Consider the following 110,649-nt stretch of genomic DNA (forward strand, 5'->3'; position numbering starts at 1 on the left):
TATTACGTTAGACGGTTTAATCGTAAATGAGACGCGTTTTGTACCACATAACGTAAGACGGAGTACCGTGTGACGAGGTAAAGTAAGATGATAAAACGCAAAGTGAAGCAACGTAAAACAGATCAGTATTGTATCGGTATTTTCCCCCGATAAGTTGCTCCAATGTAAGACTGCATTACCGTAATACTGTAGGTGTTCTGATGCTAGACGGGGGGTCGCTGGACGGGGACTCTCCCAACAAGAGGCCACGCACCACCATCACAGCCAAGCAGCTGGAGACCCTGAAGAGCGCGTACAACAACAGCCCCAAGCCGGCACGCCACGTGCGCGAGCAGCTTTCCCAGGACACGGGGCTGGACATGCGGGTCGTGCAAGTTTGGTTCCAAAACAGGTAAGGATCGATGAAATATTAACCTTATGTGCATTTTTATCAACTAAACTCGATAATATTGTGAACAATCTCTTTCCATGTTTCCACTGTGAAAACATAAAAAGATATTTATACAATTTGGTCAAATTATATACCTAAGAGGAAACGTGGTCTGACATTTCTTCATACAAACGTATTCCCGTGTTTTTTCCCTGGATTATAGCACTAGAGTAATGTTTTTTTAAACATGATATAGACATTTACCATTAGCGTGTTTCTATCGTTTTGCTTTTTTGGTTAATTGTTTTTTATGGGAGATCGGACCATCCAAAAACCCAAAAAGCGCTTTGTTTTATCTGCCGTCTTTGGACGTACGTTATACAGAAACGATAAACAATTCTGAAAAACAGAGAAGGTCCCGATACAGAAAATTTCATTTTGATAATATTACTCTCTTTTTCAAAAAACAAAATCGGTTCCGTTTTGGGGTGCGAGAAACGGGACCACGAAACTTCAATTTTATTCATTTTAGTCAGGCATAATCTATCCTACGTGCAGTTGTCTTTTTCGCACAATATCGGGGAGGCATCTATAAAGGCGAAAAGAGAGAAAAAATGTTTTTTAAAACCAATTCAACAAATTTCTTTGACCCGCATATCCTCTTACTAACAAAAAAAAAAGACTTGTAAATTCTTCGCACGGTAGAGAATTTTTAGTTGTTATATCTAGAAAATATGACATGGCCGTGCTCGATATCTTGTGAAAAATATCTTATGCATTTACGAGTTTAATATATTGAACATATTTTTTCATACACACCTACCACATTTACTATTGTAATTAGCCTAGACTGTGAAAATATGAATGAATAAATAGTACTTAGATAGATGCACGTTACAAACACTAAAATAATTTAGAGACCGCGCTTTTTATGTACCTTTTAACGCAATTTGTTATAATTATTAATTAATCAAAAGATCTGTTGGCTGTGCGATCGAATTTAAGAACTGCACTCGGAAAAACGTATTATTGATCGAGATTTAAAAGCCTGTTATTAAATAATATTTATGTAATAGTATTGGCAACGTATCCTATAGAATACATATGATCTTATTTTTTACCATGAACTAAAACATGAGTAAAACCGCTTTACCATATTTTTCATTCTTCATTTCATTATTATAATTCATAATAAACTGTGATTAAAGCCAAAAATACATTATTGTTTCAGATTCTGAACCATTCTTTTTAACCATCAAATGTGTAAAAACAATATTTTTTTAGTTAAGTTAATCGCTATTTTTTGGGTTAAAATTGTTTTTATATTTGATATTATTTTGTTTTAATGAATATAGTGACATTCATAACAAAGTGAACTAAATAAAATGTATGAAAAAAAATGTAAAATAAAAAATATGTATATATATATATATATACCTACTTTCTAGAACAAGTACTTTAACTATCATTATTAAGAGATTATGGTCTAAACGGATTGTTATTATTAAGAGATTATTTTATTTTATTTTTGCACCGCAACAGGCCAGGAGGCCCAATTACAGTGGTGAATTACATCACAGAACACCAGGCTTGAGAAAATTTTTACATTAATTTTGTGTTCTCACCGGGAATCGAAAACGGAACCTTCCGTGCGTGAGTCAAGCGTCTTGACCACTACACCACGGAGGCCGCCTTGACTATTGCCTTTTAATTATTATTAAAATATTATTGTCTATTAGCGGCCTCCGTGGTGTAGTGGTCAAGACGCATGACTCACAAACGGAAGCTTCCGGGTTCGATTCCCGATGAGAACACAAAAATTTAATGTGATTTTTCTCAAGCCTGTATGTTCTGTGACGTAATTCACCACTGTAATTGGGCATCCTGGCCTGATGCAAAAATAAATAAAAAAACTGAAATTACTGATGTAAAAAAAAAGCAAATATTATTCACCTGTTAGTGCGCATTCAAAGTGCTCAGTTCCTTAAATTATATATCTATGTACTATGTACATAAATATCCTATTTGTAGTCAACAAGACAATAAAGAGAATCTCCTTATTCGTTTTACTTTAACTTGTTGGGATAAAACGTACGATCTTATTCTTTGTGTTCGAGAACAAAGATTTTCCATAAACATTTCATTGTACGAGGCGTATTCGGCGTCCCGACGCCCTTACAACCGTCCCACCATCCCATCCCTTCCCTACTCCTCTTCACCCCTCTCCCAGACACAGGCAACGCAATAAAAGCAGACGGAAGAAATGAAATGGGTGGGTTTATCGGGTACACTACACGGGTACCTAACCTAACCGAAATGACAAAATGGCGGAGAATATTGATTTTCCTACGTGGAAACGTGTAGGATTACGGTTTCACGTACTGGGATTATTGTTGAAAGCCTCGGCGTAAAGGGAATTAAATGGCTTAAAGGTGTATTGAGCTCTGAAGTTACGGAATACTTGCGAACTTTCTACAAATCCGGAATGATAAATTCAATTTTTCGGATAATCATGGAAGTCCGACATTTGAATAAAGTAGGTGCTCGTAAATTCTGACCAAAAGAAGTTCTTTTAATAAAAGCGATTAGTTTTTAACGCAATACATAAGTGTAAAAAAAATTACTATTTCAAACAATCTGAAAACCAAAATACGATCATACTGTTGCTTTAACTACTGTAATTGTTTAATTATCTGAAAAACACAATCTTATATTATTTATTGTTTCAGCATTTACTGTGTGGAAAAACGTATTGAATATTTATAATTTTTATATTTAAACCTGATGATAGGTAATTCAAAATACCTTAAACTAGTTGTGTTATAATATATTAAACTCTAATGTGGTAAAATTTACAAAGTGTTGCATTTGAAATAAATACATAACATTAAATTTATTTTTTTACAAATCATTACATTTATTTTTTTTAACGAAATAGTGGAAGGGACAAAAACAGTGACAAATTGATCAATGATTGAGCGTTTTCGACTCGGTAATTACTCTCGGGTGAAAATTCTGAAAAAGAAAAATAGGCGGAAATCCGTCCGCCTCGTAGTTAGCGCGTTTGCCATGACCGAGTTTCCGGGTTTAATTCCCGGCAAAGTTGTTACGAAATAATCACTAAAAAGGTGGTTCACTTAAACTTTTCTTAGTCCCTGGAATAACGCCTGCCGTGTAAGACTATTTATCTTACATCAATGTATATTTCAAATTATCGCTAATGCATTTGAACCGGGTTGAGGTCCGGTGGTTAGAACCCAGCTGTACCAAAACTCGATTCTTATTTTTTAGTATTGAGTCATTTAAATTTCGTTAGAAATGCCCCTTAAAAAATTCAGGCAATTCGAAAGAACGATAATACTTTATTTTAAAGGAGTACAAATGTAGTGCCCTATACACCGTTAGGTATGGATGAGAGAATGATAAAATGTATTCTAATGTCTTGTAACGAAAAAAAAAAAAACTCACGCATTTATTGTCACAAGCAGTAAATAGAAAATGGAAACAAACATATTACAACAAAGAACATTTTAGAGAAGTCTAGGCATTTACAGGAAATGCCTAGAGTTCAGTATCTTCTTCTCTAAAATGTTTTCCATCTCTGTTGTAATATTTTAATCTTAATAACTCCCCATGAGTTGAAACACAGTCTTTTTCTACGAACAATTTGACAAACTTGAAATATTGTTAAATGTTGAACATCATTTTTATTGCTAATAAATGTTTTTTTTATATTACAGAAGAGCGAAAGAAAAAAGATTGAAAAAAGATGCGGGGAGAACAAGATGGAGTCAGTACTTTAGATCTATGAAGGGAGGATCATCACCAAGACACGATAAACTACTCGATAAGGATGAACTTAAAGTCGACCTAGATAGTTATAGTCATCACGGTAAGATTTTCCAAAAATTATAGAACCTTCCTTTAAATTTTTCTGTAAATTCTATGCAAAGAATTATTCGGGAACTAGCTGACGAAAACAAAAAACATTTAATAATATTATTTTGTTCATCCTCATTATACTCGTATACGATAATGCAACAGCCAGTGTAAAACTTGAGAAGACAATAGAAAATGGTGTAAGGCAAGGAGATACAATATCCCCAAAACGGTTATTTGCTGTTTTGGAAAATGCCTTTAAAAAACTGAACTAGGAAGAGAAAGATATTATGATTGACAGTATTAATTTAACAAACTTATGATTCGCTGACGACATCGTAAAGATATCAGAAAATCTGGAAGACACGCACATGCTAAAAGAGTTTACAGAAAAGACAAAAAAGCGAGACTCCTTATTAACACAAGTAATAGCAAATTAATGACGAATCTGTTCCTCGGTGGTGCTGTAAATATTGACAACCAAATAGAAGTCAATAAATATAAGTAACCTGGCCAAAAAATTTTACTCTCCAGAGATAACCAGCCTGCTGAGCTTCAGAGAAGAATGGTCTTAGCCCACCTAGGATGCTCCCCACAGCATATGGCTATTTGAAGATCTTTGACAGCAACATCTCCCTAAGTCTCAGACGCAAAATGTAAAATCAATGGGTTCTTCCAGTATTGACATAAATTGACCATAAAAAGGTCCTTGTAGCACATAGAAAACTTGAAAGAGCCATGCTACGTATAAAACTCTCAGGCAGGATAAGAAACACTAAGATGCGTAGAAGGTTGGGACGTAATGGACGACGTTGAAAGGGTGGCTAAGCTAAAATGATCATTTACGGGACATGTTGCCAGACTAAAAATTCATAGATGGATTAAAATGGCAGTCGAGTAAAGACCTCACGAAGACAAAAGAAGTATAGGGAGACCTCCCATACGATGGTCAGATGATATTAAGAGAACTGCCGGTGACTGGGTGCAGGAAGCACAAGACAGGAATATGAGGGAGACTAATGTCCAGTGGTAGACAGAAATTACTGTATGAAGATGATAATGACATTCTTATTAGTACGAATTTGGTATGTTTTTGTCGTAAAGCTTTATATTAAAAAAAAAAAAAATATTAACCAATTAGTTTAGGCAAAAACGCCGTGACTTCTTAAGGAATAATTACAAATTTCAATTTCATCAAATTTACACGGTGAGGGTAGAGGGTAAGTTATTAAATTTAAAAAAAAAGTAATTAATATCAATGTTCCACAAAGTTAGTGCTCCAAACATTAAAAATAATAAATATAAATAAAAAATAATATACTTTTATTATTTTTGTCTTGATGGGTTGATCGATTCAAAACCGCTGTTTGAAAATACATAATTTAGTGCCATAAGCAAAATAAATCTATTGTTAAAATAAAAGACTAATAATTAGTACAAATAAGCCGTTTTCTTATTGTAAAAGAAAATGTAGTTGTACCAAGAAACATCCGCAGAGAAACTCAATCTATTGAAATAAATAAAAAATATGCAATATTTTTTGATTTTTAGAAAATATTTTTATCAGCGTATCTTTTTTAGCTATTTTTGATAGTTTCTAAGCGTCAGTTGCGCCAAAAAAAGTTTACAGTCAAATAATTGGTGAATTTTCGTCAAAGTGAACCTATTCTGACAAAAACGAAACAATGGATATTTATAGATAAAGCTCCTAAGTTACGAATTTTTTTTAAATACCAATAAAATTATTTAATTAACTTTTAATATATTCTAATCAAACCTGAAGATGCCTTTTGAGGCAAAAGCGTTCGTGAGTTTTGACAAATAAAACCAAATTTCGGCCCTTTTAACTAAACGAAAAGTCGAATGGTAAATCTAAAAGTGTAGCAATAAAAATTAAATATAACTGAAATATTTTTGACAGTGATTATTAATATAATTTCTATTGAAAGTGTATAATACTGTGTCTTATGTTTCTTATATTATGTTCTCATACTATTCTGGATTGTATTAACTGATATTATGTATTGTCACAAAAATGTTTTCTTTTTAGGCACCGTCCCAAATGATTTTTTTTATGACTTTTTTTAGTATTATATCTTGTTCATGTATTACATGTTATATTAATAATGATAAAAATAGAATTCAAAACTTAATCAAAGAATCTTATTTATATTTTTATCAAAGTCATTGACTTATAAACTATTTCTGTATTTTGTGGTGCGAGTGACCGGCCCTAAATTGTCTTAATCATATTTCTAATCTTGGTTTAAATCATCGTTTACAGAATTTTTATTTTGTTAATTAAAAATGACTTATCTACATGAAAACACCATCATTGCACATTATAATATACAGCATTTATAATGAAAAATCACGAATTTGCTAATGTTTTTATTACAACATAAAAAAATAATGCGGTATATTTTTCATTTCTTTCAGATCTCAGTAACGATAGTTACAGCACAGTCCACATGGGTTTGGACGAAGGGACTTCGCCCCATACCCGGTACCTGCCCGGGGGAGCGCACTCCCCGCCCTATCCCATGGGCGGGCCTCATTCACCGCCCTTGCCCCTCGGCGCTCACCCTTACGCCTATAGCGACCAGATAGTCTACACGTCCATAGGTAAATACAATCAATCCGATAAGAGAAAGGAAAAAAAAACATTTTTACCTACGCTCCGCATTGGTGTACCAATGACAACGTATCTAAATAAAAAAAACTTGTCCGAAAACCCTTACGTTAATAATAATAAAAAAACCGTTTACGTTGAATTTGAGAGGGGTTTAAACTTTAAAACTCGGTTCTTGGATATTATTTGTTTTTTTTTAATCTCACCCAATATAGAGGGGGGTGGGGTGATTTGGATGGTTTCGTCATGTAGGACGAATGGATGGCGAAAGAATGGTAAAACCGATATGTATGGTGGGAATGAAGGGCAAAGTAGGACGAAGACGACCAAGGAAGACGTAGCTTGATAAGATATACCAAAATCTTTAGTCTGGTCGTGTAAAAAGCAGACAAAACTCAAGGGCATGAATGCACGTGAAAGAAGCTAGGAATGTTTGTCAGGAGTGAGATTCTGATCGCTCTCGCGGCCGTAGAAAAAGCTTTTATCTCGCGTATTTACATATAAAATCCAGGTTAGGTTCATTGGTTCAAAATTGCACCTCAGGATAAATGTGGCGGCCCATTCTCTCTGCCTACCCCGTGATGGTGTTAGCAGTAGTTATTTATTTAAAAGTGTTTCGTGATGTTGTGTGTAGTACTGTAGTGCGTTACGGTACGTTGAATGAGGTACCTTTACATGTTTAAATAGAACTAAACACTTAAATTATTGTTGTATATGAATATTGCCTCATTCTCTTAAGGGTGTCGATAAAAATAACACCAGTAGCTCAATCACAAAAAAAACTATAGACGTGTTCAAAAACATGCTAAGCATTTGAGTGATCACAATGAACAATAATGAACATGCTTAAGTTATCGCAGTCATAACTCAACGCTTGTGTAATCTCTAAGTCAACGCTCATGTCGGTTTTTTTTGTTTTCCTCGTAAATAAATACAGTTCACTGGCGAAAAATCAGCGTTTACTATAAAAAATAATACAATATATTGCATTTGTAAAAAAGTAAGGAGTATCTAATACAAAAAAGTTAAAATTAAATTACAATTACTATGGCGACTGCTTTTCTTGACTTTTGGCTTGCCAACCGCCAGCTCAATGCAATAAATAGCACGATAAATAATAAATAAAAAAAGCAGTTTTAGAATATTTTCCATATTTACACCGGTGAAATTCAAATATGTGATTGCGCAGCAGGATTACACGTCGCAAAACGTAAATATTTTGGCATTTAATATTAGGTGTTCATGGATGTTCCATCGTGATCGCGAATACGATAAACAACCACTGTGAGAAAATATGATCACGTCGCTTATTAGCACGTCGATAGTTATTTGTGATTGAGCTACAGATATTGAAGATAATGTTTATTAGGTAACACTTTATTAGGCAAAGATCAGAACATTTTGTATTTCACATGTTTTCAAAACAGCTCAATCGATTTTATCGTTGCTTTTTCATTTTACGTCATAGTAAATTTTATCTGAGGGAATTTCCAAAACTTTTTATACGAATTATCTACAATTTTCATTCATAATTCTGATAACATTTCAATTCATTTTAAACTATTATACAATAATTTTATCTAAATAAATATAAATAAATTTTATGCAAATTATACATCATTATGTATATTTATATATCACTCGATCACTATCTCATACTAAAATCTTGTATTATACCCGCATGCATTTTTATAAAATTTATCATTCATATCATTTTCGTCTGAAAAGTGGATTTTATTATTTCATTATTTCATTATTCACATATTATTGTTTTTTTTTATTCGAAATGAAAAAAGATTTTCGTGTATTTATCAATCATCTGCGCTGTTTTTGCAATCACAGATTGATTTTTTTTTTTTTTTTTAGCCGATATCTGACTTTAGAAAATGATCTCAAATTTTCGAGATAAATATTTCGAAATACCTTTATTTCTCATCTGAGATGAAAAACGATATTATAAACAAAAACATTAGCTATTTTTTGCAAAATGATTATCAATATCGTAAAAGCATATACCGTCCATAAACAACCTACAGGCAGCTGTCGGTTGTTTTTAGAGAACTCAGTTCTGACTAACTGCAGACTATGTGCCTTGTTGATATTTTAAAATTGATCATCATCATTAAACCCTAATCCGCATCTAATCGTGCATAGGGCACTGAATCGGTAAAGAACATGCGATATTACTCGATCATGTGTTACAGGAAGGTAAGGAGATCAGTCTTACGCTTCGGTAACCAAACCAGACACTGTAGAATGTTTGTAGTATAAAACTACTTTAAAAACAAATATTTCAGGTCGATCCTGCCAGGAATCGATTCCAGGACCTCAAGCGTGGTAGGCGAGAGCACCAACCGCTACACTTTGAGGCGGACTTTTTTCCACTCGATTTCCTTTTTCAGGATTTTTACCTTAGAGTAGCGATCGAGTCAAAAACACTCCTCACTCAGAACTGTATTCTGCGTTCGCCTGGACACATACAAGATAGATGATAAAAATTTTCTGTTTGATTTTTAGGACATTCGGCCGCCGGAGTTCACGGTATGGGGGGAGGATCAGACCTCAGCAGCGGGTCCAGCCCCCCGCACTACCCGGACTTCCCCCCCTCCCCGGACTCGTGGCTGGGGGAGGCCCCCGCCCCCCGCTACTGACCCCGCCCCGGCCCGACCGGGCCACCCAACTTCTATAGATAGTGCGCCACACTGACTTGAACCAAAGACAACTAATCAGTGAAAATAAATAAAAAAAGTCAAATAAATATATCACGTGATGTACCTAAATAATAACTTTAGTTATTGATAATTTGGGTGAAGAAAAACTATGCCTTTTTTGTAAATACCTTATCTCAATAACTTCATTGTAATATATATTTAATTGTTATTTAACACTTCCACAAGAAAGCAGTTGTGTTCCAAAACTAGTCGGTATTATTATAATACAGTGATTGCTAGCGAAGTAACATGTCGTCGCCTTTTAAATAACTAAAAAAAATATTAATTAAGTATTTTTTTTATTCAACATATTATTTTATAATTTGAATTTGCCTTATTAATGAATAATTAAATAAATAAAGGGATTATTTTCGAAATAAAAAAACTGCACGCCTCTATTTTATAAATTGAGCTTTCGTTTAGAGATTTTTTAAAAGCGACGATATAATACAAATTGTAAAATATTTTAATGAAAAATATATTTTATTGTTTTATTCGTTCATTGTTTTTGTTATGTATATGTTTGAACACAATCTGTCTGATGACGTAACGGAAGTGATAATAAATGTCTACTTTATTGTATGTAGAGAATGCCTGATTATAGGAATGTTTATTCAATTTATATCGTTTATTTAGATTATCGGTGAAATAATATCCGATCACGATAAAAATGACTAATCGGAAAATCGATTTTATTAATCTCTATTGTTACTACTCATTCTAACTGTTATATTTGTGTATTTGAACTGGGATATAAAAAAATAGATAGTGCAATCAGCAAAACATCTCAAATTGATGATTATTGTTGTTTAGCAAAATATTATAAAGGATACTTAATTTGATATAAACATCTAACGTGTAAATATTTACCAATTTTTGTATTTTAAAATGAAATTTATTCAATGTCATCTTATCTATATTTTTAATACTGCAGTGCCTCCGAAATGTCGATGGCTGGACCGGTAAACTCCTTCGCTACCCTACGCCAAAGAACCTGGAGCCTATGGCAACGCTCCAACAATTATATTCTCTAAGCCACTGCTGGGTGAATGCGCTCACCCCTGTTTAAAGCAGTGCAGTGGCTACAAATCGTCGCTTTATTTTGTTTTTGTCCGACCATTTTCAACGAAACTGAGTTAAGTGTTTAGGAGTTCTGAGAAAGCCTTTATTTATATATTTAAAATAATTCAAATATATATATATTTTTAATTGTTTAAGGGGTTTTTAACGAATTTTGTCGTAGGTTCTGGTCAATATTTTTTAAATATTTTTATTTATTTACAATTTTAAAAAACCCGTTATGGTTACATTAGAAATTTTATATTGTCTAGTCAAAAATTATATGCCTACTTCGTAAAAAAACTTTAAAGCTCTATTTCTGCAGATTTTTGTTTTGGTCTTTTGAACAAAAACAGCGACAAAGTGCTGAAACCGTCATTAGCACATACAATATTTTATTTTATTTATTTCTTGTAAAAAATACCATTTGTTTATTTTTACTAATTTTAACAAAATAAAACTCTTGTTTCATTTCATTTAAATATACGAGTAATAACATGTTGGTTACATAATTGTTTGTTTTTTGTGATACATGGTTAAATTGTTTCTGCACTATTAGCCTTTATACTGGATTAAGAACTATTTATCATTATGATTATTATTATTATCTCTCAGATCACAGTAGATAAATTCAGCAATTGTATGAATTTGCAGAAGTTTGGTTAGGATGAGTAGTATAATATACAGGATATAAACAAAATATGTACGAATGATCAGAATTATTTGATTGACTTAAATAAAATGTTCTACAGATTTTCGACAGTACAAAAATATAAAACCACACAACCTGTTTCACATTTCATATTATACATGTAAATTTAGGTATAAGTCATATTTCCGTCTTGATTAATCTGTAAAATAGAATTAATATTATAGTTTATTGTATATCACTACTAGTCTAAGACGTGATAAATATAGGTTTATATGAATAAATTCATTTGTCGTCAGAGTGCTCGTCATAACATTATTTGATGTTCGTAATTGAAATAATATTTGACCACGCTATCATTAAGCCTTATTAAATGAATTCTTTAAACAGATCCAATCAACATTATGTAACTAAAACAGTGAATTAATGTGCGTTCCCTGAAAACACATAATTTTATTATTTTAAAAAAACGCAACAGATTCTCAGATATTGTATATACCCACCCACTTTCTCATAATGATTAAACAATAATTTTGAGTGTGTTTTAATAAAGTCCAAAGTTTATGAAAATCACACCACGCACACTGTTGCATAAAATGTTTTCACTTTTATTGTGTTTTACGTAGAAAGCATGTCTAAGTAATGTTCACAGCATAAATTTATACCAATTTGATTTGGAGTAATCTAGTCGTCTATAATAAAGAAGATTTCAACAATTTTCACAATCTTTTATTTACAAATGTATATGCATGCTGTTATTGTTATACTAATCTATTTAGCACTATTTATTAAAAACTGACTCAGATTTCTATAACTCTGTTGTGGCTACTCCCCAGTATTGTTGCATTCTTCCATCTTGGTCTAGCGAGTCTTGAGTTCCACGTTCTTGTATAACTGCGAAGTCGTACTCTAAATTATAGGGCATTAATCGTTGCAGAGACCCAAAGTAAGCTGCGTGTGGTCCTCCGTTCAACTGAGACCTTCCTGATCCAAAGCGCATTTCCGGTTTGAAAGCCATAGGATTATAAGATCTCGCACTTCCGAAGTGTCTGGCTAGTAGAGGAGGTTGCGATGGAGGTGGAACAGTTAACTGGGGACTACTAGAAGATAGGTTTCGCAAGTTTCGTAAATTCGCGTTCGGATTTCGAGTAAAACCTTTCGACAGGGTATTTAATTCTTTATCAAATAAAAGCTGGGTATTTTGCTCGAGCATGTATTCCCAGCATTTAAATTGTTCCTCAGAGACTGCTGAATCCGTGTCGTCCCTTTCACTTTCTCTCTGCTCTTCTATACGCGCCCTTATAGCCCTAGCCACCCCTCTGTAGCTTCGTCGTTCACTTGCTATTTTACGCATGCCATTGTCTTGAATAAATAATGGAGGTGGAGGCGCTTTCGGGATTCCGAGTTTGGCAGTACTTAAATAGTGATTCAGATTTTTTGAATTATCGCTGATTTGTTTTTCGGCGTTGATTTGAATAGTTTTTAAAAGTGCTTCGGTCGTTTGGTCGCTTTGGCCACTGGGTGATGATCTATCACTTCCGTGAGGTTTGGACGGTGTTTGGTTGACACTATGACAACAATTGTTTTGATATTCGCAACAACACCCGTTCTGACAGATTGTTGGTGTTACGTTATTGGCAAGAGATTTGCTTTTCTTAATAGTGTGTCTCAATTCCTTCATTAACTGATCAACGTCAGAGCCTGGTCCGTTGAATTTCAAAACCATAATTGATAAGTTATCCTCCATTCCGTAACTTTGAGCTAAATCTTGAAGCCTTTTGGCGGCTAAAATAACATTTTCTTCAGATCGCACTTCTTCAATTGCTGATTCTATATCTATTACATCCCACAATTTTTTATTAGCAACGATAAGAAATTCATCCGATTCTTGTAAAACGACCTGAATTATTTCAGGATTTGGAACGACATTAGGATATTTCTCAGCAAATCCGACTCGTTGAAATGTATGTTGAGGAGTAAGTTTGATTGACCCCGAAGGCCTTGATAATACTGCGGTCGCTTCGCCTACACTAGCCACTCTTAAGACATATCGTCTAGGAGTTGGGGCGAATCCCAGTTCTTGTTGAGGTTTAACTCTCGATATGTGACACAGAGTAACACAGGCTCCATTCCTTTGTCCTTTTTCTTTCAACTCTCTGTGCGCGGATAAAATAGAATACTTCATATATTCATTAGCGGTTTCTTTAACTGCTCTTTCTTCTAATATGATTCTAGGTATTGATTTAGCGACAATGTTTGGGACCTCAACATCCTCACCACCGTCAAACATTCCGAAAAGACCTTCAGTATTACAGAATGCGGGAAGCCGTAATTGAGCAACGCATAGTTGTGATTTATTTCCGGAAGTTTCTGAAAAACCAACTTTCCACGGAGGTTCTAGACTCCCCTCACTACCTTCGTAGTTTGGCCAGGGTTGTGTGGGGAGAGAAGGTCTATTTTGACCGGATACATCGACTAAGCTCATAGGTCTTTGTGATCGGTACATGTGAAATTGTTTTGGGTCAACTCTTAATTTTACATTACACGATAAATCTAAAAATTTAAGTTGTTTTGGTACTAAAGATACCAAGTTTATAACATCCAATTCATTGTGCGCTAAATCTAAAACTTTCAAGGAAGAACTATACGCAAAAGTCGGCGTGCTTTGTAATCTATTTGAATGGATTCTCAAAACCCTTAAATGATGTAGTCCCGCCAAATTATTAGGTAGATGCTTTATGTTGTTTCCAGACAGAACTAATTCTTCCATTTCAGACCATGACGCTATACAATGTTCAGGAAGAACTGTGAGACAATTATACGCAATATGAAGTACTCGTAAGCAGTGAAAACTGCGCAACGTTTCCATCACACTGTCGTTAAGGCAGTTGGCTGTTAAATACAGCTTTTCGATTTCTAGTGGCTCAAATATTCCTGGTAACTGAGATAAGCGATTATTTGAAAGGTTTAGAGATTTAAGTTGATCGCATGAGGCGAAAAAGTTCGCCGGTAATGTCTTTAGGCAATTACTCTGTAAAAATAATTCTTGTAGCGGTATTCGTAATCTGGGTACAGATGGTAATGTGTGAAGCTTGTTGTATCCGAGCCGAAGCGTGTGAAGGGAACTGAGTTCGCTACAAAATAAATGTTCAGGTAAGCTCGTGAGCTTATTGTGATTGGCAAACAGAATTCTTAATTCGTGGCAGCTTCCGAGCCAATCAGGGAGTGCTGTGAATTCATTATGAGATAAATCCATATGCTGCAATCGCGATGGAGCAGGTTTAACGTGAAGTCTTTCGATTCCTGAAAAACAAGCGAACTATTATACAAACAAAAAATCAACGTTGTTCGTACCTTATACATATCATCGTCATCAACGGTGCATATCCAGCGTATTTTGATTATCTGGTTTAGGAAAATAATGTAATCTGTTTTACGCTAAAGGTGCCGCCAGAACTAGGAAAATGATATACTTAATTGTAAAACTAATTTAAAAAACAATTATTCCGAGGCAATCTTCCCAGTAATCAAACCTGGGACATTCAGGAAGAGCTGCCTTCACGTTGAAAACACTCATCCAGGATACTGGTTCTATTTCCATCCATTTCTATATTTTATGTAATAAAAGTAAAAAAATTTATATAATAATATGTAGAACCTTTTCCCTTCGTTCAAAATGAACGTATTTTATTTATTAATTTAAGCATCTATTTTACATATTTTATTTATTAGTTTAAACACTTTTTTGGTAGTTACCATAAATTTATTACCATTATACTTGAATACTTAAGAATACTTGGGCTACAAACATTTTTGATAATAAATTACTCACATATTCCGTAAGCACCGCTTAATAGTGCTCACAGGCTCTCACATAACAATAAAGTCATATAAATATTATATATTTGGATAAAATATCTGATTATTTTAGATATTTTTTTTATTATTTCTCATTATCAGTTTTCGAATTATATTTCATTGTTTCGTTTAGATTTTATCATATTTTTATTACAATAATAAAATTGTCTTAAATTATTGTGTTGGATAAATCAATAGGTAAGTAATATTAATATCTTACTGTTGTAATCAGCCACCAGCGAAACCAAGCACCGCCCATTTAAGAATATTTCTTGCAGTTGATTTTTTGTACATTGAACCACTTCTAAATTTCCCAAGGCACTAAGGTCAAGCTTTTCAATGCAGTTTTCACTGACATCCAGCTGGGTCAGGTTCTAAAATGACACATTAAAAATAACTAAGCATTAAACATACAACAACTTCACTACAATAAATTAATTCAGAAATTGATCTTCAAAGAATGGGGAAATATCACATCCTACGAATACCGATAAAAATATATGAAATGGATTTAGAATAATTGATTGTATTTTTAAAATCAATATGGATATTGTGGAGAAATATTTTTATACATAAATGTAAAAATTGTTTTAAATAAAAATACGTTGCTAGGAAAACGCGACGTATTTGGCCTTGGTTGTTGTGACGTCAAGATTAGTGATAATGTTCTAAACAAACTTCAATGACCATGAACAAATAAACATAAATCGTGACGTATTTAGGGGCGTGGCCAATAAAATGAACGTTTTTGCGGGAATTCAAAATTACAAATTTAAACATATTTTTTTTAGTACTAATAATTAGCAAAAAATTAAAAAGTTAAACAAAAAAATCGTGATATTTCCCTATTCAGAGTACTTAATATTATTCAACAGTACATATTGAGAATGGCAGTGGTTACACACTAAAAATACCCAACAGTCAACCACAGCAATAACACAAGATACTCCAATAGGGATCAGATAGCAAGAGAAAGGGTCAACACTGTTCTGGCATCGAGGCAATACTATTACGTTGGCAAAAATATTTTCAATTTTTTGACGGAATCATGGAAAAGCGGGAGTGTTGTCAAGTCAAAGAAAATGTTGGATTTGAGATTCTAATTAGATGAAAAATAAATTATAAAAACAACAAAACTCATGCGTTTTCTTACTTAGGCCAGCTTTCCGTCAAACGACTCTTGTATATGTTAATGTAAATGTGTACAGTAGTAAGATTTTCACTATTTTATTTTTATTTTATTTATTTATACAAAGATACATATTACAAAAAAAACATATCCCATACTTTATGTACTTAATTTGTAAGTATATACTTTATTACTTTAAGTATATACTTTATTATTACTTTATATTGCTTTAAGTGTGTACTTTATTTATTAAGTTTTTTTAAATTATTATTTTTTAAATTATACAAAGTTACTTATTATAAAAAAAAATAAAAAAACATATCCCTAACCTTTCCCCGACTTTATGAGGCCTAGAGCCTGGTGTAAATTTTTTATTTAATTAAGGTGTTTTTTCTTTAAAATAAATTAATTTTAAAATGATTATTAATATATATTAAAATGTGATTGCCTAGCTTAGAACGGGGTTTGTACCCTTGTAAGCAGAGTAAAGTTTTTGACAAAAAATGTTAATATGATAAAATGTACAAATAAATAAATAAAAAAATTAAACCAAAATTGCAGAATATTTAACGAAATTACAATAACTGGATTGAGGCGTTTAGAGCCATAACAGCTTATGTGACATTTGACATTAACTTAATCCGAATATACAGTTAGATGAAAAAAAAATCCTCAGTTCTAAACCATATAGACTCAATCAATGTAAGATTTATTACATATAATATTTTAAAGCAAGAAACTTTGTAAACAAAAAAATCCGTATGACCAAAAATAGTTTTACAAAAGAATTATCTCAGATAAATATAGCCGCCAAATTTGTATGAACTGTCAGTTTACATAATTTATTTCCTTTTCATTTATGTAAAGCGATATTGTATCACTAACCTTAGTTTAAGTAATTTCATTTTTTTTTTAAAGCAAGTCTTACATATTTGAAAGCCATTATGCGAAAAACCGAATGTCGCTTAAGTTTATCTGGCTCTCAGTGACTCAATTTATTGTTAGATTGTTTTAAAACCAAAAAAAATTACGTTAATCCAAATATTTCAATTTCGATGACCATTTTTAACGACCTGTTAATAACTAACTATTAGAAAATGGGAAACAGTGTGGTAGATTGGAGTGCGAGCCTCAGACTTTTAATTCGCGAGTCCGCGACACTAGCCACGAGACCACAACCGGACCAAGATGATGTTCTTTAAACTATGATTAAAAAGCTTAATCATGTTAAAATTCCCATTTTTTTCCAGATCTTATGCTACATTTTTAAACAAACTAAAACATCTTAAGTATCAAAGTAGATGATAATTGTAAAAATACGCACTCTCCTTAAACTTTTGACCCGAGTTCTCTTTTCATTTGTTTTTTGCCTAAATACGTTATCGCATTGTTAGGAGGAGACGGTATATTTTTTCCTTGTCTGGGGGGATGAAAAAATACTGTTCTGTGTGTAAAATACAACCAGTACCCTTGACGAGCGTTTTCGATCCGATAGCTACTCTAAGGTAAAAATCCTGAATAAGAAAAATGAGAAAATGCTACGCCGCATTTGGTTTACTAATACAGTGCCTTATGAACCACTAGGTAAGGAAAGGGAAATGATGACTATTTTAGGAGATGGCGGTAAGTAATATGCATGATCTCAGTGTCAATGAAACCTACGTAGATCTATTTTTTTTTCAATATGTAAATAAAGGACTAAACACAGACGTATTACTTACCCCATAGTTTCCCAAGATAATGCTTCCCTTGAGCTGGTTGTCCCGAAGGTTAATCCTACTGAGAGGACGAGACTCTTCACTGCTCAGGTTATTTCCAGAGGTGATACCATTTTGGCAGAAATTGTTCTTCATACTGTCTACCCTGGCATTATGGATATCCTTAAAATACAAAAAAGCTGATAACATAACATTCCACATGGTAAGAATTAATATGTCCAAGTGAGAATTATATTAAGTTCGAAGCATACATACAATCTATCTTTTTTTTTGAGAAGTACCTACAAATTATTTTTGTTTTGCTATTGATACTCATAAGTTTCGACGATTTACCACACACCAATAAACGCTACGCAACGGCAAAATGACGAATACGTTTATTCTGTATTGATTTAGAAATAGCTTTTTTTCTGAAATGGACCATTTTCATGGTAATGATTGACGTTCAATCTACTACCTAACAACTTGAAATCAGTTTTTTTGAAAGGTTGCAAAAATTTATGTTGGAAGCTATTAGGATTTTTCAATTGTTTCCTTAACATCAAACAAAGGTTGGCTGATTTCAATGAAAGATAGTTTGGAAATTTCTCTTGCATAGATTTGTGAAAAAAATCTTGTATTAAGTTGATGATGTTTCTAGGGAGAAATTTCATGATTTATACGAGTATAAAGGTATTTTTACAGTTCCTCTAAAAGAAATATAACATTAATTAGAACTCGGTAAGTAGTTGAAATTATGCTATTACCGATAGATTTATGAATCACTGATCACGAGAAATGTAAAATGGTTTATACACACCAATAGGCCTAAAGTCCTCATGTCTGCCTTTAGGTAAAGTGGAAGAGCCTGAAGACGATTGTGAGAGAGGTCAAGGGATCTGAGGAAGCCGAGCTGCTGCAGCTGTTCAGGGAGTCGGCATATTTCATTTCCTGACAGGATCAGCTCTTCTAAACTGCAACCAAACAACAAAAATACAGTTTATCAAAATACATAATGGAAAAGATTTTCTAATTAATTTTTTTTGCATCAAAACGAGCCGGAAGCCTAATAATTACCCTGAAACCTCAATATTTTATAATTATTCCCTTTCAGCACCTTATGGCGCATAGGGCAGTGGATTAATACACCAATCGCAGCGTATCTTGATCATTTTTGTTACATGAAGGTAAGATGATCAGTGGGAAGTGTATTTTCTGCCTTTTATCCATTCTTATTTTTGTAATAAGGACAGTACCAAACAGGCTCCTGACGTCACTGCGAGCTGTGTAGATCTGTTGTGACGGGTCACCATACATAAATTCTCACCCTCCAAGCTCAAGTCGGGCTAGAATGGAGAACGGGTGCTCTCGTATCTATTGCTAAATCTTCTCCAAACCCCAGTTTCTCGAGTAACGGGCTATTAGGTGGCGAATGTTTTCACACCCTCAGAGTTAACCAATGGTCCACCGAGGAAGCGGCTTCTTTTACAATATACATCATCACATTCACATAACACGTGTGAACCTACATTTATAAGTTTGATTACTATCAATACCTTATAACCTTATAGTATGCAGCGTACGGTATTACTGTATTGCAACATAAACACCATTTAACGTAACTTATTGAATATTTATTTAAGTAATTAGTATTATGGTTTAGTAACCAATAAAAAGAAATCTGATAAAGGATAGAAACACTTAAAGCAATGAATTTATGGCTATATAAAATTCGGTTATCATATTTTTATAACGAGGCAGACTAAATATAATTATCTGGCATAGAAAAATACGTCACATGTTTGAATATATAACTCACTTTTGGTTATACTGATCTGCTGATTTTTATTTTAAAGAAACATTTTATCATGATAAATCATAAAACTATTTACAAGATTTTAATCGTTTATTTTTTATTATTTTGCTATGACTAACACATCCACTACGGATGCTGACATCCTCCATACTAATGTATTTGCTAATTTTATTACAAATGCGATAGTAATTAGTAATTTACCGATCTTATCAAAATCACGGATAAAGGTTTTCGTTCATAAACCGGATTTTATTTAGCAAATTGCTAATATGCTCAAATTCATTTAAAAAATCGTAAGATATGAAATAAAAGGATATACATTAATAAAATATTAAAAGATAGCATCAAAAATGCATCGACGCACTGCAATGATATAAGTTTTGTAGCACTGGTATATTTTATTTTATTATTATTATTTATTTTATTTTGAATTTTGAAATAGGGCACACATAAACATATTCTTATGTGTGCTCTAATAATAACAATGAACATACATTTCGTTAATAAGTTGTTAACATTCATTTATGTACTCATATTTAAATATGAACTTTCGGATTCTAATCCGATTGATAGGAATGAAGACTGTTTTAAAAATTACACCTCATATAATTTCCAAGAGTCCAAGTGAGTGAAGAATACAGTTATGTATGCAAAAAAAATAGAATCCTGGATGGATATGAATAATGGAAAAGGCGGTTTTTTACTAAAATATTTTATAGTCCGTGGAATGTGTAAGACTATTCATTTTGCATTCATGTATATTACGAATGGTCTTTGGTATGCTAACGATTGGAGTTTAATTGCTGTACTATTTGCGCCATTGAAACAACGATTGTAAGTTGTTATTTTGTTTTCGATTTTATTTTTTTTTCTTGTTTTATTAAAAAATTCGTAAATTATTAAATAAATGAAATTGCTAAAATGAAAGCGTTTGTTTTTTCAAAAAAAAAAACAATTAATCAAAAAAAATTTTAGAAATTACTTCATTTTCGCAGATTGGTGTAATAAAATATTGATCGGAAAAGACGTTGACAATTAAACTAAAACAATTTATCATGTCGCTTTTGACCCTGTTTGTAAAATCGATTTGCGTAACAACGCAGTCTTTGCTGTAGAAAATTCCACAACGAACATTCGCTTCTAATGATCTGTGCACAGAATGCTTAGATTTTATAGGAAATTTCTCCCTTACCACTGTACTAGGAGAAGCTAGTACCTAATAGTTTTAGATAACAATCAGTGTAAATTTTATATATATTAGGGGTTTGAACTGTCAGTAGAGTCGCAGTACCCAACGCAACGCAACGCCCAGTTGCACTCCACCGGAAATCTACTGACTAGTCACACTCATAACGGCGTTATCACAGCAAATAACAAGAGGATGATATAAGAGTTTCTGGCGCCTCAAAATCAAAACCAACCAGCTAAGGGAAGGTAACCCTGACAGAAAAATCCACTAGAGAAGGCAACGGGAAACCACACTCTGGTCATCTTTCCAGGAATCACTATGGCGAGTACATCCAATAAACAGTTGTCCTGGCTGCGGAATATAAGAGTAGCGCAGGACCAAAATGCTTTCGCTGTAGTGATCGCCAACGTCGGGGAGACCTGACGAGGCACCGCAAGAAGAAGATATATAATTACCTAAGTAGTATTTTCAAATAATAATACTTATAATTGTTTTTTATCGTTTAGTGTTATTTAAAATTGTTTTAATTTATTTGTGAATTTGTATTTGTTTCTTAGTTTTTTTTACAGGTTCAAAATATTTCTATTACCAAATTTTTCTTTTATCAATATTTTTATAACGGTTTACACAATTTTTACAATGTTTATCTTTTCAGACTTCCTAATTTGTAAATAACTGTTTAGTATTAATTCGTTTTAAACGCTATCTTTTACCTATAATTCTACTCGTTTTTACACGAATGACTAGTATGTACATAAGGAACCATTCTTTCATAATTTGCACAATGATAATTACTATCAATTCCATGTCGTATTGGAATTGTTTTTTATGTTTAGTTTTTAGGTGAGATTAAGTTTAACATTCAGATGCCTAATTAAAAAAAACGCCGAAGTCAATTTTATCAGTTTTGAGGAGAATGTTGCGTATTTTTTTATGTTACTGCATATCAAGTTTATTACTACCATAAACTCGTACAGTACTACTACTATTTAGTTAACTGTCGAGATTGAATTTTTTTACTGCACGCCGAATTCAGTAATAGAATTTTTAACATTATCTTTAATATCAATTCGTTAGTGATTTCAAAACCTCTTACTTCGCAAGTGGAAACAGTTACAATAAAATAAAAAATACTCACGACTTTGAAAAATATTTTAATATAAAAATATATTAAAGCAATTACGGTGTATTCGAATATAAACTTTGCTTATATGTGCGTGGCAGAACCTTCTAAAATAAAATATTATAGTGTGCCTACTAACTCAAATAAAATGTGTATGTTTACTTAGTTCACCGACAGGCACTAATATATTAACAAAGGGGGGTGAAATCCAGTCTTTTGTCTAAAAGCATTTGGACAAACTCAAATATTGTAATAAAACCAACTGTTTCAAGAAGAAGTTTAAAAATTGGAAAATTGTTTTCAGGCGATGCCTTGTATGGGAAATAATTCAGTCAGATGAATCTCTTCGCAACAATAAAGGTTTCAGCTCTTTAACTTCGCTAAAATCAACAAATGGAAGAGTTTAAGAAAAATGGATGTTCAAACATGGGCAAAATGGTGAATGTTACACAGTGTGTTAAGTGGCCACTTAAACCAGCCTAGACTTCCATATTCCCTTCTTTAAGGTATTCTCCATCCCTGTTGTAATTTGTTGATTTTAACAAATGTTTATTAAACATTCGAACGCACTGTACATAATGTTGATAAACAAAAAGTTAATATTAGCGTTTATTGAATGATTTTTACTATTAAATTTCTAGAATATATAAATCGTGTTGTGATAGAGCATTAATTTGTAAAAATGCTAATATACAATAGCATCAAAATTATCATTTACAGAAACAAAACACTGTGTAATAACTCAAATTGGTTGATGCCAGTGTTGTAGGTAGTGAGGGAGTATAATGAACAATAAATAGCCGTTAATTAGTAGGCTGTAATTTACACGAATGCCACAATGAAATTGCCTTTTACGTAATGTGACGGAATCTACCTTGTAAATGAAAGTGGAAGTAAGTGGAAGAAGTGCAAGAATGAGCAAATGAGGAATGATACGAGCAGAAAACAATGGAAGTTAATAAGTAAGTTTGTTGAGAGATGGAACTGGTGTTGTAAGAGTGGCTGCAACGGTCAGTGCGCATGCGGGCCGTACTTGGCCAATCCTACTACTGATAAACATCGAGCATCGACCATACAACGTGAACCGTACTGCTCTGTGACTAAACCTTTATGTTTTCCCTTTTCAAAGATATTGGAAATAAAAGCAGGCTCTCCATCTTTACATTTGAAGGAGGGTAGGGTGACCATTACGATGAAATATCGAATAATGGACTATATTGGAAAGTTACTTGATTATTAATTAATGGGACATTATTTTTCAAAGTCCCTCCCTCTCCCTTTTCCCTCCTTTTCCGATTGTTAATCCTTTTGAAATATTAGCTTCATAAGTCATTAACCCTCGGTGGTGAAGCATGTGTCTAACCTGCATGTCGATTTTATATTTTTGCAAATCTACTATGGTGAAGGTGTGTAGTGATATTTGCATGTTGGTGTAGTGTTGTTGTCCTGACGAAGAGACGGGTTACGTCTCGAAACCGGTAGACAGATAAGTCGGTGAGTGGTTTTATACAAATTTTATTAGCATAATATTGATAGATATAAGTTGCGATCGGTGTACCAATCTAGTGCCCTATGCACTATTAGCTGCGGAAAGGGAATGATGATTATGATGATGTGTTACATTATCAAAGGTCAAACCCTTAAGCATGTCGTACTTTCATTTCGTTAATTCGTTCGTATCTAATACAACTAGATATCTCACACTAATGCTATGAAAATTGTATTTCGCTCTTGTTAAGGCTACATACAAACGAATCCTACGCAGCTCTCTATGCTAACCACTCTGACGCCTTGTATTATAAAAAATAGGCAAGCGCAGGTATTATTATTTTATTTTAAAACACAAGTAGATAGAATTCCACATAAACAAGAATAAAAATGTACATGATTATAAAAATCTATTTTGATGACGTTAGTTATTTTTTCTTATTATGGTGCCACTTTCTAGAAGGTGGGCTAAAATCTCGATTCTTACTTTGTCTGCAGTCGCTAAAAATAATGAATACCATCATCAACAAATCCTTATTCGCACTTGATGGTACCTAGGGCACCGCACTGTTAAGCATCTATTACAGAAAGGTTCTATTCAGTGTAGTTAGACTCAAGTTAGTTCAAGACTCACTGTATGAAGGGTAATTACATGGTATACTTTTTTATAATTCACGTTACATTTTACTCCAAAACTGAGTCATTTTCAATGTGTTTTATCTATTTAATGTAAAACGTATTTATTATATATATCACTGTACATTAAACAACAATTAAGGAAATGTTTTCAGCAAAACAACAACTTAATTAAGGTGAAAAATATTTATTTTGCCTTGGTAATGCACGTTACATAATACTAAAATTCTCTTCTAATTAAACATGTGAAAAAAAAAAATTGCTGAATCTTCAAGGGATTTTTGTTTTTTTCAATAACTGTCAACAAATTTTGCAATCGATACAGAAAATTAATGAAAAAAAAAACTCACTTTACATAGTTGTGGTAACTCAAGTAACATTGTTTAACATTACAAACAAGTCATATTTTTCAACAAAATGCATAAGGATGCTACGGAATAGTAGCATAACTAACTTTATAGCCATTTTGCACTAATATTTACGGCAAAGATTCACTCATCTGAACGTTAACTCAATAATGGAATATCATCTTAGGAATCTTCAGATGAGAAACTATTAATAAAATAGTATAATTATTTTTTCTGTTCCTGATTATTATTTTGCACCACAACAGGCCAGGAGGCCCAATTACAGTAGGGAATCATAGCACAGAACACCCAGGCTTGAGAAAAATCACATTGTAAGTTTTGTATTCTCACCGGCAATCGAACCCGGAAACTTTCGTGCGTGATTCAAGCGTCTTAACCACAAACCACAAAGGCAGTTGACGTGCTGGCAGAAATGTAATGTTTGGCGATGTTTTAATGAAAAAAGTTTTTTTTTCTAATTCATGTTCCACTTTCATGGAAATAGCCTGTAGCGAGAACAAGAGCGAAATACGATTTTGATTGCGTTAGAGTGAAATGGATATTACGAAATACGAACGAACCTACGAAACAAAGTAGTAACATGATAAGGGGTTGGTATACACTAGTGGCATTAATTGTGGAAACTTTCAGTAGAATTGGAATTCATCGGGCATCTTAGTAAAAAATTGCTGTTCTCTTATGCTTGGTCAATAGTTTAATGTTATACTTTAAATATATTATTTTTTCTACTCGATATTTAGCAAAAAAATATTATTAAAGACATTAACGCTATCTTGAAAATGATGATGAAATATTGTGAATATGGTTTGCTTGCGAGAATTCCCTGAAATAAGCCATATTTGAATCAAAATCATGTGGACGGGGCTTTTAGAATCTGCATCTTTAGAAGTAATAGCATCTGTATTGTTCGTCATCGACCGGGGGAAGTGTTGTTGCCTGAGTTCACTATGGCAGCCATAAAACACCCCGTGAGAGTCATATTCTGGGTCCAGTATGACAAGGCATAGAGTTGAATGCCTGACACTCATTGAGGTGTAATATCAACGCCAAAAATATTAAAATGTGGTCTTGAAGCCAAAACTGCTGCTAACTATCGTTGATTTGTTCGGAGGGGATTCTGAGCAGTGCATCTTTCAGCAAGATAAAGCTCAACCGCGCTATAAATACGTTAATAATATCAGCCTTGATGTCTCGTAGGAATCCAAGCAATAAAAGAGAGTTGATCAAAGCTATTATTCACTCGTGGTTCAGGGTTATTAAATTCGAAGATCTCCGGTGTTTGATAAACACAATGCCTCAATAATTAAATCTAAGAGATACCCGACAACATTTTAGAAATTAACAGTTTTACCAAAAGTCAAACATTGTACCAAAAAACTTTAAAAAACTATTCTGACAACATGTTTTTTTTACCGATTCATTCTGCTTTAAATAAATTTTGATGTTGCATATAATCATAAGCATACTTATATGTCATAGAATAATTAAGAATCGCGAATGTATGAATTTACCATACCAGAACACACATTTTCGACTATGATAACGATTAAATCGCAATTTGACGAAAAACTTTTACAATTAATGCCACTAGGTACTAGTTGTATTTGTTGATTTCTCCGTAACTTGAGTGAAATCTTGAAGGCAAGTTGATCAATGTTACGGTTCATGCACTAGTTGCAGTGGTCGGAAAATTTATTTGTCAAAAGAACCAAAGATTAGCAGTACAACAATTAAAATTTATTTTAAGAGCCAAATTTATTTTCTTCATATTTAAAGCATTAACTTTGTAGTCAAACATTTTACTAAATGTTATTAAATATTTGTAAATAACCACTTACCAAGTTTTCTATGTCTACCGGTTTCGAGACGTACCCATCTCTTTGTCATGACACCAATTAAACTAACATGCAAAACCCACTATACACCTTCAGTCCTGATAAAGAGACGGGTACGCGTCGAAACCGGTAGACATAGAAAAGTCGGTAAGTGGTTATATTCTTCTACACGTGTCATGTCGGGTCCCCCCGACGTTGACGATCACTTGGGAAAAGGCTTCCCTATCCTGAGCAGTACGAAACAGCTCCTCCACAGTTCTTATCCTGGTCCATGCTCGGATGTTTCGAAGCCAGGAAAGCTGTTTTCTTCCGACCTCTCTACGTCCCTCAATCTTCTCCTTCATAACGAACAAATATTAAATAACATTTAGTAAATGTTGTAAACATTTAGTAAATTGGAAATGAATATTCATAAAACAAAGATTATCTGAACAACAGGACGAGACATTTTCATTAACGACAATAAAATCGAAGTGGTTGATGAATACATATATCTAGGACACAAAGTCAAATTTGGTAAAGGTAACTAGATAGCGGAGTTACCAAGAAGAAAAAGGCTAAGTTGGGCAGTTACTTTCGGCAATTTTAAATATGTTTTTGAAAATAAAAAAGTCCCTATATGCTTGAAAAGACAAGTATATGAATCGTGCATATTGCCAGTGACAACATATGGACTAGAAACCATGTCTATAACACAAAAAAGTAGCGAGAAATTAAAAAACACGCAACGATCCATGGAAAGACAGATGCTCGGTGTATGTTTAAGAGACAGATTAAGAAATGAAGAAACAAGGCGCCAAACCGGAATCGTAGATATCATGGATCGTGCAGCGAAATTGAAATGGCAGTGGGCAGGACACTTGGTGAGACAAAATGATGGCAGGCAAAACACCCAGAATAATAAAGTGGAGACCATGGGCAAACAAACATAAGAAGGCTACAGAAAAGATGGGTCGACGACATTGGCTCTATTACCGGTAAAACGTGAATGATAAAAGCGGGTGATATAAAGGAATGGAGACGTTTGGAAGACGCCTTTATCCAGCAGTGCGGAGAATAAGGCTGAAGAAGAAGAAGAAGAAAGAAATTTATTTCATTTTAAGTTATTTTCTCTTGAAAGCCAACGAACCTTATTATCGAGCGAAGGTCTCCGTATTTACTATTTTCAAGTAAAAAGTCTTTGAATTGGCAATGAAAAAGAGTTTTAACGACAATTGCGTTGACAATCTTAATCCCTAAATCCATAACATTGAAAATTTATTCGCTCAAAGCGCTTTCTGATGAATAATACAATGTTAAATAAGTATCTGTAGATTTATTTTTGCCTTGAAAATAGAAACAAAACCTTCTCACTTCAGTTATACTTTTAGCCCCATATGTTGAAATTGAAACAATTTTATCGAGTTTCATATTGTGTTTCTTCATGCATTTAATGAAAGCATTTGCAATACCCAATAGGCGATAGTCCTAGAAGTTCTTCTTTAGGACCCGTAGACAAAATTAATAAAACCAAAAGCGAAACTTGCTCTGAGTAAGCCGGACGAGCTGTGGTTTGCCGACCACTACACTAGCATACCAAATAGAATACCAAATAAAATATAAATGTACGCCGGAACCACTTTTTTCACGGAGAATACGTTCCACACAGTAGTCTAAAAAAATTAAAGTAAAAAAATAACAATGGTGATTAGGTTTCCTTTTTGAAAAACATTTCAGGATCTTAAAAAAATAATTGTTTACTATTTCTTGTACCTTAATTTCATAAAAAAATATAACACGACAGCAAAATACATAAAATAAAAATCGTAACAAATATTGTTCACTATCACTATAATATTATATTATTTGGTCTAGTAAGTAAAATAGCGATATATACGAGTACATATCGCCACCAAATAGCTAAATCAGCCACGCATTGAGCGGCTAGGCTTTTTAATAAATGCCGGCATTCAATTGAATGGATAGGCCATTCGTTGAATGTATTAAAAACCTACGTTTTGGCTGGTTGAAAGCTAATGGAAACGGCTGAACCAAAAGCCGCAGGGTTACGTTAAGATAATGTACGTAATAAATAAAGTTTTTCATTATTATTAAACTAAACCCAACCTATCCTAACCTCACGTAAGTTAACGAAACTAAATAAATTAAAAAATAAAACAATTATTATTGTTTTATTAAAATTCTTTAAGTTAAACGTTGCTCTCAATATTTTGGCTAAGCGTTTCAATGAGGAAGTTCAGTGGTTTTTATTTATTTTTTTATTTGTAAATAGACTATTAAACTAAGCCAAATTTATTTTTTTCATTTTTTATGTATCGTATTATCAGCGTTATGATTTTTTAAAGTTTTGTAATTCTGAAATAACTCCGCGTGTGACGTCAGAGATTCTCATCCGCTTATTCTCGATCAGTTCTGCCCATTGGTCCATTTCACGGCAAGCAAACCGGAAATTTTCCATAACTCTCTTATCATTGGTTGATTTATATAAACCAGTTACGTCGTTAAAAGTAGTTCGTTTTTATTATATTATTTTCGTACGTTTTCAGGAAAATTTGCCGTACAATTTAATGCTCCAATTTTTACCGCGCGCAAGAAAACATTTATACTATCCGATTTCCCGTAGGGATGAAGTTCCTCATTGGAAACCGGAAAAATCCTTAAATGTATTAAATAATGAACAGCCTTACTACACAATTGAGTGGCTGATTTAACTGTTTGGCGGCGATATAAATATTATGTAACTATACAACGCATTGTCAAATAAATTATTAATGTTAAATGATTTTTTTTTTCATTTTTGCACTGTGTAATTTCGAATCTGTGTAAAAAGAAGATCCAGTGAGTCGAATTCTAAAGTCTGAGCATTTGCCATATTATGTATTTTATCCTTTATACATTTATGAGAAAAACAATAGACTAACATGCGATAATTCATGAGCATGTTTAGGCAAATCAAAGGTAAAAACACAGAAAATTGTAATAAAGCATATCAAATGTGACCCAATAATTATATTGAGTATTTGAAGTGTGTTCAAATCCTTTTTATTGTTTACCAGTTTTGAGACAAAGCCGTATCTTCGTCCAAACATTCTATATATGTCAACATCATAAGCTAACTTAACCTAACCGAGATGGAGGATATTTAAAAAAGGAATTCGCAAGTCTAAGCATTCACCGGTCATTTAACCAAATGTTTGCGGGTTTGAGTAATTTTACTTCACGTGTCATATTTCGATAAATATACCCAAAAAACGTCCTCAATCTCGGTTGAAATAATATTTCAGTACTCTATAACGTGTACATTATTTTCATTTCATGAGAATTTTCTATTTTTAGATAACATTAATATTTGTACTATGTTTGTATAATTAAACTCAAATGATTTGACTATCACATTACAACAGAGATGGAGAACATTTTAGTGAGGTTATATGGAAGTCAAGGGATTTAAAAGGCTTTTAACCTGTGTAAATGCCTAGATTTTCATATTCCCTTCTCTCTGTTGTTTATTTATAGAAACATAAATACAGCCAACAATAAAAAAAAACATAATAAAGATAAGGTTGAATGTCAGATCAGTGAAGTTTCTAATGTATGAGTTGTAATATGTTAATCTTAATAATTCTCTTAGGGGTGAAATTCGACTACCAACATTTGGACAAACTCAACATTTTGTTGAAATAATTTGGTTTAAATAAAATACTAATTAAGAAATAAAACAGAAAAACAAAAAAGTTCTTAATTTCATGCAGTACAGCTCCATTGTTGTGAATTATAAATTGAAATAAAAATGATTTGTATAATTACCTAATAAAAAATATCCAAAGCGAGGTAACTGTGTAGTAATTAACTGTTATAATTTCACAAAGCGTCACACATAGAGCATTGTACTAAGAACATACGTCACACATACATATGTAGTTATTATTTATAATATTAATTAATGTTCACGATTCACGATAGTTGTTATTTAAAAATTAGGAATCAACCCGTTCAAGTTCTTGTAAAGTTTCAACTCTCGGAAAATGCAGGAAAGTTTAGGGAGTATTGTATGCAATATACCCAAATCATGGTGTCCAGTTTGGAAGTAATGGCGGAACTGCTATGGCAATAGCCACGGCGTCTCCAGCTAGCCATTCTCCGCCCTACCATTTTATTTCAGTATCTGACAAAAGTTATTTGCAAATTACCGGAGCCCGACGTAAAAAGATCTTACAGGCGGCTGTAAGAAAATACTAGCTGGAAAAGATAGTACGTATCTAGTAATGAGGTGACCGTGTTTTGATTGATGATGACCGTTCCACCTTATGCTTTCTGATTTTCCACCGGACGCAGCCGTTATCCGTTTGCTATAGGATAATTTCAAAGACCAGATGCTTATGTTATATATGTATAACGAAGAGTACATCTAAGCATTTTCATATACAAATATGAAAATCAAGTGTAATCTCCATAGTTTTATATTTAATGTTGCATCTAAGCATCAGACATTTTGTTATGAAAATTACAACTAAGCTTCTTATTATTGCTAAGAATATTTTATCTAAGCTTCACAGTTTTGTAAAGAATGTTACATACATATAAGCTTTATAATTTTGTTATGAAAATTACATCTAAGCTTCACAGTTCTGTCAGGAATATTACATCTAAGCTTCATAGTTTTGTTATTAAAATAACACAAAAGCTTCATTTTTTTGTTAAGAAAATTACATCTGTTTCTTCTTAATTTTGCTGTTAAATTACATTTGAGTCACGTTATTAAGAGAACAATATTTTTTTTTATTTTGTTTTTGTTTTGCAGTATTTAAGATTTTTTGCTGGTATGTAATATCTCTTTGTACATTTATAAATTACCTTATGATTTTATAGATCAAATAATTTTTAAGATATTGCTTTGTCAGTAGAATAAGAACCACTAAATATATTTAAAAAATAAGTATTAAGTATTATAATACTGGCCAAATTTTAATTTATTTAGTAAAAAATAATGGAATCGAAAACATAGTTTTTTTGTGACTATAATAATTTTAAGATTCATTAAAAAATCCATTTATTTATATTTGTATAAATATATCTGAAAAAAAAATATTGATTGATAGCTATTTCAGAATCGATTAAAAAACTTTTTAATAAAAATGTGTATATCTTAATCTAATACTATAAAATATTGTTAAATGATTATATTTCACATAACTTGGTTTTATATTTATTTCATTTGCTAATATTGACGCATTAAAAAGTTTTGATTCGTGTTCGTTTGTTTTTCTCTGGTTATAGTAAAATACAGTCTTAAACTTATTGAAATTATGCTAAAATACAAAGACTAAAATTAATCAAGCAAAATTGATGTAATAAAAACGATTGACTTTAATTAACGGGTAATGGAAAACCACATCGAAATATTTACTACTTTAATATTTATGACGATATATATATCCAAAAAAATATAATGTAAAAAACGCATCTAAAGTAGGACATATAAATTATTATATTAAACACAATAATTTATTTACCATTTAAATAATTATTATTCACCTTTTTTAAAAATATTTTAGATTACTAATTTAGAAATCCGCAACATCATGCCAGAATTCAGGATTTATTTTGTAAAAAACTTTTTTCGATTCTGAAAACACAAAAGTGGGCTTAGTTTTTAAAAACGAAAATACTAATTAATTTTCATTATGATATTTTACTTGAGTTTTTCCATTGAAACAAATATTAATTAATATGAACGTCTTTGGCCTTAGTTCATATAAGTAAATAGATCGTAATCAGCACAGTGGAAATAATTTGCCAGAATTTTAAGATCGTTAAAGTCTTTTGAAAACATTTACTTACGAGTATGCAGGATATTTGGCAAGTTACTGAATGATTTCATTTTTCGTTGCTCACAGTTTCCGGTTGTAAAAAGGCTATATAATTATTTGTTCTTACGAAAAACACTTCAATTCTTGACATCACTACGATGGTATCTTTTCCGATACATGAACATGAAAAAAATAGCGTGTGGGGAATATGGTTGTAGAATTAAATATTTTTTATCAAATGGAAACCCGTAGTGTTACGGCTAATGCGCTCGCATCGTGCACGGGAGCTCCGGGCACCGGGAATCGGTAAGATCACAGTAGTTGAAATATTTTAAGCCTAGTTGTTCTATATTGTAATTCACTAATGTAATCAGGCCTGAAACGAGAACTAAAATCTGAAGCGTATGATACATCACCTCTCTTTTCATGTTACTAAAACGATTCCGCTGCAATTCAAGCACAAATGCAGTGATCTATTCACCACTGGCTGGAGACAGAGAAAACAAGGGCAGGCTTAATATTATTTAAACAATCCTAAATATAGAAAAAAACTATTTTGAAGTAGAAGGCAGGGGCGAGCCGTGTATAAAAGCGATTATGGGCAGCTTACCATAATATTTGACTAACTATAATAACGTTTTACTGTAACTTTATTTACAGATAAACAAATAAAATAATTAATATTTATTTTAAATCATTTCCACCGTTTGTATTTTTATCCTAATACAAATAAAGCGCGCCCAGCGTCTGCGGTGAGCCAAGAAACTAGCCGATTATTGCAGCTTATTTTTTCATACGAATAAGTATATTACACTTTGAATGTCTTAACCCCAGTGCGGGTTTTTACTCTTAGATTAAACTTGCAGATTACACAAATTATTTAAAGATTCTTGATTTGGAAAACAGTATTTCCAACGTTTTTTCTTAAGGGCTATTTTTCTTTGAGATGGTACTTTTGACCTAAGACCATAATTTCTTTCGTGCGTCATATTGCAAGACATATGGCGCTCGACGCGGCCGTTTTTAGCACTGTTAATTTATAGAACAATTCGGCCAGATGACTTTTCAATTGAATACCTAATATAAACTGAATGCATAGTGATATTTTTTATTTATTTAATAATGAGTTATGAATTAAAGTAATGGATAATATATCATAATATAATATATCACGAAGTTACGTCGTTTGAGTTGATTTCACAGATAAGAGTTGTTGTATCACACAGAACCACAGAAAAATATCAATTTATAGTATTTATTACTTACATTATATTATGTACCTTCTATGTAGGCACAAATAAAAGATGTTTTTTTATAGCTTACCCGTAAATAAAATCACCACTGTAGAAGGCGCACTGGTAGAAGGTCATAATGGCAATTGTGCCTCTTATTAGCTATTGAAAAAACCTTGGTCAGTTTTAAAAAATACACAAATTGACTTGGACTATGTCATTATGGAATGGACGAACCATAAAAATAGTTAATAGTTATCTAGGACATGAAAAAAAATCCGAGATAGATAATCAAGAGGTGAAAATAGAAATAATGCGAGATCTATCCTGGGCTGCTTTTGTTAAGTTCTCATAATTCCTCTCATAGTTCTCATAATTCCTAAAGTCTCAGAAGTACTCACTTCAAAACTTTTCTTTTTCACAAAAAAAATGCGCAAATTATCAGTGATACAAAGTTCTATAGAAAGAAGAATGCTGGGTATATCATTAAGAGAAACAAGAACCAACCCGTGGATAAGATCAAAGCGAGATCAAAGGTGTGGTCCACGGGGTTGCTAAACAGAAACTGAGCTGAGGTGGTCATATAGCCAGAACCACAAACTCTACATAAACTCAAAAAGTCCTGGAATGGCGACCCAGAACAGGCAGAAGAAGTATCGGCAGGCTTCAGACAAGGTGGTCTGATGACGTAAAACGGGTTGCGGATAATCGTTGGATGCGGTTGGCTCAGGATAGGGAGGTGTGGAAATTTATAGAGGTTCACCATTGGGCGAGAAAGGGCTGATGATAATGTCATTATTACGGTCAAAAACCGAGTTGATTTATAAATTATCGTTTACTTAGGTGTAACAAACGTATTTATATGTATATAATACAGGCGTGTCATGATATCTGCCAATAAGCTGCAACTTGTTCATGCTGAAAACAAGCATACGTGCATTAATCGGAAAACCATAATAATTTTCCTTTAAGTGTCTGTAATTACAAATTGCGGATATTCAGTACGCGTTTAGATTGAATTGTTTTTAAGTAAATATTATGTGTTATGTCTTTCCTCGTCATACGTTCGTGTGGATTGGATACTAATGTCTGACGATACGTTGCCGGGAGTGGGCAATTTTAGAAGAACCCGAGTGCAAAGTCTCTCACTAAAGTGGACAATATGAATCAGATAGATTAGACGAAACACCTTTTTTGCACCGGTTCTCGCAAGATGGCTGATTATCGGAATTTATTAGTAAAACTTAATGATGTTTTCCATTCATACGTCGTCTCATCAACTCACACCGCCACCGTCTCGCAAGGGCAGTAGACCAATAATTCCGAGGAAATAGGAGGCACGAGCTCTTGAAAATGTTTTTTTTTGTGATGAGTAGTAAATCTGTCAGAAAACTATTTTAAACAAATATTTTGTTTTTTATTATATTTTGTACCTTTTACATTTTTTTATATAACTTTTATATAACTTTTTCTTTTCTTATTCTTTATATTTAAATTTATCCAATTTATATTTACTTTATTTTTATTACTGTATATAAATATATTTGTTTTTATTTTATTTGCAATTATTTAGTGATTAACATTTCTTAATTGTTAAATGCTTTTATTTTGATACCGATAATGTACTTAATCAATACCTTACACCACTATGGAAAATTTATATTGACTGTTTTCACAATTTTCATTGATATATATATATTCTTATTTTCTGTATACAATATATGTAAAAACAGTTGTTTTTTTTTTAAAGTTCATACTTGAAAAAACCTTAACCTATTACTGCTAAATAAGAGAAGAAAAATACCATAGTTAAAGTCAATAATAGATAATAGAATTAGAAAATACGAGCTGAATTTTTTTATTGTTAAATTGATTTAAATGTATTTCAGCATTTTTATTTAAACACATAATTAAACCCTCTCATATATAAATCGATTTATCTACAACCCTTTTCTTCGCGTTTTTTCACACTCCTCTTCTCTATTAAAAAAATGTATTTATTTATAATGTTCAAAACCCGAAAGAGTTATATAAATATACTACAAAGTCATGTCATGTTGTGTCTTGTCTGGTTAGTACTGTCATCATGTTGCACATCCAATAAAATAGAGGGATTACTAGAAAAACTTAGATTTTTCTGGCCATAATTATAGCTTTCCAATGTACCCGCATGATGGTTGTATAATTATTTTTGTAAACAAAAACTGGACAAAACCCCCTTGGGAGTTATTAAAATATTACAACAGAGACGTAGAACATTTTGGAAGACATTTAACATTGGAAGAATTGAAGGGATAAATGTGTGCTTACATGGGCAGAATGGTGAATGATACTATGTGTAAAGGCCACTTAAACCAGCCAATGATTATTCATAAGCCCTGTAAATGACTAGAATTCCATATTCCCTATCATAAATCTCTGTAGATTACTTTATACTTGGTTGCGCATATATGACGTAGGTATCCAGTGTCGATTATTGACACAATTTCAGTTTCAATCTGCCTTCAACCTTGTTAACCCTACCTCAGTATTCCTTCATAACCCGCTACAATTAGACCTAGTGTCCATCCGCGTGATTGTATTGCTAATCGCCGCGCCGCTTTTATATACTCGTATTTATTCCTTATCCAATCGCGCCAGTGCAGTGTGGTGCAGTGTGGTGCCAGTAGCTCGCTGCGGAAGGCCTTCCCGTTACGCATATTTGGTGCCGCATTTTTAGTGTCAAATGTCTGGATCCAGCCGAGTGCTGCAAGAACGAGAAAGACTGGATGAGGTTAGTTGTTTCCCTTCCTAGTCCATATTCGTTAGAGGTTGGATTGACTATTGACACCGCATACCGCATCGCTACGAGTAAACTCACTTATTTTCATTAAATTTAATCACCGTTCACTCCATTTAATAATAACCCTCACTATTTTGCGCCCCGCATCCGGGATATTATTTATTCCCCACCAATTATAAATATAATATTAATATAGAAGAAATAATTGTGGTAAAGCTAATCTAATGAGGAACTTCAGTCCTATGGGATATTGAATACAATAAATGTTTTCTTATACGCGGTAAAAATTGGAGCATTAAATTGTACGGCAAAGTTTCCTGAAATTGTACGAAAAAATAATAAAAAATATTTTTACTAAAACAGACTACTTTGAATGACGTCACTGGTTCATATTAATCAACCTATGATACGAGTATGAGAGCTATGGAAGATTTTCTGTTTGTTTTCCATGGATGGACCAATTGGAAGAACTGAATGGGACTAAGCGGAAAAGAACTTCTGACGTCACACGCGGATTTATTTAGTAAAAAATCGTAGCGCTGGTAATACGATAAAAACATTTTTTTTTTTAATTTTGGCTAAGTTTAATAGTCGATTAACAAAAAAAACCACTGAACTTCCTCATTGTCATTCAAACTGATCGTTAATAAATGCTTCAAATCATTCAATTATGCAATGCATTCTACACTTTGGAAAACACGGGAAAATGATTAAAGTTAATTGGTAAAATGTAACTACTTACTTTTTCAGCAGTCCGATTCCATCTGGAATTTTTCTTATATGATTGTTGGCCAGATTTAATATCTTTATGCACGTCATGGTCAGCAAAACTTCGGGGAATGTATTGAAACTGTTCGAGTTTAGTTCCACGAGTCTTAAGTTTCTAAGGTTTCTGAGGAATTCCAAGGAATCACTTCGTAATGCGTTATGTCCAGCTATAAGTTCTTCAAGTCCTCGGTGCAGTAAAGACTCATCAGGTAATTCCTCCAAGCCTGCTTTGGTGATGTCTAGTTTGTTGGCACACAATTGTTTTTGAGTTGCCTGTGAAAATAAAAAAGAGGTCAATACGTGCAAAACATTTAACATGCAAGCTGATTATTCCCTATTTTATCAAATTACAGGTATTCTGATAATTTAATCAGTCTAACAATGACATAAATTCCAAAACTTGTATTCTAATGAACCAAAAATAAAAGTATTGAATAATACCACAGATATATTTTATTCGGTGGATAATACAAAATAATTCCGTCTTGTACAAACATCAATACTAATTGAGTAGGTACATATTACAATGCTTAAATTTGTTGCAGCAGAGAGGGAAAACATTTTTGGGAAGGTAATATGGAAGTCTAGGCATTTACAGAGCTTATGACCTGTTATTGGTTGGTTTTAATGGCCACTTTAAACACAGTAACATTCATTTTGTTACACAATGTTAACAATAATCTTTTAAATTAAAGAAACATCACCGATGATTATTAATTGACTAATATTTTGATTCCGCTTTTTGATTTAGTAGTAAGAGACCATGCAAGAGATATCGGGTTCCATTCCCGATATGGTTGACATGAAATATGTATAAAAACAGTTGGTCTCTGGTCTTGCCTCCTGAAGCGTAAGATCATCTTACATTTATGTAAAAAAAAATCAACAACAAGAAGTTCCCTATACAGGAAATGATAATGATAATTTTACTAAGAAATTTCGGCTTTTTAGCTGTGTAAATTGAAATATGTTTTTTTCCCTTAAATACGTACATCGACTTAATTCTGTATGTATACAACATTTGTCTATTGTTGTGAACTCATGGATTTAATCAATATTAATATACCAATACGTAGAACTAGACAAAATAGTCTATATTATTGTCACCCTTCTCAAACTAACTATCTTTGTCACTCACCGCGTTACCAGACTAGGAAACGAATGTACCTCTCATATCGACATTTTTAACTCGAGTCTCTGTGAATTCAAATCATCTGTTCACAAATATTTTATGATGTTCTGTAGTAACGATTAACGAATTTTGCAAAAATTTGCAATAGATACTTATGGTAATGATCTGGTGTTTATTCATTTTATATTTGTTATATCTTTTGTATGCTGACATACATATACATACAAGTATAAATATATTTATTGTTATTTTTATTTTTATACCCATGTTTTTATATTGTTTTTTTATTTTTTATTTTTTGTAAATCTAACTAACTTATTATTTTGTTTTATTTTATATTGTAAAAGGCACTTGTGCCGTATAATAAATAAATTTGTCAAATACCTAGCGTTGAACATACTTATGTTTTCCGTACGAAGTTCAAAGAAGCGTGTTTAATTACAATACAATTTTATCTGTTTTATTTACTTGGTTTGGAAAACATACAGTTATTCGTATTTCAAAATTTAAATACATATAAAATAAAAACTCATCAAGTTTGCATTAATCAAAAGTGACAATTTATTAATTTGAACCGAACATTATAATACAATAAAAGTACATAAAATACTCGTAAGATTCACCAAGGCCATGTACATGGCTTGTCTTTGGAGATATTTTTTTTTAATATCTGATTACAATACTTATCTAATACTAAACGGTGCTAGTGAAATTGAGTTTTTTTTTTAAAAAACACGTGCACTTTCAATAATTAGATAAATAAAATAGAAACATTAAAATTGTAAACATTAGGCAAAAATTGATTTCATTCTTATAGACCCCTGATCAAATAGCCCCCCAACTCTTAATTTGCACTTATCTATCATGTTAACCCTAATTTTGCGAGTCGCGTTTTATAACAATTTTTTAGGAAGTTTTTAAATTCGTTGTTTTTTCTTTGATACAGAATGATAATTCGTCAATGATTCTTATGGAGGTAATTATTAAGAATAAATAAATAAATAATACCGGATACACACGTTATGCTTTCCACATACATGCATGTAGAATAATGTACGTACACGCGGACAAATAAATTGAAATTAAAAAGAAAAAGAAAATCTAACAAATATTTCAATCATAATTCAAAGCAATAAATAAATGATAACCAAAGCTAGTACTGGTCACTTTTTGTCGTGATACCTCATATTTGAATATGGTATATCCGCTTGTATTTTTTTAGGGAAATAAATATTTAACTAGGGTTTTAAAATATTTTATGCCAATACTAGTACCTATGTAAGACCTACGCGTAATATTCATATTATTTCGAATAACGAACCTGTTTTTTCGTGATTTCGATGGGTTCCAAGGAATCTTGTTCTATCCCCGAGATGATGCTGAGGTCATCACACTCCAAGAACGTCACACGCGACTTCATATTTACTCTTTACTCACTCGACATGCACCGCGCAAACAGATAATAGCATACTCACTACTCACATATCTCTGCTTATCCGAACTTTTTTTGTGAAAATTCTTCAGTACCTCCATTTAATTCCCCCATTGCAATAACTGTAGCATTTACACTTAAAAAACCGTTAATTTTCTAGAACAATAAAACAAACAAACCTTAACGTTGAGATTTAAAGTTTAAAACTGGTGTTATAAAAATATGTTTCCGCCTTGTGGTATTGCTGTTCGTACACATAGTGTCCTATGCTATGCTTCAACAGATGTGGTTAAGACGACGATGAACATATTATTAATTCACATAATAGTATAATTTTAATATCATACTATATTTTTTAGCTGATTTAGTAGGCATTTATTAATAAAAAAAAACAAAAATTAAAACTCTCCTAAATTGTTTGTGACTATGGCGTTGGTAGGTACTAGTTGCGAGTACGCAGATAACCTATCTTTGTATTAAAAAACTTTTATTTAGTTAGAAATAATCATGAAATTTCATGAATAATTTTATTTGCACGATTTTCATCTAAACATATACTACAATTCTGAAGTCAGCGCTACTAACAGTTACATCAAATAAATATATATCTTTGGTGCATCTTTCTTTACGACGATAAAAGTAAAATTACCATACAATGACCAAAACAGACAATACACATTTTCAATCTAATTTGAATAAGATTTGGGTAACAGTCAATTTCACACTTCAGGAAACTTTGAAAATATTTTCTTAAATTTTCATCACATTAACTTTCTAATCAGTTCGCCAAGAATTCACAACTAAAAATTTAACAGTTGAATACATCAAATTAATTATAATATTTGTATATTGCTAGACAGTTCCCGTGGTGCAATGGCTAAGTCAATTGCCTCACACACGGGGTTGCGGGTTAATTTCCGAGTGAGATCACGATCAGCCGTGATTTTTCTCAAGCCTGGATGTCGAGTATTGCAAAAACTTTTATTGTTCAATTTTTTTTTTTAAATCGTACTCTGTTTACACCTTTTCATTTTTTTAATCTTATTATCAATTTACTTTCACCAAAGTTATCTTTGACTTCGCCAGCAGTTTTAAACACACAATGTTTTAAGCTATTAAACGGACGACATTAAATTATTTAATCAAGCATTGAGTTATGACATAAAAAAGTAATGTGTCCAGTCTAACGAGGAATCACGTGTCACGACAAAAAAAATATGTTACGTATAAAATCACAAAAAAAGGCGTTTGCAAATAAAACACCTTATGGCAGGATCTTAAAACCTAAAGAGTTATTTTTTACACGATTTACAGGTTATATCGAGAGAGGGATTGGCTTCTTCACTACTGTTATTATTAACTGAATCAACTCTCACGAAGGTGAATGTCACAGTGACGTATGACAACTCTTAACATCATATTATATGTTCACATATCTTGAGCATAATAGTACCCAGAGTAAGTACTCCGCCATTGTTGTGTCTACTAGTATACGGGTGTAGTCTGGATGTCTTACACGTTAGATAAGCGGTTAGTTATATTGTTATTTATTTATTCATAAACACAACACCGTTCACAAAAAAAACAGATAACCATACGTTTCAGCTCTTTAACTTCACAAACATCAACAGATGACAGAATTGAAAGAATATAGATGTTCAAATATGAGCAGAATGGGGAATAACATTCCAATAACATTTGCGTAACACACAGTGTGTTAAGTGGCCCTTAAACCAGCCAATGACAGGTCATAAGCCCTGTAGATGCCTAGACTTCTATATAACCTTCTCTAAAATGTTGTTCATCTCTGTTGTAATATATTAAGATAATCATACATAAATACAGAAAAGATTACATACATACCTCGGATGCACATTTCATTTTCATTTTTAGTGATTGTGCGACATGCACTATGTTTATTGTGTATTGCACCCTAGTGAAAATGTTGTAAATATCCTACTGTGGGTACAATATATTTCTCTCCAGCTCAATAACAACTTAACTCTCCCCGAATGTACATGTGGTTTTGATATTCTCTGCGCGATCGGTAACAAGTTTTTTTTAGTTATTAATAAGTCATTCCAATCCACTGTGTCTTATTATCGTACGAATCAATAATCAAGAACCGACAAGTGTCGATCTGACCACAGTTTCTGATAGAGCTACTATTGGGGTACGGTGGAAAAGTAACTAAAGATAACGTAATAGCAACGCCAAATTCCGCGAACCAGCAAAACACGCAAAATTCGAGCGTCCCTCTGCTGTCTGGCAAGTGACGCGATCATCCAGTCTAACTAGAAACACTTAATGTTAACACGTTAATATTACTTGTAAAGTTCTATTGTGGTCATCATCAACTGACTTTATCAATAATCGATATATCGGCGGCCTCCGTGGTGTAGTGGTCAAGACGCTTGACTCACGCACGGAAGGTTCCGGGTTTGATTCCCGGTGAGAACACAAAAAAATAAATTAGATTTTTCTCACGCCTGGGTGTTCTGTGATGTAATTCACCACTGTAATTCGGCCTCCTGGCCTGTTGTGGTGCAAAAATAAATAAATAAATAACGGAAAAAATATTTTTCTTCGGTAAACAGACTTGTGGCCTTTATTTTAAGTTCACAAACTAGAGAAAAAACATTCTTATAAACATTAAAGATTGGTTGATTTTTATATATCAAATTATTTAGAATATATTTTTACGTCGGTAATGCATCTTAAACCAAAACGTCATAATAAAGGTATGTTATTTTAGTGCGTAGATATGTGTACCGTGGCATACGTGTCCTCTTGGTACATATAGATGTATCTACCCAAAACTTGAAGGTAGGGGGTTAGTAGTTATCTTTGTAATCATACGGGAAAATATATCTTCAACTATGACGTCATGGTGAAGGTATGATGTCATTAACTTCCGATTGTAATCACGGCTCTGATGCGAGTTACCGATCAACTTATCGACTATGTAACATAAATGATCCAGATACGCTGCAATCGGGATTATAAGTCAGAGAACTGATTAATTGATTATTTACTAATTGCTAATAAAAATATGTCAATCGAAGCTGAACTGGGAGTGGACAACGGAGTTTTAGTCCCAACATCTATGTATGGAAGTGTAACATAAAACTGGCAGAGGAAGGATGAAAGCCGAGTGAATGCGGTCTTAGACGAATGTGTGGGAAATCAATGTATGACAGGGTTACGAATGAAATTATGAAATCCGGCGAGTGTAAAACTGGGTCGGGCATAATTGATAAGATTAAGAAAGGGTCTCTGAGATGGTTAGGTCATGTAGAACGAATGGATGACGAAAGAATGGTAAATTAAGTATAAATGGCAAAAATGAACGGTACTGTGAGACGAGGACGACCAAGGAAGACGTGGCATAATAAGATAAACCAAAATCTTATGTCTGGTCATGTCAAAAGCAGGCATAACCGAAGCTAGAAATGTATGCCAGGACAGACCTGTGAGGCGGTCCATTCTCTCTGCCTACCCCTACGGGGAAATGGCGTGATGGTAGTGTAGTATACATTTTCTCGATTTTTTTAATTCAGAGAAATAATGTACTGCAACACTGAAACGAAAACCAGTCATAAATAAGTAACATTTTATATTTTGTAGCTATTTGAAATAATGGCATGGAAGTATGTCAAAACTCTTTGAATCGATTATTTCAGATTAGATTTACGGAATAGGCTATTTGTGTTGTCAACCGATCGGAACAACATAAGATCGCTGCTAGTTAAATCATTTTACCGCTGTCACGTGCCATAAAATAGTTTAAAGACATTGGGCCTTACTCGTGAACTTGGTATAAAGTTATACGGATGGAAATATCATCCTTATTATAGTAATAGAATAAGGATGGTATTCCCATACTCATTCTACAACTATGCCTAAGCGTAACTTTATACCAGGTTTATAAGTAAGGCCCATTAAAGACAAATAATAAAATAAGAAATTGTAACGAGCAATCCGTTTTACTTACTTAACTGTAGAAATGATTTATATAGAGCGAAGCCATGTTTTATAACACAAGAGTAACCTAACTTTTACATTTTAATATTTTTAAATATTTTCATTTATTTATTTATTTACACCTTTTATCAAAATACAATTTAACGTTCACTTTGCCCAGCTAACAAAGGTACATACCCCGTTCCAAGCTAGGCAATTACATTCTAATATATGAAAATAGTAAAAAAAATAATAGAGAGCACCAACAAATAAAATATAAACTTATTCGTATATACATATACATACACACATATACATATATTCACACACATATATATATACACCCACATACACACACACATACATACACCCATGGGCATATACATACATACATTCATAAAAACATAGACAATTTATTTATGCGAAACTTCATGGATGCCATATATAAATATATTTTTTTTAATTATTCCTTACTTTTATATTTTATTTTCGACATACAGTAAGATCTAAAGGAAAATATTTTTAATTATTGGTCAATTATATTTTTTAAATCCGTCTCCCTCTTGAATGGTATTTTATATTTTCTTATTATTGAATAACAGGTTCTACTATCTACCCATCCATCCGTACTAATATTATAAATGCGAAAGTTTTGTTCGTTTATGTGTGTTTCCTTCACGTCTCAACGTAGTGACCGATTGACATGTATTTTTGAATAGGGATAGGCGAAGAGGTGAGAAGTAAAATAGGTTACTTATTTTTTATCCCGAATCAAAAAAAGTACCCCAAAAAAATGTAATATGTCAACAATGAGGAACACTAAATGCAAATGAGTAGGCGGTAAGGTGGTATGTCAAAAATAATTCATTTGACATTAACTGTATAAATTTCTATCTTGACTCGCTTTATCTATGTTTAGTTTGGTTTGCTTTTTGTTTAGTTTTGTAGTAGGATTTTGGATTCCAGAACAGAATAACGATGCGACGTCGCCATAGACTAGCGGGTCGTTTTTTTTTTTTCATACCGATGGTTGGGAGGACCGGCAATCGATAGGTACAAGCTATTTTCTGTCCCGAAAAATATATCATTCCATCGGGAAAATTCTTATTGCTAAACGACAAAAATAATTCATTACCCAATTAATTTCTCCCAAATGCTAAAAGCTAATTATATTTATAATAATTGGGAAAAACTTTATCTGGATGTAGATATATTTTTTATACTTATTTATCGTATTTTTGTTGTTTTCCTAATAAAAACAAAATAAAATAATGTTTAAAAGTATAAGCATTAATTACAAATAATTGATTAATAAACAAGTGCACTATTTTACCCTCTCCTTAAAATTCTAAAGTTTGTTCAATTTCAACAGAGATGGAGCACCTTTTTGAAGAGGGATTATAAACGTATTTACAAGGCTCCTGACAAGAAATAGGCTGATTTGAGTAATCACAGCATCCTATGTATGGGGAAGGTGGGGCGTGTTGTGACAACGCATTTAAAATTCGCGTTAATTGACCTAGCGCCAACCGCATGGCTTCATTTCGTGTAAAATACGTTCCGCCAGTTGCTGTCAAAATCGTACGGTTGATTTTAAAAAGTTTGACGATAAAGTATGGTTTAAAGGTGTTTAACTATCTTTTCCTGCAAATTTTCTAAGTCTTTTCCTGTCCTGTTAGACCAAGATGAGATATTTTATATTACCAAAACGTTATATAATTTGTGTGTATTATTAGAATAAATAAAGTACTTCCTTCAGACAAATTCACTTTCATGGCCATTTTAATGGAAAATAGTTAGTTGTGACAGTGACATTCCAATTATCTTCATGGTAAAAGGTGGATGAAGTGCAAAAATTCCATAGAAGTGTCACGAGCTATGTTCTGGAGTGTATGAATACATTTCAGATTTATTTGTGACTTTTGTTTGACTGGTGCAGAATGATTTCAATTAGAAACTAGAATTGTTTTCATCAAAGAGAACACGTTTTCAATTTACAATATTTAATGATCGAGAAGCATATTTTACATTTGAATATGAATATTTTAAATATTTTTTTCTTATTTTGACTAATTTATTTCTTAAATACTTAATTATTTTATTCGTCACAACTTGCCCCACCCTTGACACAACTAACTTCACGGGTGGGGCAGGTTGTGAAAGCTTCCATATTTTGTAAAACTGCATTTATTCACTTTGTCCATTTGTTTTCTTATTAAAATTATAACTTTAGTTTTATTAAAGGATTTCCTACAATAACCTTTTTTGTGACTTAGTCACAATACGCCCCATTCCTTTCCCCCCTAACATTCATATTCTGCCATACACCAAAAAGGTTTTTGGCTCTTCTGCTTCTCAAAAATTATCAGACGGAACGATAATTATGAATCAAAGTGTTTTTAAGCATAGGCACAGTGTTCACTAGCCTAGATTTTATGTTTTTTTCTCTATCTCGTTTGATACATCGGTCAATTTTATTATTTTGTATATTTGCCGAGATGCCGAGTGATAAAAAGAAAGATTATTTTACGATAGTATTGATAAATTTACTTATTTTATTTTACCAAGCCTAAAAATCGTATTATTCTTATTATTTAAGGTACTTGTTTATAAATATGTAAAATATAAAACCCGACTTTTGATTGTCGTTTTACTCTTTCTAACAACTTAACACGTGTTAGCAAAGAGCTATTGTGCAAAACCGGTTCTTTAACTAGGTAGGTAGGTAGGTAGGTTATATAATTCGTGATTGTTGTTATAATGATTTTTTTTTTTTAATCATTAAACTGAACATTATTAATTAGGAAGTATTTAAATCAATAATTCGGCCAACGGGAAAAAAGAAAAAACAATTTATTAATCAGAAACGAAACCACATTTTAAACCAATTTATTAATGCAGAGACAAGTTGAGACATCTATGAACGTTTTGTTAAAGCTAAAAGTACAATAACTGACCTTATTAGCGACATCTAGTGGCAAATTCCTAATGCAGAATGGAAATTGGAAAAGTTAGTAGACAAAAACTTTAGTTGCTTTTTTTTTCTTTATCTCTTACCTAAATTAGAATGCGCCAATATTAGCATTTTAATTTAACTCTTTATAGCAATTTAAATTATACCGTAAAAGGCTTAAAGGTTTAAAGACAGCAAAACCTACATATGTATTAATTATAAATTATAAACACTAAAAAATATTTTTTCCTCTATTTCAATGCTAAAAAACGGTGACAATTTTATTCAATAATTTTTTTTTATTATTATTCTAAAGCTGTCATTATGAATACACTAGTGAGGGATGTGCTTTCTATTGTGTATATATAGGTAGGGAGTTTTTTTAGATTTTTTATATTACCCACGTATTGTCTCATATATATATATATATATATATATATAACTGCAGTTAAAATATATACTCCAGTAGCTACATTTAAAAATGTTGGATTTGAGCGTATAATTTTGTTGTTTATTTATTTTGAAGACAAAAAACATATTTTAACAGTTAACAATTCATAAATTTCATAAACGCTTGTTTTGAGTGTTTAATTTTGTGCAATGTATGTACATTTTACTATCTACACTAATACATAATATGTATTATACATCTATACATGTATTGTTTAATATCGCTGTTAAATTTTTTGACTTTAAAATATAAATAAATATGAAGAGAAATGAATAAAATGTATTAATTTGACCTTTTTACAGGAATGGGTCGCATTAAGAAAATGCACGATCTTTTAAACTAGTTTGAGAAAGGATTAAAGTGAAAACATGTACAGGACGTACCTACCTATGATATGACATTGCATTTTTCCACTTTACATGGTGTGGAACATCCACTATTCTGCCTCTGCCTATATTTGAACATCAATTTTCGCTAAAATCTTTATAATGTTGGTAAGATTCATACAAATTCTACTTAACATGTTCTAATAATACTTTTTTAAAATTTATGTATATTTTTTTAAAAACCCTTTATGGTTATAAATATAAGAAAAATATAACAATTTACTCATTTTACGTCTCATCTGGTTAGTGTACCTAGTCATCGTACGCTTTTTTAAGGTTGATTTTTAATTTGTCTCCAATATAGTTTTTTCAAGTCTTGTAGTGTTCAAGTCCATTGAGTCGTATTTTTGACGATTCTAAATTTGTCTTTGCTTTCTTAATATGGTAATGTTGTTGTTGAACTGACTCTTCGGGTAGCCATCTTATCTAATTTATGATAAATTTGTGATATTTACTTCTTTTATCCACGAGAACCACAAGTTCCTTTCCCAGTAGTGGTCGAACCCCAGGAACACGTGTCTGTCCTTGGGCGGGGGGTTGGGGGGCCCGGCCGGGGGCGGCGTGAGGCGGAGCACCAGGCGGGCGGAGCGCGGCCCTCGGAGCTCCACCTCACCGCCCCCCAGTTCCACCAGTTCGGGCAGGCCGTCCAAGCTGCCTGGAAATTTTTAAAATTCATCATAACTTTTAAATCGCAGTGAAAGGAGAAAATGAAATCAGTAAATATAAATAGTAAAATTCCGGTTCATTTATTTTATTATTCGGTTCGTTTTTTTTAAAGGGGTACCGAGAGCACAATTTAAAAAAATATATTAAACAGTGTTTTATTTCAATTTCAAAAACCACACTTTCTACGCGCCACCCCGTACTTAGGGGAGAGCGTTAATGAAACGGACGTTCCATGAAACGGACATTATATTATTCTACGAGTAGTAACTCAATTACTGTTTGAGTTTAAATATTTTTATTGCTTGCCGTACTTAGTATCATATCACACTACGTACGTTACTCTTGTGCCTGCCATTGTGTAGTGAAGACGTTTGTGATTTTTTTTGTCTTCTTAGTAGTTTTTTGTTGCTGTTTTACAACAAACTCAAAAGGTAAGCGTTAGTGCATTTTTTTTTATTTCGAGATATCAATTGCTGGTAATATAAGGTACATCAAATAATAAATGTGTTTTATTTTTTATTTACATAATATTTCGGAGAGTTCAATGAAACGGATGTCTAGTTCACGGTATTTTTTTTGTCCGTTTCGTGAAAAAAAATTATACAAAACATACTATATTTTTATTACAGATCATGAATTCTGGAAATAAATGAGAAGACCGATGAACACAGTTAGAGAGCGGTGAGAGAAGTGCTTAAAAAAAGCGTCAACCAAAGCTAATGAAAAGGTTCTAAGATATCGGAAACATATTGTTGTTTGCACCACAATATGCCAGGAGATCCAATTACAATAGTGAATTACAGCATAGGACACCCAGGCTTATTCTTGTTTATTTTTCTAAATAAGATTTAATTTTTGCGTTCTTATCAGGAATCAAACCCCGAACCGTGTTTGATTTAAGCGTCTTAACCACCACGCCACGAGATATTTGACGGATATGATAAAAAAAAAACAAAATAACACGGCGAAAATTGTGAACACATGCATAATGTTCGGAATAGAAAAGATTTTAGCGAATTGTTTTAAACTTAAAAAAACAGCTGATCTGGAATTTAAACGAGACTAGTTCTATAATAGAAATCCAACAACAATTGTTGCAGTCCATGGATTGAATAAAGTTGGCCAAAACACATCAGCTAAAATAAAGAAATTTTATTACCACGGTCGGGTTCGTAAAAAATGCTTCAGGCAGCATCTTTCCACCTGCTTTTGTTTTCCTTGAGATTAATGATTGGGATAATTAATGATAAATGAACTTCAGGATTGTAATGATCTCAAAAGAACGTAAAGGATCTCTTAGTTTCACCAATCCTAATTGTTGGATTATGGTAGAATTAATTCGTCAAGCCTACAGCAGAATCTTAACGTATATTTTTTATGGAAAGTCATTCTTCATCAATGTTTTGTACGTCATTAGTTTCTAAAATATGTTTATAACTTTATAAATTCCGTTCGCGCTTTGTTTGTTAATAATAACCTTATGGTACCCTGTGTCCGTATCATGAGACCGTGTTCACGGAACAGACAATTTCCATATTTTTTTTTGTTTTAACTAAACCTAAAACTACTTTTTTCTTTATTTCTTCAATCTGCATTTATATATTATAGAGTAAAGATTAATAATTTGCATGTTTTTTAGTAATTGTAAAAATAAATCAATTATTGTATGTTTTTCAAAAACGTTCGTTTTATTAACACTCTCCACTCTCCCTGTATCTATGATGTCACAGAAGTCTAGATGTAATCTTATATTATTGTAATATATACAAGACTTAATATATATCTCTTATTTTTTAATAATTAAGTAGTATTGCTACAATAGGCCTAAATTGTAATATATTATAATAAAATACATGAATATTGGGACAAAAAATATACCCCAGGGATACAATATTAATATTGATAATTCAAATATAAATTTTGTGAAAACTTATAATTAGAAATCAAACACTGATTTGAGTCTACTGAACACTTTATTTTATTTTAAAGCTTCATTAATTATCTCACAATACAAACTCTTATGTCAATAAATACTTACTTTGTTATATTTTTCCCGAAATTCAAATATAAATACCTAAATTCCCCATTACCTATTAAACACTTAGCCTCACCCTTAACCATTGGTTTTTCCCTCAATTACGATTAATGTACATGCTATAGTTCATAAGATTATTTTTATTTTCTACTAAAGTACCTTGAATTATATAACTATATAAGGACATTCAATCCAAATAATCTTCACATTCGTTTAAAAATGCCCCAATAAGGCGAAACAATCGTCAGAAAGTTTTTATTTTTATATGTTTATATTTGTAAAAATAAAATAAAGTGTTCAGTAGACTCAAATCAGTGTTTGATTTCTAATTATAAGTTTAAATATGGAGTTCTACAAAATAAACACCAAATCAATCAATAAATTTTGTGGATAAAATAAAGTATCTCGGATTTTACTTAGATAGATATTTAAATTTCAAAGCACATTCTCAATATGTTACAAAGAAAAAATATAAAAAATCTTTTATGGGAAGATTACGAAATGTATTGGGTATAAAGAGTAGTGTTCTTATCTATAAAACAATCAAATGTCCACATATAAATTATTGTTCTTCCATTCCTTTTTTATGTAATAAAGGGGAAATTAAAAATATACAAATTCTTGAGGATTATAAAAAAAATATGTTTTATAATGTAGAAAGAATGCACAAAGAAATTGGCTTACTCACAGTAAAGCTGCAAATAAAATATAAAAGCAATTTTTGTACATAATTTAACCAACAGTGTCATACATATAAAACCAGAGATAAAAAAAGATAAGATTACCAATGATGAGAAAAACAGAATCTCAAAACTCAATGTACAAGAGATTGAAGCTGTACAATGAGTTACCTGAAGAGATAAAAGAAAAATAATGAATTGAATGATTTAAAATTAATTTTAAAAAAACATGTTCTTGAGAAATTTTGAAAAAAATGTAATGTTTATAAAAGTTTATATTAGTTCTAAAGATTTTATGGTCTTACTTAATAAAGCATAAATAAACAAATTTTTATGAATTATGGAAAATAGATTATTTAACGGTATTTTTATATAACGCATATTATTTTTTTGTTTTTATATACCTGTATTTCTAAGTATCTCGTATTTTGCTTAACGTAGCACGACGTTACACCACTGTTCGTAAAGGATTTTTTTAGCACAGTCATTTAAGAGTTTTTAAAAATTACGAATTGTAGAGTCTGTAGTGTCTGCCTCAAAAGACTGAGGCAGAATATACCATTCCACGTACATATTATATCTTTAAAAAAAAAATTGTTAAATTAGTGTCCTTGGCTCGAACAACCCCAGCAATAATTAAAAAAAAAAAATAAGTAAATAAATTATAGCATTACGCAAAAATGAAAATAAAATTTGAAAAATTTGTGCAAAAAACTATTTATGATCAAAACCGATGGGAAGACCTTTGAAATTTAAAACGGTTTTGGTGTATAGAGTGAGTACTTTCAGTGTCTAAATAATATTATATTTAATGTTTTGTTTTGAAGAGTTTTTTGGATGGCTTTTAACAATAAAATTACGCAATAATCGGTAAAGGTTTACGAATAAATATTGTTTGAAATTTCAAACAAAAAATAAATGAAAAAGCCCAGCATAGAAAAAATAATAAAACTCCAAACTATAACAGTTTTCGTAAAAAGCTTGAGTATTAAACTGAATTTTTGTAAACAGGGTGTTCTTTAAACCCTGGCCCATCCGAAACCACGATGATCAGTATGAGCAAGAAGACATATTGGCCCATTAAAATAAATTTTTAGAACAAATAAAATTTACAAAAATAAAATATTACAAAAAACAAATGGTTTCTTACTTCTGCAGGGGAGAAACGAGGTTGGGGGAGGGGGGAGTCTGATATACCATCAACCCCGCGGCGGCGACTCCCTCGCTTCTCCACTGCAGAAGTACGCAACCATTTGTTTTTTTAAATATTAAAAAAAAAAAATTGTTCATTCTAAATATTTATATTAATATGCTAATAGGTCTTCTTGCCCATACTGATCATCGTGGTTTCGGATGTGACAGGGTTTAAAGAACACCCTGTAAATGAACCATTGCTTCCCCTAAATTTAGCCAAGTAATGTTTATAAAATATCATGTTTAATTAATCAATTATCAGTCATATTATACAAAGCATTTAGATTACTGTAAACAAATAATGTACTAATAATTTTATTTATAATCACGATAAATTGCGAAGGAGTATTACTATCAATCGCCTTATTAAAAAATGATAAAAAGCCAGTTCCTTTTCCCCTTTTTTTCCATCCTATCACCTCTCTTCTCCTCTCTTCATATTTTACTGTATTTTTTGTTTTAAATTGTCGTATAAAGTTATAAGATTCTGTTAAAATATGTCTATGTAGTTGTAATTTTCTCGAACAGAATGGTTTGGGTAGGTAGGAAGAAATTGCCTTAAGGCAATATGCCCGCCCTTATATGTATATAAGTTGTATATGTAAATAAAGTTTAAAATAAATAAACATACTAACATAATTATTTTGTGATGGAGTAGGAATACAATAAAGACATGTAAAATTATTGTTATTATTTCTGATCGAATGTATATATTATTTAGTTTGTCTATAATTTCTTGAGGGCAGTTTATATATACATGTATACATATACAGGGTGTTCTTTAAACCCTGTCACATTCGAAACTACGGTGATCAGTATGAGCAAGAAGACATATTGGCACATTAAAATAAATTTTTAGATCGATTTTTTTTTTAATATACATAAAAAGAACAAATGGTTGCTTACTTTTGCAAGGGAGATGCAAGGGGGCGCGGATGCGCGGTCGCGCTGTTGGCGGTGTATCAGACTCCCCCCTCCTCGTTTTATCCCTGCAGAAGTAAGCACCCATTTTTTTATTTTATACCTATTTTTTTATAATTTTATTCGTTCTGAAAACTTATTATAATGTGCCAAAATGTCTTCTTGCTCATAATGATCATCGTGGTTTCGGGTGTGACAGGGTTTATAGAACACTGTGTATAATATTGTTATTACCCATGCCTTAATTGCTTCCATTATCAAAATCCCCACGCACGCCCCTGGAATAAACATAATACATATTAACAGTCTTGGGGTCATCATTTCTCTATCTGCACCCAGTGGTATATAGGGCACTGCATTGGTACACCAAATGCAGCGTATCTCGATCTTTTCTTCCCTGGATCCTATTTCTGTCTCCTTCCAAACTCATTACCTGATCCCACATTCCTCATCATAATACATAATATGAATCGGGTTGTGGTCCCGTGGCTAGTGTTGCGGACTCACGGGCCAGAGCTCCGAGGTTCAAACCCCACTCTACACCAATTTGATTTCCATTTTCTAATAGTGAGTTATTTACAACTAGTTAGAAATGGAAATTGAAATATTTGGGTAAAATATAAGAACGCTAATATTTTTTTTAAATACATTAATATATATATTGTGCATAGCAAAAGTAGGACATTGATACAAATCTGTACACAAAAAACAGCTGTTATTCGAAGAAAAAAAAAGTATTTTTCTGAACATTTGATGAATATTTGTCGTACACCGGTTTCCCACACATTCATTTAAGAGAAAAAGAGGATTTTTTCTAATAACTCGTAACTGTATTATCAAAATGATTAGTATTTACCATTGACATCTACCCAACTACCTCACAATCTTATAGAAAATGTGTCGATGTACATCGCAAAATAGAAAAAACGAGAAAATTGTAAATAATTTATTGATGCTATAGATTTGTCAGATAAGTCTCAAGAAAGCAACAAAAATGATTGAGATTAGACCTTTTCTACAGAAAATATTTTGTAGGAAAGCGTTTCTCTATAGTTTCTCTCATCGCCAGCTGAACGATGATGTATTATGGAAATAAGTCTGACCTAATGGTATACGGTACCTACATACACATAAACTTATTGTTCTGCACACATAAAGCAAGCAAAATAAAAGATTTGAATTAACTGTAAGACTTTTCGTACAAATCATTCTACCTAGTATGCCTACTGACACCAACGAAATTTGTATGTTTAAACAATGTTTTGAGTATGTCCAAATGTTTACAGACATGCTGGATTTCCTCTCTAGTGAATTATTTAGATCTAAATTTGTTGGTACAAAGAGGGTGAACATTTTTGGAAAGGGAGTATGGAAGTCTAGGCATTTACAAAGACCACATGGACAGAATGGTCAATGTTACACAGTGAGTAAAGTGGCCACTTAACCTAGCCAAATACAGATCATAAGTCCTGTAAATGCATAGACTTCTATATTCAGGTCTCAAAAATGTTTTCCCTCTCTGCTGCAACTAATTTTAATTCATTTGTTAAAAACTGCATTAAATTTTAATTAATATGAATGTAATATTATTTTACGTTTTTTTCTTTATATATTCTATGTTTTTTTTCCTCTTAAACTCGTATATTCAAAATTATATAAACTCTTATGAATAAACAACTACAACAGTGTAAGTCACTCTCCAAGCACAAGAGTTAGTCTCTTTTTTTGGAGAGTTACAGTGATAACATTTACCAGATGTATAAAAGTAGATCTGTATAGAATTTTTTTAAAACATGTACCGTTTATGAAATTTATTAATATATATTTTTTTTTAATGTTTACTTGGTTCGCCGACAGGCACTAACACATTCACAAAGGGATATTGAACATTCGAACGCACTGGACATTTATGTATGTACATAGATACCATTGCATTTTAACAAACTACGAGTATCATCTACTACAGATTGAAAGAGAGTTAAATTGAACAGACTAATTATAAAGCTACATAATTCGATTGAATGTTATTCTATAAAAAAGAATGATTTTATTTTTGGAACAGACAATCGTTTTCGTACGCGCATTAAATAAAAATGTATGTGTAACTTACAATAAAAAAAAATAAAAAAACTGTGAATTTAATTAGTCATAATTATTTCGAAAAAGAAACTTAAGATTTTATAAAATGCAAAGCCCAGGCAATTGCACAATAATGATAATTTGATAATAATTATGCGATAATGATGATTGTATGCAGTAAAATACGCTCTTAATTCTACTCTAATTGGATATTTGTTATGTAAAACAAACATTTAAATAAACAAATCACTTTTACCTGGGTATAAAAGTAGTTTAGATCCAACAAGAGCAACAGGTCGACGCTTCCAGTTAGGAAATACTAGTCCCTTGAGGACTTGAAGAGGTGCAGCTCGAGTGGCGAAGGGGAGCCCTGCAGGGGGTGCGGCAGGTCCTCCGTGGATCCTCACCAGGAATCGGAGCTCTGGGTCGATCCCCATTCTAGACCTTCGAGAAACGTCGTGAAATCCTAACTTAATCAAGAACTCGTCTTGCAATTGTAGTGGACACTCTTTATCTGAAAGTCTTTTGGACTCTCCACTCCCGTATTGTATCCAAATGGTCAAGCTTGGAGGGAGAGCCAAACTTTTTGCTACAGATTTGATATTCATATCCCGATTAAGGAAAAGAAGTTGACTCTTCATGTCAGCGAATGGATCCGGTCCAGCGTATATCCTAACCCAACCAGACTGCTGGGGCTCCGGTTCCATATTTTTTTCAGTGATTTCATCGTCGGTAGAAATTGACTTCAGACCTCTCGTGGAAGCCAGTCTTCTGAAAGATTTCTTTCTCACAGGTGAATCCTGGTTCCTCTCTACCACCCCGTCACCTTTCCCTAAAATGTTGCCTACAGTGGCTATTGTATTGCACACCATTTTGCTAGTTGGTTTTCTCCGAGAAACTCGTAAGATTCCAATTTCACTTTTCTCCGGCTTAACGCATGTACATCTCGTACATATTTTCCACGCTGTAGTAAACAACAAACCGTAATCTTGTACACATGTTTACGCTTCACTCGCGTATTTATAATATTCAAGTAATTACACTGTTAAATATTTTATTAATTTTAATAATTCAAAATCAACTGTAGTTGTTTATATTTTCACCGCATTCACTATCACGCAACCGGCAAAACGTTCGACTGACGTAAGAGAAACAATAGAACAATGTGAGAACTTGATCCGAAATTCCCATGCATTGAAGCAGAAGAGCAGTCCGGTTCGGCCGCGTCAGGCACGATATAAACAAAGCCATTCACTATTCACAGTGACCCTCTCCTCCGTATGTCCAGTGCATACTGCCGCATGCCGTGCCGTCTGGTGTTGGGCGAACACTCGAAGCTGGAGGGCTGCAGCTCTGCGGGGCTCGAGGGGGGCGAGTGGCTAGTGGCAGGTGCCCCCGGTACTTAGCACCGGATGCGGAGGAAGGTGCGCTGACTCAGGTTAAACCCTTCTCTCTCCCTTCTTCCGGTGGTCTATGACAAGCGTTTAATCAATTTGTTGATGTAAGGCAGGATACCATTTTTCCCACGACCCACGATGGCAGCAAATCACACATTATAGGCATTCAAATGGTCGACCATACAATAAACTTGATTTGGGTGCTAAATACGATTCGGGTGTTTTTAAATTACATTATATGCGTAAACATAATTACATTTTTAATTCACGCAAACCAAAGAACGTGCTATAAGTGGATTTGGTAACATTTTACGGGGATAGAGAACATTTTAGAGAATGGAATATAGAAATCTAGGCATTTACAGGGCTTAGATTTATATATTCCATTCTTTTAAATTACAACAGGGATGGAGAATACCTTAAAGAAGGGAATATGGAAGTCTAGGCATTTACAGGACTTATGATTGGCTGGTTTAAGTGGCCATTTTACACACTAGTTAACCTTCACCATTTTGCCTATGTTTGAACATGCGTATTTCTTCAACTTTCCATCTGTTGATTTTAGTGAAGTTAAAGATATGAAACCTTTATTGTTGCGAAGAGATTAATTTAATCGAATTATTTCCCATACTAGGCAAAGCCTGAAAACAATTTTCCAATTTTCCAATTTTTAAACTTCTTAGACCAGTTACAATATTTTGAGTTTGTCCAAATGTCTTTTGTTTACTAACATTTGAACAAACTTAAAATATTTATTTTAAAGTATTTCAATAAATAAAATATATACTATTTACATATTTTTAAAATATACATTATTACCTAGCAAACGTTACAAGAAAAAATGGTTCAAGCATATACAATATAAATATGGTGCATTTTATGAACCAACGAAAAAATTCATTAACTTTGTAGTTTTTTAAAAAAAATCGAATAATTGTTATTATTTCTTAAGTCTTAGACGTGTAAGACTTAGAAGTGTATGTAGATAAATGTAATGGAAAAAACCTGTTTTAAAATTGAATGTACGATATCTTTGATGGTCCTTCGATCCTAATTAAATCATGTAAGTATAACTTACTGATCAAGTGAATGATTTAATTAAATGAAATGAACGAAAGATTTAGTAAAACAACTTTGTTATTATTTTACCACTTATATTTAAAAAAAATATTTCCGACCGGTTTCAAAACTACACAAGCTTCTTTATCGAGGTATAATTTAGTAAAAAGTTTTAGTCTTACAATAAACAATACTACAATAATATAACATTTCCGATCGTGCTTTTGTGTTCGGGTGAGTCCCGAGTCCTAAAGGGCGAGAAACCGAGCGGAACCCGTTGCGGCTCCCCGATCACACCGACATTGGGTACTTTCACGGCCATTATAAAATATACAAAGGGCTCCGTAGTCTCAATACTAAAATTGACTTAAAATGCACTTTATATGAATCTTCAATCATTATCACTGCTATTAAATTGTCTTCATAATTAAAACCATATTTCACATTAATTTTCCCCCATGTTTTTGGTCTGATGAGTTTTACCTGTCTGCTTTCATTTTATCCATAAAAGTACTAGTAATTAACAGGTGAAGAGTTTTGAAAAACATATTCGTAGCCAAATAATATTAAAACCATTTGTAAATAAATAAATTTTACATGTATCCGGGCGAATTAATAATTTATTTAATAATACAGCTGTTCTGTATTAATAAAACCACAACCCGAGAAGAGTGTTTTAGACACATTTCTTGGTAAAATCCTGCAATATAAAATCGAGAGGAGATAAGTCCGCTCATTCTCCCTTCCCCCCCCCCCACGCTGTTCTAAAATTTTATTTAGAATCAGTTTCACAAAACAGTTTAATATGTGAAACATTAACTGTTACTGCTAATAACCGCATCTCTAGTACACCCCGAGTTGGCCAGTTGAGCTCTTCGTAATATTTCACACTTAATTTACGTGTAATAGTCAAACCTTTGTTTTGAAATTCTAATTAAGGTTGTATACATTATCTTCCTTTGTTAATACTACTTTTTTGTAGATAAAAGTTAGTCAAAAAGCATTGTTTTTAAAAATAGTTGTAAACATATTTCTTTCGCCAGTACAATTTTCTTAGTTTACTATACACATTTTTTTAGCAATACAAACGCAGGAGAATATTCCAGACAGTAAGAAAGATGCGGTTTTACATTTGGCCTTTGAGGATGTTTTCTTTAGATTATTGAAGAAACTGCAATTAAGAGGAAACGCGGTCTGACTTTTCTTCATACATATTATTAAATGATATTATATATTTTCTCCCTGGATTACGTATTACATAAGGTACATTATTATGGATACCTGGATAATGCATAAGAGCAGTGATTTGTGTACACACTAGATATTTACTATTGACGAGTCTCTATCGTTTTGGTTTTTTAATAAACAGTTTCTTATGGGAGCAAAGACCATCCAAAAACCAAAAAAAGTTTTTTTCCGTCGAGTTTTATCTGCATTCAAATATGATGAATAATTTAAAAAAACGGTAAAGGTATAAAGTAACACAGAAAATTTCATTCTGATATTCCTAAAAAAACAAAATCGGTTCGGTTCTGTTTTTGTGCGGAAAACAGAACAACGAAACCTCGATTTAAGTAAGGCGTAATCAGTCCGACGTGCAGTTTTGCACAGTATAGATGGCGTCTGCGAGAGAGTGACAGAAAAACCATGTTCATTAAATTTCTATGTCCTCGTTTATCCTCTTAATGAGCTCTTTGTTTTTTTTAATACATACCACTGCCCAAAAATCACTAATAAAGACGTGATGTCAACTGAAGTTAAATGTACGTGAACCCATACATACTTATTTTTTTGTGTAAAAAAACGATAACCACGCAAAAACGGAGATGTTTAATTAGATGAACATCTCGTAATGAATAATGAGCTTGACCTCGTGCTCTTTACACAAAATTACAAATAATTACGTGCATCTAAATTTTGACAAAATACTTTGTCCTTAGTTAAGAATTTAAGTGTCCATTGTAAACAAAGGATGTTGGATAAGATCGCTATTTGCTAATAATGGACACAAAAATATTTTTAATTTGTCCAAATTTTTGTATTAACCCCATGCTTCCAGGCAATCTGGGAATTACGATTGAAAAACCTGTAACACATAATACAAATAAATGTTCAAAAATAAGTTTTATTGTGTTATATGATAAAATTGGTTCTGTTTTTATTTGATTAAAAGTTATTATTATTAATATTATAATACTTATATGTACTACCGTTCTAAGCCAGAAAGCAGTAGTAGCAAACATTTTTAAAGTTTTGAGGAAATTGATGTTTTACGTATTTAGTATTTTTTTACCGTACATCAAAGCAGATTTTTTGTGTTTTAAAATAAAGTAAGTTGTTTAAAGATATTATAATTATTTATCAGATGGCATTAAAAACACGAAGTGTTTGATGAGGAAGTTCAGTGGTTTCAAAAATTAAAAAAAACATATTTGTTAATAGACTCGACTATAAAACCAAGCGAAAAACTATTTTTTTTTTGTATAATATTATCATCGCTACTATGTTTTCAAGTTTTGCCATTTTTTAAATTACTCCACGCATGACCTCACTGGTTCTCTTCAGTGAATTGTCCTGATTGGTGGGTTGGCTTCCTGGAAATCGAAAATCTATCACAACTCTATCATTGGTTGTATTATTTTGGTGGTGTAATTTTAATAATTTATATTGTTAATTTTATTTAAATATGTATTTTATTAATGTTAGCAAGTGTATGTATGATGTATTTTATATTAATGATTTTTTTTTTAATAACTTGAATTATAAATTTTATTTGAATATGTATTTTATTAGTGTTTACATGTAATTTATGAAAAAGAAGTAGAGTCTTTTTTTAATTGGAATATTTCTGTATATTATATACCTACTATTTTTCATTGTATGTAAACCAAATGAATAAATTGGTGGATTTATGATAAATTGTGATGTTATTTAAAGTAGTTCATTTTTCTTATCTTTTTTACACAATTTTAAGAAACTTACAATTAAATGCCCTAACTTTTATCGCGTGTAAGAAAACATTTTTTAAACCCAATTTCTCGTAGCACTGAACTTCATAATTTAATACATTTATTCATGTTATTTCACAAAATCTAAGTCTAGTGATTTTATTTAACAACAACAACATTATTAATCTATCAATGTAAATATTAACTCACATTGTTTATAGCTCAGAGTAATTGCGCCAAGTGGCGAGGTTAATAGACTCATTATTAGATTCAAACCTATTTCGTAGAAACCTTCATGCTCTCTCAATAATCTGAAAATACAAAAAAACACTGCATAAGAACACCGATGAAGGGATGAGGGTATTATTATTATTAATATTATTATGGATAATTTAAATAGCGCCATTTTCGTAATATCAAGGGCGCTTTACAAAGTGATTCTATTGACATATACATTTAATCGAAGCTTTTAAATTTGTTATTTTATTAAAACAATGTATTTTGTTATCACATGCTACTGATTTATTCAAATGATTCAGAGAACAAGTGGGTTTTAAGTTTTTTCCGAAACATCACTTCACTCTCACAGACTCGCACCTCTGCTGGGAGAGCATTCTATAGCTTAGGGCCTGCGACCGCAAATACGCTTTCCCAGAATTGCAGCTGATCAGTCGTCAAGTAAAGTGAGACTTTTACCTTTCCATCTAAATTATTTGCTTTTTTATCTTAAAATTATTATATGAATTATAAATTCGACGTCACTTGTTCATATGAATCAACCAATAATAAAAGAGTTGTTCTAGATATCCGGTTTAACTACCGTTAACGAACCAATCGGCAGAACTGACAGATAATAAGCGAAAGAGAACCTCTGACGTCACATGCGGAGTGATTTCAGAAATACAGAACTTAAAAATATCATAGCGCTAATAATATGATAAATAAAAATTCAAAACCATTTTTTGGCTTAGTTTAATAGTCTATAAACAAATAATAAAAAATATATGAAAAAAAAACTGAACTTCCTCATTGCAAATTTCTAATGAATCGACTCGGGGACCAGGGGTGATATTCCAAATGCTCTCGCGGCCGTAGAAAACACTTTTATTTCGCGTATTTTGTATGTAAATATATCTCAGAATAGTACCGCAGGACTTTATGGACGCTTTTGCTTCAATATAAATTTCTGTGCACGTATCGAGTGGTATTTTCATCAAAAATATAATGATTCTCGGTGATGGTAAATATTGAACAAAACACGAGAATCAAGACTATTGACCTCCGCACCACGAATCTGGGAATACGAAATGAGAATTTAAATTAATCTGGAAATGTACTACGCCTGCCAACTATCGCCTGCTGGAGGCGGACGTTACCTGCTACCTGCCTGTAGAAATGGAATAATTAGCATTTTTAATTCACATGAAATATTGTTAGCGTTAGCAGATGACGATTTAAATAAAAATTTAAAAGGCTGCTAAGCAAATTAAAAGTACACTACTTTATTTATTTACTTATCATGTTATACGTATAAAAGTATAACATTAAAATAAGGTTGATTTGACTAAGACAAATAACCCCGTTCTAAAAAAAAATAAAAAAACATCATTTCACTAGCCAAAAACATAGAATGTAATAATAAAATATTATACCGTCATGATCGTAGAAAAACGACGTGTGTGATTTTTTCAACTTTTTTGTCACTTTAACGCCACAACTTCATAAGTGGAAAAATATATAATTTCACTAGCCAAAAACACAGTACGTATGTAATAATATAGGTATGTACCGTCATGATCGTAGAACAACGACGCGTGTCATTTTCTTCAACTTTTTTGTCACTTTACGCCACAACTTAATAAATAGATAAATATATAATTTCACTAGCCAAAAACACAGTATGTAATAATATAGGTATGTACCGTCATGATCGTAGAACAACGACGCGTGTGATTTTCTTCAACTTTTTTGTCACTTTGCGCCACAACTTAATAAATAGATAAATAGATAATTTCACTAGCCAAAAACACAGTATGTAATAATATAGGTATGTACCGTCATGATCGTAGAACAACGACGCGTGTGATTTTTTTCAACTTTTTTGTCACTTTACACCACAACTTAATAAATAGATAAATATATAATTTCACTAGCCAAAAACACAGTACGTATGTAATAATATAGGTATGTACCGTCATGATCGTAGAACAACGACGCGTGTGATTTTCTTCAACTTTTTTGTCACTTTACGCCACAACTTAATAAGTAGAAAAATATATAATTTCACTAGCCAAAAACACAGTATGTAATAATATATACCGTCATGATCGTAGAAAACAACGCGTGTGATTTTCTTCAACTTTTTTGTCACTATATGCCACAACTTGAAACTTAAGTAGAAAAATATATAATTTGATATTTGAGTAATTAAAAAAAATAAAAATCTTAAAATATGGGGCACACATAAACATATTCTTGCGTGTATTCGAATAATAACAATGTACAGTACATATAATGTGAAATTGTGACGTGACTTCGCTTCCTGGAAACCGGAAATCTATAGCATCTAATCATTGGATGATTCAGAAGAACTTGTGACGTAGGTAGTTCAAAGTGGTTAATTTTTATTAATTTTTCATACATTTTCGAGAAACTTAGCCGTACAATAAAATGCTCGTATTTTTACCACGCGTAAGAAAACGTCTTTTGTTTTCAATTTTCCGTAGCATTGAACTTCCTCATTCACGAACAGTGTTTATTTTTTCATTTTTAAATCATCATCATAATTCCCTATATGATTGATAAAGTGACGAAATTTTATCATCATTCGTTTTCCACACATAATGGTGCATAGATCACTGCATTGTACACCAATTGCAGCGTATCTTGATCATTTTTATTCTATCAAGGTAAAATGATCAGTCTTACGACTTAGGTGCCAGTTTAGGGACTATGAAAAATTCTAAAATAAAAACACATTTGTAAATAAATATTCCATGTCTACTACGGAAATCGAACCCGAGACCTTCCGTATATTATGCAAACGAGCTGACCGATTGTTGTTATTAGATTTTTTTACAAAATTATTTTAAGTATCCTATTTTCTATGATAACCCGTTCTGAGGAGTACTGTGTACAGTGCAGAGTGTAGTGTATTTTACAACAAAAACAAAAAAAATAATGCAAATATATTGCAACTTTTTACAAAATTAACATGTTACAAATGCTATTTTCAATAGCATTCTAAAAATTTTTTTTTTATTAATACCTAGGTAGCAAACACTAACAAAATTATTTCTAAGAAGTCTGAGAGATTATCTTTGCAATGTGTTTTTAAATACGCGTGCGGAAATTAGCATACTCCGGCTGCTAGATAATTAATTTTAAAAAGGTAATTGAAAACGTTTAACCTTATATATTTCTAATGATTACTTCAAAGCATTAGTAAAAACATGAATTGCACCATTATAAGATATATTTGATTTAAATAATATCAATATTTTCATAATTCATGCAACAATAGGTGGTTGTTTTTAAATAAATATTATAATGAACACGTCGAATATGGTGGGAATTTTATAATTTTCGAAAAAAACTGATTTTTCACATTTTCCTTTTTTTAGAATTTGTCAAAAATAACAAGAAAGTAAAATAACAAATTTTATGTGAAAAGCGTAACTTACTTTATCGAAATAACTTTAGTTGAATACGTCAGACTGGTAAAACGTATATGACAAGAATGAATATGAATGGTAACCTAGGGCGAGGACGACCAGGGATGCAATTATGAATCTTCTCTATTCCCTAGAGAGTGGTTAATTTGAGGATATTTATTTTTTCCATGCGACTAATTTTTGCCTCATATATGGTCACACTGATGATTAAATGTCAAAAAACATGAACACGTGAAATCAAACATGATGATTTTCATTTAGAACATTATTGCGACCTTAAGCATTACCCAAAACACTTAAATAGGTTGAAATGATCACACTGTGTTAGTTTTGTTTCCGTTTTTTGAGCAGTTTTATACACCATTTGACGTTTAATCATCAGTGTGTACATTATAATATAAAACAAAGCGTTGTCGCACTAAAAAAATAAAAATCTTCAAATTATTTACTCTCTAAGGGGGTAGAGAAGATTCATATTTGCACCCCTGGGCTAGTACTACAAGGGATTGCGCGCAAAGAGATCGCTATGTTAGCGTGTATTTAGTACGTAAATACGCGTTAATAATGCGTTTTCTACGCGTGCTTTTGCGTTCAGAATACCACCCCAGGAAAGCTAAACAAAAACCTCAAGTTTGGGCATATCAAAAGCAGACACATTCAAAAGGCATGTATGACAAGATGTATGAATGTAGAAGAAGCTAGGGATGTATGTCAGGATAGACGTGTGTGGCGGTCTATCCTCTCTATGTTAGTAGAAGTAGTAGTAGTAGAAATACACTTTTGAACAATGCAATGAAATCGCATACAGGACTTCATAGTGTTTTACAAATAGTTTATGATTTTGACTATTCTACTAAAAAGTTGATATAATAATAACTGGTTTACTCCGTAAGCGGCCTATAACCAAAAAAGGCATTTTTCAATTCGATCCGGCAAAAATTGGTGTTTTGTTTTTCATATTTATAAAATACAGGAGATAATTTATAATCTTTTAGGTAGGTGCATAATTTTTTCGGTTTTATTTTTTTTCCGTGCCTGATTGTCAAAGAGATTTTGCACAATCGCCGACACAATAACATGCAGGTACATCAATATTACCTCGTCTATGCAACGACTCTAGTACCTGTAAGCATAAAATTACAGGTAAGAAATGTTGAAATACGTACCACATCAATAAAACACATCACGCACATCCAAATTTTGCAATTATTCAGCAAATATAGTTTAAAAAAACTCGAAGCTTATTGATAGGAAGGTAGTCAGAAGGTACCTGAATACTTTATTCCTTAACGTAAGCATTTACAATTTACATATACAGATACAGATGTTACTTAGTGGCATCCTGCTATTTACAGTTGTATGCGGATATTTTAGTATTCGTAAAGATAAACAGCGCCTGTTTTCTATACTTCATAGATTGCACACATTTTATTTTATAAAACAGGGGCGCAGTAGGTAAAGATTAAAACGTTTTTTTTTGTATTTGAGGAAATTTAAAATTTTAAGAAAACTCTTGTAAAAGGTTTTTTAGATTGTTTGATGTCTTATGAAACTTATTTGGTAAAAGCTTCTAAACGCATAACGGGTTCAAACATTAAAAAAATGGCTGTTTCAAATTAACATTTAATTATAATTGGGTTGTGGTCCCGTGTTGCGAACTCACGGATCACTCTACCCCAACTTGATTTCCATTTTCCAAAAGTGAGTTATTAACTCGCTGAAAATGGCCACCCAAATTTAATTATTTGGGTTAATTATAAGAACGCAAATATTTATATTTAAAAAATCAACTAAAAAAGTGTAGGTACTTATATTCTTTTGAAATAAGGTTTTTTTTTTTTAAACCTTGCTGCATAATATAGAAAAGTCTAAAGCAATATGTCCGGCGTATTCAAGTGTCTGGAAGTCTATAAAGCGACTACTTGCAGATTTATAATATGTTTGAATATGAATTAGTGTAAGATTCACCATTATGTCAATGAGTGAACAATAATTTTTCCTCAAATTACCCACCTCTTTATATTTTTTTACGGACTTATTCAGTTCATTCAATACAGATAAAAACTTTTTTTAAATACTTGTTTGTATTTATTTTTAAACATGTTTTGCTACCAACGCATATTACTACAACATATATCAAAATCTGTTCAGATTGAAGAATTAAAGACTTTTGGGATTATATAAAAATTAGGTGCATAATTATCAGCCTTTTTAGTAGCAATTATGTAAAGGCGAGACGATTGTGGCAAATGTATATTGGGTATCCCCAAGCCAGCTCTTAATCGGCTAACATTGTCGTCATGGTTCGCTTCTCGTGGTATTGTTGAATGTCCTTCAGTACAGCCAGCAATGTGTTACGGATGTCTGCATTGACTTCCAATGGTTTCCTTGTGTGATGATACGGGGGGTACTGGCTATTGAGTGCTGAATTGCTTATCATTATTTAACACGGGGTTAACTAATAAAGGTGAAAACCGATTAATGGTCTAACGACCTCGATAAAGGAATGAGTAAATACACGAAAAATACAGTTTTCATAACATTTTTTTATATTTTTTACTATCTACAAAATACTTTATCAAAAACCGCCAATATAGACAAACAACATACAGAAAGATAAGTTTATTTGTCGGAATAAGTGATATTGGAAAAAAAAACATGTTTTATTTTAATATACGGTAATAATTTTATTTTCACTTTCAAACAAATAAATAATACTGATCCCTTCTTGATAATGTGTATAAATAAACAACTAAATCTCACAAAGTTAATTTAGGGGTTTCCCTTTATTTAACTATAATATATACATTTTAACAATACTTAAAGGAGAAGAATTTTTTTTTTCATTTTCAAATTTGATTTCACATACCTACAAAGTACATTAATTTTTCATTTTTAATAATTTCTACGCGGTCAAAACACGACAGAAGCAAACGTCATAATTGATCGTGTATAAATAATGTAAAAGAATACCCAATACATTGGAAGACAACTTCAACGGTAATTTAAAAATGTAAGATTTTTGTAAAAAATGCTTTAATTACTATCAACCAATGGAATCATCGCTAGCTATATAGGCACTAGTGAGAACCTTGAACCTAGAACTAGAGACAGATAGCAATAGCAACTTTACATATTCTTCATTTTCTACATATAGAAAAATGTACATTAATTGGTAAGAAAAAAACACGCTCAAAATTGAGAGGCCAAATTACAGTGATGAAATACACTGCCCCCATAGCAAAAAAGCAGCTTTTCGACAAAAAACACAAATTGAGTTAATGTTCTACAAGAAATTTCGAAAAATATTTCAGCACGTAAAACGATATAATGTACAAAAAGGTTTCAGCTCTTTAACTTCACAAACATCAACAGATGAAAGAATTGAAGAAATATGGCTGTTCAAATATAGGCAGAATGGTGAATGTTACACAGTGTGTAAAGTGGCCACTTAAACCAGCCATTAACAGGTCATAAGCCCTGTAGATGCCTAGACTTCCATATTACCTTCTCTTAAATGTTCTTCATCTCTGTTGTAATATTTTACGATATAATGTGTTTCAAAGTTTTTATTTTTTTGCAATAACGGTATCCAGAGATTCATAAGCAAAAACACAGTATAGATCATGACACAAACTAGTTTTATGCTTGGAAACAATTGACATACTTATGATTATTTACTGTTTTTGATACTCAAAAGTGTCATAGCTCAAAATATGACTTATGCAAATATCTAACTTTTTGCCTATGAGAGCAATACAGAACAAAACACCAAAGTTTGAGAAAAATCACATGATCGTGGTGTAGCCGGGAATTAAACTTAGAACCCTAACGTGTGGGCCATTACACCACCGGAGCCAATTTATTGTACAAGAAATTAAAATTTAATATATGTTTATTTATTTATTCTTTCTCTTCGGATTCCGTCGAGGTTAACTGTGGTGAGGTACTGTGCTAAAAAAATCCCTTGGTAAATGGTGATGTAATGTCATGTTACATTAAGCAAAAGATGAGACATTTTGAAATACGGGTATTTAAAAACAAACATTTTACATATATGTACTGTTTAAAAATCTATTTCCCGTAATTTATAAAGATGAAAATATAATTTGGCCTTTTATATTAAAATATGACTTCATTATTTGAAAAAATAAGAGAGATACGAGTATATTAAGTCTTGTATTCTGTGTAAGCTTATGTGACATCATAGCAACACAGGGGTTAATATTACTATACAGAAGATTATTATTGAGAATCCCTCGAATCCATCCTCGTTCGTCCCCAGTTTCTACCGCCACTCGTGTATCTGATTCTTGCAGCGACAGGTGGCTCTGCAGTGGTCCAGGCGCATCCGACCATCGCTGGATCTACCCTCGCAGAGCCAGCTGCGCCCGGCGGCCAGCAACTCCTTGCAGTTGTTCCACTGATCTGCCCATGGACACGCGTTAGTGCACAGTTTCTTCAGGTGGCAGGACTTAGGACACAGCTTGCACTGCTTGCCCCGGCGGTATGGCCGCCCCAGTTTCTCCGCCCAGTTGCCTCTGAAAACAATCATCAATCATAAAAATAATAATTGTATTCCAATAAAAAGGCCTAATAGTTGAGAAACAATTTCACCCTATGAATAAAATGCAAATATTATTTTCATAAACAATTGACATAATTTGCAATAGCCAAAAATAGCAACTGGGTTTGGGTAGAGAAAAGTCGAAAGAATTCCTAAAATATTTTCATAAATACGAGGCATATCCAGAAAGTAAGAGTACTGTTTGGATTTTTTTTGGAGATGGCGGCAGAGTTCTATAAGGAGGGCATAAAAAAGCTTGTGCCACGACTTACGCTTAGAACGGGAAGGTGACTACGTGGAAAAATAAGTAATATATATACAATTAATGTACTGCAACTTATTTTTTGATATTCTTTATTTAAATACAAAAATTGAGTACATTTACGTTCTGGATATGCCTCGTAATAATATTATGGATAATTAAAGGAATTCTTATGTTGTTAACGAAAAATTATTATTAAAACTTACATTAAAAATCTTAAAAATAACTAAAATAATTATTGAAATCTATTCTAAGAACTAAGTTCTTAAAACTAGGATTATATTAAAGTCGCAGTATCTGCAGCCAATGCGTGAACAGTGAACAGGGGTGAGTGGAAGTGTGTTCTTTAAATTTCTAGACGTTGCCATTGGCTCTTTGACGAAGTAGGACAGCGAAAGAATTTACGAGTAAACGCTAAAAATTTGAAGGCACTTCAGTACCAAGGCACTTTAGGCAGTCAAACAATGAAAAACTGATAGTACAATATAAAAAAAACCACCAACGATCAATGATTTAACTTTGTTTTTCAACAATTTAATTTGAGTACCCACTCGTACTTTGAATAGGATTTTGGTTTTCTAATAGGGAAATATTGCGTTTTTTAAAAACATTTTTGATGTAATAGGGTCTATGAAATACAGGATAAGAAAAAAATAATTTTGGCTACTTATTAGTTACATAAAAAATATTTTTAAATTTATCATTTTGAATTCCCGAAAAAACGGCCATTGCATTGGCCAGGCTCTTAATACGTAACGATGCATGTTCATTTTGAACTCTGTTCCAAACCATTCAATTTTTTATAGAACATCGTCACGAATCTTGACGTCACAACTATCAATGCCAAACATGTCCCGTTTTTCTAAGGATATATATTTTTTTATTTTCCCCTTTAAAGTTACGTTCTAATATTATGTTTTTAAAAGTTTTGTTTAAAGTTAGAGTTTTTATATGTTTATAGAATTTAAGAGATAAAATTATGTATATATGTTAGAACTTAACTTTAAGCACCTGATGACGAACTGCATTTTATGCAGTTCAGTAAGACTTCATAATTGATGTCAAAAAATAAAAAATAAAAAAAATATATGAAAACATTTCTTCACAATATCCACATTAATTTTGAAAATACAACTCATTATTCTAAATCCATTTCATATATTTTTATCGGTATTCATAGTACGCGAGATTTACCGATTGCCCGCGTCAAAGACAACGAAATAACTATAGATTTGCAACCGTATAAATTTTTCATCCATATTTCTCTAAGTGTACTTATCATTTTGCCAATGTGTCGTTTTCTTTACAATAACTTTTCTATAAAAAATACATCCTACGTTACTAAATCCACGAAACTATTCAAATCAGTTGAGATTTTTTTGCACAGTACCCATTTAAAGAAGCGGACCACCTATCAAAATCAACTCAACGAAACATTAATTTAAATCATTGTTAAATTTCTTAGATCCACATTTTAGATGCCGACCAAAAAATCATGGTTAATGTCACACGTCAATCATCGGTCATCAAGAACAATTATCATTTGATACACACTGTTCAACAATCATTCAATGCCAATTATCTTCTTTCATGTTTGGAACTTAGATTTTTAAAAAACTCGGTAACAGATAAATTCAAAACAGATTAGATAATTATAAGATATAGTGGCATTCATGAACCAAATGTAAAAAAATTCAAATAAGTGTTACTATTTTTTTTTCTTAACTAACCGGACTTTAAATTTAAAGTTGTTTTAATTCTTAGAGATAAATAAAAAAAAAGACTAACTAACTAACTAACTAACCATCACGCCATTTCCCCAGAGGGGTAGGCAGAGAGGATAGAACGCCACACCACTCTGTCCTGGCACACTTCCTTTGCTTCCTTCACATTCATACATCTTCTCATGCACGCACGTCGATTATTCCGACTTTTCACATGACCACTTTCAAGAATTTGTTGTACTTGATCATGCCATGTCTTTCTCGGCCTTCCTCGACTTCTACAACCAGACACATTTGCATCATAAATCTTTTTAGCCGTTCTTTCATCATTCATTCGCTCCACATGACCGAACCATCGCAAAAGACCTTTCTTAATTTTGTCGATAATGCTTAACTCAGCCTTGCATTCTGCTCTAATTTCGACATTAGGGCACCTATCATACATTGTTTTTCCGCACATTCGCCTGAGGGATCGCATTTCAACAGCATTCAGTCTACTTTCGTCCCTTTTTTTCCAACTCCATGCTTCGCTTCCATACATTAGGGTTGGTACCAGAACTCCATTATGAACTGCTAATTTAGCCTCTTGCGATAGACACTTATTTGCTACGACAGACTTTAAGGCACCATTAACTCTGTTACCGGCACTAACCCTCCTTTCAATATCCTTGTCCATATTTCCATCTCTAGTAAACATACTACCCAGATATACAAATTCTTCGACCTGTTTCAAACTATCTCCATTTACTACAATCTTACATTCAGTCATAGTTACATTTCTTTCAAAGACCATGACGTTCGACTTTTGCACATTCATTAGCAAATCACTCTCCTTGCACACTTCGTAAACCTTTGTAACCAAGGATTGCAGTTCCTCTTCGCTGTCAGCTAGGAGGACTGCGTCATCGGCGTACAGAAGGCAACTGACAGTAAGATTACTCATTTTCGCTCCCACATCCATACTTTTCAATTCTCTCATACATTTATCCATGTATATGTTGAATAACCACGGTGACATTACACATCCCTGTTTGACTCCTTTAGGGATGTCAAACCAGGAAGTTAATGACCCATTTACCCTTACACACGCTACACTATCTTTGTACAAGGAAGCAATAGCGCGGACAAGGTTGTCACTCACTCCATACTCCGATAGAACCATCCATATTTTTTTCCTATCAACTCGATCAAATGCTTTTTGCAAATCAACAAAAGCGCAAAAAAGCTTCTGGTTTTTCGCCAAAAACTTTTCTGTCATATTGCGTAATGCAAATATTTGATCCATACATCCTCTACCATTCATAAATCCACTCTGTACATCCCATACTTTCTCCTTGGTCACGTTTCTTACTCTTTCTATCAGTATTCTTCCATACATTTTGCCGACAGCGCTCAGAAGACTGATAGCTCTGTAATTCCCACACTCCGCCTTAGAACCCTTTCCCTTGTATAACGGCATAACAACTGCCCTCCTCCAATCAGGTGGAGTCCTTTCCTCCTTGAGACACAAGTTAAAAAGTTTATGTAGCCATGTGAGAATTAATTTGCCACCCGACTTAATAAACTCTGCTGCAATACAGTCATACCCTTGCGCTTTACCATTCCGCATACATTTGACAACGCTGATAATTTCTTTCATACTAATCTGACTTACCTCATCATTTGCGTTCAGACACACCTCGGATAATGTCGATACATCGGCACCGCCCGAGTTACCAGTGTGCGATTCATAAACTTCCTCAAAGTATTCCTTCCATCTCTCTTTTATTCCACTCTCACTAGTCACCATTTTTCCATCCTTATCTTTAACAACTGTCATGCCTCCGCTTTCACTAAAAAAAGACGAAGTTTGTAAATTGACGAAGCGTTTTTGTATTGGAAGCTTGTAATTTTGGTCGCTAGGCGTACACGCACACATGCTTTTCCGCTTATCGTGCGGGTGTTATTTGCAATATTTCCCCAGTATTTCCACAGATGGCGATGTTGAAAAGGTTCTATTTAAAAAGTGGAAAAATAAATCAGATAGGTAAAAATTATTTTCAATACATAAGACAAGGTTTTGTTGATAAGTTTATTTTTAATATTGTTTAATTGTTTATTAAGTTACAGTGTTACATTACAAACTAAAAGATACTTGATATTAACAAATATATATCAAATATATCATCTATTTTAAGTTGGCAAAACCTCCGTTATCAAACCAGGATAATTCATTTACTTGAAATTTCAAAGAGAGATATGTACTTATGCCGAGGACCTGGTACCTGGTTAATGTATTCCAGTGGCAAACTGTAAATATGCAGTTCAGTATGGCATATAAAGAATTCCGAATACGAATACGTACAAATTAATATACATAAAAAAAGTTGCATTAAAAACACAAATAACATGATTGCGATTTTTAAGCCTGGGTGAAAGTTGTTGTACAAAATAAAATACAAATACACGCATAAAATTAATCTGTTTTTATTTTTGTATGAAATTAATACAAATAAAAATCGTTTAAAAAAAGTAGGTTGGAAAAATTATTAATTTTCATGCAACACGAGAAATATACATTTTTTTTTTAAATGGTGAAAAAACCAAGATTATTTTTTAAATTTTCTAAATATTTATTTAGTCATTCTGAACAACGTATTTTGTAATATTTGAGTATATTTCGAATCACTAAATAAAGGTAATATTATTTTATCACATTTGCATATAAATCCACCCCCGATGGTGTATGGGGCACCGCATTGGAGCCTCAAATGCAGTGTACCTCGATCATCCGTTATTGAAGATAAAATGATTAGTCTTATGCTTCTGGTACCAGTCCAGGGACAGTGAAATATTGCAGCGTAAAAACACTTTAAAAATAAGTATTTCATGTTGAACTTGCCACGAATCGAACCAGGAACCATTGTAGGCGAACGCGCCAACCACTACACTACAAGGTGGACTATTTCTCACTCGATTTCCCTTTACGGGATTTTGACCTGGCCATCGAGTGCAGGAACACTAGCGGAGAGGGTTCTGGTTCTATTTTTACTATCTAGTTCACACATAACCGAATTATATAATTACTTACATGGGACAATAGTTGCAGACATAGTTATAGAAGGGTTTTCCTCGGGGTCCCCCGGAGGCGCACTTAGAGAAGCCGCAGCCCACCTCGTGTGACGTCGCCCACACCATCTGGGTATAATGGCCGACCACGTTCAGATCGTTATTGTCTGCCCCGTATGTAAAGTTCTGATGCTCCAAGTACCAAGTCTTCACTGCAAACAACCTATGGAAAGACATGTGCTCATGGAAAAGGGGGATAAATAATTATGCTTCATAGTTGCAAAACTCGGGAAAGTATCGTCATCATTTACCTATCAACATCCAATGGTGCATTTTTGTTACATAGAAGGTAAAGCAATTAGGTAATATGGAAGTCTAGGCATTTACAGGGCTAGTTTAAGTGGCTTTTTTACACTTTGGAACATTCACAAATCAAATGTTTGAACGTCCACATTCCTTCAATTGTACGATTTGCTGTTTTATGTGAGGTTTGTTGGGAAGACATGTCGCCAGACTAAAAGACCAAAGATGGACTGAAAAGGTAGTCGCGTACAGACCTCTCGAAGACGGTAGAAGTAGATGGAGACCCCCCACACAATGGTCAAATGATATAAAGAGAATTGCTGGTGACTGGATACAGAAAGCGCAAGACAAGGACTTATGGAGGAGTATGGGGGCGTATGTTCAGCAGTGGACGCTGTGTGAGGATGATGATGACGAAAGAGCTGAAACCTTTGTATGAAGACTTCCATTTTCTCATCTCTAAAATGTTCTGCATCTGTGTTGTAATTCATTATAATATATATGGATTATTTATAAAGTGCCATGTTTGTGAAAATCACCTCAAGGGCGCTGTACAACAAATATCCCAGCACGTCTTGCAGCTACAGAGCGCATTGACAGTTGGGGTTCTAGTACTTCGTCTCCAAGTATGATGTATTACAATTATTATTTAACAAAACCTTTTGAGTGCAGCGCAAAATCATTATTCCTTCTCGAGAAAAAATAATTTGAATGAATTACCTTCCGAAATAAAAAGTATTTAAAATATGAAAGTATTCAAATTAAAATTAAACAATCGCATATGCTATGAAACTCACTCTATCCTAACTTCCATTTTGTATTCATGGACTCTGGTGATATACAATACATATATTTTGTTATGTTCCTAAAATTTAATTTAAACGAACTCCCTCTCTAAATACGAGCATCTTCCTCCACTAATGGAGCTAATGTACTCCTCCCTAAAGAGGTATAAAAGTAAAGTATGAACTGAAAAACTATCATACATGCCCGTATATTTATAAAATGTTAAACTTTTTTAATATTTTTTTTTTTATTAAAAAAATAGATAATATTTGCGATTTTCTGTCTCGTCATCATACGTCAAGTACCTACTGTACATTGTACAGGCATTGTGAAGTTAATTGTTTTTGATAAACCTCAACTACAGTAAAAACTCTTAAAATAAAATACTCGCAGCATATTTCACAAAACACGTATTTAAATTATATATTTAGGACGAATTAATGTTCCGTACATATATATTGAATAAGAACAATAACAATGAATTAAATAAGGGTTTCTAATTGTAAAGTGTGCTGTGGAAATTATGACCTACATTTAAATAAATTGCCTTTGTACGCACTTGGACACAGAATAGTAATATAGGTTAGTGGTTAGTTTATATATAGGTATCTATAATGGAGACGATAAATTAAAATATCTTGGAGGTTGGTATAATTCACAGTATCTATCATAACTTGACAGTCTAAATAAGAAGAATCACTTGCAGTGAACGATGGTCATTCAGCACACTTAGACCGAGTTGATTCATAATATGACTGGTGGAATACATTAATGCTCATTAAGACTCACAGTGTATTTAGGATGATTATTCATAATAAAATAATATTGTGTTTAAGGGTCAGAGCGACACAATTTGTTCGGTTTGACTCAAAACATTACTCATATCTTACTTTATAAATAAAATAAAGAAATATTCTAATAAGGTAGCTAAATTATAATTTTATTTGTCATCAAACTAAAAGTTTGTAATGAGTAGAAATATCTATTAATATTTTTTAACACGAAGTTTTTTAAGTAAAATTTCTGGAAAAGGGAGCTTAAGTGAACAATAATTCTTGTTATAAAAATATAAACTCTTTGACTACTAACTACTACTTACAACCAACTACTTTTTTTAAAGTTAATTTATGGCCATCTTATTTAAATATCGATGTTTTCTTTTAAAATATGAATAATTTAAATTTAAAAAAAAAAATGAAACATGTACTCGTATGTATCTTTTCTAAAAAAAAACTAAAAGGCTAAAAGTTACTCATTTTTAAATATCACAAGTATTTATTTAGATATTTTAACAAACATTTTATTTGCATAAATACACACTTTTAAATGAAAGTCCCTATTTAAAGATGATTTTCTTCTAATATAACACTATCCTCATATAAAATGAAATCGTTTTAAAATTATTGATAATTATAACATCACTTAATTTAAAAAATGAACTTTTACCATGGAACCTGATGAGAGGAAACGAATATGTTTTGTCCGCATGTTCCATACTCTTCTACGTGTCTTCCATGGGGAGGATCATGGACCAAAAGATGACAAGCATCTGCCCAGCGCTGGGCAGCCATCGCGGCGCCATTATGCCACTTCTGAGGAATTGCAATAATATTAATGAACTAATTATAATAAGTTTGACGTTACTCGGGATTCGTAAACACGAGTTTAAAAAACGTCAAAATGAATGATTCAGAAGTAACGGCTAATAATTGTAATTATTTTTAATATTCGTACTTTTTTAAAACACAACAACATGCACAAATTACGCGTTTAATATCCAGAACGACTAACAGTAAGAAAATTTAATGGAAGCACATTTCCATAATAACAATGGCTAAATAATTTGCAAAGACAAGAATAGTTTTTTTGGGAGACGAATCATAATTCAGGATTGTACAACCGACGATTGTATTATGAACCCGTCTCGCTCTATTAACGCCTCACTCTGATTACATTATTATAATATGTAATCGTCTTATTTGGTGATGATGAGTCTCAGTCGAGGGACAATGGCCGCATGTGAAATATAATATAGTATCAATCAAAAGTGTGAATTTGTAAGGAATGAAGTAATAAGAGAACGGACGCAGCATACTCAGGTGACAACTGTCATCAAGCAGAGCCGATACGGTTGGCTGGGCCATATACTGCGGATGCCTCCTGAGAGCCTTTACCGCGCTCGCCTACTTTACAATGCATCAGGTTCTCGACGTCCTGGACCTGCGCTGCTGACTGTTCGTCGGCAGTTTATGTCACAGCTACGGGACGCTAACCTAACCTGGGAGGATGTACTGGGGTTGGCAACCGTCAAAGATGCCTAGAAGCTCTTTGTGGACACTATATGCTCCAACTAGAAAGCGGACATGGAACGATGATGATGATCAATCAAAAGAGTTAAAAAAAATGCTTACGGATTGAAACGAAGGATAAAAGTTTATTTAGTCTGAACACTAAATAGAGCAAGCTGGTCTAACGAAAATGATAAATTGTTTATTTTAAGAGATACTAACATCAAATATACTAATTGTACACGTAAAATGAATTAATAAGTTCAAATAATTTTAATGCAGCATGGTATTCATTGGTTAATGAACTGGAAACTATGGTAAAAAACTATACGGAGCCTCTAGAAAGATTGGTCTTGAAATTAATCTATATTGTCCATACAAAACAAAGATCTTGATTCCAACACCTAGCAACTAATATACTGGGAATAAAACTATTGGTGATCTTGACAAGTACATTTACCTTGGGCACAAAATTAAAATGGGAAAACTAAATGCTGCGGAACTTTGTCGACGATTCGGGTTGAGTAAGGCTGCTTTTGGAAAGCTGAAACACGTTTTCAAAAATAAGGAAATCCCAAATCATCTGATGGCCAAAGTCTACAACTCTTGTGTTCAGCCAGTGACAAGATACGGTCTTGAAACCATGTCACTCACTGCTAGAAGTGTCCACAAAATTAAGTGTACTCAGCGGTCCATGCAAAGACAAATGTTGGATGTCTCCTTACGAGACCGAATGAGGAATTTTATTTATTTTTGCACCACAACAGGCCAGGATGCCCAATTACAGTGGTGAATTACATCACAGAACACCCAGGCTTGAGAAAAATCTAATTAAAATTGTTGTGTTCTCACCGGGAATCGAACCCGGAACCTTCCGTGCGTGAGTCAAGCGTCTTGACCACTACACCACGGAGGCCGCCGAATGAGGAGATAGACACCGTATAAAGGTTACCGATATCGCAGAAAGAGTGGGAAGACAAAAATGGCTGTCAGCGGGTCATTTGGCGAGACAAGGAGTTGATAGGTGGACCCCCAGAATACTAAATTGGAGACTACAAAAATAAAATGAAAACAGGGAAGACCACAGAAAAGATAGACTTATGACATTGTCGAACTCGGGACATAGGATATTGGAAACAGAGTGCTCATGACAGAAAAATATGGGAAAAATTAGAAGAGGTCTATATCCAGCAGTGGAAAGAAACGGGCTCATAAAACTTTAAGTCTGAGAGTTGTTAATAACAAAAGAGAAAAAAAACCTGCTTGCTTCTTGTCTTTGCTGAAGGTGTAGGAATACGTTTGCACTTTACGTAGCTGTTATTATTCAATTTAATATTCCATTATGTGCGCTAATGCTAAAAATTTAGCTTTATGCACTAGTAAGTGTGAATCGAGGTAACCCACATCTTCTGAGAGATGAAATTGTGCATTATATCGTATTGCTGCTGCTCTAGAAGTCTCTGCTTTGTAAGTATTTAGGTATGCATTCACAAGCTTTCTCCACTAATTCCGTAAATGCTGTTAAATCTCATGAACATTTATTAAAATATTTGTTCTGGAGCTCTTTAAACATCGATAATCCTATTACTATTATTTATTAAAAGAAATAGTACCTAAAATATAATTATTATCTTAGTTTCATGTTAGTTTCCGAACGTACGTTGTATTATATTATGTTAATAAGGGTAAAGAGGGTGATTAAAAAACTACTGTGGCATTTTTATAATTTTTTTTAATGTTTTATTTTTTTCACGTACTACTTTTTTTCTATGTGAACACCTCACTGGGATAACCCGTGTCGAGGCATTCAATTACATTATTTTTATATAATGTTATAGTAAAAAATATTTTTAAAAAATAAGAAAATTATTACAGTAATAAATTATCCATGTATGCAGTGCAACTATCTTCTACTACCAATATTTATTTATGTTTAATGTCTCATGTCTTATATAACAATTAGCAAGTTATAGCGGAACATATTCAACTCGATCGTAAAGCTGGAAATGTAATGAATAAATAGAAAAGGCAGGACATTTTATAGCGAAAAAAAAAATACTGTTAAAACATTGTAAATTTTTTTGCAAATCGAATTCGCTGATGTTTCAACATCATTGATAAAAATCATATCTAAAATAAAACAGAAATATTAAAACACCTGCATTTAATCGAATATTCTACTTTTGACCCAAGGAATCGCAGTTGAGTTGCGGAAAAGAGCGTTTTAATAAAAAATATTTATTTTCGCCCTAGGCCTCATCAAAAAGTGATTGATGAAGCAAGTTACGTATCAAGAAACTCTGTTTTATAACACAAGACGGTGTACATTAATATGTACGTAAACAAATCATGTTTTGTATATTGATAGGAAGTAAGAAAACATACTCGTAATATGTTCAATACAGTTATTGAACACAACAGAGCTAATAATAAAGTTATGTTAGAATTTTGGCCTTCAAAAGTCCGTTTTTCCTATTAATTTACACCGTTCTTCTTCTTCTTCTTCTTTTCCATCCTGGCACCGTCCCAACGCATTGCCTAGAACGGCGGCTGTTCGGGCCGGGTTTTTTCGTTCTTAGGCTGTATACTCTTCTGTTGCTGTCGGCCTCGCGGTGTAATGGTCAGCGCGTTTGCCTACCAAGCGAGAGGAATCGGGTTCGATTCCCGACACGGTTGACATAAAATATTTATTTAAAAAGGCATATTCACACCAGAATATTTCATAGTCCCTGGACGCTATCTAAAAGACCGATCATCTTATATTCATGTAACAAAAAAAATATCAAGAGACGCTCCGATTAGTGTACCAATGCAGTGCCCTATGCACCGTTAGGTGCGGAAAGGGAGTGATGAGTGACTTTCATCTAGGCCATTTCCCTGCAGGGTTAGGAGCATTGAGTTATCTATTTTTTGGTCTCCCTCGGGATAAATGTCTGAAAAGGTTCTCAGATTTTGCCTTATTTTTTTATTTTATTTTTTAATATTCCAGTAAAATGGCTACACAGTGAAGAGCCAATTCTACCATATAAAACAAAATTTTATATTTGAAGCAATTATGGTGGTCTTACATACTGTATGGTATGGTCTAGTGGTCTCCGTCTTATATTCCCGTACCATCTCTATTCCATTCTGTTTCCTAAATATTATAATATTATCAAAAAATATATAAACTTAAAAGTAGGTTGATCTTGATTGGAATAAAAATTTTGTGTTATTCAACACATTGTTATCAAACTTACTTCGATTTGGCTTTAAAACAAAAATTAATTCGACGCCGACGCGTCAACGCCGATTCGACGCTAAAGCGACGCCGACGCGCGACACACGATACAGACCGACGCGAGACGCAACGCGACGCCGACATTTTTAAAACATGCAACATTAATACATACATATCTCATGGCTATTTTTACATAAAATTTTAAAAGACAAAATTTGTTATCCCGATATTCGATAAATAAATTTTACGTTCACAGCACAAGGGAAAAAGGAGATACAATTTTAACCCAAATAAATCATTCAATTTCAATAAAAATTAGTATAAATATCAATAAAATATAAAATATGCTTAGATTAATCAAATAAATACATGGAAAATGTGTTTTTGCACCTTATATTATGAAAGGTTAAAAGGAAGTTCTCGAAAAGAGCAAAATAAATCATACTCGCAACTCCACCCAGTGCCCTACTGGTTCTATTTCACACTTGGAACTGTATTTTACACTAGATTAGTATTTCGTGTTAGGTAAGTAGGCACAATAAACAGTTTTTTTCTTACCATTGATAGCATGTTGGAAGCCCTTGGTCGCACCTTCGTTCGAAAGAAATTGTGATAAAGTACGATTTTCTTCATCACTTTAGAACTCCTGGGAACCAGAGCCGAACTTGGTATTTTATCACCAAACATCTGTGGCCCTAGTGAAAAAAAAACAACATTATTTACTGTTGTTGTTCGGATACTGTTGGTATACTTTATATTTTTGCAATAGTTAAAGTGATCTTACGTCGATCAAATCGCCAATATCTTTGCATTTCACTCAGTGATAGCACACAGAAGAATATAAGTAAGCTTTGTATAACTTTTGACATCTTTGCTCAATTCTGAAAAATAAAAATCTAAATTTAAATGAAAACATCAAAATAAACTGATTCTACATTCAAATAACTAATTATAATTATTGTATTAAAGATCAATGGCTTTTGTGCCTATATTTGGTATGTATATATGCAATGAACACTATTTAATTCAATGAACTTTTAATCAAAAAAACACCAAGCCGTGTTCAAATTGGTTGAGATTAGTGAAATGGACAACCATGTTTAGTAAGTTATTCTAATCTAGATTCCAATTTAGATCTGATTTTTAATTTATTTGTTTATTTTTCCATACAATTTTAATTACAAAAAAACACTTAAAAAATACATCTTAAAATTAAGCCTTAACATAAATTGGAAAAAATGCCCACAAAGACTTTAGCGTCTGAGAGTAGGCCATTCCTTTTTTTAATTATTAATAAGTTTATAGCGTACAAATATGGCATGACATGATCATGAAAAGAAAAGAAAAGAAAAGAAAAACAAAATTAACATTTGCTGATATTATGAAAACAGGATTTATTTGCAGTATGCATTTTATTTTTAATTGTAATTGTTTTTTTTTTAAAAAGGTGTCTATATGTTCCTTCCTAGAGAGGAAATCCAGCCTGTCTGCAAACTTTTGGACATACTCAAATTATTATTGTTCTTAATCCTCTTAATCTTAATACATGCTGAAGAGGGAAATGTTTATTGGGTTGAGGTGAAATTGGAGACGATGGAACTCCAAATTTAAACCACGAAAATGAGTTTTTGGATTAAATAGATACATGTAGGGGGAAACAAAGACGCCACATCGCACGCATCGTGAATTGAAAACATCTGTAAGGGTAAAGCGCCCACATGTCCCCATCGCACGCATCGGACGGATTGTATCAAACGGATTTTGGAATTTTTGTATGTATGAAATATGAATGTAGTTAGTCATACAAGTGCGGTCCGTCCGATACGGTATGTACGACTAACTATATGCCAAAATGCCAAAATCGCGTTGAAAAATGGCGCTTTACCCTTAGAGATGTTTTCAATTCACCCTTTTACCCGATGAGATACCTACTTATTATTCATTTGTCGTGGTCTTTTTTTACAATTATTTCAATCTAATTTAACCAATCACTGTTTTTTATTAAAATCTACTCATTATTTTATTTTTATTAAATTTGTGAAATGTTTCATAAGTGATTCATTTAGGCATATTGGATGTTTTTGTTTGTAAAATATTTTTATTTTTTTTGGTATGGGTATCTTTCCTAGAAGTGTCAGTTTTAATTAAATTTGGGTAAGTAGAGGGTGTTACATTGGTACCTTTACTAGCCATATAATACCGAAACCAGAATTCTAAATACCTACCGTTAATGTAACAATATTTTCTGAACGGTATCAACAATACAAATATAATTTCATTATTTTATACATTTGTCAGAAGCAATTTGGAATACGCATCTCAGATATGGAATTCCCAGTATGCCATATATATAAAAAGAATAGAAAATATTCAAAACAAATGTATAATGTACCTAAAATACAAAACCGGCATTTTTTATGTATCAACTCTCACTGCCTCCATCTAACATGGAATCACTTCTCTACAATACCGCAGTGTGTGCGGACCAACTACTGCTTCACAAAATTATGACAGGAATATTTGACTGTACAGAACTACTTAGTTTTATAACAATACATATGCCAGCCAGGATTTGTAGACGATACCACCTGTTTCATGTCCCAATAAGTAAAACATCGTATGTTAAAAATGATTTTTTTCGTAGGACTTTTTCAGTATACAATACAAAATTTAAAAATATAGATTACACAAACATCACTCTGTCAGATTTAAAATTTACACTAAAAATGCATTATGTAACTTAGTAGACATTATAATAATAAATATGTAAATCTCCCTTCCCCTCCTTATCCTCTCTTCAAGCATCCTTGTCCTAATCCTGCCTAATTTACAATAACTTACTGTTCTTAAAAAAAATTAAAAATTCTTTGATTATTGAAAATTATTCACGAGTATATGAAAATAACATTATTATATGTATAAACTTATTCGTATTTATTTAATATGTAATATATTTTCTTTACTAACTTTGTATACTTTGTGGAAATCTGTTTTTAGTTCTGAGTTTATACGCTATATCTGTTTGTTCACTATAAATATCTATTTAGAACTGTTGATTTCCCAAATAAAATAAAATATTGGAAAAACCAGTTAAACATAATTTTACTACGCTTTTAAAGGGATGAATTCTATTATAGTCTCCCATTGCTTTAACAGTGATTCCAAAAATTAATCAACCAAATGAAAATTATTGGAAAAGCTGATACCTAGTGAAATAATAAAAGCAAAAAGTACCCTGATTTTTAAAACCCTGTCTTGTTAATCAAGTATTTTATTATTAAAAATAACAAAGAGTTGTGATATTATTTTAAATACAGCTTAAAATTATTATTAAGATTATTATTACTTACCTGTAACGGGATAACACATAACCATTCTCGCACATCACGTCTCCTATCGTAACACATGCCCGTATTCGAAGATAAAACTCGAAGTGAGGAAAGTACATTCTACTGTCCTTACTTCCTAGTTATCTACATATGAGGTTAGCATGTACTTTTCACACCTTGAGTTTTGTATCTGAATACGGGCATTAGTGTACAAAGTACTAAATAATTGATACATACACCATCTATAACTACATTAGTTACCCCTGATTTATTTAAATTAGGTACTTAAAAGTAAAATTATTTTGATTCGGGGTTTTCTTCACCTTTCTAAAATATTCGTTATCAAGTTACATAATACGATATCGTTTTAATTGCCGTTATCGGTTTTACCTTTCGATTTAATTGATTTGCTTATAAAATAATGAAACAATAAATATAAATTAGGTAGGTATTGATTTGTTATAAACGTACATACATTTACTTATAAGGACAATTATTTATCTATATTATGTATAAAAATATTTTTGTACAGTGTAGGTACGATTGGCGAATTTATTGCTATGGAGCGATACCTTCCAACTACCTTAACAACAAGCAAATAAGAGATGTACAGGTCAAGACATGAAACAAGTATGTACGTATGTAAATAAAGCAAATGGTAACAAGGAAGGACTCCGTACGAAATGTGAAAATGAAGATAATGGAACGAAGTAATGTCATTTCATAAATATCATTAAAGATTCATTTATATGATAATAAGGAGGCCAACTATCCTAGATTCTATGAGACAGTCCCATAATGGCAGTCGTAATACATTGAAATGATTAGTAAAAAAAATCCCGCAAAAAGCCCAGTGCGTCTTGCATGTCCCGCATTCCTAAAATTAGTCCAGTCAATACACTTCAGACGATAGTGTGCGGATGGACGGTATCTATGCGTGTGAACGATCGTTTTCTTTCGAACATATACGTGGATTCAATTAAAACGAACTCTTGTGAAAAACAAGATTTTAAAAAAAAATCACTGCATTAGGTTTTGTTTGATTGTTTCCCAATTTTAGCGCACCGACACACCCACCATCAGTCCTTCACATCATCAATTCGCAAAAATGTCCTACATTGACTTTTCATAAAGTTGGTCGCCTTATATAATAACAAATAAGCAGAAACATACATATATAAATAAATCTGAAGTTTAAATCTCGTGCCGTAATAAACCTATAAAGTGCAGAATATTATAGGTATGTGGGAAGGAATGACTAATTTATTATCAAAGCTCGTATCAATAATCATGCAGTAATGCCCGCTGGACAAGATAACAGATATGTGAGCGACGCGACGGCTTCTTATGGTAAGACTTACGCATTTTTGCAAGTTGACAATTATAAAATTAAATTGTTCCTAAATTACAGTAATTACCTTGTGTTTCTAATTCACGAAGCCCTTCCCATGAACTCAGTAACAAATCAATTTGATTTGAATAGTACACTTTGATTGATGCCACGAATGTTTTAACTCATGACTAGAACTAAATAATACTGATGTATAATAAAATGAATAATGTGACACTGGACTATGGCCCATTACTTGGGAACAATTTGTATTATGATTTAGTGGCTTGGATGGCCACGCGCGAGAGACTAGCTACCATTTGGTGGACCAGACTTCTCTCGCCTCTTCTTTTATACCGGCCCATATGTATAATATTTTGAGATGCATATTCGTATGGTACATAATTAGGTATATTACTACTGCTCCGCCAGACGAGATCTTCTCAAAAGGAGTACGTTCCATGATACGTATATTGCATAAACACGATTTGCATTCTAGCGATTAAACGCTATTTATAAAATAAACTAGTGCTGTAAAATACATAATTTAAAAAACTGGAATTTTTTTAATTATGTAGGTATTTAGGAACTTAATTTATGAATTATGTAATGTAATTATGAATTTATGTAAATTAGGAGCCTAAAAACGTTTCGCATAGATTCGTTCAAGAATAATGAAAATCCGATATCAAGAACGTGCAGATCATCGAATATTTAACGATATTGAATGCGTCGACACTTTTGACAGCAGATTGATTCAATTACAAGATGTGTTTCATTTTAATAATAATTTAGTTCACACAATTTTCATTGTTAATTTAATTTAAATGTGTATTTTATTATGTTTGCATAATATAATTGATGAAAAATAAGTATATAATAATATTTCTTTAAAATTTGATAAGGTATCCAAAATAACTATTATTGGATTACATTCTGCTTTTATTTTATTTTTTGATAATGTCCTAACTGTCTAGTTTGATAATGTCCTAACAATACGAAACGCGTCACATATTATACACTCTTGAATTTATATGTTTTTAAAGTAGAATTTAATCCAATAATGGTATTTTATTTTGGATACCTTAATAAATTTTAATACAGAATTCTATCAATTAACTGCACACACAATAAATATGAATATTTCTGTTTTTTAAATATTATTCTTCGTTGTTTGTAAACCAAATTAAAAATACGAATAATTTATTTTTTTAATTCGATGGAAAATACATGACGAGTTTATATATGTTTGTACGTATCAAACATGTAACTTTTCTTGTAAAATTTATTATGTTGAAAAATGTTTAGAAACTATAATGTAGATGGGTAGATACCAAATATAAATACAGTAAAAGTACTACTAGGTATCCGGATTGATAATTGCCAGATTTCATTGCTTTTGAAATAATACATTGAATAGGAATCACATTAAAAGCTTACTTTAAGATGTCCAGCAAAGTTAATTGAACAATGAAATCAAAAGTAAAAACTCTTCATATTTTTTATTTCCCTATAACGATCTGGATATTTGAGTCCGGATGACTGGAGTTCGGATAAACGGAGCTTTTCTGTATACTGCATCTACAAGTGATTTTATTTTGGCCGTAACTACACCAAGAAAAAAAAAATATATAAAAAACGTAAAACTAAATTAATGTGTGTAGGTGCATGCGTGCGTTGGTAAAATATACTTAAAACTAAAGATAAAAAGGATGTACCCAAATTCGATTGAAATTTTAAATACAAACAAGATGGAGGATCATGATAAAAATCAAAGCATTTTTTTATTATTGACTGTACCTAATTAAATACAAACAATAATTATGATAAGACGAATTATAAAATCACAAGGAAACATTGGTTAGGTGGAACAGGTAAATTAATTAGGTAGTACCTACTTAAGATTTTTAAAACCTTAAAAAATGTGGCCATGTCAAAAGTTTACATAATCGACAAGAATTATCTAAATTTGTAGGTAGGTAGATACGACAATATAACACAAATGCTTGTACAAAACCTATTCGGTAGATATGGATGCTACTTTTACCATGTAAAAATATTTAAAATTTTATTTTTATTATTTATAAATACAAAATAAGCTATTATAGTTTCCTATTGGCGAAAAAAAAGTCAACGACCTGATTGCCCCCAGAGAGATTTGAACTCTCGACCCCTGGTTTACAAGACCAGTGCTCTAACCCCTGAGCTATGGAGGCACGGCCGAGTTTGTCAAAATGTAAGTATTTCAACCGACGTCTATTCGTACGACCTAATAAGATGCGAACGCAACAGTCTACATTTATCATTTAATTTACAGAAAAATAATTGTGCATCAAATATTATTCGATACCATAAATTAAAATTCTTGTTTCACTTATAAACAAGTTTTTGGACAACATACGAACACTAGCGCCATCTATTAGAACCCAGCGGTCATATTAAGTAACACGGATTGACCTTTTCAATTTTCGATGTTTTTTTCTTCAAATTTTATTTTAATTTTGAATTTTTAAGTTACATACACTTAAGGTACCGCGAAACCGTCCAATTTTGCCCTGGATGGATATTTTGCCCAAACGGTCTAATCGTTTCGCGGTATCATGTATATAATATGAACACATACCAAGAGAAAACTATCATAAGAATAGTTATTTGATAAACTCAGATTAATAAAACATCTTTTATGACTCTAGAATACCTAATACTTAAAGCAAAAACAGATCTGCAACTGACAAATCAATAAATGTGCATAAGTATTTATTTGTGAGAATAGTTAATTGCATATACAAACTATTTTCCAGTTACTTCTGTAAGTTAAATATCATAAAATGTGTTAAAAAAGTATAATAAATAATATGATTATACTAATTAAAAGTTTATGTAATCAAATTCTCTTTGCATGTGAAGCGTTAAAATAAGTTTTTCCTCTTGTTGATTCCAATTAGCTTTTGATACATCTGGGTCTATAGAGTGTGGTAAAGGTAACATCAGCCTATGAGAAAAACCAGTTAGTTTTACTTCAGATCTGGTAACTTCAAGATCTAAGCCGGTAAACGCTTCACCCGGTAATTTTATAGTTAGAATCATGTCTTCACAGCTTGCACTACCTGGTGTTTTACCTCCCATTTGCAAGTAAATATCTTCTGGTCGAACTGCTTGCCTGTATACAATATCATAACTCGGTTCTTTTCTGCTATCAAGGAGTGACTGGCATATTTCATTTTCTTGTTGAAGTTCATACTCTTCAATTGTTTTTGACTCTTTAAAGTAACTGGTTTCCTTTTTCCCTTGAGCTTGGGGTAAAGGCTTTTGTATTTGATAACCTACAAAACATCAATTTTGTAAAACTCGTACTTTTGATGATAGTTGGTTTCGAAACGCAACTGAAAGTACAAACTCACCTGCGTTTGGTAAATCATCCTGAGGTTCAGTCCCCTCATCCGGAGGTTTTAATAATTCTGCTAGTTTCAAGATGTCTACTTCACTTGTGAAGTCCATTCTTAGGTTGAAATAAATGCTTCTAACTTATTGATATAACAATCCATGGTTACAACTAATAAATTAAACAATCGCCTCGTCCACAAGGAGACAAGGAAATCCTACATTTAAATGCTAGATTTATTTTTAATTTTACTCAACATTTAACTTTTCTCATGTCATTTTTTTTATGTATAAAATTTTATAATTATAATATTGACGTGACAAGTTATTTAAAAAAAATATAATATTATTAGATGCTTTACTACAGCATAAATGCTTATATCCAACCAAATTGAATTAATATCGGGTATAAGTTAAGTTTTCTCTCCAGTAATATGAATGCACATACATATATTTACTAATGCATTGCCCTATACACTATTAGGTGGTGATAGGTGATAATTTATAATTTAATTCAAAGAATAAAAAGTATTAAAAAAAAAACATAATTTCCTTAGTATATTACAAACATGCTTTTTTTAAAGGTTCGAAGAAGTGACGAGTCTTTTGTGGCAACGTAATCCTTTTCTTTTGATAGCAGCTACCGCACATACCTTTTATATGCTGGAAGTATATTTTATGCATGTTAAATGACCAGAGAAAGGGGAAATAATTGTAATACAATTTTACTGTAAAACCATAAATATATATTTTAAATGTCTGTAATCCATTTATAATTTTTCAAGTCACCAAAAGTCAATAACTTATATCTGAAACTATCTTGTAGTATGTACACATAAGGAGGTGGGCAGAGTATTATAAAATTAAACAATAAATAAAAACTTAGTTAAAATTGATATGTCAATGCCGACAATCAGCCATATTTGAATTATGCAAACAGACATAATTTTGCAATCATGTAAGTCAGCGGACGATTAAAATACCGCAACAGCATCCTACCCTCATGTGTACACACATTTAGGAAAAATTTCATTTGTAATCTACTTGCCTCTTTATTGACACCTGCAGTTTGAAAAAAAAATGGCTCAGTATATTCAGATATACAGTTTTAGTAAAATGTAGCATCCTCAGTAGTGTGTAGAGCGTAGGATGTTTTCCCTTACGAATGGTTTAGTAAAAAAGCATTCTAATCACAATAGTTTGAATTACGCAATGTCTTATTATACACATGTAAAATTAAAGGCACCAGACTTTAAAATGTTGAGAGGAAATTTAAGGAATGATTAAATTTTATTTACAATAATAACTTGTTAACTTGACACAGGCAAGAAAGTTTTGGAAAATATATACATACATGTACTGTAATTTTATATATTAGCATTTATTCTGATTTAGTGGACTATGAAAGGATAAGAAATAATTGTTTTAAAATTAAAATATAATTTTTAAGAATTAAATACTTGCATAGCAATAAATTACATGAATAATTTATAGTATTGGTTTTAACTTAATAAACTCAAATTATGCGACGAAACAACTAAGAATATGCGAAATGTCAAATGTTTTTCTTTGCATTTGCAGGTATGTATTCCATTTGAAACAGTCCGTTATAAGTGACAAATGATTAGTAAAATGGTAGATATGTTTTCTGGAATTAAGAAGATTAATAAATGCAGTGGAAAATATTGCACATTGTAAAGCAAATTATCAGTTGAGACATTTACTGTGGATTCGGTATTCAGATTTATATCTCATATAGTACTGCAGAAACCGAGAACAAATTTACTTTTCACAACACATAGGAGTAATTCATTTTTCAGCTATTTAAAATAAAAGAACTATAAAAATATACATAGATGATTAAAGTAGTATTTATTTATTTTTTATCTTTTAAATAATGTGAAAGTAAAAGTTGATTATTTCGAACACACTCATTACAAGAAGATTTACAAATATATGAATTTGATGAGTTAACTAGTATATATACCTGTATATACATATACATACAATCACAAGTAGCGTTTAATTAATTATGTAACTAAATTAGTATTACGTATTTACATTGACTATGAGTGTGTAGGCAGGTTGCAGAGCTGCAGTAGCAACTGCAAACTGCGGCTGAATTTATAACGTAAACCAACAACATCACTCAAAACACAACAGGGGCTAAAATTATACAAGAAAGCCATTACGGCCATGTACGTCTATTGTTTAAAACATTTATATAAAGAGTAGTGTGAAATTCATGGCAAAACACTTATTTTACCTAAAGTCACTATGAAACGGGAATAGCAATGTGAAGATTTAGATAATTAATTCTAATTAGTAGCCGCGACGCTAATCTCTCACGCATAGGAAAAACATTCGGCTCCGTTCATCACCTACCCTACAAATAAATTTAATATAAAAACATAACTTACAAAGTATAAACTCGCGCGTATAATATATAAATAAGCTAAAAAAAGTTGTTTTAACGGCTTCTAAATTATAAATGCCCGCGCACTACAGCGATCTTTTTTCTTCTTTCAACTATCACCCTGATCATCGAGTCTTTGAGACGTGAAAAATTTGATAACAAACATTAAAATCTAAAGTATAGTTCCTCATTACATACAGGCGGGTCCCGACGGCATACGGACAATTTATCCCGCACAACTTATCTAATAAATTTTGAACGATCAACAGGCAAAAATAAAATAATCACTAAAAGAAGTTAGTCTCCGAATATTATTTGTCATCAGTATCGGGAGGTGCTGCGCTGTAATCTAGTTGGTAGACCGCCGCCCTCGTCATTTCATCTATGGAAGGCTCCTTACAGTCCGCACCCGTGTGGCCCGTAGCTCCGCAGTTCCAGCACGACAGCTTGGGAGGCGCGTACAGCGGCAAGGGTGGGAAGCCGGGCGGGTAGTGCAGGGTGGGAGCACCGCCCAGATACACACTCTCCCCGTTGGGAAAGGGGGAGGGGGAGAAGCCGGGCCGATAAGCGGGCAGTGCGCGCGGGAAGGGGGCGTAGGGCGGCACGGGCATGCCCCCTGCAGGAGGGGAGTGGGGCCCGGTACTGGAGCCCGAGTCGCTGCCCGAGGACTGCTGCTGCAGGGAGGAAGAGGAGCGCAGGAGGGAGGAGTACGTGCCCCCTGCCGCCCCCCCTGCCATGGCACCACCCCTCCGCCCGCTTGTCCTTCGCACCCCATTCATGTTTTCTATTGATTGCAGTTGTGTGATTGCCTTTAATTGAAAATCTGGGTCATGTAATTTCTCTTCTTCCAAGTGCCTCTGAAATGAAAATATATCCTATTTAGTCCATATTTTTTATTTTTTAAATTTATTTATAGGACTTAAGTCATGTATCGAAATATGACTAATAGAGTACTAAAAAATATTTCTTAACAAACATAATTTAAAAAATATAAAATAACATCGTAATGCCATTTGAAGGGTACACGGTTAAAATGGGCTCATAGTATTTTTTACATTTTCAAAAATAATGCTTTTTTTTCTCTTGAATGAGTTCATTAGAATATAATATTCAAAACTAACAAAATGTAGCTCGCAGTCTTATAAACTGAAGGAAAAAACTATGGGGTTAAATCAGGCAAAAAAAAAACAAGTCAAAATGCGATGATTGCAGCATAGAGCTCGTTTTTGTCAATTCAAGAAAGGAGTTTTTTTTATTAGTATTTTCAATGATTGTATGTTCAAATACATGTAACATTAATTGAAAACCTATTTTGTTAAATATATGAACCCAGTGTCCTAAAAATTAGGTTATTCTTCTTTTTGCTCTCCTGTAGAATTTTTTATTTGTTGATAAGCCAGTTTTTGCCGTGTACCCTTCATATATATGAAATATTTATATCCAAATGGATAAATACAGTATTTTCTCTAGTATTTCTTAGTTTATGTTATTTGTCAATTTTACTACATTCTGAAATATGAACGTATATTTAGAAATTGATATACCTAGTACACCGACCTCTGTGGAAAATAAAAAACCTTCAAACCCGGTCTCCCGGTTTCAAAACAAAAAATTTGATAAAGAAATATTTGGATTCTTATAATTTAGCAAAATATTTCAATTTCGGGGTAGAGCGGGTTTCTAACCTCGGACGTCTGATCTGAGAGTCCGCAACACTAGCCTCGGAAACAAAACCAGATTCTTCATTTTATTTTGTATGTTAACATGCATTTTTGAAGAACAAAAAAATATGTATGTATGATGTTCATCAATCGTCCATTTAAAAATTAGTTGCAAACAAACAATATTAGACATTTTTGTGACCAATCGAATACTTCGATTAATGCAAATAAATACATATTTTGTGAAATTGGTTTTGAACAGAAAAAATAATTAAAGAATGTAAACAAAATAGTAATAATATTTTACACAGAACTAACCTCATTGATGGTAAGACTGTTAAAGTTTGGCACTATATGCATGTGGTCCATCTGGTGGGGGGGTGGGGTCGACTCCTGGGAGGGGCGGCGGATGGCATGACGGGGGGCATGCAGGGGGGGGGCATGGTGTTGATGGCCGGGGGCCCCCCCTCGCCCCCCCGGGGAGCCCGGCCGGCTGTCGCAGGGAGAAGAGGCTTGCGACACGAGCGGAGATGGCCGGCCCGGGTACTGCATCATCTGACAAGGCAATCATCATCACACCCTTACCCGCATCTGTAGCTCAATCACAAATGTTTATCAACGTCGATTGAAAGTCCTTAGCAACATGACCGATCACAGTGGAACTGGGGTGGTATGCCAAAAGCTCTCGCAGCCGTATTATCTCGTATATTTACATAAAAAATACATGTGAAAAACCGTTTTCTCGTGCGGCGAGAGCAGTTCAGAATAGCACCCCAGGACAAAGATGATAAACGAGTGCAAGTGCATTGAAAAGGTCAGCTTATCCAAGACCAGGTAGCCAAATGTCATGGATGCAAATAAAATTTAAGTCGATGTTCCAATGGAATAAACAATCGCAGCGAGAAACATTTTTGCTGAGGTTTATTACTGACAGTAGCGCTCATTGTGATTGAGCTATCGATAGTGCAACATTATTACAAAAAATGCAACATAACTCGATCATCTGTTATATGAGGGCAAAATCAGTCAGTCTCAATCAATCAATCAGTCTTATGATTCATGCGCCAGTCCAGGGCCAATGAAATTTTAAAGTGTAAAAACCACATTTGTTATTGAGTTTAGTTCAACAGAGGGGGGAAAACATTTTTGAGATTGGATATGGAAGTCAAGACATTTACAGGGCTTATGATCTGTCATTGGCTAGTTTATGTGGCTCCTTTACACACTGTGTAACTGTGAAAACTTATGGAGTGTATTAAACACTCATCTTCAAATTCAAAGGAAATTTGATCGAAAAACAAAGAAATAGGAACATTTCAGAATGGTGTGATTTAAATATGCCAAGAAGAACTGAGGTAGCTATTTCTGCCAAAGGTGAAAACTCTAAATATTGTCTATATATACACGGCAAAAGTATTAAAATATAATTGTGATAAAGTGTTTATTTAATAAAAAAAAATACATGTGTTGTTTATTCAAAGTAATTTCTGAGAAATTCCAGATTGAACTGAGAAGTTGTGTAAATTTTGAGAAGGCTCCATACAAAATATGTATTTATAAGAAAGCAGCGCGTGCGATTTAATTGTAAATGGTAAGGCTGTACATAAAAATGTAATTTAAAATAACCAATGAATCATAATGGAATATTTTTCTCTTTTACCTCTAAAGGTAGATTTGGTGATGTGGTTATTAATCCTGGTGGCCAGGGTCCTTGACCCACAATGTAGTCTGCCATAGTGTACGGCATAGCTGTCATTGAGTGAACGGGGTGTACGTTGTCCGACATCATGGGGTACAGAGGCTCGTTAGGGGGCAAAGACTGACTGCCCATCCCAACTAATGAATTGACCATCTCACCCATTTGCTCCGCGACTATCGGTTGTCCCTGTTCGGAGCAAATGGCAAAAATTAAAAAAAAAAAACAAACTATGTAAAAGCTCTAGTTAATTAAAAGTTAGTCAATAAAAGAATTAGGCTGTTTACTTTCTAATAAAATTAGTGTTTTTCAATTGAAACATAGCATTATATAAGTAGTACTTAGTGTTATATATATTATAATTGCCATTAAATCATACACACCGATATATCTCAATGAAATTTTACAAAGTGAGACGGTATCTGCAATTATTTTTTAACTATGTTCAAATTTCTGAAGACAAGCCTGGGTTTCACCCTCTAGAGAGTTATCAAGATTAATATTTGATGTAACAGAGAGAATAGAAGGTCTCATAACTAAATGAACCCTTCCCTTAATGTGCTCAAAAATCCGTGAGTTCCTGTGCCATGTAGTCAATACACATGCAAAAATTAGAGATTTAAATTACGAAAAATGAAATATTCATAGGCAATTGCTTAAATCAACTATATTTGAAGTCATAGAATTAAGAATAGTCCAGAAACCGCATACGCACATAAAACAGAAGGCGACTAAACTACTCATAAATGAGTAGGTTTACGTTTTGACCCATTAGTTTCTTTGTAGACGTCGCTAAGAATGCAACTCCTGATTTGAATTCAACTATGCTGTGTTGTGTCCTTTTAAAGTGTAGAAATACTGCTAGTCTTAAAGAAACAGGATGGTATCACATTTCATGTGTAATTAGCAAACGAATGTTTAAGTAGCAAATGCATTACTTAAAAATAGAAATATTTTTCTATCTGTCAGATTGTCGAAGAAACAAAACGGAAATTTGTTAGTGTTGCCGGGGTAGTAATTTTTTTTACCGTACTTTGCTCATCTAATAAGAGAAATAATGAAAATTGGACCTCGGATAAACAACTCTGTGGTGGACATTTTACCGACATTACCTTCAAAACATCAAATATTATTTGACATGATATAAAAATATCAGTTTTACGTCAAATAAAATTTGTTTTATATTTTAAGTTTAAATTTTATTAATTAAATTACTCTTATTAAATGACCCTTTACCTATCTACTTTTTTTTCCCATCATGCAACATTACGCGGCGACATCACGAAGGCGCGCGGCGAATGTGTGGCATAGTGGGGGAGATTATTAAACACAGTCCGATGTATTCAAATATGATTCTATGCTCCTTCTGGACTATTCTTAATTCTATGTTTGAAGTCAAAGGTGATAATATTTTTTGAATAATCATTAAAAATATGAAACTACCATTTACTAACGCTCACAATGCAAGTGAGTGGACCACCCCTATCGAAGCCCCCAGAGAGCTACTGGCAGTAGTACCGAGTACTTGGCTACTGGCCTGCGTGACGCGTGAAACTCTCTCTCGCTTCCGAATATACCTATAGTATCAATAGTGAGTAAATAGGGTTTAAGACAATCGTATATTCGGTACTCTTTTACATCATACGGTGGGAAATGCGACACACTGGAGATGCAAATTTTTGATTGCATGGGTGATTAATCTCTGATTTCCGATAGAATGCTTTTGTGTCAATAAGTATTTGTTATATAATAATTAATTATTTCAATTGATACATAAATGTAGAAAGGAGGAATACTGAAAACCTTAAACCAGTATTTACTATATTTATAGAGATATTAAAGTTAGTAGACGCAATGTGTACTACTAGCTACACGTCACTGGGAAGGGAGTCATATTGTCCAAAACAGATAATTTACATACCGCTTTTTCGCTTGCTGAATACGGCTTCTGCGGATAATATGGACCTATTTTTCTGTTCATATCGGCAGTTAAGCAGCTATCTGCATTCTATTCACTAACTTCTACCTTATATTTACATTATGCATTACGTGATGGGTTAAACGACGCGTAAAGTAATGCAGACTACAATTGTAAAATAAATCAATTATGAACGTTATTTTTTTACATTTATTAATTAAGACCATTAAAAATATTAGAGATTCCACCTTAAAAATAGTGCTAACTTGCATGGCACAAATGGAAATGGGAAGTTAACAGAGTTATTTTGAATTGTGAAGGTATAAAGTAAAATGAAATTACCTGTATGAAATATTTAATATTCTTTTTTTCAAAAACAATTTTGATTACTAACAAAGGCACAGGTTAATGAGAAAGATACTTCAAATTTTCATACAAATATAAAAATTTTCATACAGAAAATTCGATTTTACTTTATACACAATTGAGTTTAATTTAAGTATGTATGCATAAAAAATAGAAACGTCCGATGAGGGCGTTTAAATGTACTTAATAAATATTTCAATATATTAAACAAATATGAGATTACTAGCACCCAGGGCGATGTACTTGCTCCAAGTCACTAGAAGATCCATATTGAGTCAGTAAAAATGCATGAAATTTCATTTACGTTGTTCATCCACACTCCGGTGTGTATACTGTATAACATCATAATATTAACAGTCGAGTATTCAGTTTTAGTTTTACACAGATGAAGAATATTTGAAAGAATTGAAGAGGTCTAAAAATTGACAAAAACAAAGGCGCATAGTCATGCATCATTAAATATGATAATTCGTAGCTTACACATCATTAAAGAATAGCGATGTTTGATGATGGAGTGGATTAACAAAATAAATCAAGCTTCACTATTTCAAGGGTGGAACATATTTTAGTTACTTACTAATTATTCAATATTATCAAAGATACGAGTTCATTTTTAAATATCTACTGTTCACAGTTCAAACACCACATTGGAAAAAAATATATAGGTTATGTTTTTTTTCTCTCTTTGTCTACGTTTACGTCCCTTGAATCTCGATTACTCGAATCAACCATTTATTAAAAAAATCTATCTGTGAAAAAAGTAAGTGAGAATTTGTCTCGAAAAGACCAACGATCGGGTTATAATTCATTCCATTTAACTGTGAGTATGTGTAGAGTAATTAAAATCTAACCTGTAAAGTAGGTGGCTTCACGTATATGAGTGTATTCATCGGAGTCAATCCTGATACACTCGGAGGGGGGACGGAAAGGTTGGGTGCTACACTGGTGTGCATGATACTATTGGTCGGTGGGGCCGTGTTTACAGATATTGGTGGTGGATTGTATCTATTCCTTTCATCTTCTAATTTCAATTTTTCTAATATTTCCCCAAAGTGAGTATGCTGATCGAATGTGAAAGCCGGGTGATGAAGAGCCATTGTGTACAGTAATAATAGCTCCTCCAAAGGGTCCCCATACACTCCGCCGAGAAGACCCGACTGTTCCAAGCCAACCATTACATTGTACAATGTAGAAGCACACGCATAGTTGCAAGAACGGAGAAGAGAGACGTATAGGGCCATCTTTCGACGTGTTCTGTGATCTGTATTAGCTCCGCCAATATCAGCAGCCAGATCTGCGTTGCTGTTAGCCCTGACTTCTGCACCACGTAACTCCTGGAAATCCCGCTTTCCCAGTTCTTCCAGATATGTGCCAATGAAACGCAATTCAAACGGGAGGCACATATTTAAAAGACTACACATTGCATCGATACGTTTATAGCTTTCTAACTCTTTAAACCATGATACCACGTCCTCTTTGCAAACCATTTCCAGAACACATTGAAACTTCAGGGTGAAAGTCTATAAAATATCCGTCAGCTCAAATTGAGATGTACTGATATAATTTAATGACTTAAATCGCGCAATCCAATACACTAAAAGACTTCAGAATACTTTTTTCACTAAACATCAGTAAATGAACGACTTCAGACTAGCAAATAGCAAATGCTTGCCAGTATGCCAGTATTGGTTACGCTAGTTTGCTAGGCAGGCTGCATATGGCCTTCAATAATAAATTTATCTGTGGATAAATATTGTTTTTATTTCATTCCGGTAGGTACTTTTTCTTTTATAATAATAATAATCATGGAAATAACAATTTCTTTATCTACTACATACACACTTAGGTAATAAATTTCTTTTGATCATGTCTAGTCTGCCGAACTAGTTACAACCTATTTAAAGGCAGACATTTTTATGCAAAATAAACAATAACATTACTACCTACAAGTTGATTTATTATATAGTTATACAATGATAATTCATACCATTCATTATTTCAGAATGTTTTTGAGGAAATTTTTGGATTTTTTCTTTACCTCAACCCAACCATTTTTTTTTAAATTTATTAAATTGAATCCAAGTCATATTTTCGCAATGTTTGGGTATCATATTAAATATTTTGAGGCTCAGAAACCTGAAATTTCTTTGCCCAAATTCAGAGCTTGTGGTAGACCTCATGACTCATCCTGTGGTTTGATTTCTGATAGTGTGGAAAAATTCCTTTTGAGATTTGGTAGAAAAATTTACTTTCACAAACATTATTATTCTAAAAACATATAATTGCCTTGTATCTAAGATATCAAATTTCTCAAATGACTTGACGCTGAGGTAACTGAAGGGCTTCTTAAAAATTATTTTAATCCTTGATTTTTGAACAGATTCGAGTAGTTTTAATATTGATTTATTAGTGATTCCTCATCCTATTATTCCACAAGTGAAAGTTACATAAAATAAAATATAGTTGTTTGAGTTTAAGTACGGATAAAAGTAATGTATCGATTTGAAAATATGAGAAAGTTTTTCAATTTCTTGTGTTATAAATTCGATGTGTTCTGTCCATTAAAAAAAAATATCAATAATTATTCATAAATATTGTATATGGTGTACTAATTCAAGTATTTCAGAACATATCTTTAATTGAAGGTTTTGTTTAGGCTGTCCCACTGTGGTATTACTTAACGTAAGATATTTTGTTTTGCTAATAAGTATTTAAAGTGAAGAAATTTTTGTTATTATATTCCGTCACATTTTTAATATAAGCTTACTTGTTTTTATAATTATCTTTAAAAACATTGTTGCAATAGAATCAACACCCTTTCTAACAGCCCCGAGAGGCAATGTTAATAGAATCTAATCAATTATTTATAATGGTAATTTATCAACAAACACGTGGTAAAATATATTTATAAATGCACGCATGAACTGCAAAGGTTATTTATTTGATGGTTTATTTTTTTCGACCGGACATTTTCTTTCTCCACTAGTTATTTCAAAAAAATTATACCCTTGTGTTCTAAAAAGAGCTTGTTCAAAAAATATACATTATTAATTATACATATCGGCAAAAATTCATTCGTTCATTTATTTAAATGACAAAATCTATAGATTGAAGATTATATATTTAAAATGCCTGTTTTGGCCTTTAAGAGTATATGTATAAAACATTGGTTAAAATAAAATAATTTGAATAACACTGCTTATAATTGCAAAAATTGAATTTTCGAACCTAATTGTTTTGGGCGTTGCAAAGAACATCAGCAACGATCAAAGTTTTACTTTGCATTTTTAAATTTTATAATGATTGCAGAGCTTTGGAGATGAGGAAAATTATACGTGTGATTAAACATATCAATATATACGTGTAACCAAACGTCCTATAAATCAGTGACGTCATTGATACAAAATTTCTAGTGAAGCTCAGATTTTAAGGATAAGTATAATATGCGTAGATGTTTAGTAGGTACCTACAGTAATTAACACAGTACGGACCATGTTTGTAGGCATCTTTGAGCATTTTTATATTAGTTGGTAGTTTTTTATTTCCATAATGTGTTGATTTAATTTGAATTAAAATATATATTAAGTACTGGTGAATAGCAATGATTTCTTAGTGAGGCTCAGCATGACTTGCTTAATTTTTTTTGCTCCTTCGTCCTTGCTATGAATATATTCCGCGACACATATTTTTAATCGAAATAAAAGAAAACTTGGCTTATAAAACCATAATTGTAAGCATATTTTGGCGGACGCAAAAGAAGTCATGGGATACAATTTACTTTTCATAACATATTGTTTACACGTTAATATGAAACTTGTCAACACACTGGTTGTATTATTGAAAAATTGTGAAATTACTGTGTTGTAAAGAAGATTTTTACTTCACATATGAATGAAAAAACATTTTCCTCAGATACAATGATGTAAAGTATAAAATTATCCAGCATTTAGTTGAGTCCTAAGTCCATCACATCCCATAATTAAAAAAAAATGAATGGGTAAGTACTCAATTTCAGTTAAGAGATAGTATGTTAAGACAAAAGTAGTTTAATATCTGTCTATGGAATTATAATTTATAATGATACTCAAAAAATATCTATGCATCCTTACTCTGCAATTTTTGACGTGATAACTGTTTGTCATTCGCTATTCGTTCTCGGGATTTGTAAATTGGGGATTTGTAGCTAATATTTTATACCCGAGGACGTGATAGATTACAGTAAATCGCGAAAACAACCAAAAAAAGACAAATAAAAAATGGGTGGTACTGACGTTATTCAAGATGTGGAAATGAAAAGTGTCGACAGTCCTACTGCAAGTGATGCGGACCCAGCAGACACCAAACGGGATGCCGATGTATTAAGTGTTCAAGACCTCAGAGAACATTCCCGTCAAATAGATAAAGCTGTAACCTCAAAGGAGCCGAGGTTTATCCTGAGAGTCCTTCGATCTCTGCCTAACACCAGGAGAAAGTTAAATAGCGTCGTTCTTCGTGGAATTATCTCTCAACTGTTTCCAGCAGGTTCGGATAAAGAGTCTCTATTAGTGTTTGTTGAAGATTTGCCCGCGGGAACTGTTGAACCCGAAGCGCCTAGAGCTAGAAGTGCTCCTAAAACGCCGGTACCAGAAGTCGACGCTTATGTTCATTTGCTGATACTTTTAAGATTATTAGATACAAACAAATTGCCAGAAGCTGTTATATGTTCTCAACAGTTAATGACAAAAGTGACATCTCAGAACAGGAGAACGTTGGATTTAGTTGCAGCTAAATGTTACTTTTACCACTCGCGAGTTGCTGAGCTCACCAACAAGTTGGATGGAATTCGAGGGTTTCTACATGCTCGCCTTCGTACATCTACTTTGCGAAATGATTTTGAAGGTCAAGCTGTTTTGATAAACTGCCTTTTGCGTAATTACTTACATTACTCTCTCTACGACCAGGCAGATAAACTAGTCAGTAAGTCTGTGTACCCTGAAACTGCCAGTAACAACGAATGGGCTCGATTCTTGTATTACTTGGGTCGCATCAAGGCAGCTAGGCTCGAGTACAGCGAAGCCCACAAACACCTTGTCCAAGCGATGCGCAAGGCACCCCAGACGGCTGCTGTCGGCTTTCGACAAACCGTACAAAAGTTGGCGATTGTTGTCGAGTTGCTTTTGGGAGATATCCCCGAGCGACAAATATTTAGGCAGGCGGCTTTGCGTCGTGCCCTCGCTCCGTATTTCCAGCTGACGCAAGCTGTAAGGATGGGTAACCTACAGAGGTTCGGAGAAGTGCTCGAAAGCTTTGGACCTCAATTCAGGATTGATCATACTTTTACTCTCATTTTGAGATTGCGTCATAATGTTATTAAGACAGCTATCCGTTCAATAGGATTGTCTTATTCCCGCATATCCCCGCAAGACATTGCTAGCAAGTTGGGACTTGATTCGGCGGAAGATGCGGAGTTTATCGTTGCCAAGGCCATACGAGACGGTGTTATCGAAGCGACTCTGGATCCCGAGCGTGGGTACATGAGCAGCAAGGAGAGTTCCGATATCTATTGTACCCGGGAGCCGCAGTTGGCTTTCCACCAAAGAATCTCGTTTTGTCTAGACCTTCACAAACAGAGTGTTAAGGCCATGCGGTACCCTCCTAAATCATATGGAAAAGAACTTGAGAGTGCGGAGGAGCGCAGGGAAAGGGAACAGCAGGACTTAGAGTTAGCTAAGGAAATGGCTGAAGAGGACGATGATGGCTTTCCTTAATCATGCAGTTAAATTTATTTTCCCATAATTTTGTAATAGGTCTAATTATTCGTGCGTATCTTTTATTAGCCACTTCAGGATAAATCTGTATTTTGAGCTTTGAAAATTAATAAACCGTTAGATTCAAATGTGAATTATTATTTTACTTTTAACTTTAGTGCTTTCCAAAAAATTTTTCCAATGTTTCTGAGATTTTAACAATATAAGAAATTTACATGTCTGGACGGATGAAGAATACTGTTTTGTGTGTGAAATAGAACTGGAATCCTTGAAACGTGTTTTTGACTCTACAGCTACTCGTGTAAAAATCCTGAAAAAGGAAATCGGGTGGAGATATGTCCGCCTCTTAGCGTAGCGGTTGGCACATTGCCTAACATTCTTTTAAGGTTTGATTCTTGGCAAGGTTGACATGAAATATTGGTTTTATTATATATTTCACTGTTCCTGGACTGTCACTCGAGGCGTGAGACTGATCACTTTACCATTGTATAAAAGATGATTGAAATATGCTGCACTTGGGTTACTAATATTGTGCCCTATCTGTCATCTGGTGGGGAAGGAATATATGTTAAATAATCACCGCAGAAAATTCCATGGTAACTATTGTGTTATATAATTCTATTTTTCAAGATAGATGATTATTTGTATGACTTTTCAATTTCAACCTTTGTGCAATTTCAAATACCATTGTCTATGTATTCATTCATATGAAAATTGTAAACATTATGGTTTTGTATTAAGAGATCATTCGGAATATTTCTATACACCTTTGTCGTGCAGGTGATTGTCATCTGAACTAACCAATAAAAAATAGGTGCCTTGTGCATAATGTTCTAGTAAACATGCCTAAAAGCAACTCCTTTCTGACATACTGGAGTCTTTCTTAGAAACTAAGTGTGCCTTAATATATAGAATCATATCAGGTAGCTGGTTTATTAAGTATTTATTTGAATGAATTATTATTATTATTATTCGCTAAAGGCAGGCAGCCTTTGCTGATGCGCCCATATCTTGGGTACTGCTTGTCTGCGTTCTCTTTCCTTCAAAAAAGCATCTAAACGGTTTTTTGACTGATTGACCAAAATAGAATAGACAAATAGGCTTGGCAATTTATTCCAGTCTGATACTAAAAAGGAAGTCTTTCTTGGGATGAAGGTGGAATTAGGGACGGTAAACTTCTGACACATTTTGAAGAAATTGACCCAAACATCGAACGATTTGAAAAAATGTGTTTTGTCCATATTGTGAATTATACGAAGAGAAGAAGAAACAAACGATCCAGACAAAGCTCACGATGCTTATGCAAAAAAAACATACAAGCGACCAATAAAATTTTTCCATATTTTTATATTTTTACATGTTTTATGAATATAATAATTAACCATTCTTACTCTAGTATATTAACTTATTTGCAACAAATATGAAAAGAAAAAACAAAACAGTACATCGAGATTTCCAAGTATCAGCGGTGCTATTCTGAACCGCTCTCGTGGCCATAGAAAACACTTTTTTCTTGTGTATTACAAAATACAAATGTGCATAAAAGTGTTTTCTAGGGCCGCGAGAGCATTTGGAATATTAAAAATTGTAATAATTACTCAACCATAAACCAACCAAAAATAATATAAAAAGTAATATTTAGAAACCTGATAAATGACAGTGATTTTTGTCATATAAAAATAACATCAGGCAGCGTAAATAATGAGGAAGTTTGGTGGTTTTTTAATTTGTTAATAGACTATTAAACCTAGCAAAAAAATTTTTTTATGTATCGTATCCGTATGTAGCGTGATTATCAGTTTTGTATTTCTGAAATTACTCCGTATGTGACGTCTCAAGTTCTTTTCCGCTTCTTCTCGGTCAGTTCTACCGATTGGTCCGTTGACGGTAAGTAAACCTGAAATCTTCCACAACTCTCTTATCATTGGTTGATTCATATGAACTAGTGATGACGTTCAAAGTAGTTAGTTTTTATTAAATTATTTTTTTGTACATTTTCAAGAAATTTTGCAGTATAAATTAATGCTCTAATTTTTGTCGTGCGTATGAAAATATTTTTTGTTTCCAATTTCCCGTAGGGCTGAAAAAGAAAGGAAATTATTGCATGATCCGACTTACCAGAACTGCCAGAACCGTCTGTGGTCGTAAGTTGATGAATAGCAGTATATTAATACTAGACTTCAATGGGAAAAAGGAATAGAGATGAAAGGAGGAGAGAGATGTTTCTATAGGCGTGATTTAAACAGAGATACTATAGAAACATCTTTGATAGATGATGGGAGATGATTCCACATTCGAGTCGAATGGACACTATGAGTTCGAGAAGAAAGAGGAATAAATATTGTAAATATTTAGATGCGAATTATGAGGGAGCTATTAGAATAAGAACAAAAAAGTAAACAGTGAACTGATAAGCTTTGAAATTTTTCACGGAGCTACATATATATATAGGAGTGTTAGGACTATGAAGTACAGGAAACAGAAGTTAGAGGATGTGATAGTTTCTCTGCTGCCTAAAATTGAGATATGTGGTCATATATCCTAAGATCAAATATATACCTAATGCATGTATGTATTATCAAGTAGTTCATAGCTTAAATCAGTCATGGAAACATCAGCAAATCAAGGAATGGTAGTATTAATGCTTGTACGAGATAACATTTGGTATTAATGGGTAAAAAAAAATTGTAACTTTTGTGAGTGTAGCCTGAAAAATATTTTGCAACTTAATGTGTAGGTTCTCTGTGGTTAGACTTGAGAATAATACACCTGTCAAAGTGCTCTTTGTTTATTTAGTGTAATTGTGTCAATTGTTTGTGTTTATATGTATCAAGTTGTGTCAGATTAAGTAGTTTTGCTTCCTTTTTGTTTTCCAGCAATAAGTTCGGTTATTATCTGTGTTTTTATCTTTAAAATAGTTATTTTTGTTAGTTATGGGTTAGTTCTACCTGACCAAAACTTGCAACAATAATTTTATTTTTGTTTTTATTTAAAAAAAAAAAAAAAAAATTAATTCTGTATCTGCGATCTTCTTTCCTGAAATATGGAGGACGGGGAGAAGCCACCTGACCCGCCTGACGCAATAGAAACAATAAGTATAAGTTCACCTATTTTACAGATGTCAAAGGTCAGAAATAAACGTCTTCTTAAGACTGACTCAATTGAGGATACTCTTCCTCCTGCAAAGGCGGTGAGTGTTGATCCTGCTTCTTCTGCTCATACTCAGGAAAATATCTCCCACTCTTCTTCCACCCATATTCCTCCTAATGTCTCCTCTCCAACTCACTCTACTCGTACTAATATTTACTCAAATAAATCAGATGGACCTTTTATTGTCCATGTCCAGCAATGTGAGGGTGAACCGATCCACCCTATGGATTTTGGAAAGTTCTTGTTCAAAAAAAATTTTAAAAACATAGTCAACGGTTCTCTCAAGTCGGAAGGAAAATATAAGTTGTCACTCCAGTTTGTAAATGGGCCAAGTGCTAATTCATTTATGAAAAATATTTGCAGTGAAACCAATGCTACTTACAAAGCATTCATTCCGACATTCAACATTTGTAGGATGGGCCTCGTGAGAGGAATATCCACAAATGTTACAGATGATGAAATAATTGCTTCCATACGCCACTCAAACCCCAATTTCGGAGACATTCTTAAAATTAGACGTCTCAATTATAAAGACAAAACTACGGAGACACCAACATGGAAACCCTCTCAAACAATTGTTATTTCTTTTGAGGGACAATTTCTTCCCAGAAATATATATCTGTTTTATAGTTCTTTTCCGGTAGAAACATATTTCTACCCAACAATACAATGTTTTAACTGCTGCAAGTTTGGGCTCACCAAATCAGCATGTCGATCCCCTCCTCAATGTTTTAAATGTGGAGGAAAACATACTCCTGATAATTGCTTATCAAGTGACATTAAGTGTCTAAACTGCAAAGGTGCCTATAAGGCAATCAGTTTGGAATGCCCTGAACTTTTACGCCAAAAATCTATTAAACACTCAATGGCTTCTGAAAATATATAGTTTTTTCAAGCATCTAAGATGCATTCAGAGATTAAAACCTCGTACGCAGAAATTACTGCCAAACCTGTTTTTTCAACCGCCCCTCCATCTCTTATTCGGTCAAACCCTCTTCTCCCACAAACTAAATTTACATTTAAATCCCCAAGAACACCAACAGTCCCAGGCTATAACCAACTAGAACATAACAAGTGCCTCTTATATCCCAATGGGGTGGAGTGGTCGTCAGCTCCAAATGGAGGTGCCCTACCAAATAACTCTTCCGCACCCAAACATTACAATACTGTTTCTGAAAAAGAAAAGTTGGAGAAAACTAACTGCTCTAATAACAACAATTTTCTCAAAACAATTATTACAATGTTGATAGAATTACTATCATCCCAAAACTCTCTACCGTCCAACGCTGCTCTTCTAATTTCTAACCTTCAATCGTTTATATCCGAAAATAGATTCTCATCCATCTAGAATGAATGCACTAGAAAAACTTTCTTCTCATAATAAAAACAATTTGAACATCCTCCAATGGAACAGCAGAAGTGCTGTAGCCAATAAAATAGAATTAAAATATATCCTCAAAGAATGTAATATAAAAATAGCTGCCATATCAGAAACATGGTTTTCTCCTGGTTTAAACTTCTCGATCCCTGGCTATTTCTGTATCAGAGAGGATCGTGAGGATGGAAGAGAAGGAGTGGCACTTTTTATCCACTCCTCGCTTTCATTTTCTGAAATTCCACTTCCTTCTCATTCTGATTTTCAAGTGGTAGCAGCATCAATTAATGGAATATCATTCGTATCAACTTATCTTCCACCTCCCTGTGACCTGGATATGCAATTTTGGAATGCGCTAATGCCTTTATTATCTAAATCTAATTTCTACATTCTCGGGGACTTCAACGCGCGGCTGTTCTACTCTACATCGTGGGGCTGTTCCTATACTGACAGATTTCGTAATTCAATAAATTCCTTAATCAACTCCTATGACCTCTGCATTTTAAATGATGGATCAGCTACTAGACTAGGCCTTCCTAATCAAAATCCTAGTGCGCTGGATTTGTCCCTTTGCTCTCCTCAAATTGCTATCTCTTCTTCATGGGCACCACTGAGTGACAGTCACTCGAGTGATCATTTCCCTATAATTATTTCATTATCTGCTAGTACTAAAAAATAGCAATAAACTTAGAGAGTAAATACAACATTAGGAAAGGGAACTGGCTCGCCTTCTCCGAGTATCTTGAAAAGAAAACCCCAAAACTACCTTCTGTCTCTGACTCCCGTGATGTCTGTGACACCTTTTCAGTATTACTGGACACTGTTTTGGCAGCAGTTGAAAACAGTGTCCCAGTGTCCAAACCCGGCAGAATTGCCCGTCAGGCTCCATGGTGGGACGGGGAATGCACAGAAGTCGTGAAGGAACGGAAAGACGCCATTAAAACTTATAAGAACAATTCAACGATGGAGAATTTTCTGAGAGTTAAGGAAATTCAGGCGAAAGCAAAAAAGTTTTTACGGAGCAAAAAGCGCCAGGGATGGTATAACTTTTATTCCTCATTGGGTCCTCACATTCCTTTAAAAGAGGTGTGGGAGAAAATCAAATGATATAGATCTGCTTTCACCCCACCATCTCGAAGGGCGCCAAACACTGAGTGGTTAGAAGTCTTCACAAATAAATTGGCCCCATCTTATGTCCCTAATGAAGACGAAGTGAAATTTTTAGAACCCAATTCACTAACCTCTCCAATGGCAACAACCCCCTGTCTAAGTACCCCATTCAAATTAGAAGAACTTAATATTGTTTTAAAGTCAGTATCTAACTCCGCCCCTGGGATGGATAAGATATCATATATCTTCTTTCAAAAATTTCCTAAAATATTCCTTAAATACATCCTAGATTTTTATAACTGTATTTTTTCTAATGGATCCATCCCCAAGGCGTGGAAAGAGCAAAAAATCATCCCAATACTCAAACCAAATAAAGACCCAAATAACGGTGCAAACTATCGACCTATTGCATTATCATCGTGTTTTTTAAAAATTCTCGAGCATCTAGTGAAAAACCGGATTAAATGGTATGTTGAAAGTAAACAAATTCTCCCTCTTTCACAGTTTGGTTTTAGGAAATCAAGATCCTGCTTGAACAACCTGAGTGCTTTAACTTCAGATATTCAAATTGCATTTTCTAGTCAGCAATATTTAACTGCCGCTTTTCTGGATATCGTCGGAGCCTACGATAATGTAAAGCTCCCTATTCTAAAAGATAAGTTATACCATATTGGATTACCATCAAACATAATCCGCCTTATTTTAAATTCTCTGATGGAAAGAACAATTTATGTCACCGGACTAGAACGTATAAATAAAAGAATAATCTGAAAAGGCCTTCCGCAGGGATCGGTTCTTAGTCCAATACTTTTCAACATATATTGTTATGACCTGAAGAAGATAGTCCATCCTTATACATGTATCCTTCAATATGCTGATGATATTGTCCTCTATGTTAGAAACAAATGCTGTTTTAAATCCTCAGAGTCTTTGCAATTGGGATTAAAGATGTTTAACCAATGGCTAAACAGAAACGGTCTTGATCTTGCTCCTGAAAAAAGTTCTGTTATTTTCTTTACTAGAAAACATAAAGTACCGATAACGCAGTTTACCGTTGACTCAGTATCGATTCCGATCTCGAGTACCACTAAGTTTTTGGGCATGATTATCGACAGGAAACTCTCATGGAAAGCTCATATTGACTAATCTAAACCCTCTACTAGCTATATCCAGAGTATGGTGGGGATCGCACCCTTCAACAATGAAAATATTTTACAACAACTTTATTCGAAGCATATTAGATTATAGGAGCTTTTTACTGGATCCTCTCCCTAAATATATAAGTCTAAAACTAGAACGAGTCCAATCTAAATGTCTAAGACTAATAATAGGGGCAATGAAGTCTTCCCCTGTGAATTCCCTTGAAGTTGAAACAGTAGAAATGCCTCTAAATATTAGACGACAACTGCTTTCCGATAAATTTATAATAAAACGGCTACCACAAAAGGAAAATATTGTTATTGTTAAAATAACCTATCTAAACACCCTATACGACGAGAAAAGGTTTTGGAATAAAAATTCCAAGCTCCCTCTCTGCAAAAGCATTACTACTCTAGTCGAAATGAATATTCTCTTTCCCCACCACAATATCCTCCCATTCTTCAGAATCCCATATGACGCTATTATCCACACACCAATTTGTATAGAAAATATTGGTCTCCACAAAACAACATTTATGGCCCCAGAGGTTATTAATTTACAATTTACCAACCTGGCCAAAACCAAGTGGCCAAACCAATTATTTGTATACACAGATGGATCCAAAATACCATCTAATGACTTGAGTACTGCCGCAATATACATCCCGAAACTGGCGATAGATCGCAAATTCAAACTCCCTAGTCCTTCCTCCGTCTTCTCAGCAGAATGTCTGGCTATACAAGAAGTTATTCATTTCTGTCTATCTCTCCCTCATACACATGTTGTAATATTTACAGACTTATTAAGTGCGGTTAAATCTATTTCCAACAACCTTTCTAAATCCGCAAGTGATGAGCTACTCTGTTCTATAAGACTTAACAGTTGGAAATTCAGTAGAACTGGTAGAGAGCTAATCATGGTCTGGATCCCATCGCATCTTGGTATTAGAGGTAATGAGATGGTAGATGAACTGGCGAAAGCGGCTGCGATAGACGGCTCGCGTCCTCTTGAGTATTGTGTGTGTGTTTCCGACATGTCCCCTCGAATTCAGAACGAGGCAAAACGACAATAGAAGACCCAGTGGGAGTTTACCTCCAAATGTAAGGGAACTCTCTATAAAGATATCCAAGAGAGCATACCAAGCTCTCCTTGGTTCCACACAAAAAAAATGTATAAGAGATTAATCTCAAACATTAGTAGACTACGAATCTGCCACTATTGCACTAATAGCCACCTTTTCAAAATTAATATTGTAGGAAGTCCATGGTGTGAATGCGGTTTGGACCATGAGACTCCAGACCATATATTCTTTGGCTGTCCAATAAGGGACAAACATAATATGTACTCCTCCTTAAAAAAATATACTTACCCTATTAACATAGCATCACTCCTCTCCATCCTTGATCCTGAAATTATCCACCATATAGGAAGCTTCCTCTCAAAAAATATGATAAATTTTTAGTTTTTAAAAAAAAAAATGTTTTTTGATTTTTATTCCTTTAAATAAATTTTACTCTTGGCAGAAATAATCCTTCTTAGGATGGATTGCCTTAAATAAAAAAATAAAAAAAAACTTAATGTGTACATCTATTTGTACACCTAGATTTTTTACAGATTTTCTATATTGTATATAAGGTACTATTGACATTCAGAGTAGTGCGAGAAGATAGGTCTTACTAAGCAATCCATTGAATTAAGAATCAGCCATCTTTGGTTACCCGCAAATATACTTTGTGATTTAGATAGGTTTATAAGTAAACCATACTCTGTCCGTGTTATAACACTATTAAGTGTATAATAAGACATGGATTCTATTGCTTCATTGGTGATT

At 32.9% G+C, this 110,649-nt stretch overlaps 6 protein-coding genes and 1 non-coding gene across 13 annotated transcripts; 2 read left to right on the forward strand and 5 right to left on the reverse strand.

The window, feature by feature from the left end:
• Nucleotides 1–192: 192 nt before the first annotated feature.
• Nucleotides 193–13,164, forward strand: Lim3 (Lim3 homeobox protein; the record flags this gene model as incomplete). The annotated part of the gene is made up of 4 exons (XM_088238200.1): nt 193–391; nt 4,111–4,262; nt 6,689–6,874; nt 9,399–13,164. Coding segments are annotated over 4 exons (671 nt in total), but the record flags the coding sequence as incomplete, so codon positions are not given.
• Nucleotides 12,008–65,312, reverse strand: Phlpp (PH domain leucine-rich repeat protein phosphatase). 5 transcript variants are annotated; one of them, XM_088238184.1, is made up of 8 exons: nt 65,168–65,312; nt 55,180–56,394; nt 47,804–48,003; nt 37,006–37,304; nt 18,805–18,958; nt 18,009–18,167; nt 15,379–15,532; nt 12,008–14,603 (listed from the first exon to the last, which is right to left on the reverse strand). In XM_088238184.1, the coding sequence occupies exons 2-8, from the start codon at nt 55,793–55,795 to the stop codon at nt 12,109–12,111; spliced, it is 4,077 nt and encodes a 1,358-aa protein (XP_088094310.1). In that variant the 5' UTR covers nt 55,796–56,394; nt 65,168–65,312; the 3' UTR covers nt 12,008–12,108. The 5 variants fall into 5 exon arrangements, with proteins under 5 accessions (XP_088094310.1, XP_088094309.1, XP_088094311.1 ...); XM_088238183.1 differs by lacking the exon at nt 65,168–65,312 and adding an exon at nt 60,538–60,639; XM_088238185.1 differs by lacking the exons at nt 47,804–48,003; nt 55,180–56,394; nt 65,168–65,312 and adding an exon at nt 39,485–39,733.
• A 1,350-nt stretch (nt 65,313–66,662) lies between these two features.
• Nucleotides 66,663–85,213, reverse strand: LOC148273787 (serotriflin-like). Its single transcript, XM_088238188.1, has 6 exons — nt 84,947–85,213; nt 80,984–81,080; nt 80,758–80,894; nt 76,138–76,283; nt 73,625–73,825; nt 66,663–68,542 (listed from the first exon to the last, which is right to left on the reverse strand). Exons 2-6 carry the CDS (start codon nt 81,066–81,068, stop codon nt 68,290–68,292), a joined length of 822 nt encoding a protein of 273 aa, XP_088094314.1. The 5' UTR covers nt 81,069–81,080; nt 84,947–85,213; the 3' UTR covers nt 66,663–68,289.
• A 1,788-nt stretch (nt 85,214–87,001) lies between these two features.
• On the reverse strand, nt 87,002–87,074 carry TRNAT-UGU (transfer RNA threonine (anticodon UGU)). The gene has a single exon. It is a non-coding gene; the product is annotated as a tRNA-Thr (tRNA).
• A 528-nt stretch (nt 87,075–87,602) lies between these two features.
• Nucleotides 87,603–88,416, reverse strand: Dnaaf6 (Dynein axonemal assembly factor 6). The gene is made up of 2 exons (XM_088238189.1): nt 88,260–88,416; nt 87,603–88,181 (listed from the first exon to the last, which is right to left on the reverse strand). Exons 1-2 carry the CDS (start codon nt 88,354–88,356, stop codon nt 87,727–87,729), a joined length of 552 nt encoding a protein of 183 aa, XP_088094315.1. The 5' UTR covers nt 88,357–88,416; the 3' UTR covers nt 87,603–87,726.
• A 546-nt stretch (nt 88,417–88,962) lies between these two features.
• Nucleotides 88,963–98,015, reverse strand: LOC148273790 (zinc finger CCHC domain-containing protein 2). 3 transcript variants are annotated; one of them, XM_088238191.1, is made up of 4 exons: nt 97,148–98,015; nt 93,977–94,201; nt 92,635–92,871; nt 88,963–91,512 (listed from the first exon to the last, which is right to left on the reverse strand). In XM_088238191.1, exons 1-4 carry the CDS (start codon nt 97,781–97,783, stop codon nt 90,967–90,969), a joined length of 1,644 nt encoding a protein of 547 aa, XP_088094317.1. In that variant the 5' UTR covers nt 97,784–98,015; the 3' UTR covers nt 88,963–90,966. The 3 variants fall into 3 exon arrangements, with proteins under 3 accessions (XP_088094317.1, XP_088094319.1, XP_088094318.1); XM_088238193.1 differs by lacking the exon at nt 97,148–98,015 and having other exon boundaries at nt 92,635–92,907; nt 93,977–94,091; XM_088238192.1 differs by lacking the exon at nt 88,963–91,512 and having other exon boundaries at nt 92,755–92,907; nt 97,148–98,009.
• Nucleotides 98,016–100,403: 2,388 nt separating this feature from the next.
• Nucleotides 100,404–102,171, forward strand: Rpn3 (regulatory particle non-ATPase 3). Its single transcript, XM_088238199.1, has one exon. The coding sequence runs from the start codon at nt 100,553–100,555 to the stop codon at nt 102,041–102,043; it is 1,491 nt and encodes a 496-aa protein (XP_088094325.1). The 5' UTR covers nt 100,404–100,552; the 3' UTR covers nt 102,044–102,171.
• The last annotated feature ends 8,478 nt before the right edge of the window (nt 102,172–110,649 follow it).

Source organism: Micrasema longulum, unplaced genomic scaffold (assembly GCF_059751315.1).
Source record: "Micrasema longulum isolate JH-2025_06_02 unplaced genomic scaffold, ASM5975131v1 h1tg001834l, whole genome shotgun sequence".
In the NCBI taxonomy this organism is placed as follows: domain Eukaryota; kingdom Metazoa; phylum Arthropoda; class Insecta; order Trichoptera; family Brachycentridae; genus Micrasema; species Micrasema longulum.

Coding starts and splice junctions, on each gene's coding strand:
- Phlpp (XM_088238184.1), bottom strand. CDS start 55,795: ATGGTGTGCAATACAATAGCCACTGTAGGCAACATTTTAGGGAAAGGT. Junction 18,959..37,005: donor GGAATCGGACTGCTGAAAAA/GTAAGTAGTTAC, acceptor GTTTGGTTGCAG/TTTAGAAGAGCTGATCCTGT. Junction 14,604..15,378: donor GCTGGTGGCTGATTACAACA/GTAAGATATTAA, acceptor CTTGTTTTTCAG/GAATCGAAAGACTTCACGTT.
- LOC148273787 (XM_088238188.1), bottom strand. CDS start 81,068: ATGTCAAAAGTTATACAAAGCTTACTTATATTCTTCTGTGTGCTATCA. Junction 76,284..80,757: donor CTTCCAACATGCTATCAATG/GTAAGAAAAAAA, acceptor GCAATTCCTCAG/AAGTGGCATAATGGCGCCGC. Junction 68,543..73,624: donor GTCTGCAACTATTGTCCCAT/GTAAGTAATTAT, acceptor GATTGTTTTCAG/AGGCAACTGGGCGGAGAAAC.
- Dnaaf6 (XM_088238189.1), bottom strand. CDS start 88,356: ATGGACTTCACAAGTGAAGTAGACATCTTGAAACTAGCAGAATTATTA. Junction 88,182..88,259: donor GGATGATTTACCAAACGCAG/GTGAGTTTGTAC, acceptor GATGTTTTGTAG/GTTATCAAATACAAAAGCCT.
- LOC148273790 (XM_088238191.1), bottom strand. CDS start 97,783: ATGGTTTGCAAAGAGGACGTGGTATCATGGTTTAAAGAGTTAGAAAGC. Junction 92,872..93,976: donor CACCAAATCTACCTTTAGAG/GTAAAAGAGAAA, acceptor TTGCCTTGTCAG/ATGATGCAGTACCCGGGCCG. Junction 91,513..92,634: donor ACAGTCTTACCATCAATGAG/GTTAGTTCTGTG, acceptor TTTTCATTTCAG/AGGCACTTGGAAGAAGAGAA.
- Rpn3 (XM_088238199.1), top strand. CDS start 100,553: ATGGGTGGTACTGACGTTATTCAAGATGTGGAAATGAAAAGTGTCGAC.